The following is a 121,896-nucleotide window of genomic DNA, read 5'->3' as shown; positions in this document are numbered from 1 at the left end:
TTGTCCTGATTGTAAATAAATTTTGTGAAACAGTTTTGTTTGCCAACAAATTTAAAACAAAGGACTTCTAGAGAGTTTGTTTTTTCGGTACTAACCCAACTATAACCAACTGTATCGCAATGAATTGTAAAAAAATAAAATAGGTTTGGTGTATTTCAGTTGATTTCAAAAAATTCCGACCGCAGCGCTCTTTACGGCAGAAATCAGAAATTTTCGCTATGTATTTCACGCCATCCCGCTTACAGTTCATTATCACATTAAAATAATATTGAAATCGTACCTTTGTCACAATATTTAAGTATCTAAAGGCTCATTTACATTTGTCACTTTGGATGTACAACTTGGATGAATCATCCAAAGTGATAAATATAAATTGCCTTTCATCACTGTTTCATTCAAAGTATACACTAAAATTGAACGATGAAACAAGTTGACGGTCTTCCTACTTTTGTTGAAAGAAGCGTTCAATGAACCGTTGATTCATCCAGATTGAACGGCAAGTGAAAAATGTAAACAGCCGACGCCGACCCGTGCGGCCAACCTCGATATAGAAAACACTGGGAGAGGTCGCAGCCTGCGGAAGATAAAACAGTGAACTTCTACGAACTGGATGAAAATATGTAAACAAGGATGTTCAATTTGGATGAATTCAATCTGCGTGATTCATTTTGGTTGTACATTCAAAGTGACACAGTGTAAACTCTGCTAAAATATTTAAGTATATTTTTAATTTATTGAAAATAATTTAAAATTACCTTTCCAAAAATATAACACACTTGATATTTTGCTCGATTCCTCTTCGAGATATAGAGTATATAAAAATTCGCCCGCTTTAAATAAGTAGGCTTTAAACGGCACCGGCTGTAATGCAAAAAAATCTAGCTGTGAGGACCAATTAAAACGAAAATAATATTTGCTATGAGAGATGCAGAATTTTATATATCTAATAACAATAAAAATAAATAGCAAACCAAAGCATGATATTTTGCTTCAGGTGTTCGACATATCGACCGTCTTCTGGATGAAAGTATGTAACAAGGATGAAAATATGTAAACAAGGATGTTCAATTTGGATGAATTCAATCTGAGTGATTCATTTTGGTTTTACATCCAAAGTGACACAGTGTAAACTCTGCTTAAAGGCTCATTTACATTTCTCACTTTGGATGTACAACTTGGATGAATCATCCAAAGTGATAAATATAAATTGCCTTTCATCACTGTTTCATCCAAAGTGTACACTAAAATTGAACGATGAAACAAGTTGACGGTCTTCCTACTTTTGTTGAAAGAAGCGTTGATTCATCCAGATTGAACGGCAAGTGAAAAATGTAAACAGCCGACGCCGACCCGTGCGGCCAACCCTTAGGGCCAATCTCGATATAGAAAAAACTGGGAGAGGTGGCAGCCTGCGAAAGATGAAACAGTGAACTGCTGCGAACTGAGTGAACTGAACAAAGTGACACAGTGTAAACTCTGCTTTAGTTTTAAGCTAGTGCAGTTATTGAAATCATAAAACACTCAGGTACCAGGTTTGTTTGATGTAACATTGTTTCGGGTAATAAAAATTAAGTGAAAAAGAACTCGAACTGGGCGTCACGTTGTGTTTTGACAATTTCAAATGTTAATAAAATTGCCGAAAAAATGTTAACGCGTAAAGGAGGGCGTAATTACGTGGTTGTTGAGTGCAATAACATTCAATAACTCAACTCTCCCGAATCAACATTTTATAGCTTCACAGCTTCTCAAACCGATTTGATCAAAAACAAAATGGATTCAAGCAGTTCGGCGAAACAAGTGAGTATAGACAAAGCGCCCATTACATAAACAAAAAATTAAATAGACATATACGATGAGAGAATAAAATATAATTTGCAATATTAATGGTATATTCTTTTTTTAATCAACCAGTGCTTAATTTTTTTGTGAAAATCTTCAAAAATTTTTATAATGTACCTTCAAAAAATTTCGGTATAGCCGAAATAGCCCAAATTATGTCCCCACTAGCAAAACCGGTGCGTAAAACTATGCTCACTACCGTAGTTGAACTGATCTAAAAAGTTTTATTAGTTTCAATAATAAATTATAATACAACTTAGACCTTTTGATGACACCAAAATATTTACTTTTTTATTTTTTTTAGAATTTTCACAAATTATACTTCCTAACACTTATAGAATAATTATATAAACTTTTTTTCGTATATTCGCTATTTAAACCCGTGTATTTGTATATAGCGATTGTTTACGATATCCTCCGGTGGTGGCAGCACCAGCGGAGAATGCACCAAGCCTACACCTTGTTGCATTGGCTTATTCTGAATTTATTTATTGAACTATTTGAAAATCTTTCTAAATGATTGGATTTTTTATCGAGTGGAAAAAAAAATGGAAAAAGTGTTCATAGTTCAATAACATCTGTTATATTATTTATGCTATTAGAAATATTATTCATTCAACTATTGTTTTAAGATAACACTCAATAATTCTATCTTAGAAATGTTTTGGAGATAAACGGGTGATTACTACAGGTGAAAAATTGAGTCCAGTTCCTTTTTGATCTTCACACCTGACAGACAGAAAACATATTTTTAATCGTTAAACTGATAACGATAAAAAAATTGGCGAATTTTTAAACCATAAAATACTAATAACGGTTAATAATGAAGTTGAAGTGTTGTTCCCTAAAATATATATTTGCGTGGACTGTACTTGCGGCTTTGCTGCTTGCCGGTGTTTTGTTTTTTATGCTGTGGGGAGTGTCAAAAATAATTAATAGCCAAATTAAATCGGTAAGTACCAAATATTTTAAATAATGTGTATACCTTTGTGGCGGGTTCATTTCTTGAAAATACTTTTCACCTCTAGAAAAAATTCTACACAATAAAAAAAATATATTTTTTGTATAAACCACACCGCTGGCGCTGATCCAACAGAGACCAATTTGTCGATAGTATTGTCGGGACCGTGTTTTAAAGGGTTGCGGCTAGGGACGTTTTAGGTATCGAAGATCATTAAAACAACAAATGCAAAAAAAGCAACGGAGAAATTTTTCATTAAACTTAAAGTGTTATATTTTTGTTATTTTTAGTCCTATTTTCGTGAATTTTTTAATAAACTGTATATAATTATATCAAGTTTAATTCCTAAATTCAGCTTTTTATAAACTTTAATATTTGGCATATTATACAGGGTTAATCGAGGTGTTTTTTACCTTAACTTTAAAACACTATGTGCAATAATTTCGTGTGCAAATTTTTATAAAATATAATTTTACGGTCAGAACCATGACTCCTGCGCATTTTGGTTTTGGATTCATGTCAATACATACTTTGGTTAATTTTTAAGAGCGAAATGAACTGATAACGACCAATTTGCATTTTTCTAATTATTATCATTACTTTTTGATGTAATTTTTTAATATGACGAGATGGTTTTGGTGGCTATTGTCGTAACGTAATATTACACTGCATTGGATACTCTATACTAATTTAAAAAAAAACGCTATAGGCTAACGAAACAGAGTCCGGGTTTTAATAAACATTAATAACGATAACAGAACTAACGATATTAAAGAAAACATCTGTAATACTCAAGTATACAAACAGAAAAAGAAATTGTAAAAATTACCCTAATACTTTGTACCCTTGGCTGCTATAACTGCCTGTATACGTCCGTTCACACTGTCATTGAGGGTGCATATCGTTGGCTTTATGACGAAAAGGCGTGTCTCGATTTTTGCTACTTTTCAGGAGAGCAGTTTAAAGAAAATCACTTACTTTATTTGGCCAATAAATGTAAAGTCTTTAATTTTTTAATAGTGTTTTTGTATTAACACTTAAACGGAGACATTGAGGAAACGTTCTGAAGATAAACTGAGAGTAAATTCTAATAAATAATTTATTTTTAGTTGTTTAATAGAGATAGGTCTGTTTGTTATAATAATAATAAATTTATTTCCGAACGAATAGTATACATACGCCCATGTTAAATAAATTTAAAAATGATGATAAAGTGTTCTTAAAAGGAAAAAAAAATACAATATTCATATTATGGAATACATACAAGAAAATACAATACATACATACAAGAAAAAATCTGAAGATCACCAAAAAATCAGAAACAAATATTTTTAAAAACTTTTATTCACGTTGGATTAGATCAACTGAAAACAAAGACAGTTTTCATTTCAGAAGCAAAGACAATAATAATCAATTAAAATACTCTTATCTAGCTTATTTTAATAATATTGCTTTTTATACAAAAATATATATTTTAACTAATATATTTTGAGTCATTAATTAGTTAATTGAGGCATTAATACAAGGCATTTAAACTCACGGTCCATTTAATAAAAACCAAACTAAACAAAAACAAAACATGTTTCTTCATTCGTGCCTTTTTGATACAAATAACTGTGGAGTAACAGTTTCTGTTTTCCCTGTTCAATGATAACAAATTCGACTTCCATTCTACGTTTTTATACTGGATGATGATAGGCACAATAAATAAAATTTTCTAAAAATTGGCAGGGATGACAATGCCAATGGCTTGACAATGATAATGAGATGAAAATTATTGTATTTTTCGGACAAGTTTTTGGTTCGCTAAAATGTTCTTAGGGAAATTATGATTTCGGGAAATTTTCCATTAGGGCAATTTTCGTTTCGTTGTTTTGCTTTCGATCAATTTTTCTTCGGCCATTTATTCTCGGACAATTTTTGCATACCCGATACAGCTATGTGCAGAGTCTAGCTCATTCTAACAATAGTTTTTGGTAAAAAACAGACTCAAAATCACACTGTAAAAGAGAGCTGCTGCCATGATAGAAGTTTTATTTTGTCCCAAGCAACCATCAGAAAATAATTAGGTAGAATGATGTGATTTTCTCTCGCAGGCATTTTCATAACTTAAAACAAAAGGACCTATCTCAAATTCCATCTTTCTTGTAGTATAACAATTGATATAACAAAGAGCCCTATCTCAACATACGTCTCTTCGTCCTAACGAAGAATTGTAGTATCTGAGATGGGGCAAATTTTTAAACGAATATAAAATGAAAAAGGTACAATATTGAGATGCGCAAATTCGCTATGTTAAAATATGACCCATTGGGCATGTCATGACGTTGATATCTCAAAATCGCCAAAAATCGAGATACGCCTTTTGGTCATAAAGCCGACGATATGTCATATTTCGTTATGTTTTCTCATTCATCTTTAAGGAAGAAGCGAAGTTCATTTAATGAAACTGGTACTGCTTCGCGACCTCTAGCCCTCCCGCCAAGCATTTGCCATCGGGAGTCTTGATGTCGAACATGATGGGCAGTTCATAGTAGTATATAGTTCATAAAGCCGCCTTGTCACATTGAAAAATAATTTCAAAAAAGAAATGATAGTTGAAAAAATTACAAAATGTTGGTGGCAAGCTCATTTCGCTCTTAAAGATTAACCAAGGCATGTATTGACATGATCAAAAAAATAAAATACTCAGAAAACATGGTTCTAATCGTAAAATTATATTTTAGGAAAATTTACACACGACATTATTGCACAGGGTGTTTTAAAAATAGGGTAAAAAAACAACCCCACGATTAACCCTGTATTATATGCCAAATACTAAAGTTTATAAAAAACTGAGGTTACGAATAAAATGTGAAATAACTATATGTATATACAGCTTGCTAAAAAAATCATGAAAATAGCGCTAAAAATAAAAAAATATAACACTTTAAATTTGACCAAAATTTTCCCGGTTGCGTTTTTTTGCATCTGAGTGTAGAATTAGATAGGTACATTAATTGAAGGCTTGAGTAAATAATGTTTTAAGTGCCAAAAAACAGTTTGTCAAGTTTTATTTGTAAAATATCCTAAGTTCCATAACAAACAACATAATATACAGGGTGGCCCATCGAAAACGTTCCGCAAGGCATAACGGCCAGGATATTTTTTTTTCAAAAAATCCAAAAACACGTCAATTTTGTTTGTGAGGGGGACAACTTTTGCCCCAAAAATTATTGCAAAATCTTCAACCCTCTAAGCGGGGGTGTCATCCCCCAACTTTTTTATAGGAAGGGGGGTCAAGTAGTACCGCAATGAAAAGGGCTTTTTATTCTCTATACTTTCCCGCTTCGTTTTTGAAAATCGGTCGAGTCATTGAGAAAATATGAAGGATTGAAATTTGAAAAGTTTATTTAAACATTTATGTTTTTTCTTATTATTTCTAGATGTTTACACATTTTTTCACTTGCCACAAGGTTGAACGATCAGGTGCGGCAGTTGCTAGATAGCTGTTCTGTGACTTGTGCGTTGAAGTTCTTCTCAATTTCGTTAAACTGACCTAAAATAGAATTTCCAAAAATACCAGCCCACACGTTCAATTTCTGAGGGTTTTGTGTGTGCACCTCGTGAAAAACCCTGGGGTTGTCCTCAGCCCAGTACCGACAGTTATGCCGATTAACTACACCCTTCAAAAAGAAAGTACACTCATCCGAAAAACACACATTAAATAGGAAATTATTATCATTCGCCACTCGTTCACTCACAGTTTCACAAAATTGCAAGCGACGATCAAAATCGTCTTCGTTGAGTTCTTGTACAAACTGAATTTTGTACGGGTGGAACTTGTGTTTTTTTAATATCCTTTGGACACTGGTACAATTCACGCCGGCTAATTTTGCATTGGCTAATTTACTTGTACTCAGCGTACTATCCATGGCAATTTGGCCCAATATGAATACCTCAATAGATTCATTTACTACAGGGTTTTCCCTATGCCTCTTTTTATTCATAACAGAACCAGTTTCGCGAAATTTTGCTACTAACTCGCGAACAATTTTGCCATAAAGGTGTTTTTCAGGATGGCATTCATTGAATATCTGCGGAACCCGATTGCTACATTCATTATTTTTAAAATAAAGTTCGATTTTTTCTACTTTTTCTGCAAGTGAGTACACCATAATTGTTAAAAAGTTTAACGATATGGAGAAAAACTTCAACGCACAAGTCACAGAACAGCTATCTAGCAACTACCCCACCTGATCCTTCAACCTCGTGGCAAGTGAAAAAATGCGTAAACATCTAGAAATAATAAGAAAAAACAGCAAATTGGTTGAAGGAATTTATCCTTATCATTTACTCTGATAAATGTTTAAATAAACTTTTCAAATTTCAATCCTTCATATTTTCTCAATGACTCGACCGATTTTCAAAAACGTAGCGGGAAAGTATAGAGAATAAAAAGCTCTTTTCATTGCGGTATCACTTGACCCCCCTTCCCATTTGAAAAAAGTTGGGGGATGACACCCCTCCTTAAAGGGTTGAAGATTTTGCAATCATTTTTGGCGCAAAAGTTGTCCCCCTCACAAACAAAATTGACATGTTTTTGAATTTTCTGAAAAAAAATTTACCCTGGCCGTTATGCCTTGCGGAACGTTTTCGATGGGCCACCCTGTATAAAGCGGTGAAGTGCCACGGCTATTAAATTGTATTGAAAAAAATTCTCAACAGAGACCACCGTCCGTTCTTATACATTGGTTATGAGACAAAAAATGTTGTTTATCTCGAAATAATGATTTTGGCACTTAGAACAATATTTACTGCAAGTCTTCAATTTACGTAGGAGAAATGTAAAAGGAATATTTTTTGGCAAATAAAATATACTTAGAGAAAATATATAAAAAATGGTAAGCTTTACTTTACTGTCATTATGATACTTGGACAACTCAACTCAACTGAATAGCGTGACCGTCTTTATGAACTCTCCCCGTTCTATCTTATGATTTAATAATAATTATTCTACATATTCGTCGGCTTTATGACGAAAAGGCATATCTCGATTTTTGGCGATTTTGAGATATCAACGTCATGACATGCCCAATGGGTCATATTTTAACATAGCGAATTTGCGCATCTTAATATTGTACCTTTTTCATTTTATATTCGTTTAAAAATTTGCCCCATCTCAAATACTACAATTCTTCGTTATGACGAAGAGACGTATGTTGAGAGAGGGCTCTTTGTTATATCAATTATTATTATACCAATGTTATACTATAAGAAATATGGAATTTGAGATAGGTCCTTTTGTTTTAAGTTATGAAAATGCATGCGAGAGAAAATCACACCTAATTATTTTCTGTTGACGGTTGCATGGGACAAAATAAAACTTCTATCATGGCAGCAGCTCTCTTTTACAGTGTGATTTTAGAGTCTCTTTTTTTGCTAAAAACCATTGTTAGAATGAGCTAGACCTGCACATAGCTGCATCGGGTATGCAAATGCAAAAGATTGTCCGAGAATAAATGGCTAAATAAAAGGAAAATGTTGATCGAAAGCAAAACAACGAAACGAAAATTGCCCTAATGGAAAATTTCCCGAAATCATAATTTCTCTAAGAACATTTTAGCGAACCAAAAATTTGCCCGAAAAATACAATAATTTTCATCTCATTATCATTGTCAGGCTATTGGCATTGTCATCCCTGCCAATTTTTGGAAAATTTTATTTATTGTGCCTATCATCATCGAGCGTAAACACGTAGAATGGAAGTCGAATTTGTTATCATTGAACAGGGAAAACAGAAACTGTTAGGTACTCCACAGTTATTTGTATAAAAAAAACGAATGAAGAAACATGTTTTGTTTTTGTTTAGTTTGGTTTTTATTAGGTGGACCATGAGTCTAAATGCCCTGTATTAATGCCCTCAATTAACTTAATAATTACTAAAAATATATTAGTTAAAAAATGCATTTTTGTATAAAAAAACAATATTATTAAAATAAGCTAGATAAGAGTATTTTAAATGATTATTGTCTTTGCTTCTGGAATGAAAATTGTCTTTGTTTTCCGTTGATCTAATCCAACGCGAATAAAAGTATTAAAAAATATTTGTTTCCGATTTTTTGCCGATTTTCAGATTTTTTGTTGTATGTATGTATTGTATTTTCTTGTAAGTATTCCATAATGTGAATATTGTATAATTTTTTTTCTTATTAAGAACACTTTACCGTCATTTTTAAATTTATTTTACATGGGCGCACAGTGGGCAAAAATCCAGAAGTATGTTGCAAAAATTCTTTTATTGTACGATTTCATTCAAATTTGGTAAAAACATTCTATGCCAGTAGCCCGTGAACCCAGTTAGTTTCGGCTGACTTGAGATTGGCTGGGGGTGGTGGGGGGGATTCATAAATTGGAAAAATCATCTTTTGACTAATACAACTACCAAAATGCGGTAAGAATATTTTACATTTCACTAAATTTTACGATTTTTGGCAGAGCCAAGATGAAACAGACAAATATTGAGCAATTATTACTCCTCCGGCATATACAGGGTTTGTTAGGTTAGGTATATTGACATCCTCTGTATCTTTTTTATTCGACGTTTTCGAAAAAAGTGTCTTGAATAAAAGTTTAATGGTCTGGAAAACATTTTTCAAAACAGTCTTCTTCGCCTTAGAAATCCTGTGCGTGGCCCAACTTTCTTATTTCAAATTAGCACCCAATTTTTTATTTATTTTTTTTTTATTTTCTCCTAAAATCCTAACTACTTTTATGTAGCATATCCTATACCTAATTTGAAATAAGATATTTGAACCACGCCCAGATTTTTTGAAGCACTTTGGATATGCGAAATAGACTTTTTTGGCAAATTTATTCAAAACCACTTTCATTTGAGACAGTTTTCGGAAACGTCAAATAAAAAAGATAAAGGGGGTGTCAATGTATAAAAGAAAACCCTAAGTATACTAATCCAATCGAACTTTTATTCAAGATTGTTTGTCATTTGAATAAGTTGGGTCTCTAATAATACCAGACAATATGTGAACAATATTTTATTATTATATTTTAAATAAGTAACAATATTCTGAGACCTAAACAATGACGATTTCGAAAATAACAGAACTTATACCTATTTAAAATATCTAAATTTTATTTTACCACCTACTATTTACTGATATTTTGTTTTATAACAGCTGGAAGCAATGGTCACGAAGTGCACATTTTTAAATTTGAAAGAAAAATCCATTTCATTTAATTTAAAAATTTTTTTATGACATACCTCTTCCGAAATCTTGAGAAAAATTACGTAACTTTATATTTCAAGTTCTTCTCTAGCTACTATAACAATTAATTTATGAGAAGTATCCACATAAAGGATCTTACTATACACATACGCATGGAGACATACGCGTCCAATAAGTTTAAAGTTGCGATTTTTGCGATTTTTTGACTTAACTTTTCTAAGATAGAATATATGCCACTATCAAAAAAAAACCTTAAATGATTATGTTCTACTTTGACCTTTACCTAGATTTTTTATCCAAAAATCAAAATAAAGATCCTTTTTTTACCTTGACATTAAATTTACCGCAACCGGGAATCTACGTAAAACACATTATGACAATTTCACAATAATTATTGACAGCAAGCTACGGTCGTCCGATTCAATTGTTATAATACTGTGTCACCGAGATACAACGCCCTATTTAAAAAATTGTAGAAAAAAGGCAGTTATTGAACACAAATTAACTCTGAAAATGTAGGTTTTGCCCAAAGTTCGTTTTGAGCCCCTCGAAAGAGACTCGAATATGTTTTTTTGTTAGTTTTATGTGGTTTCCTCTTAACTAATATGTTTCCAATCTAATGTTATTGCCATAAATGCTAACTGTGGATGTTATTTTTTGCAACTTGGTTTGGACATATTGCCTACTGTGGGGCCGTATGTATACTATTCGTTCGGAAATAAATTTATTATTATTATAACAAAAAGGCCTATCTCTATTAAACAACTAAAAATAAATTATTTATTAGAATTTACGCTCAATTTATCTTCACAGCGTTTCCTCAATGTCTCCGTTTAAGTGTTAATACAAAAACACTATTAAAAAATTAAAGACTTTACATTTATTGGCCAAATAAAGTAAGTGATTTTCTTTAAATTGCTCTCCTGAAAAGTAACAAAAATCGAGATACGCCTTTTCGTCATAAAGCCGACGATATTAATATTTACATTAATAAGAATTAAACAAAGTTCACCTTCAGATCTTAGTCTGACTTGTCCTAGTTTAATTTTCATTGTGCAAATAATTTCTTTATAGAAATATATTTTATTTAATATATTAGGTGATTTATTTTAATGATAAATCTTAAATTCTTGCTCATGACAGTATTCTATTAATAAAACAAAGCCCACAACCGACAAAAATGCTTAACATTTGAGGAGGTATATCGGCTCAAGTTTCGTTTACTTGAAATCATTTATACATATAAGAAATATTTGTTTATTTAGTATTTAGAAGTCTTTTCGAATAGTATGCTATAAAAAATATCTGCGGATATACATCCTTTTCGAGTTTTTCAACTTTAAAATAACTGAAATCAGTGCTACTTCTTTCATTTGGCTGAAATCAGTTATGTAAGAATATTTGTTTATTTAGTAATTTGGAAGCCTTTTTGAATAGTATGTCACAAAAATGTTTCTGCGGAAATGCATTATTTTCAGTTTTTCAACTTTAGAATAGCTGAAACCAGTTACATGAAAACACGTTTCTATCTTTCATTCTAGAAATTTTTCTAAACATAGATACACAAAAAAAACTTCTTCCTGAAGTGTACCATTTCCATTTATTGATAAAATATTGTAAAATATAGCAAGATTTGAAAAGTACTCGGCTATTGGAAAACAATATTCAAGGTGGCGCCTCTCATACGCAGCGGAGGCTCCAAGGAGAACAACAGTTTGTATTAAAATGAAATTTTGTGAGCATATCTAGATTAATTCAGAGCACTTTTTAAAAATATAGAGAGTTCTACAGGGTGTCCCCAAAAAAAGTAACATATCAAAAAATTATACAGGTTGAGACACAATAATATTGAACATTGCCCATACAGTACATCAAATCACATTTACGATGTGTTTACATTATTAGATGCAGACACAGGGTGACACAATTCCCCCGATGCAAATATGCTACGTTTACACATTGTAGTTCAACACGTATGCACAAAGGTTAAACGTCCGCCTCACACAATGTAGCCACAATATAGCATTTACGTATACACAAAGTAAGGGATACACAGTGTGCCGTAGGATACACAGTGCTTGTGTATTACGTTTAAACTCTGTTTACACATTGCAGTTGTGACTACCGTGTGTATACGTATGTATTTTGCTTCGTATATACATCTTGTGCTAGATAAAACTACTTCTTATGAACGAATTAAAAAATTATAGGAAATAATACAAGTTTTGATGCCTAACTTTTCGTTCTTTTTAAGAAATATTTATTCAATGATACCAATTATATCTTTTTAGAACGAAAATTAGGAAGGCAAAACTTTGTATTTTCCAAAAGTATCTCGATCGTAAGTTCAAGAGAAGTAGCCTTAAAATTGTTCCATTTTTGTTTTGTATTAAATGTACCATTTTTCTTCCATAAAATGGATTAAGTGGTTAAACAATAAAATTCTTATATTTCTTTATATCATAAAACGCAATAGCGCAAATAACACAATAATAATAATTATTTACACAGCAGAAACCAGAACTAAGAAAACACTGTAAAAGAACAGAATTTGTATCAAAATGTATTAAAAATATAAGTACCTAGTATAACAACATAATATGCAATGGTATATGCCTAGTATAGCAACATAATATGCAAAATGGTAACACTGGAATATCCGCCACGATTTGGTGGACCTCGTTTAGTCATTTTTTCTCTTCTTTTCCCTCAAGCAGTTGGTTTGTTAGCATACTCATTCAACGAGCACTTTGTTGGACTTTGTTGTATTTTATTTCCAGATTAACAATCTCACCCTTAAATTTTATATGAAACTGATTATTGAATATTAAACATATCTGTATATTGTGTATATTGATCCATCAATAACTTATCGAATATCAGAGTAAGAAGTTCTTTGAAGTGTTTAAATCTTTCTTTCTCTGGTCAATTTAGATTTTTATTATTTCCAAATTAAAAAAAATTAATTGCAAAAATCTAACCTCTTTATCATTATACGAGAATATTTGGAGTTTTCATTCATTGGTGTCAAAATTTGGTAAATTAGGTATCGAGTAAGGGAAGAGTCGCTGCTATAATATTAATAATACTCTTAGGAAGGTGTAAAAAGGTAATTAAAAACTTGTGCTTACCTTAAAATCTCTTTTAAACTACACAAAAACAGAACATTTATAGAGCTTCCGAATGATAAAACAATAATGGCGGCTAACACATACCACTCCTAGAAAGGAGGGAAGGAGAAGAAACATAAGATACACTTGAGTCGGTGTATCTACGCTGAGGCTATCCGCGCGTGCATACACACTTCATTTCATGCTAGAATGTAGACACAAGAGTACACTATTACAAAGTGTCTATATAGATATTTATATTATGTGTATACGTCACATTTTTACAAGGTGTGTACTATAGGCACAACTATGATACAAAGTATCACACATACATATGACTTATACATTGTATCTCTCATATACCGACGTCAGATTTCATCATTTTAATAATTATTTGTTACGTTACAAAAAACTCTTTAGAATCTTGAGTGCATACTGTATACAATTAGTAAACACTGTATCACACAATTCTATCAATATAAACCTGCGTGTATCTCATATGTATATGTTAGAACTAGATGAACACTTAGGTTCACTTTAACATATTTTGTTTCTCATGTGTCTTCCTTGTAGAAACGTAATTTCATTTGGACGTGCTGTATGAGTGGTTACCTTTAAAAGCATGTTACTCTTTTATTTTAAATGGAACACCCAGTATATTATTCAGATATTCTATGGAGAATTCATGTCTCTTCAAAATACTATTAAGGTTGCCTACCCCTCAAACAAAGATTTTCCTAGATATTTTCATTTACATGATTTGATCTGGGTAGATCTTTATTACTTGATAAAATCTAAGTGGCTGTGATGTCTGACGTTACTTCAACATAGCTGTCTAATTAGTCCAACTTTAACAGCTAGTTATCATTTTGTGTCACTTAAAACAAAAAAAAATCTCAGAAATTTGCCGAAAATGCAAACTTATCCTACATCAGAGAGAATTGATATGATTCTATCAGTTGGTGAATGCAGTGTGCATTCACCAATTATATAGAATACCTAAATGCTCCTGATTTTATCTAATCTGTTTTTTTATGGGGATATGTTAAAGACAGTGTTTACAAAACTAGACCAACTATTGTCGACAACATGAGATAAGAAACTCTTGTAGGTGCTTTTCGAGGTAGAACTCCACATATGCCTTTTAAAATGAAAAGATCCTTTTGAAAAGACAATCATTTTATGCAGTTCACAGGAAAGGAAGCATTTTGAGCATTTGATTTCATCTAGCTAATTTTTGTCACATAATTATAGGTTTATATCTAGTTTTAATTCTGTAATAATTAAAATATGTTTTAAACGTGTATCTTTTTATTACCGTTGAGTATTTTACTCTACAATCTTTAATTTTTGTTAAATTAACACAAGGTATGTCACAGCCTCCCTAGATTTTTTCAAATAATAAAGATCTATTGACACAAAAACATAAAAATTAAAATATCTAAGAAAATCTTTGTCTGAGGGGTAGATAACCCTAATAATATTTTGAAGATATATAAATCTCCCATTGAACACCGGAATAATATACTGGGTGTTCGATTTAAAATAAAGGAATAACGCTTTTAAAAGTGGCTACTGTTCCATAAGTGTTAATTTTCTCTCACCCTGTATAACTTTTTGGATCAAATTTCAATTTGGTTTAACATACAATGGTTACTGTAATTAAATATCAGGCTATACAAGGTCAACTAAAATTTAGGTAGCTGTTATCGAAATTTAAAATTTACTCTTCATTTTCACAAAATGTGAAATATGTCAGAATTCTTAGATTTTAGGTATATGCTTCGTTAATAAAGCTCACCTTCCTCATTAGAATCCGAAAATCAATTAATATATGGGGTCTTCCATTAGAAAAAACACAACTTTGATGAGTAACTTTTTCTTGGGACACCCTGTATATTTTTATAAAATGCTTTCAGTTAGCCTACATATGCTGCCAAAATTTCATTTCGGTATAAACTATCTACCGTTCTCCTTAGAGCTTCCGCGGCGTATGAGAGGCGCCACCCTGTATATTTATGATTTAATACAAAATTGTTGATTTCGATAATTTAAGCTAGATTTGTTCCCTTAGCAAAGCCAACTAGAAAATAACACAGATCAATGGAACCGATTTATAGATATACCGTTTCCAATTTCATTTGGTGTTCGATTTTTTAATGTCACCAATCCGGATGGGGTACGCAACAAAAATGAAAAACCAAGACTGACAGAAACAGAGCTTTATGTTTACAAGTAAGTACAAACTTCACTACATACAAGTTTTTTATATCCATATGAAATAAATTAATATTTCCACTTTGTAAAAATATAGTTTGAACAACTGGCATTCTAACTAAATGTCACTGATTACATTACATTATTTGTTATTATTATAACATTTATTTTATTAAAAAGATTTCAGATCAAACTCTGCTCGCACTTCTCTCATTTCCTCAGTTGCTCTCTAGTTCAAAACAAATATACAGGGTGTTTCAAAAAACATGTGCCAACTCTCGTGTGGAGATTCCTCACGTAAAAATAAGATTTATTTTTCATATTAACATATGTCCAATTCTGCTTTGTTTCGTAGCTACAGGGTGTTAAAATCTTAACAATCTTTCGATTTATTTTAATTTTCTTCCAAGTACCTACTTTTAGCGCTTCGAATGAAATTTTAAGGGTAAAAGTTACTATAAATTCGACATATTTTAAAGCTAAATAAAGAATCGGTAAAAAAACTTTTAAGTTAAACGGTTTTATTTTATGTGCACTGAAAACTAGAAAATAATAATAACAATTAATTAGGTATTTTGAACTTCTAGTTCAGAAATATTTTAGTACTAGGCAGAATAGCTTTTAGGCATATTAGATAAAATAAAAACGTGGTGCCCATTAACTATTGCTGTAATACTTTCTTCTACATCTATGCTAAGTGTGGATTGCATCGACTTACTATAATCGTAATTGGAGATTTTGACAATCAATAACCAGCCGTGGCGGCTTCACCAGCGAACGCCGAGCTCATGATCTACCAAAGTATAAAGATATGCTTTACCATAGGTAGATTTCAGAGGGACCCCACGTTTTTATTTTAGTCTAATATGCCTAAAAACTATTCTGCCTAGTACTAAAATATTTCTGAACTAGAAGTTCAAAATACCTAGTTGTTATTATTATTTTCTGGTTTTCAGTGCACATAAGATAAAACCGTTTAACTTAAAAAAAATTTTATCGATTTTTTATTTTCTAGTTTTTAGTATTTAACGGAAATGCCTACCGAATATTCCTCATTCTATTTAATTCATTTAGTGCATCATTATTACATGGTTTTTTACCTGATAATTTATTACAATCTGACGCTCAGGTGTTTCTGACGCTAACAACTCTCTCTGTCTATCACGTTCTGATGCTAGCCTAGACTCATGACGCTCAGGTGTTTCTGACGCTAACAACTCTCTTTGTCTCTCTCGTTGTGATGCCAGCCTAGACTCATGACGCTCAGGTGTTTCTGCCGCTAACAACTCTCTCTGTCTGTCACGTTGTGATGCTAGCCTGGACTCACGACGCTCAGGTGTTTCTGACTCTACCAGCTGCCTTTGTCTCTAACGTTGTGCTATTAACCTGGCATCATGTTGCTCAGGTGTTTCTGTTGCTAACCGTTCTCTTCGTTTCTGTAGTCGACTATAGGTTTCATTTTCACTTTCTTTTGCACGTTTCGTTCGCCTTTTCGAGCCTTTTTCGTTGTGTAGCAGTTTCGTTTTTATTTTTGTTTGTTTTTTTAATTATTGTTTCCATGTTGTTCCCACGAGTAATGGACATTTTAACGGTCGACCCCCCCAGAGGTCCAGTAGAGGGGCAAGGCTATAATATACAACAAGAGGCGCCCAATCTTGAGGGGAAAACGCTTGCGACATTACAGTTTTAGCCACCCTAATGCCATACAGTCCTCAGCACGTTTTAACCTATTACCTTAACTTGGGTGGTAAAGCTACCGCTAACTACGTAGGTACATCTAATCACCTATTTTTTTTTATCTGTCCTTCTAACGTCACACAATCTTGGACACAACTGTTCTGGACCCGACTACTCATACCCTCACCTAATACGCCATTTTGTAACGACGTCCATCTTGGATTTTAAATTTTGTCATAATCACAGTATTCTACTAGTGTAGCCCTTTCATTTGATACCCATATTGAGGGGTTATTGATATTACTATATTGTATTGTCATCGGAACTAAAGGTGTGTACCAAATTTCAGATCAATCTGACAACAGGAAGGTACTTAAATTTCAATTTCTAATTTTGACCCAAATAAACAAACAAATAAATAAATACCGTACGGGTCGAGCTAAATAAAACCGTTTAAAAAGTGTCTCTCGCTGGAATATTTTTCTAAAAAAGCATGTATGCCACTGACTTTTTGCTTTTGCTTGTGAAATAGTGTAAACAGTTTAATGCCGATTAAAAGTTGTCTCTTGATATTTTGTTGAATTCGGCCTCCTTGATGAGATAAACGCAATTTTATTAATTTGTCTTGATCCAAGTTTAAAAGTTCATTAACTTGCAAAAGTTTTAAATAAGTACTCATTGACTCCTCGCCAAAAAATATGAAAAAAAGTTCCTATAAACATGGGTATGGAAATATATAGTTTTAGAGTTACAGGATGTTAACAGGAATTTTTAAAATTATTAGTTTTTTTGTTAGCATCTTAAATACCATTATTTTTTTGTTTGAAATTGCTGTAGGCTGCACAAATAGTAATAGTAACTAATAGTAATAATATTTAATAAGAAAATATAATCAAAAGAAAAAAATCAGTGGCGCACATGTTTTTTTTTTAAATATTTCAGTGATAACCCATGCACGTCCCTGATGAATTTATTGGCACTTTTTTAGCATTAAAATATGTAGCACTTATAGTAACTTTTACCCTCAAAATCTCATTCGAGTCACTAACAGTACTTGGAAGAAAATTATAATAAATCGAAAGATTATTAAGTCTTTAACATACTGTAGCTTCGAAACAAAGCAGAATCGGACATATATTGATATAAAAAATAAATCTTATTTTTACGTGAGGAATCTCCCCACGAGAGATGGCACATGTTTTTTGAAACACCATATATAAACAAAAAAGCAATTATTAATATGTCAAGGAAATACAGGGTGGCGCACCTCATTCGCCTCGGTTGATTATACGAAAACGGAAAGATGTAGAAACAAAATATTTTATGGGTATATGTGGGGTGTCAATGTACACAATTTAAAATTATTTTGAAATATACAGGGTGTCTCAGAACTAAGATCCATACCAAAGTTATATTTTTTCTTATGGAACACCCGGTATTTAATTTCATTTTTGGATTATTGGGCCCAAAAAAAGACATTCATTATAAGGGTTAAATATATTTAAAATCATTGGTTTTTGAGATATTTAAAGATATTTAAATATGCATGCTACAAGAGAATCGATTATGAGTACCCTGTACATTACTTTTCAGAATTAATTCTTGTGTTGAGTTTAAAGGCAAAGAAATAAACTTTATTGAAAAATGTTATTGCTTCCTTAAATTTAATCAGGGGTACCAAAAATTAGTGATCTATTTTAAGGATTTATTTTACATTAAAACTTTGTTATTTAAAATGCAATACCCTGTATTTTTTTAAATAAATCCAAGCAGATTTAAATGCTTTTTCAAACTATATTAGGGTTTCCTATACCTATATGGCTCAGATTTTGAATAAAAAAGCGATTTTTAAATAAAATGGCAATCAAGATGGCTGGTATCGCCACGACAATTTTCTAGTGACAGTTAGTAACTATTTTCAAAATCGACATTAGTTTATAGACTTTATTTAAATCTATACCAATTTACTTTTATTTAATTGACCTACAATACCCAAGTAGCATTTGGACGTTATCTAACGTCGTGTATACGTCGCGTTCAATAAACCCGACGTCGGGTACCAACGTCGGTTCGACCGCCTGACGACCCTTATTTGCACCTAAATGGGGAATACAGATTCGGGTCGCCTCGACGTCGGTATCTGACCTAATAGTGAATGTAATCCTACCAATTACCAACGTCATATTACGTTGGATTTTAGTCACTTAAAATTCGTCGCTAAGCACTTACGTTACGTTTGGTTTCATATTCGCTACCAAGAATACATAAAAACCTAACCAAACTACCTAATTACAAATGAATTCATAATCACTCCTCGAATATAACTATAAGTGCCTATCTAATTTCATATTATAATAATTCTGAATCATTAATCCAGACATCAGTTTTGTCAACGGAAGTCACTTTTTGATATATCTGATTAAAATACTCGGAAAACAACGAGCGCCTTCAAAATTAGGTAGATTTATGAAATAAAAATATCTATAAAAAAGTATCTCGCAAAATATTTTTTTTAATTTTCTAGCTGGTTTAATCATAAAACTGTACTGTGGTTCCCCCCAAACTCAACCTTTATCAATATTATTCTACTAGAAATCGAAATGTGAATATAAATTTTAAAAACAAAAACGATTTTAAAATGGCTGACAATCTGATACTTGTTAAGAATGGCGGATTTCTGTGTCCGACTTAATATGAACTACCAATATACCAATTCCGACCGGGTCTCCAACATTAGTCGTCTCACACGACCGAAGTCATCAAACCGAACGACCGGCAATCGTATTATGACGTATATAATTCCAACGTACGCCACGTAACCTCACTTTGCGTATCAGTGATTTGTGGATTTGTGCAACTATATTTTAGTTTTTGTTTTCTCCTTAAAAAAATGGGCGGCCACTAAGCCTAACCTCACATGTGGGAGGAGGATGGGGTCTGCTGGTTTCCTAAGCTAAAAAATGAAATTAAGATGCACAAGTGTAATGCAGCATCTCTTCCGGATAAAAAGCATTTATGGGTGGAGGCAAGACATCACTACTACTATTATTATTTTGCAAAAGCCTCGACCTCTTTCTGGTAAAATGTAGATGAATGTCTAAATGCCTTTTTAGTGTTTTTTTAGGCATAATAAAAAAATTAAGTATGTTTACAAAAACTTTTTATTAGGTTATGTTATATGGATGATGTTCATTAGGTCGCAAATGCTACTTAATGGGTTGTATTTACGGACGTAAATAGAGATACGTAAATTAGGTTATAAATATGAACATAAAATACAACAAAATATAATTGGACGTTACTTTAGGGATTATCAGTGAGATGTATCCTATTCGGACAACGGGTAGACGTCGGGCTAGTTCAAGTATATGTACGTCGTGCAAGCCAACGTGGGAACGACGTTGGGAAATTAATAAAAATGGTACGTTGTTATTTTGTACGTCGACAGATCGTTGGATTTACCGACTCGGATCCAACGACGTCGCTTTTAATAGGAAAGCAAAGCGACGTCACCGGTCGTATCACCAGCACCCGACCTAAATTTGCACAAAGTCTGACGTCGCTTCAGGTCAGATTTAGTTCGAAGTCAGATAGATGCTACTTGGGTAGTTAAATAAATAATATTTATTTAATATGTATTTATTATTCTATCCAGAAAAAAGAAGTAGTTCTTTGTTTTATTTTACGATAACTTTTAGATATATGAATTTTTTATAAAAGAGCCAATTACGGTAAATTCAATTTCTTCACTTCCAACGACAGGTTTCCGCCTAATAGGTTTTTTTATAAACGACACTACCAATTCTGCGAAATAGCAAATAGGACAAGTAGTTTTTCAAAGGAACGCTTATCAGGAAGATTCCTATCTGGATATCTTTGAGCATTAGCTCTTGAGGCTAAGAAATAATTTTCCTCACAAAATAAAATCACTAGTAACATATCCATTCGTTCCACCAGCAGATATGGCTTTATTTTTCTTTATAACATAAGGAATACTTACTTATTAAACTATTGTGGGTAAATTTTAGTAAACTGTTTAAATAATAATGTCCATACACTAATATCGATTTTGAAAATAGTAACTAACTGTCACTAGAAAAGTGCCATGGCGATACCAGCCATCTTGATTGCCATTTTATTTAAAAATCGCTTTTTACTCAAAATCTGAGATAGATAGGCATAGGAATCCCTAACATAGTTTAAAAGAGCATTCAAATCTGCTTCGGGTTGTTTTAAAAAATACAGGGTGTTGCATTTAAAATAACAAAGTTTTTATATAAAATAAATCCTTAAAATTGATCAGCAATTTTTGATACCCCTGTATAAATTTAAGGAAGCAATACCATTTTTCAATAAAGTTTATTTCTTTACCTTTAAACTCAGCACAAGAATTAATTCTCAAAAATTAATGTACATGGTATTGATAATCAATTCTCTTGTAGTATGCATATTTAGATATCTTTAAATATCTCAAAAACCAATGATTTTAAGCATATTTAACTCTTATAATAAATGCCTTTTTTTGGGCTCAAAAATCCAAAAATGAAATAAAATACCGGGTGTTCCATAAGAAAAAATATAACTTTGGTATGGATCTTAGTTCTGAGACACCCTGTATATTTCAAAATAATTTTAAATTGTGCACATTGCCTTCCCACATATACCCATAAAATATTTTGTTTCTACATCTTTTCGTTTTCATATAATCAACCGAGGCATATGAGGTGCGCCACCCTGTATATCGCACCTTCAATGTTAAAGACACCTAAGTAAAACTAATAACAATTATTATAATTATTTACTACTTAATATTATTAATAACTAATATTATATTTGTGTTGTGCCACTTTATGATTGTAGTTGCGATATGTATACTTGAATTTAAGATATAGAGCCAATAACGATTTTTATTTATTTTTTAGTTCACGTAGATTGTTTTCTAAAATTTGTTTTCATATTTCATAGTCTGTCCAACGAATCAAGGAAGATTTCGACAGATAACATCCAAAAAATGACAGAAAAAATTACCTGTAAATTAAAACGACAGACACAAAGTCACTGTAATATAAAGGGTGTCCCAGGCTGAGCATGCGTTAGAAGTTTCTAGAGAACCACAATATCCAGATCGGAGATTTTTTGCACATCATTGTTTTACAACGAGATCTATTGATTAAAAATATTTTCAATATGGCGGCACTTCCGGAAATACCGGAAGTTGACAGCAACTTTCTTACTTTAAATGGGTACCCCCATTTTTTATTACATATTTAAATTCTATGAAAAATTTTATAAATTTTGATGTTAAACACTATATACCTAACATTAACCGTTTTTGAAAGAAAACAATATATAAAATTTTTGGACGAAAAAAACTACCTGTCAAAAAAATTCCTATAGCATAAAAGTCAAATTTAGTGATTACCACAGTCACTGTGACATAACGAGAAGACATGTGGCTATCTATTTCTAAAATTAAACTGTTCAAATGTCATATAATAATGGCGGTAGCTGTCATGGAGTTGAGCAATTAAAAAATTATCATAAATAATTTTTTTCAAATGGAAACCCACTTTTTTTATTTCACTAGGGCAAACGTTTTCCAATTCGTTACTTTTTGAGTATACATGTTCCTATACCTAAAATAAATCGTTTTTAAGTTATTTAAGATTTAGTTTGAAAACATATATTTTTCTTGATTTTATCTAGCTTCCTTTGACATTAAGTATCAGTCAGATAATTTATTTCTATCTGTCAGAAAACGAATTATTTGAATTATAAATACTACCTGCTTAAAAGTTTAAAAAGTTTATTTATAAAAAAAATATATCTCGTATTTTCGCTCTTTAGTGATATCTATAATAGTTGATATTATTAATATTATACTGTATGATCGAAAAAAAACAGAGTCGGCTTGGAAATGATGATCGATAACATACCGCTTTTTGAACAAAGTGTCACAATATGACATGGCCAGATCTATTGTTTTACATCACTTGACGTTTAAAGTCATAGGCTACTGGTTAAAATCAAGAAAAATATAGGCTTTAAAAGTAAATCTTAAATAACTTAAAAATAATTTATTTTAGGTATAGGAACATGTCAAAATGTAACAAATTGAAAAGCCTTTTCACTAGTGAAATAAAAAAAGTGAGTTTCCATCTGAAAAAAATTATTTATGATATTTTTTTAATCGCCCTTTCCATGACAGCTGCTGTCATTATTATATGACATTCGAACAATTTCATTTTTGAAACAGATAGCCATATGTCTTCTTTTTATGTTACAGTGACTGTGGTAATCACTAAATTTGACGTTTAGGCTATACCCATATTTTTGACAGGCAGTTTTTTTCGTTCAAAAATTTTAAATATTTTTTTTCCAATGTTAGGTATAAAGTGTTTAATATCAAAATTCATAAAATTTTACAGAGAACTTAAATATGTAATAAAAAATGGGGGTACCCGTTTAAAATAAGAAAGTCGCTGTCAACTTCCGGTATTTCCGGAAGTGCCGCCATATTGAAAATATTTTTAATCGATAGATCTCGTTGTAAAACAATGATATGCAAAAAATCTCCGATCTAGATGTTGTAGTTCTCTAGAAACTTCTAATGCACGCTCAGCCTAGGACACCCTGTATATCTTCTCACTGGACAGACTATTAGGACACATTTCTTTTTTCTCATACGACGCGGAGGCTCCAAGGAGAACGGTAGTTTATATCAAATAAAATTTTGGGAGCATGTATAGGTTAATTGAAAACATTTTATAAAAATATATAGAGCTCTACAGGGTGTCCCCAAAAAAGTTAAGTTGGGTTTTTTGTAATGGAACACTCTATAAATTACTTGATTTTCGGATTCTAAAAAAAATAAAGGCGTGTTTCATTAAAGAAGCATATGCCTAAAATGTAAGGATTTTGACACATTTCACATTCTGCGAAAATTAAGAATTCCTAAATATTAAATTTCTCCACGGAGGCCCCCTTGTCGTATGAGAGGCTCAGCCCTGTATAATCTCAACTTTTTTTTCAGTATGCGTATTAATAAGTATAATATACGTCAAGACAGTAGCGAAGAAGACAGCATAACATATCAACGAAATTTAACATTCGAGTATGACGAAAGTTCGAAAGGAAAGAAAACTGATAATGTTACAATTATTAACCCTGTTTTATTGGTAAGACTACAAAAATTAAAATATACGTAAATATACAGGGTGTTTCAAAACAAATGCGAAACTCTTCAGGGGGTGATTCCTTGTTCAAAATAAAGGGTAGTTTGCTTCATAAATGTTGGGTCAAAAGTCAACCATTAGGGAGATATTGCGGTACAAAGATGGCGGAAAAATAATGTTTTTATTTTTTATCTTGAAAACGAAAAGAGATAGACTAATAAAATTTTATGGAAGCATTACTGTTATGAAAACACACTTTCTGGTAATATTTTCACTTTTTTAAAATGAGTGGAAGGGGTTGAAATAAACTACTTATCATTCTTGTTAACGAAATTTAAAGAAAAATCTTATCAAACACATGCAAAAAAATTAATTTGGATAGTTTAGTTTGTTTAGAAACTTTTTTATCTCTTGTATTTTTTTGAAAAAACTCACCGATTTGAAATTAAAAAAAAATGTGAAGCATTACATGTCAGGACAAAAAACATTTTCTGATAAAGAATCTAGTGGGCTGCTGTAATTTTTTTAGGAAAAAATCTAATCGGCCGCTGTTACTTTTTAGGATGTTCCTAATATTATTTTATTTGACATTACTCTACTGCAATACGTTATTATCTAGATGATTATTCTTATCGTTATTATCACTAGATTCTTTATCAGAAAATGTTTTTTGTCCTGACATGTAATGCTTTACATTTTATTTTTTAATTTCCAATCGGTGAGTTTTATCGAAAAAACACAAGAGGTAAAAAAGTTTCTAAACCAACTAAACTATCCAAATTAAAGCATTTGCATGTGTTTGATAAGATTTTTCTTTAAATTTCGGTAACAAGAATGATAGGGGTAGTTTATTTCAACCCCTTCCACTCATTTTAAAAAAGTAAAAAAATTACCTGAAAGTGTGTTTTATAACAGTAATGCTTCCATAAAATTTCATTAGTCTATTTCTTTTCGTTTTCAAGATAAAAAATAAAAACATTATTTTTCCGCCATCTTTGTACCGCGATATCTCCCTAATGGTTGACTTTTGACCCAACGTTTATAAAGCAAACTACCCTTTATTTTGAACAAGGAATCACCCCCTAAAGTTTTTCGCATTTGTTCTGAAACACCCTGTATATGTTATATATATTTTGAATAAATTAATTTAAAAAAGGCAGAAATTTTAATTCAACAATAATAGGCAATTGGCATAACATCACAATTTAGTTTATCTTTCAAGAATTTTGGTATAGTAATATATCGCATATATCACAGCAATTTAATATTTAAAATTATTTGGTGAATATCATCGATAGTAATTTCTAAGCCAAGTTAAAGTCGTTTGCGATTATACAGTATTTATATCTTACACTAAACTAATCTATTATATAAAGTTTTAACTAAGTTATTTTCTATTCTAGGCTATATGTATAAGAATTTGTATTATTATTTATATTAACTAATCATTTAATGTTCACATACTGTTATATTTTACTAATGTTTATTTAGCATAAAAAAATGTCTTTTAGTCTCATATAATATTACAAATTCAGAAAAAATATATCATTCAACATAATTGAAAATATTACGACACACATATTATAATAAAATAACTCGAGAACAGTTTTTATATTTGAAATGTATTCTTCTTGCTTACAGTGCCATACTCTATACTAGTGATGTGTCGGTATTTGAGTAACGCGATTTTGGAGCGGTATTTTTTTGTAACGTCGTGTCGCGCTCCGCAACGAATCATGATCCTGTTACTGAAGAACGACGATCATAATGACGACAAAATTATAAATTATTTATAATTTGCAAATAAATTATTTATAATCGCTCTTGAAGTTACCTCGAACCGTAGTAACCGCATAGCGACGTGTTTAGCTCTAGCCGTCGCGATTTCGTCGGTCGCTAACAGTAGTATCAGGAACTGGTATATCCGTAGCGCCGCGCGATCTCGATCGGGACGTGTTCGCTCCAGCCGTCGCGCTCCTAGAGTTGTAGTTCCCTGTCGCAAACAGAAGTAACTGCTGTAACTGGGCATCGACGCTCGACCTCGGCGGCGACCTGCTTCGCTCCAGCCGTCGTGTTCCTAGAGGTTTAGTTTTAGTTCTCTGTCGCGAACAGAAATAACTGGTCCCTGCTGTAGCTGGCTATCGACGCTCGACCTCGGCGGCGCGGCGCGACTTACTTCGTTCCAGCAATCGCTGAAGCGCTTCTAGGGTTCCGTTTTCGCCTGTCGCGATTTGGTCGGTTACTATTGGCGTTGGGGCTCCCGTTGCTACGTTACTTTCGAAATAGCGATTTTTGGTATGTACTAGGATGGTATAAAATAGCGTTGTTAGAAAGATGAAACGTAAAAGCAAATAAAATAAAAATATTATTTGCTTTTATACATTATATAGGATTTATTGTTTATATCTATTTTTAAGGTCAAATGATGGCTGGAATTGCTATAACCGGTCACCAATAAAGATTTTTTTAGACAGTGGTTTAAACTTTGTTCTTGATTTTAACATTACACATATTATGTTACAATATAATATATTTTTGTATTTATCAGCATTGAAAATTTAAAAAAAATATAGGGCCATTTTCTATAAAGTAAACACCGCTCTCCATAGGCGTTCTATTAAATTCAAATAAATTAAGTAGTGTATTATAGTATATGATTGATAATAAATACATGTTAAATAAACCTTTTTACAAAAATAAGAATAAATAAAAAAGAATATGACTGAAAAAAAAACGGAAACTTGTAAAGCCACTCTCAATTGATTAAAAATAAAATCCTAATTAGAGTAATATAATCTAACAAGAAAGAGAATTACATTTTACTAACATATACGGGAATAACGTAAGAATGATTTTATGATTACCTGACATGAACTTTAACATTTTACTTCTAAATTTTCCCACGAGTAAGATAAAATATATATGTAGATAAAAACATATGTACATCTAGATAAAAATTTTAGCATAATGATATTTATATATGATGAAATAATGATTCTAATTATGTCATTTTTTTAATGTTTAGGTTTTTAAAGCAAACATATTTTACGAACAAAAGATAGAAAAATGTAATTATCTTACAAAGGTTTTTTTTTCTTTAAATTACAGCGGTTATACCGTGGATCAGAAGAATATAAATCTAAATTATTATTGGAAAAAATAAAAATTCTTCACTCTGAATAGATGGCGAATAAAAAGTATTGAATACCAATGTACATGTTTTAAGTCACTCTCGAGGGGAAATTCGTGCTTCAATAATAAAAACAACGTCAGTTTAGGGAATAGGGCATATTTTTTTTATTTTATTTAATAGTTTAATTTCTAAAATTGAAACCTAACGTATTGCCACTGTCATAGATTCTTCTAGTCATCCTGTATTGTTTATAAATTGGTCTATGAAATTGTTTATGAATTTACACGGGCACAGAGATTACGGCAAGATTGGGAATAGTTGCAGTTTGTGAAAAAAGGTGGTGGAAAAGTCAATAAATCTCATCAAAATGTATTTTAAGGTGGTAGAATGTAGAAATGAGTGGGAGGGGGGTCAATCACTGCGACTTTACAGATCTATCGTCTCCCCTTTCTTGAGTTATAACTCATCATACAGTCTCAGGGCTTTGACAAAATCTAGTATCTGGGACGGTTTTATAGAGGGTAATTCTCCATCTCCAATATCAGTTGTAAGTTCATGGCACAAATGGTTGTAACAGCTGGTACAATTGTAAGAACCTGACAACACTGGTTGGGAGTAGGTAACTAATGCCAGAAATACTGCATAAGCGAGGACCGTGACACTGTGGAAGTCGGAACCTCGATTACAAAATAGCGTTATTTTGTCGCGGTATTTTTCTGGAACGGTCGCTACCGTCGCTACTGCAACGCGACTCATGTGGAACCGGTATTCCTATCACTACTCTATACAGAGCGTCGGCTACTTCTTCTCGCATATACTTGCGGTGTGTGTCTTCAGTGTTTCACAAGTACACGTGACCTATAGTTTTATAATTTATTATTTAAAAAGCGGTATCGCTGAATCCGAACGGCACTATTTGAGAGGCTGTACAGGGTGAGTCAACGATAGAGTAAAGTCCATTATCTCATTTGTTTCGAGGTTTACAAAAAAATATTAAATATAAAAGTTATAGAGATGGTTAAGATACACATTTTAAAATTATTATACAGTATACAGGGTGCTTCAAAAAAGTGTGGCGAATATAACATATGTTTTTTTTTAATGCAACACCCTATTTTTTATTTTATTTTTAGTTTCTGCGTAAAATTCCAAAAATTATATACCTAAAATTAATAGTTTTTGTTATATTTAAATTTGTTTAAACAAATGTTAGATTGCAGTGGGTTAAAAAATTGTCAATGATGGCATTGATTCTGAAGTTGGACAACTAAAATTTGGTAGGAGAATTTTATAGAGATATAGAAAAAGACCTATGTAAAGATATTTTAGTTAGATATTACAGGGTGTTCAAAATATATTTAGGAATTTGAACTAATTAAAATTAAGGAATTTCAGTTTTTTTAAATGGTACACCCTATATATTATCATTTTTTCTGATAGATTTTACCAAACTCTTCAACTTTTGTTAAGAATGTCATATACCTATTTTTATTAGTTTGCGATTAATTCCTATTTTTTCTATTTTTACCCATATTTTTAATACAATTGCGCTATAACATCATAGTTGCCATGACAAAAAGTAATAATTATGACAATTTCATGTCTGTTAAGCAAGTTAAGAACAAAATTTGAATTTTAGTTTAATTTGTTGTAATAAGTATAAATGGTAGAGATAACAGATGTTCTTGAAATGAATTAGTCAATGTGAATGATATACACGGACAAGCTTAGAAAACCACATTTTTTTGGTTCAGTACTATTTATTATATAGTACTTTGCTAACTACTATAAGGATAGATGTATATTATCTAGAAAACATCTTCAGTGTGTAATGGGACGGTTTCGTGGCAGTAGTAATATTGGCTTTACCAAATGAATTATAAATCAGAATTACTACGAGAAAAAAACTATACTGTATGTCGAAGAAAATTCATATATCAGTAGTCTTTAGCAATTAGGTAATCTAATATTACCCTAATCTGTGGCTATTCGCCCCGACAAAAAATCCCAAGTGTCATCTTTCATAATATAGAAATACACCAAGAAATTCACTACTGCGATTTAGTTTATTTGAGTAAAGTTAATTAATTTTAACTAATACCAGCAATTGTAACTAATTATGAAGCTACTTGTTAAAGGTAAGTAATAAATAGTTTTGTTTTGTCATGGCAACTATGATTTTATAGGGTAATTGTATTAAAAATATGGGTAAAAATAGAAAAAATGGGAATAAATTGCAAACTATTAAAAATAGGGATATGACATACTTAATAATAGTTGAAGAGTATCAGAAAATCAGTCAGAAAAAATGATAATATATAGGGTGCCCCATTAAAAAAATTTGAGATTTTTTAATTTTAAGTAGTTGAAATTCATAAATATATTTTGAACACCCTGTATCATTTAACTAAAATATCTTTACATATATCTTTTCCAGTGGTTTCCTGCCTTCTAATTTAAATGGCACCCTCTATTTTTTTACTTTATTCGATAGAAAATGACACTCTGAATAGAATGACATATCATATGTCAACTTTTGACATTTTCGCATATGGTTTATTTGAAATTATAACTTGCGGTTCGTAACGAAAATTTGACTCGAAATACCAAGTGTGTGGTACCAAATTATTCGTAAAAAAATGCTTTTTCCAAATATGCTAATGAGCCACCCTCGTTCGATTTGAAAAAATTGAGATATGATTAAAAATACGACTTTTTTCTAACTGACCAGCATTTTCTAACTGACCAGGAGGAGACACTAAAAACATTAGACAATCAAATCTATTTTTCCAAGGATCCTTGATTAAGAATAAGTGTTTTTAATATAACCATGGCACTTTAGATTGAATTTTAAAATTCAATTTTGTTTTAAGCGAGATTGTCGAAAGTTGACATATGATATGTCATTCTATTCCGAATGTCATTTTCTATCGAATAAAGTAAAAAAATACCGAGGGTGCCATTTAAAAATCAAAAGTTCTAGTCATTTCCGGTGAAACAGGAAGTGACCAAAAACAACTGAATACGTCAATCAATCCTAATTTATGTCATATGCTAACATACTAAATCTCGTTTTTTTATCTGAAAAAATAAAAAAGTTATAGGGGGTGAGCCACTTTTGAGACTCACCCGGTATATTATTTTTTTATTAAATGGGGAGTTAAGTAATGATCATTTTTTGTATTAAAAGTATTTCAAAATTTTTAAAGGTTTCGAAGATATACGCAGTATTATTTTATACGCAGTATTATTTTATACTCTTTTTAGACTCTTTCAACGGTAAAATACGAGAAGAAATCATTGATTGGGTGGCTTTGATAAAAACTTACTGTGGAAAATAATAAAACCGCGAATATCTGCGAAACCGTTAAAATTTTGAAATACTCTAAATACAAAAAATGTTCATTTTTTAATTCTCCATATATTGAAAAAATAAAATACAGAGTGATCCATTTAAAAAACGAAGAAGAATTATTTCATATTTTAGAAGAGGTAGAAAAAAGACTCAAAGTTTCGGTCTCAAAGTTTATATAATATTAAAGAGTTGAGAGTGACTCTTTAATATTATATAAACGTTGAGACCATAGACTTAAAATAAAATATAGACTGAGCATCTCATTCATAAATAGCTGGAACATGCGGTCAGACAACGTCTTGTTATTGTTGTGTTATTGTTTTAGGTTATAACGAGTGCGATACGAGCGATAGATAGGTTGTCTCTGTCGTACCGGTCGTTCCCTGACGACTCTGCCGAGAAACACAACACTGTCTTTCGTTTCTCAAGTACACCTGAACTCTCCGTATCATAGCCGGGTAATTTTTTTATTTTAATGAAGCTATAATTAAATTAAAAATATATCGTATTTAAACTTTTTATATTTTATTAAGATTTAGGACAGGTTTTTTTAAATAAAAGTTTAGAAAAAAGTCTTAGAGTCCAAAAGGATAAAAATAATAAAATACACGTTATAGAAGAAATTTTATAATCGAAATTACGTAATTTTTGAAATAAATAATAAATTATTAATTTTAGTCAAACATTTACAACCCCTAATATTAATAAAAACAGGATCTATTCCACAGATATAATACAATCGGCGACAGGGAGAGAAAAAAAATATGATTGTTGTAATTTTTTTTCTGGTTAAGTGATGTCTTATGTAAATTAGAGAAAACATAAATCTGTTCCATTAAAGCAATGAAGGTGATAGGAAGTGGATGAAATGAAAACTACATTTATTTAACTCGGTACTGTCTATATTAAACGGGGTGCGTCCCAAAAGTGGCTCATCCCCATAATTTTTTTATATTTTCAAATAAAAAAACAAGATTTAGTATGTTAGTATATGACATAAATTAGGATTGATTGACGCATTCAATTGTTTTGGTCACTTCCTGTTTCACCGGAAATGACTATAACTTTTAATTTTTAAACGGCACCCTCGGTATATTTCTACTTTATTCGATAGAAAATGACACTCTGAATAGAATGACATATCATATGTCAACTTTTGACATTTTCGCATATGATTTAATTGTAATTGTAACACGCGGTTCATAACGACAATTTGACTCGAAATACCAAGTGTGTGGTATCAATATATTCATAAAAAAATGCTTTTTCCAAATATGCTAATGAGTCACCCTTGTTCCATTTGAAAAAATTGACATATGTATGATTAAAAATACGATTTGTACATCTTTTAACCGGCCTTAGACAAGACACGAAACCCATTAGACGATCAAAACTATTTTTCCAAGGCTCCTTGATTAAAACTTAGTGTTTTTAACAACACCATGGCACCCTGGATTGAAATTTAAAATAGGATTTGCTTTTAAGCGACAATGTCAAAAGTTGACATATGATATGTCATTCTATTCAGAGTGTCATTTTTTATCGAATAAAGTAGCAATATACCGAGGGCGCCTTTAAAAATCAAAAGATGTAGGTAATCATTTCGGTGAAACAGGAAGAGACCAAAAACAATTGAATACGTCAATAAATCCTAATTTATGTCATATACCTATAACATACAAATCTGTTTTTTTTATCTGAAAAAATAAAAAAGTTATAGGGGGTGAGCCACTTTTGAGACGACCCGGTATATTAAAAAATATTGTTTCATAATGTAATATCATTTTAAAATTCTTGTATTTTATTTTAGATTCTGAAGATAATTTTAGAATAAACCGGAATATATTTTTAATAAAAACATTATTAATTATTAACAGGGTTATAATTATGATTTTGTTACAGTATAAGTAAGTAAATAATGTAATGTAAGAGAAAACATTCAGATTTTACATTTTACTAAAATATTATCTAAATAAGCGCCTTTCTACAACAACGCCACTGACTCCTAATGGGTAAATTGAGAGTTGCCTACCGGTCCAAAGTCGTTTCAAGACTAAAATGGATTATTTAAATCAAATTTCTTGCAAATTTGGCACTGGCGAACCATATTTTATAGTTCTTGAACAGAAAAAGTCAATAAAATAAACACTTAAGGACTACAAGCTTAGAAAATGCGTTAATACAGCCGGGGAGATAGCGGCAACAAAGCTTTACCGCACACGTCCGACACGTACTACAAGGTAATAAATGAATGAATAGGCTCCCTCGCCTCTAATCGGTGTTGTCATATTGTAAAGAACTTATCCTTTTTAAACAGTATCCGACTTATAATTTAGTAGTATAAGGACTATTTAATACATCTATGGAATATTAAAACCTACTTTATTAAACTGTAGTATTAATATCTCAATATATGTGTATAACAAGAAAAAAAATATTGATAATATTAAAGACGTGACAACATAGGCTGGATGAGGAAGGCTCGGTCGACTGTACCCAGAAGTAAACATGTGTACAAAAAAGGATGTTTGTCGGCGTTGAGATGTAAATAGTGTAGTCTATATTTTATTTTAAGTCTATGGTAGAGACCGTTGATTATATAAACCTTTGATTATATAAACGTTGAGACCGAGACTTTGAGTCTTTATTCTACCTTTTTTAATTTAAACCAGGTCTCTTTGAGTAGAATGGACGCCTTCTTTAAAATATTTTAGAAAGTTTGTCGTAGAATTTTAAACATTTTGTTTGATTTTTTTGTATGATGGCCATATTTATAGCAAAGTAATTACAGACCATCTAAAGGAAATAGCTAATATAGTTTTAATTTCAGGACAGCTCTTGTATTTTTAATATTTTTTTAAGTCTGAAAAATACAAATTTTTTATTTATTTATTAATATCTCTGAAACTATCGAAAGACATTTACTCATATCTTAGGATTATGTAAAGTGACCTGAAAGGAACCGGCGAAAAATGCAATTATGTTATAGGGTGTTCCATTTAAAAAAAAATATCCCGATCCACTCACACTTTTTTGAGCTATCATATAAAAGTTAAAATATTTTTCTGAAACACATCCTAGAACATACTTTAGATTTGCACTCAAACAAAAGTCCCAATTTTTTTATTCTATGAGCTACAGATGTATATTATTAAAGCTGTATATTATTAAATATCGATGAACTGGTGATAGCATTTGATATCACCTCATCAACAAATCAAAAGTTAGAATGTAACAAAACGCTCTATTTTGCTTTTAGGCTGCTCTACAAATCACAGATGGTATAGAAAGATTGGCGTTCGCTGGATGTTTAAAGCAACTGTTTCAGCCAGATCTGACAGATAATATATTTATTACAGCTTCCGTGGATAACATTCTGTTCGAAGGACTTAATTTTGCTTTTGCCAAAGACTCCAAACTAGGAGTGGCTTGCACCATCGTAAGAACTAAAGTATTGGCCATAGCCGAAAATTTAAGAAACATTGAGCACGTGGATAATAGCGATGGGAATGATTACTTAATGTTTTCCATTTTTAACTATGTACGTATAATATTTCATGTATAAGAAGTGTTAAGGTAGGTTCATATGCTTTCGATCTTAACTACTAACATTAGTCCTAATCCCAAGAATATGAATCAACGTATTATTATCGCTATGTTGGTCACATTGCGCCGTGTTCAGCAATGTTGTCCTTTATTATTTGACAATTATCCTAGTGTCAGTCATTATTTTGTATAATATCGTGTTGTTGTTGAATCTTTGTGAGTAAAGCTTAATTTTCATGCGTCCGTTATCCGTTGATACGATGGTCCGATATTAATTTTATTGGTTGAATTTAAAGACTTCGATTGGTTAGAAACGGTTAACCAATCGAAGCCTTTAAATTCAACCAATAAAATTAATAATTAAAATCGTATCATCGTATCGTCGGACAACGGATGCATGAAAATTAAGCTTAATTCTAATTTCTTTTTGACTATTTTCATAATCTTTTTTTAAAAATTGCACTTTTAAGCACAAACAGTTTTTTTGTATACATCAATAAATAAATAACCCATATTATCGCTTAAAATAATCTTCATTCATAATGGACTAGATTTTGCCAATATGTAATAAGTAAAATAAGCTATAAAACAAATAAAACAATTAATCACTAAAATATTAGTTATTAAATTAAAAATAAAACGTAAAACTCTTTAAAAAATGATATAATAAATAGGTATGTTGTTTGTCAATTTTAAAATAAGATTCATCTCATAAATCTATCACGATCTGGCAGCGCTGTCGCCATCGCTTGTCACTCAAAGTTAATCACGTGCATTGGAAATTGTTTTGCGATTTCCATATAGAGATCATTTCTATGTAAAATTTGATTTCTATGTAAAATTTCACCCCTTCTTGGGGGTGAATTAAAAAAAAATCTTTCACAATTCGTTTTTAGATCTTTCCAAGTAACTTATATCAAAAATTCAAGTTTTTACCAAAACTTCGTATTTAAAAACCTATTTTCTTGGGCTAAATTATTAAAACACTATTTGTTTGTAGAAAAGAAGTGGTTACAAAAAGGAAATACCCGATGGTATCTACACAATTAACCGAGGAAGATCGAACATAGAGGAATTAGGAAACATTATAAGATGGAACTCCAAACCCAAAATAGATAAATGGGGTACAAGATACTCCATCAACAACGACTCCTGCAATCGCGTTAATGGAAGCGATTCTACAATATACAGACCATTTCTACATAATTACGAAGACTTATATATTTACAGCACGGATATTTGTAGGTAAGACAGATTATTATAATAGATACAGGGTGGCCCATCGAAAACGTTCCGCAAGGCATAACGGCCAGAGTATTTGTTTTTTCAGAAAATTCAAAAACACGTCAATTTTGTTTGTGAGGGGGACAACTTTTGTCCCAAAAATGATGGCAAAATCTTCAACCCTATAAACAAGTGGCGTCGCAATGAAAAGAGCTTTCTATTCTCTATATTTCCCCGCCTCGTTTTTGAAAATCGGTCGAGTCATTGAGGAAATATGAAGGATTGAAATTTGAAAAGTTTATTTAAACATTTATCAGAGTAAATGATAAGGATAAATTCCGTCGACCAATTTGCTGTTTTTCTCTGAAAAAGTGGAAATAATCGAACTTTATTTTAAAAATAATGAATGTGGCAATAGGGTTGCGCAGATATTCAATGAACGCCATCCTGACAACCACCTTTATAGTAAAATTGATCGCAAGTTAGTAGCAGAATTTCGCGAAACTGGTTCCGTTATGAATAAAAGAGGCAGAGGGAAAATCCTGTAGTAAATGAAGCTGTGGGATAAGAGGTGACATGTCCCTATCATTTAAGTGCAGTAGCTCTCTAGTTGACAATAGACGCAAAACAGTCATCTGTAGCTAGATACTAGTTGGTCACGTAGGCACGAATATATCTGCACATTTTCTAATTGTTGTAACTCCCATTTATTGTTATTTGGTAACACGGAATACTACTAACTAGTATAGTTTTATTTCAAGACCATAACATATTACATGGTGTCAGGCTGGTACGGGTAAAAATTCCGCTAGAAAAACAATTAAGAAGAAAATTGTAAAAAAATGGAAAACTTGTTCAAACCCCCAGAACCCCTAGTCTTAGATGGAAATGTTGCAGAGAACTGGAAGAGATTCAGCCAAAAATTTGATATATTTTCAACAGCGACAGATCTAGAGTCGAAATAAGAAAGTGGCAGTCTTTTTAAATCTGATAGGTGACGAAGGACTAGAATTATTTAATAGTTTCAGTTTTGAAAATGGAGACGAGAAAAAGTTAGATAAAATCAGAGAGAAGTTTCATGAATACTGTTCACCAAAAACAAATATCACGTTTGAGAGGTACAAATTTAACAGTATATGCCAAAAAGAAGGTCAGAATTTTGATAATCTCTTAACAGAATTAAGAAAAGCTATTAAGACAACACAATACAAGGATCATGATGACATGATAAGGGACAGAATTGTAATGGGAATACTGGACAAAGTAATACAAGAGAGATTGTTACGAGAACCAAAACTTACTTTAGAAAAAGCAGTAGATGTTTGCAGAGCAACCGAGTCAAGTAAATCGCAGTCAAAAAATATTAAGAAATGAAAGTCAAGTGGATGCTGTACAGAAAAATAGTGATCAAGAAAACAATAAGAAACCATGTAACTTTTGTGGGTACAAACATGGCAAGTCTGGTAAATGTCCTGCATATGGGAAAACATGTGCAAAATGCCAAGGTCGGAATCATTTTGCTGCTGTGTGTAGGAAAAAGAAGTCAGACCAGAAAGAAACAACAAAACCAAGGAGAAAAAAGTTCATGAAGTTGAAGCATGTAGTTGCAAGGTGAATACTGAAGATGATGACACAAGTGATGAGTATTTTGTTGATGGTATACAGTCAATCGGGTCCGTAAAAGCAAACTTATGTTGGTTAAATAAATATCCTAGTGTTTTTAATGGGTTGGGTAAATATCCAACAGAACATCATATTACATTAAAGAAAGATTTTGTACCGCATGTGCAACCGCTCAGAAGGATTCCTCATATTTTACGAGATAGACTAAAAAGTAAGTTAAATGAGCTTGAGAAACAAGGTGTCATTTGTAAAGTTGATAAGCCTACTGAGTGGGTGAATGCACTTGTGATTGTGGAAAAAACAAATGGTGATTTGCGTCTTTGTTTAGATCCTAAGTATTTAAATAAAGCAATTCAAAGAGAGTATTTTCAATCCCAACTGCAGATGAAATCGCTGCTACCTTATGTAACAGAGAGTTTTTTACTGTGTTAGATATGAAAGATGGATATCTACAAGTAAAGATAGATGAAGAAAGTTCAGATTATTGCACTTTTGCTACTCCATTTGGTAGGTACAAATATTGTCGTTTACCTTTTGGATTGTGCTCCGCACCAGAAGTGTTTCAAAAGAAAAATTATGAAATATTTGGTGACATTGATGGTATTGGATTATATTTTGATGATATAATTGTCACAGGAAAAAAATGAGAAAGAGCATGATAAAAATTTGCACTTGGTATTGGAAAGAGCTCTCAGTTATGGTATTAAATTTAATAGAAATAAAATACAGTTTAAGTGTAAATCGGTTAAATTTATGGGTCAAATTTATTCTAAAGATGGCATAAAATTAAATCAAAATTATGTAGAAGCCATATTAAAATTGCCAAGGCCAGAAAGTAAATCAGACTTATTAAGAATTTTAGGAATGGCCAAGTTTTTAGGCAAGTTTGTGCCTAATATGTCTAAAATTACTTCCTCCTTAAGAGATTTAACTAAAATTGAAAATGAGTTTAACTGGCTAGATATTCATGAGAAATCATTAAATGAGTTAAAACACCTTTTAACATCAGCTCTAATATTGTCATTCTTTGATCCAAGTAAAAATGTAGAAATTGAGACTGATGCATCGAAAGACGGGTTAGGAGCCTGTTTACTCCAAGATGGACACCCTATTGCATTTGCGTCTAGAAGCTTGAGTTCAGCTGAGAAAAAATATGCCCAGATTGAAAAAGAAATGTTGGCAATTGTTTTTAGTATACAGAAATTTCATTTTTTTGTTTATGGTCTGGACGTAAAAGTCAACACTGATCATAAGCCTCTAGAAGCAATTTTTTGTAAAGATTTGGCATCAATAACACCAAGATTACAAAGAATGCGTTTACGTTTATTAAATTATAAATTAAGTGTGTCATATAAGCCAGGTAAATATTTGTTTATCGCAGATACCCTATCACGTGCTTTTCTTCTTGATACAGGATTAAAATCAGACAGAGAATTTGATTATGTTATACACTGTATTAATAAGTATCTTCCTATGTCTGAAACTAGGAAATGTCAGTTTAAAAATGCTTTAAGTAATGATAAAGACCTACAGTTAGTAATCAAATATTGTGAAAATACATGGCCAGAACAGAAAAAGAAAGTTCCTCTAAATATTTGGAAGTATTTTCATTTAAGAGACAAACTTTTTGTTTCAGATAGTTTATTATTTTTAGACAACAAAATAGTTGTTCCTCAAGAACTTCGTAAAGAAATGCTAAAATTATTACATGAAGGTCATTTTGGTATCGAAAAAACAAAATCGCGAGCACGTCAAATATTTTATTGGCCTAGAATGACTTATGATATTGAATCATTTATAAAAGATTGTAGAATTTGTGAAACTTATGCTAAACGACATCAGAAAGAAACATTAATGCTGTATCCTATTTCAAGTCGACCGTGGGAAAGAATTGGCTTAGATATTTTTACTTTTAATAATCAGAGTTTTCTAATAGCATTTGATTCATTCTCTAATTGGCTTGAAGTATTACCTATTAAAGACAAATCCGCAAAATCTGTAATTTTAGTTTTAAGAAGAGTATTTTCTACTCATGGTTCGCCAGATTGTGTAATTTCTGATAATGTTCCTTTTAACAGTTGTGAATTTAAATCATTTGCTAGAGAGTGGAATTTTGAAGTTGTAACAAGAAGTCCTAATTATCCTCGCTCAAACGGTCTTGCTGAAAGAGGAGTAGGTATTGCGAAAAATATAATTAAAAAAAGCGAAGGCAAAAGTGATGGCCTTGATATAGCATTGTTACAGTATCGGAACTCCCCTCTCAAATATATTGATTATAGTCCTGCACAATTACTTATGAGCCGTAATTGTAAAACTAAATTACCTAGTAATAATGAATTTTTAAAACCAAAATTGTGTCAAAATGTTTATGAAAAACTACAAGAAAGGCAAAATTGTTATAAGAAATATTACAATAGACAGGCTAAAGATTTAAAACCGATTTGTCCTAATGCAGATATTAATGTATATAATCATGTAAAGAAGAAGTGGGAACCAGGTCAAGTTATTTGTGAGCACTCCACTCCAAGATCGTATTTAATCAAAGATAGTGAAAATAATGTTGTTAGAAGAAATAGAATCGATTTAAAGGAAAGCACAAATAAGTTTGTTCCTAATGTTCCACCTCTTTATGAATGCTCTACTAGTAATAGTAATTTAAAGAATGTCGAACAACCAGCAGAACTTGTGGAAGGATTACCTGAAGCTGATCTAGAAATTGAACTTGATAAATGTCCTAGTATAACTAAACAGCTGATTCCTAAAACAAGATCTGGTAGGGTTGTAAGAAAACCTCAAAAACTAGATTTATGATGGGGGAGATGTGTGATAAGAGGTGACATGTCCCTATCATTTAAGTTCAGTAGCTCTCTAGTTGACAATAGAAGCAAAACAGTCATCTGTAGCTAGATACTAGTTGGTCACGTAGGCACGAATATATCTGCACATTTTCTAATTGTTGTAACTCCCTTTTATTGTTATTTGGTAAGACGGAATACTACTAACTAGTATAGTTTTATTTCAAGACCATAACATATTACAGAAGCTATGGAGGTATTCGTATTGGGCCAAGTTGCCATGGTTAGTACGGTGAGTACAAGAAAATTAGCCAATGAGACCGGCGTGAATCGTACAAGTGTCCAAAGGATATTAATAAAACACCCACCCGTACAAAATTCAGTTGGTACAAGAACTCAACTAAGACGATTTTGATCGTCGCTTGCAATTTTGTGAAACTATGAGTGAACGAGTAGCGAATCATAATAATTTGCTATTTAATGTGTGTTTTTTGGATGAGTGTACTTTCTTTTTGAACGATGTAGTTAATCAGCACAACTGTCGTTACTGGGCTGAAGACAACCCCAGGGTTTTTCACAACGTGCACACACAAAACCCTTAGAAATTGAACGTGTGGGCTGGTATTTTTGAAAATTCTATTGTGGGTCAGTTTAACGATATTGAGAAGAACTTCAACGCACAAGTCACAGAACAGCTATCTAGCAACTGCCGCACCTGATCGTTCAACCTTGTGGCAAGTGAAAAAATGCGTAAACATCTAGAAATAATAAGAAAAAACAGCAAATTGGTTGAAGGAATTTATCCTTATCATTTACTCTGATAAATGTTTAAATAAACTTTTCAAATTTCAATCCTTCATATTTCCTCAATGACTCGACCGATTTTCAAAAACGAGGCGGGCAAATATAGAGAATAGAAAGCTCTTTTCATGGCGGCGCCACTTTACCCCCCTCCCCATTTGAAAAAAGTTGGGGGATGACACCCCCGCTCAGAGGGTTGAAGATTTCGCAATCATTTTTGGGGCAAAAGTTGTCCCCCTCACAAACAAAATTGACGTGTTTTTTAATTTTTTGAAAAAAAGAATACCCTGGCCGTTATGACTTCCGGAACGTTTTCGATGGGCCACCCTGTATATCATATACCCTGTCCAGCGAGATATTATCTGATAGTGACAATTGTGCTTGTTTATTAATTTTAATTCACTATCGTTACAGGACTGACTACCTTATTTTTGTAACTCGGTATCAGTAGCCCTATATTGATTATAACCATTCTAATAAAACATAAAATAGAAACCACTGATTTATTCTACTATCGATAATATACAGGGTGGTGCCTCTCATACGCCGTGGAGGTTCCAAGGAGAACGACAGTTTGTATTGAAATGAAATTTTGTGAGCATATGTATGTTAATTCAGAGCACTTTTTAAAAATATAGAGTTCGACAGGATGCCCCCTAAAAAAGTTACGTATCAAAGTTGTGTTTTTTGTAATGGAACACCCTATATATTAATTGATTCTCAGATTCTGGTAGAAAAATAAAGGTGAGTTTTATAAGAGAAGTACATGACTAAAATGTAAGGTTTTTGACATAATATTTAACATTTTCTAGAAATAAAGAACAATTTCTAAATTACGATAAAAGCTACCTAAATTGGAATTTACCCGGTATCATAGTCTAAGAGCTGGATACATAAAAAAACCTTATCATCGTTACATGGCTAATTTTTCTTGTGAAGTCTCCTTATGTGTAGCCATTATGAAATAGTCATGTGTGCCAGCGCGATCCCGGGGCTTAAAGCGGGGGCGGCCAATCGAAAGGGTGAAATTTTGACACTAAAAGTATTATAAGGTACACGAGTTATAATTGCGAAAATAGCTTTTATTTATTATTAAGGAACGTGAAAAATTGTTGGCAGGCATTTTTCTTGTCGCTAAAATGCTGGTAGACAACGCGAAAGAGGCATGAAATTTTGGAAAAAAAATATGGTTCACATGCATGCCGATTTGTGGTATGTCATATTTATTCATTTTAAAAGCCGTATGCAAAAGAGCAGACAAAATATCGTGGCTAAATCAGCGGCAGACAGTTATCAAAAGCGCGATATTAGGTACTCTGGCGCTTTCAGGGAACGCTCGATCCCTGCCTTGAAAATCGTGCATTTTTTAAAAATTTTCCTTTATATTTTAGAAAACTTTGTACAACTGCCTGTTCACTGCAAATTTACCCACGGTATAATTTTTTAATCTACCATGCTTACGGCTGTGCTCTATGGTTACGACACTAAAAGAATGGCTGCAAATAGAGAAAAAAACATGTGACTCACAAAATTATTTAAAAATAAATCTTTCTAAAAATGTCTTTTAAAAAAAACTTTTGGAGTATTAGTTTAATGTACAGGGTGGGTCAAATTGGAGGCTTTTAATAGGAAACACGGCACACTTTTCTATAGGAGATAGACGAAAATTAATATCGGTGTTTGGTGCTTAATTTTTATCAAAAAGATGATGGTGAAAACCGCACATCTATATCTGTTATCGTTTATGAGTTACCGGGCATTACCGGGTGTATTTCAAAAATGTGCATTGTTAACAATAATTTTTTGCTATGGAAAATTTTGTATTTTTATGAAAACATTTCCAAAGCACATTTTTACGTAGAATTTATAATGGTTTAAGTATTTTTTTAAATTAGCACTCTTGATATTTTGTTATAGTCCCCTTCGAAATACAGAATTTTTAAAAGCTCGCCATTGGTGATCTGCCCCTAATGGAACTCGAAAACATATTTTCCAGCAAAACGAAGCATTACATCGCAACGCTAAAATTATCACTCAAATTGCACCCAATTTTCAGAATAATTGAATAGCTAAGCAAGGTCCCAGACGTTGGCCGCCGTTAGTTTTCGCCTATCTCCTATAGAAAAGGGTGTTTCCCTTTAAAAGCGCCCAATTTGACACACCCTGTAGATATACCTACTCTCTGGTTTAAACGCAAAAGAGTTATTAGATCAACATTTTGAGTCTCAGCAGCGTTTTTATCATTTTATTACCTTTCCACATCATCAGAACATCCAACATATCTAGCGAAACCCTCTCAAACTTTTTTTGTTTTTAAACATTTTCGAGTTTTTATTTGCCTTTATCCGACGTATACACCGATCGCGCAATATATTTATAAACGTTTTATAAGAGGCTAATTTGGCCTTATTAACCAGATTAATTATAGGCAAAGTCCAGTAGCGTACCCAGAGCAACCCAGAGGTACTTCAGAATAATTGTAACAAATGCCAGTTACTGACAAAAAAAACAGATGTTAATACAATATGATCGAAAAAAAAAGTTAGTGATGGCTATGAAATGAAGATCGCTATCATTTTATATGTAAAATTACATGAGGAATGCCATCGATCGTCATTTCCAAGCCAACTGGACGTCGTTTTTTTTTTATCATACGGTATAATAGTACATGTCAAGGGTAAAGAAAAAAATTAGAACATTTTGAAATAAAACGTTTTGTTGAAAAGCAAACGTTTTGTTGAAATTAGCAAATATTAAATAAACAAAAAAATATCAATTAGACTCATAAATATATATAATATTCTAAAATATTTCATTCCTTTAAATTTTAACTGATAATTGAATTTAATTTAAATTTTTCACGAATTTATAGCCAAATAATATATTCAAATTGTCTTTATTATTAAAACTTTATTATGCTAACTTTGAGTACACCAAACTATTAAATAAAAGAATATTAAGCCATTGTAGAGTAGGTATATATTATTATATTTTGTATTTAATTAATCTAAAATCACATCTACATACAAATTACAGGAGTACATATTATTAATGATAAAATAGTTATAGGTGTTCATATAATAAATTATAAACTACCAATATTTTTCCAATGATTTCACTAGATCCTTTGGATTTGTGCTTGGACCATGCCTCTCCACAGGTTGCCCATTTTTATCGATAATAAATTTGGTAAAATTCCACTTTATAAAATTACCCAGAGTGCCGCCTTGTTTGTGTTTCAAATACTTGAACAGAGGATGCGCATCATCACCATTAACATTAATTTTATCGAACATATCAAACTTGACATTCTTTTGGGCGACAAATTGGCAAATCTCCTCATTAGTGCCTGGCTCTTGTCCGCCAAATTGATTGCAGGGAAACGCTAAAAAATAAATTTTAATTACTGTATATTACAGAAAATAAAAATACAAACCTAAAATTTGGAGACCCTTCGATTCATTGTACTGGTCAAATAATTCGACCAGTTCGGCGTAATTGTTCTTCGTATATCCACACTGGGACGCTACATTTACGATTATACAAACGTGTCCTTTGTATTTTTCCAAGGGGACCTCATTTCCCTTGATATCTTGAGCGGAAAATTCATAAATCGACTTTGCTTCTTTCCAATTTTCCGGGTTTGACATCGCAAAAGCGGTTGACGTGACCGTTGCTAGAGAACGAACTGACTTGACTGTGTTCGTGACTAGCCTAATTATCGGTAAAAACATTAATTTATTTGTTTTAAAATGGAAAAGTATTGAAAGCTGTAATGACTGTCATTATTGTTATTTGAGGTTATGTATTCGCGCGCCGCTCGTCTAGAGATGGGCGGTTATTGGTAAAAAACCGGTTATAGGTTAACCGGAATTATCTTTAAAAAATAATAACTTAACAAAATTAACCGACACAAATTAACCGGTTATTCAAATAACCTAACCTAGCAAAACTAAATATTTAGTTTTCCTATAGGTTTACTTACCTCTACACTCTATAGGTCTACTTAAATTTAGATAATAAACTTAGTTAAATCGCATGATTAAATAGAGATTGTAGCAATGTAAGTATGTATATGTACAAAATGAGTTTAAATAAAAATGCTAACCTCACTTTTTTGACTAGACATGGATATGATATTAAAACTAGTAATTACTTAACGTTCAAATAAACCACACAACTCACAAGTTCTACAATCTACAACCAATTTATTTTAATCAAATACCAAAGAAAAATAAAGAGATTAAAATGAATAAATAATGAAAGATTATCTTCATTCATTACTTGAACTTCAATTTTGTATTCTTAGTCTAAGCTTCAAGAGAGACTTCAAACTACAAATAAAATATATTTACGGTGAAACGTGGGTGAAACTTAACTGTATATTATGTATATTTCATTTAAACTATATCATTTTTAAAATACAAACCAAAAATCTGAGGAATAATTATGTTTTCCATGTATTCTACAACATATTTATTAATCCGTTATATCTAACTAGCGTGACGTCATAAATCTCGCCCGCAGGCTGATCTTTTAATAGAAGGCACTGTATTGCTACTCACGAGCGCAGATGTCCTAAACTTGTAAACTGCTCCGAAATGTCACTGCGATTTTCTTGTAACTGGAGCAGTCACATACTGCGACGTTGGTGGAGCTGTGACAAAGTAGCGGACTGCGATTTCACAACCCACCTCTATTTGGGAGCGGGATCTCCCGTTATCGTCGTAATATCGGGAAGATCCGTGCCGTTCGCTTCTTCGAAATTTACGATTCAAACAGCTAATATTTAATTGTTACTTGTTTTATACAAGCACGATTTTTTAAAAATAACCGCCTATAGGTTATTGAAGGTAATGCAAGGTTATTAGGTTAATTGGTGAAAAAAAAATACCTTTAAATAACCGGTTATTTTAGAGGAAAATACCGGTTATTCAAAAAACCGGTTACTTTTGCCCATCTCTACGCTCGTCATTACAAAAATAAACACGAGACCTGACGACACACTTGATTACAATTTCATACCGTCTATTTAATTAAAACATAAAATCAATATTTATTACAAACATTGTAATTGTTCAAATTACTTTATTACCATACAAATTGTACAATTTTAATGGGAAACTATAAAACCACATTATAAACTACATAAGGCAAATTAATGTAAATTACAAATAATACATAAATAGTTTATATCTGAACCAGGTATAGTTGAACAAAAAGCTAATAAAAACAAAATATACCTTGGTAACTTAGAAAGTTATGCCCAAGAACTAATTTTACCAAAGTTCTTCTAAATGTTTTAGTAAAGCAAGTGGTTTAACAGCAGACTTAAACCTCTCTACTACTTGTCCCTGCTTATCGATGAGAAACTTTGTAAAGTTCCAGTCAATATCTTCTCCCTTGGGTCCTTCTTTCTGCATTTTTAAGTATTTCCATAAAGGATGAGCGTTATCACCGTTCACTTCGATTTTCTCAAACATATCAAACTTTACATCTTTCTTCTTGGCAAATTCACATATTTTATCGTTATCCCCAGGCTCCTGTCTACCAAACTGATTACAAGGAAAAGCTAATATTTTCAGTCCTTTGCTGTCACTATACTTATCATAAAGCTGTACAAATTCTTTATAATTTGAAGATGTATGCCCACATCGAGATGCTACATTAACAATAACACATACATGACCCTTGTATTTATCAAGTGATACTTCTTTTCCTGTTATATCTTTAGCCGTGAAGTCATAAATTGACTCTGCTTTAAGATGATCTTCAGATGGTTCTAGTTCTAGCTCATTACCTTTACTACGTTTGCTTTGAGGTTCTCCTTCTTCCTCTTCAATTTTCTCTGAAGGTGTTTTTTTATTTTTGGTTTTCTGTTCTTTAGATTTAACGGATTTTGTACCTGAAGGCTTGTCGGCTTTGCCTTTACCCTGCTTTAATTTTGGGAATAATTTCGATTTGACTTCCGTTGGAGCTTTTCGTGGTCTTAAGACTCTTGTAGGTACCTGGTCACTAACAACTCCATTTGCTTGTTTTGTTTTCGATACGATTTCATTAGTATTATCAGAATTATTCGTAGTTTTAGGATTCTTTTTCGGCGGCATTTTGAAGCACTTTTGAAAGTACAAAAATTGTGGTTTGTGGTTATGGTAAAAAAGCCGCCAAAAAAGTGACAGTTGACAGCAAAATTTAAAGCTGTTGTTAGTTGTTAGCAATCCGGTAAACGGATGAATAAAATAAACTAATCGTTCCGTTTTTACTTAAGAATCTGAGATTGAATTTTTAATTTTTTACATTAATAATTAATAATACATTAATAAATGCTAATACTATTTTATATTTACCCATCTTTGTTAAATCAACATATTTTTAAAAAATTAATCAGTTTTCAGTTAAATTTTCAAGTTATGAAAACAAAAATATTTAATTGATTTTTTTACGTGAATGCTAATTTACTCTTATTTATTTAAAATCATTGTTGTTTACACATTCACTCAGTGCTGCATGAACTGCAACCAGTTGTTATTTCTAAAAGCAAAATAATTTAAATTTTAAACCACTTAAACGGTTTATTATACCTTATATTACTGTTTAAAACTGCTGACGTTGATTCTATTAAAAAAAATATTTTTCCAAGAATGAGACGTTTGAGTTATAGTTTATAATCAGGCAGAGAAGCACATGACAGCTCATACTGTGCTCATATCAGCTCATACAAGGCTCATACACATGAATACATTTTTTCGACGGCGATAACTCCTCGGACGATTAATTTATTTTATTTATCCGTTTAGCGGTCGACTAGACACATAGTTGACCAAAATGATTTGAATTTTTTTATACCATTTGTACAATCATTTGTATATGTTTTATACAAGTTTTATATTTTGAATATTTATAAAGGTGAATAATAATTTGATTTTAATTTGCAGATCAGTAAAATTAGAATACAAGAATTCTGATGCGAGATATAACGGGATTCAAGCATTTAGATATGAGGCGCCTTCGACATTATTCAGAAGTTCTACGCCAAATCCCGAAAATGATTGTTTCTGTACGAAATCGACAAAAGATGCCCAAGGCAATGAAAATTGCTATTTGGATGGAGTTTTTGATTTTAAACACTGCATAGGTAAATACTTCGTTGTAAATATTATTAGAGTACTGTATACTTGAAACCGTTTTTTTCAGGATCTCCGATAGTAGCTTCAATGCCCCATTATTTAAATGCAGATCAAAAATATTTAGATAATTTTGAGGACTTGAAACCAAATGAAACCTTACATGGAATATATTTGCTTCTAGAACCGGTAAATACCTATTTTCAAACAATTTTCTATAACTACATTATCCTCTAATATTTAATAGTCTGCAACCTCTTAATATTCTGCAACCAGAAATACACGATTTTCAATGTTTGTCAAGAAAATCGGCACATTCACCATAATCATTTAAAGAGTAATGTTTCTTTTTATTCAATTTTTAGAATACCGGGACGCCTTTACAAGCTCGAAAAAGGATTCAGCTTAATTCCATATTACACAAGGTACCTCTGTTAACGTCAATAACTCCAGATAATATGGTCGAAACGGTATTTCCATTTTTATGGCTAGAAGAAAGTGTAGATCTACCAGAGGAATACGTAGACTTGTTAAATAATCAGCTATTTAAGAAGGTCACACTGGCAAACGGAATTGCCGATGGATTAGTTGCCGTAGCGTCGGTTTTATTTGTCATAATTTTGTTCTTTTTAATAAGAAAATTGTTATTGAGAAACAGAACTCAGTAGTGATTAAACTTATGCGGATTTAGGAAACGTCAAATAAAATTGCTAGTACGTCATAAAATCGTTGAAATATTATTTTAGGAAATATTAATTTAGGGACACACTGTATATAGAGGTCGGTTATGACGTGAAAGCAACTTTTTGCAACAATGCAACAATTTTAAAGACTGCGTCTGGCATCCAGAAATATATTATTTATTATAGATCAATTATTTATTTATTTTGTACATTCTAATTCATAAAATCTTACTAAATAAAGCGATTTTTTACAAATATATTGTTAGATTATTTATTATAATACCATGTGATCGAAACAAAAGGGGTTCAGTTAGTTCGGAAATGAACACCAAACCCATATACCGTATGATCGAAAAAAAATGGCGTCCAGTTGGCTGGGAAATGACGATCGATGACATTTCCCATATAAATTTACATATAAAATGACAGCGATCTTCATTTCCCAGCCAACTGGACGCCGTTTTTTCTCGATCATACGGTATAATTTTACATATAAAATGCCAGCGATCTTTGTTTCCTAGTCATCGCTGACGCCGTTTATTTTCCGATCATATTGTATCGTATAATAAAAAAAACGGCGTCCAGTTGGCTTGGAAGTGACGATCGATAACATTCCCTATATAATTTTACGTATAAAATGACAGCGATCTTCATTTTATAGCCATCGCTGACGCCGTTTTTTCAATCATACGGTATTTACTTTATATCGGCTCTATTTAAATTAGACGATTGACAACAATTGCGCAGATGTGCATAGATAGGTAAAACCCTTGTTTATTACATTCTTACATATTATAAGAATATTATATAGGGTGCTACAAATTCGAGCATTGGTATCTCGGTAACCGTAATAGATACGAACGTGGTTAAATTGAGGCAAAGTTGCGCTTTGGGATGTTCATCAAGATTCCATGAAAAAAGTTTTAAAAATTTCAAGGATTACTGAGTTTTTTGGAAAAAACGGATTTTTTCGAAAATCAGTTTTATTTTTTCCTGTCGTTACTTTTTAGAAAATCAAAAAACTAATTGCACATTCTCATACCCAAGTAGCATTTTCACGACTTGCGACCACATGTTTACTAAACACAACGTTGGATTAGTTACAAAAAATAGTTAGCTCCCTACCTTGGGTATTAAAATAAATTTAAACGTTTTTATAACGTTGTGCCGACGTTGGACTAGTACTACAGCAAAGTAGAAGCTTCTGCGACGTCGAATAAACGTTGTCTTGTAACCTTTTTTGCTTAAGTGATCTTTAGGTGATTTGGACCACGTAGTTACAACGTTGGACAATATAGAGTTTTCCGACGTCAGTTTCAGGACCTATTCCAACGTTATGCAAACGTCGTCTGTTTTACTAATTCCAACGTTGTTTAGATTTCCTTATAATTACGTTGGTAGGACGTCGAGTCACTACCTTTTCGCAAGTGTATTGAACCATAACCTTAAATCTTAAGTTTTCACTTCATTGTTCTGTTCAGTCAGACAGTTCAGTGCTGTTTTTGTTTTTATAAACAAAAAACTTAATTAAAATGGGACATAAGAAAGGTACATATAAAACTAAATTTTATAAAAAATACATCGACATATATTACCGATAGTTTATCCACTCCCTCGTTTATTTAGATTATAGAGGGCGACACAAGCTAGACTCTAGGATGACTAAATTAGGCAATCTTGCGACTAGTATACTACCTGTTAAGACTATTCGAACCATAAAATAATTAACTAGAAAGAAGTGTCAACTCTGTGTTAAATCGTGGAAACACGATACGCCACCGAAAGCCTTCGTTGTCGTCTGGAGAACTAATTTTCCAATTGACAGGTTGACATGATGGCTTCGTATTTATTTCCGTTTCCGGTTATTCAATGGCGGGTCCTCTTTCAGTTTAAATGTATTTTGTACTCTTTCTTATCATAAATAAAACAAAACAAAATTTTATTCAAACATATTTATTTGAAATATGAGACAACGTGACTAAATATATATAAAAAATAAAAGAATTGAATGATTTCAACAGCAATTACTTAATTATATGCAATTTAACGTAAATTAGTAAGGTATAAGCATGACTTACAGTAATTTGTAAATAAATACACGTATTCAGAGCCTTCAGGGACAGAAAACGGGGGCAGGAACATGAAAACGGGAGCCTTATACAAAAACCTGAAAACAGAAAAACAATTTTTTTTATATTAAAATTAACAAATAAAAATATCAGTAGGTATAAAATACAAATATACTGTTTAAAAAAAGCGTCCATTATTCCCAAAGAGACCTGGTTTATAAATCAAAAAGAAGCAAAAAGAGACTTTTAGTCGGATAACAATCGGATTATATCAGTCAGATTTATTGCATTATTGACAATAAATCGCACATACTGGAGATAACTAATGTTGGCTATAGTTAAAAATGATCTTACCTTGCTGTAAATTGTTTCCATTTTCAAAAAAATCGCCGATCATAAACATAACAAAATTTTCTTGCATCTAAAACATACAGAAATAGTGTTTATTTACTACCTATTTTTAATATACATGGGATATACCTAGTACTGCAGAAACGTCTTTTTCTCCAGGATTTTTCATGTAATATATATTTTATATGCTTTATTACCTTTATATTTATAAATTTCTGCCGAAATATCAAATTGAATTTACAAAACAAAACTAAACGGAGAGAATTAAAATGGAAAATAGAACAAATCTGAAGTTGTCTCTGAAATCTGTCAATTCTAAACTGTGAAGTTAGACAATAGTTAGAGAGAAACATTGCTGTCCTTGTCTAGGCGGCCATACTTGTCGTCAGGAGATGACAGGAATGACACTAATGACTGTTTCCAATTTTCCTATTTCACTGTCACCCCCCTGATTCGAACTACTCCATCTTAATCTCCAAAACAACAAAGTGAAAGCCGCCATGTTGTTAAATAAGAAAATGTTTCGTTCCTAAAATAGCAATTTCTGCTCTTTGAATACATTAACTTGAAATACTTGACCCTAAAAAACACGCGGAAACATTTTTTTCGTCTGCGAATAAATTATTCTCATTTTACTAAAAAAAAATTCAAGAAAATTTTTAAAACTTCTTTAATTTTAAGGCCCATTAGTATTTTTCAAAGTAGAAACAATACATTTATCAATAAAGTTGTTTGCGTTTAACTTTTTTGCCTTGGGTAACGAGTTACAGAGTCGGTTAAAGTGTTTCAATAATTATGATCTTGAAACATCCTCCACACTTAAATACTTTTGTTTTGTTTTCCTTCACTGCCCTAACTAAATCATAAAAATAATATTTTTACTATAATTATCCCAATTTAGGATAAAACGCGACTTAGAACGTTTTTTAAACAACGTTCTTTAAACAACGTTGCAGTTTGTACTAAATTAGGCTTCTAGCCAACGTCGGTATCCAACGTCGTTTCGACCCAAAAATTATTCTCCAAACTAGTGCAGACTAGGGTTGGCACGAGGTTGTGCCGACGTTGCGCCCCGACGTTTGGTCGCGTGACACAACGTTGTCCCGACGTCCAAATGCTGCTTGGGTAGCCACTTTATTAGCTAATAATTTGTGAAATACATATTAAATTGCTGACCTGGATATTACGTATTTGAATCTTCCAATTGGCTCGATTTTTTTATTCAATGTTAATTAACGCTGATCAATATTGTTGCGAACAATAAAATCAGATTAAATAATTTAAAAAACCAGAGTCATTGCGTCTAAAAATTTATTTTAAATAATTATTAACTTCAAACGGCAATAAATTGTTTAATTTAAATGGAACACCCTGTATATTTTACGAGAATCAGATGCAAAATTTAATTGTCTATCAAATTATATTATACCATTTTTTACCTATCTCTTTAAGTTTCCGTAGAAAATGCATTTTCTTGTAATTTAGAACTTATTTATCAATATACCCATGGACTATTGACATTTTAGATTATTTTTAAAGATGTACCAAATTTTTAAAGAGTAGAGATACTAATATTGTCGATATAATTCGTTTATTTCATTAAAAATAAAAAAACTGTTTAAATATTTGTTGAAGAGGACCAATTAATATGATTCCAGTATTCAAACTACATTAACTGACTGTTTGCGTTGATTAATAATAATTGCTCCAAATACTAAAAAACTGAATTTTGTATGGGCATTAGACAGTGTGATAAAAAGTAACACCTTAAAAATGATATTTAATTTTTTAATAAATGCTTATTTATAACAACAGAGACTTTAATTTGATAACTTATTATTATATTGATTTCTGACTCAAATCCACATTTATTTATAATAATTTATTAACGAACACTATTAAGTATTTAGTATATGGGCGGAAATAATGGTGTTTTATTTAATTAATGGTACACTCTTTTATAAATATTTAAATAGTTTTCTTTTTGCTTACAAATGGGCTAGTAATATTATCGTTTTGCTAAAAACGATAATATTACTAGTCTGTACATTTTGTATATTTGTTGCTTTAAAAACAATCTAAAATGTCAATATTCCATGGATATATTGATAAATGAGGTCTAAATTATAAGAAAATGCATTTTCTACGAAAACTTGAAGGGATAGGTAAAAAATGGTATAATACAATTTGATAGACAATTTAATTGTGCATCTGATTCTCCTAAAATATACAGGGCATTCTATTTAAATTAAAGAAGTTATTGCCGTTTGAAGCTAATAAGTATTTAAAATAAATTTTTAGACACTCTGTATAAGGTAGTATTATTTTTATTATTGCAACATAATAACTGATCAATAAATAGACTTCATTAAATATTTAGTATTAAAAACATTGATACCCTTGGAGAAATGAAGCTTTAAAATTTTTACTGCAATTTCACAAAATTGAAAATATTTCAAAAACGGTAAGGTTTAAGTATAATAAACCTTAATCAAATTTACCTTTATTTTAATCGTAGAAACTAAAAATTTAATAATATACAGGGTGTTCCATTTAAAAAAATACAACTTTGATATTTTTTATTTATTTGGGACACTCTGTATCTTGTAAAAATATTTTTAAATTGCAGCTCTAATAGTCCTTCAACGAACCCCAAACTTACAATTTGTAAAAATCTCATCGTTTAGCTTACATACTCCGTGTCGTATGTGGTGAACAACCCTGTATATACGAATATAATATATAGTACTGAACCAAAAAATGTGGTTTTCTAGGCTCGTCCGTGTATATCAGTCACATTGACTAATTCATTTCAAGAAAATCTGTAACTATTATCTTTACGATTTATACTTATTACAACAAATTAAACTAAAATTCAAATTTTGTTTTTAACTTGCTTAACAGATATGAAATTGTAATAATTATTACTTTTTATCATTGCGACTATTATGTTATAGCGCAATTGTATTAAAAATATGGGAAAAATAGAAAAAATTGGAATAAATCGCAAACTAATAAAAATAGGTATATGACATACTTAATAAAAGTTGAAGAGATTGTCGCTTTTCTAGATATACCCATTTGAATTTTTTTTTATTTATTAACTTTTTCCACTTTTTTCACTTGGTACACGGAGAGAGTCAAACAAAGATAAAATGTTTTTATTTTATTTTTCTTACCTTATATGTACTTTTTTGACAAACTGAATATACTAAAAAAAATTAACTAACCAATCTGCATCGATCCACGCTCTAAAATCTTTCAAATCGGAATAAGTGGGAAAATCTCGATTTTGACCGGGAATTATTTTTAGAAATTTTCCATTTTTCAACTTTTTTTAAGGTATCTACCAAATTCTTCAATTTAAGAAATCATTTATGCACCGTCGGATAGACGTGTGATGGCGCACTCCCATGGCCTTTTTTTTTCGTCCTATTTTCATAAGGACTCGTAGAAAACGGTTTAAAGTTAAAATTTTGCCAAAATCAAAGAGCGCAAATATCTCGGAAACGGTAAGTTTGTTAAACGACCAGTGAGGCCTCTACGGATAGAGCTAGTGGAGCCCTATAATCGCTCCATTTAAAATTTAAACTGTGTTTAGAAAATTTTTAAAGATTTACCCGGTCAAAATCGTGCTGTTTTTCACTTATACCGATTTGAAAGATTTTTGGGAGTGGATCGATGCAGGTTGATTAGTACTAAATACTAATTAGTATATATGAAGACCTCGGGGGAAAATAGTAACAAGCCACAGCATGAGTGAAATTGATTTAATATTATGATTTATTGATTTAAGAACGTAACAAGCCACAAGGAAGAAAGTACGGTATTTGGGCGCCACAGTTATCTAGTGACGTTCTTCGGTCAGGACTGAATGCTGTCTGATGTTGACGGAAGAACGGAATAAGCCACACATTTGAATCATGGCGACCGGCAGAGATAGTGCGGTTAAGCGAAAGTTGTTTATTTATGATGAAAACAGCGACAGTAGTGATATTTCGAGTGAAACGGATGATAGTGTAAGGGATAACGACTATTTTAATTCGAGTAGCAGCAGCGATGACAGCAGTGTTGTCACTTCAGAGGTAAATAGAATATAACGTGGCTTGTTACGTTTTTAACTAAAATTTTGAACATTTTTGAAAGCTTAAAAATATTTCAATTATTGCAACTTGGAATATGCGTTGAATATTTATTTCCACCTGAGTTTATGGAACGTACTCTTATTCTAAAAAAGGCGTAAGATTTTTGAATAGAAAGAGGTTAGGTTAGGTTATTTCAGATGGCTTGTGGCTTATTACCTTTTTGCATAAAAATTTATCAATTTCAGTTTTGGTGAAAACAACTGATAAAAAGGTAATGTATTATTTTTTTATCCAGGGTAGACGTGCTACTAGAAGATTCATCGAAACGCCGGAGAAAAAGAAGATCGCCAGGAAAAGACAAATCAACACAGAATGCAGGAAGAAAGTTAAAGCCCAACATAGACGAAATCTCGGACATGGATATACCACTACAAAAGGAAAGACTCAAATACTTAGAACTTTGGGCCCACCATGTAGCTGCAAGAAGAAATGCAGAGAATTACTACACGGAGTAGAAATGGTGATATTTCAATCATTTTGGGACCTACAAACGTTCGATAAATAAAACGCTTATTTATTTCGCACAATCAAGAATCTCGGTAAAAAACGAGTCTACCCAAAGAAAACCAAAAGGCAGACATCCTCAAGATCTACTACGTTTAGGTACTTTGTAAAAATCAACGGAAAAGACCAAGAAGTTTGTGAACAAGAGTTTTTATCTATCCATGGTTTGCAAAATTCAAAAAGACGAGTTTATAATATCTGTACCCAGATAAACCAAGGACTTCACACACCAAAGAGCGATGGTCGCGGAAGACACAAGAATCGGAAAAACAGGTTACCTGAAGAAACTATCCAGTCTATTCATGACCACATTAAGGCCATTCCGAAATATCGTAGTCATTATAGTAGAGAACGTAACCGACAAAAATGCTATATTGATCACGATATATCTATATCTTCTCTATACAAAAAATACTATATCCCTTGGTGTCAAGAACGGAACATTATTCCCGCAAAGGAAGATAGATATCGCAGAATCTTTTGTTCTGAATACAACATCGGATTTAAACTCCCTAAGAGCGACACGTGTGCAACGTGTGATGAATATAATACTTTGCTTAATACCCACAAAGGTGATGAGAACAAATTGAAGGAAATCAAAACAAATTTAGACCTACACCAAAGATGAGCAGAAGCGATGCAGACAAACATGAAGAATGAAATTCAAAGATCTAAAAATGAAAATAACTTGGAAGTTATATGCTTTGATTTACAACAAGCCTTGCCTATTCCTCAGCTTACAGTAGGTAAAGCTTTCTACTTACGAAAAATCTGGATGTATAACTTAGGAATTTATGACGGTAAAACTGGAAAAAGTTATATGAATATGTGGACGGAAGATGTGGCGAAACGAGGCTCCGATGAAATAGCCAGCTGCCTTCTCAAATATATCAAGGAGCATCCTCCCACTCCCAACAAACACCTGATAGTGTTTACTGATAACTGTGGGGGCCAAAATAAAAATTGGACTATTATGGCATTATGGCTTCATCTAGTAAGGACTAAAGTATATAAATCTATTGAACATAGATTCCTTGTCGCTGGGCACACCCACTTACCATGCGATCGAGACTTGCTGCAATTGATAAGCATAAAAAATACTTGGGACAAGTTTACTCTCCTGAATGTTGGGTAGAGGCCGTCAAAGATTCGAAAAATCAAAATCCATTTACGGTATATAGAATCAATCAGAATGACATTTTTTTCTTTTGAAAAAATAAGTAAATCTCTAAGCAAGAAAAAGTTGACTGATGAAAAAGAAAATGTGGATTTTTCCAAAGTACGTTGCTTCAAGTTCGAAGAAAGTCATCATAATACAATGTTTATTAAGCATTTTTTGAATGAAGCATTCAAGGCAGTCAACATTGGGAAGAGAGGTCAAAAAATACAGATAGAAGAGCTTAATGCATTAGAAAAGAAGTATGTTGGCCCAGTTCCTATTAATGCAAAAAAAGTTGGCGAATTTGAAGGTTTTACTTCCATATATTCTTGGAGTTTACCACAACTATTATGCTAGTGTTGGTGTCAAAACTACTGTTAATGAAATCGATGATGACGGAGAAGACCAAGAAGGAGGAGTGGAAAATATCGATGGTGACTTTGAATCCGATTAAGTAGTTTATTTTTCTCGTTGAAATCAAATAACCTAATATCTGTTTTGATTTTGCATTGACATTTTGATTTCAATAAATATTTTTACCTATCATTCTTTTCATTCTTTGGTAAATATTTAACATGTATAATATTTTGCAAAAAGGTAACAAAGCCACATTTTTTCCAAAATTTCATCTTTTTTTCAAAATCCGTCACGACATATTTCTTATTGCGGAAACTGAATGATACTATTTTGTCGTATAAACAAGAAAAACAATTATTTATAGGTATGTTTTAATTATCCTCATTTCAGGATTTAATGGAGAACGTTTATCGTGTTTTCTCTAAACGATTGAAATGTGGCTTATTACTATTTTCCCCCAAGGTCTTCATATAGTAGTAGTAAGTAATAATAATTAGTACTAAATTATTTTAGTATACACAATTTATCAAAAAAGTACATACAGGGTGTGAAAAAAAAAATAAAAACCGATTTTTTCATTTTCTGCATTTTTTTTTAAAAACAACATAACCTAAAAAGGGGGTCAAATTGCATTTAGAATTCTTACATTCACGTAACAGGTTGGAAGAGTGGAAAAAGTCAATAAATAAAAAAAATCAAAGGGGTATATCTAGAAAATCGACAATCGAAATCTTTCAAATTAAATATCTTTTGAAGGTAGGGGTATATCTAGAAAATCGACAATCGAAATCTTTCAAATTAAATATCTTGAAAACTATGCATTTTCGAAACACACAGTTTAAATAGGGCGAATATAGAGCTCCACTGGCTCTATCCGTAGAGGCTTCCCTTGTCGTTTAGCGACTTACTGTTTCCGAGAGGAAACTTCTTATTTTTATTTACACCATTATTTTTTTTTTCTTTTGGTATAATTTAATGTAGAGACCAAATGCCAACATTTTCGAAGTGACTTCCACATTTAATTTCAACGTTAACACCTTAAAAATTATTTAGAATCATAAAAAAGGTTCCGTCCTAAAAACACACGGATTTCTTAGCTATACCGGGTGCGTCTCAAAAGTGGTTCACCCCTATAACTTCTTTATTTTTTCAGATAAAAAATCGAGATTTAGTATGTTAATCTATGACATAAATTAGGATTGATTGACGTATTGAATTGTTTTCTGTCACTTCCTGTTTCGCCGGAAATGACTACAACTTTTGATTTTTAAATGGTACCCTCGGTTTTTTGTTCAGCTTTGTTCAATAGAAAATGTTACTCTGAATCGAATGACATATCATATGTCAACTCTTGACATTTTCGAATATGGATTATTCATTGCCTGGAAACTTATATGGTGAAATTTTGATAAAATAATTTAGTACACACTAAAAACACGGTATGTCGCTAGTGGTAGGAAAAATAATTTTTAGAGGTTACTAGTTTATTTGGTTGCCTGTGATATGCATATACAGGGTGTTTCCTAATTAATCTAAAAAATAAAAAATCGTTAGAAAACAAATTAAGGCGGGCTCTTAATAAGTATATTTATTTTTTTCTCGACAACCGTTTGATGAACAAGAAAAACGCAAAAGATTAATTTTGTTGAAAAAGGATGGCCAGTCAAAAAAATATATTTTCTTTAAAAAAGCAGTGGTGTACAATTTATGTTAAGCAAAAAAATCGTTTCTTTTTTAATTTTTAACACCATGTAGATCAGACAGGAAGTACTTTAGACCTAATGGTTATATAAAAATTGTTTTAAGAACTCATGAGGAATCACACCATAATTTTTTTAGACTAATTCGAAAACACCCTGTATATTGTCAACTTGACAATGACTGCTGATAAATCAAAAAATACCTTTTCAGTGAAAAAAGCCTGATTTTCGCAGGAAAAATTTTGATTTTTATTGAATTTGGGCCTGCGTTTGCAAATACTCGTTTGTTTTTTAATTTTCTATCTATTATCTAAATTTTAAATATCATAGTCAGAAATAGTTTTATTATTTATTAACTGTAAAAATGGTGTTTTCTTGTTGTGTTGCATCTTGCAAAGAAACTAAAAAAACTGCAAAAATGTACGTGTTTCCAAAAGACGATAAGGTATGTATCTTAGATAAAAGAAAAATATATGGTATGTATTCGTTGTTTGATTTTTTTTCGTTCGCTTTAATATCTATAAATCTCGGTCTATTCATTAGACAGCCAGTCGACTTACGATCATTTACATGAAACTCTGTAAAATAAATAAAAAAAATAAATTGTAGAATATATATCGTGGGCGTACAAGGAAAACCATGTAAGTCCACTTTTTCGTAAAATCGTTTTTTCACATTACTAAGTCTATTTAGGTAGAACCTCTCATATTAAATATCCTTTAAGTCCAATACAGTTCAAATATACGAGATATTATTAGCTTCAAAATAACTAAGTCCACAGACGCTAAATGTCGCTCAGAAAAATCTATTAAGTGCACTTAATGGATTTATGAATTTTTTTAACAGTCTGCAAAAATGAGAAGGATTCAAGAAGGATCTGTGGGAATTCCCGATCAAGAAAGCGATTGTGATTCCGATAATGAGCCTCTGGCCCATTATTTGATCCCAAAAAGTAAAGGAGCCAATCAAGAAAAACCCACTAACTCCAGTAAAATTTAAGTTTTATTTCAGAAAAATCCATTAAGTCAGATTATTATAAAAAAATGTCAATAAACAATTTGTTCTTAAAACCCCTGTATTTTAATTTAGCCTAAATTAGCCCTAAATAACCCTAATGTCAATCGATTTCTTTTAGTGCAGTCAAAAAATAAAATTGGATTTTACATATCACTTCAAACATTAAAATCACTTTTTCTCACCTTTTTAGTTTTTGGACTTACATGGTTTTCCTTGTATGCCCACGATATATTCTTATGTTTTATTAAAGTTACTCTGATATACTATAATATATCAGTGTAACTTTAAAAATAAATCCTTTGAATTTAAATATAAACATAAAAAATCTTTACAGCAGAAAAGGCGAAGGCGCTGGGTTAAACGTAGTCTCCACTAAAAACACGGAGGGGCGCTTTGACCCAAAATTTTACTATTAAGTTTCATATCTATCTTAATAGTAGATTATTTTCTTTTATCTATGGGATTATTTGAAATTGCGATTCATTACAACAATTTGACGTGAAATACCAAATGTGTGGTACCAAATTATTCGCAAAAATGCTTTTTCCAAATATGCTAATGAGCCACCCTCGTTCCATTTGAAAAAATTGAGATATGATTAAAAATACGATTTGGGCATCTTCTAACCAGCCAGGACAATACACGAAGAACATTATCCGATCAAATCTATTTTCCAAGGTTCCATGATTAAAAATTAGTGTTTTTAACACAGCCATGGCACTCTAGATTGAAATTTAAAATTCAATTTTGTTTTAAGCAAAAATGTCAAAAGTTGACATAGGATATTTCGTCCTATTGCTGCCAAAAGTCACTAACTAACATCTTTCTGAACAACCAAATTCAATCACTAACTATGTTTTGAGTGCCGATTTCTGATTATTTATGTTTTATTTTAATACCGAATAGTTACTAACTATAACATCTTTATGCAATGCAATTCATCTTTAGACGAATTTTTCTCGGAAGTAATAAAAAGTAAGTTAGTGACTTTGGGCAGCAATGGGACGATTTCATTCTATTCACAATGTCATTTTCTATCGAATAAAGGATGATTCACGATACACCGTGACGGGCCGGGGCCGTGCGACGGTGAAGGCACGGCCAAACATTGTCAAATGTTATTTATACTTATACATTCATGCTAAGCCGAGCACGGTCCGAGCTTCGCCGGAACCCGTCCGTGCCCCGTCCAAGACGTGTCGGTGTACATTTTTCCTCGGATCCGCTACGGTCCGGCCCCGTTGCGGCAAACATAAATGAGCCGCCGCGGCTAAATACTTCGTTCCACAGAATATACTAACGAAAAAGAAGCCCAAGTTCCTTGTAATAAATCGGTTCCATTTTCGTAACGCCATCTCTCGACAAAGCTGACATTTACAGGTTAGCCAAAGGGGTGCGGGCCCGGGGGGTTTTTATTATAAAATACACTTTTTTATTTTAATTATTTTTATTCGCTATTTGCAATTTTATTTTAAAACATATTATCTGAAACAATCACATAATATGTCTTAAAATAAAACAGAAACGGAACAAAAGGAATTAAATAATCTGAAAATCTACAAAGTTTATTGATATAAAGTTAGGCTAGATGGCTATGCAAATTGATATATTAAGAATGAACCTCTTTGGTATAACATTGTTAAACAAGCATTAACAAATCAACATATCATATCAGAAAAGTACTATTACATAAAAATAGGTGATACAATACTTCAAAATTAATTTTAACATAATATCAAAACCGAAAAATCAAACTGCAAACACAACCACACTTATCACAACAGAAATTAACACACACTTCCGCGGCAAATGTCCAAGGAAGACTGATCCAGGGCCATGTAAGTGAAATATTAAAAATGGTTCCAGCAAAAGTTTCCCAATTATGACGGATGATGGCGCTGATCGTCAAAATTTTTGGACAGGGATTTTGCTTACCGACAATACGACGTGAGCTACGACCGGACCAGGACCAATCAGAATGATCAGTCTTTCTTGGACATTTGCCGCTGAAGTGTGTGTTAATTTCTGTTGTGATAAGTGTGGTTGTGTTTGCAGTTTGATTTTTCGGTTTTGATATTATGTTAAAATTAATTTTGAAGTATTGTATCACCTGTTTTTATGTAATAGTACTTTTTTTTAGTTCTATGATCTGATATGTTATGATTTGTCAATATTTGTTTAACAATGTTATACCAAAGAGGTTATACTTAATATATCAATTTGCATAGCCTAACTTTTTTATCAATAAACTTTGTAGATTTTCAGATTATTTAATTCCTTTTGTTTCCGTTTGTAATTTTATTTTTAAGACATATTATGTGATTGTTTCAGATAATATGTTTTAAAAATAAAACTGCAAATAGCGAATAAAAATAATTAAAATAAAAAAGTGTATTTTACAATTCCCCCCGGCCCCGCACCCCTTTGGCTAACCTATAATGTCAGCTATGTCGAGAGATGGCGTTACGAAAATGGAACCGATTTATTACAAGGAACTTGGGCTTCTTTTTCGTTAGTATATTCTGTGGGCATAATATTGAAGGCCCGGACGTTGCTCGGTGTCTACTTTAGGGAACGTGCCCGGCTCGGGTATGGCCCGGTGTACCATGAATCATCCTTAAAGTAAAAAAATACCGAGGGAGCCATTTAAAAATCAAAAGTTGTAGTCATTTCCGGCGAAACATGAAGTGACAGAAAACAATTAAATGGGTCAATCAATCCTAATTTATTTCATATATATTAACATATCAAATCTTGTTTTTTTATCTGAAAAAATAAAAAAGTTATAGGGGTGAGCCACTTTTGAGACGCACCCGGTATAGTAGCTCGACCGGACTAGAACTAGAATGTCTAGAATTTTTTATGTAAAAAATTATCCGAATGACTATAAAACACAAAGGAATAATTTTAAGTACAATTAAAACCAAAAATTTATATTACAAGGAAGAAACAAATTCAGAAAATTCTCATTAAATGGTAACTATTTTCTTTTTATTAAAAAAATATCAAATGAATACGTAAAAAGAAAATGGCGAACGATGAATGCGGCTGTTTTAGCATTTTAGTTCGTTTCTCAGCTATTAAAATTCGCGCGAATGTTTTGTTACTTTGGCGGCTGACAAGAAAATGCTTTTCTGCTTGGCGCAGTTCCCTGGCTTTTCGATTGCTTAAAGCGGCCTCAAGTAGATCTTTTTTTATCTACAAGAAGTTGGTTTAATTTAAATTCTTTTTACTGGACATTAATTGAAAGATTTGGAAAATAATAATATATTTTTTTTTGGAAATATTCAATGTTTTCAGTAACCCGGCCCTCTGTGCGGCGTGAAATACATAGCGAAAAATTCTGATTTCTGCCTATAGAGCACTGCGGTCGGAATTTTTTGAAAACAACTGAAATGCACTAAGCCTATAACACGCAATTATATTTTTTTACATTACTTGTTTTAGGCCTGTATCTTCCATTTAAACGAAATTATTAGATTTTTCAGTAAAGTGATATTTATTTTCTTAATTACCTTTCACTATAGATATTTTCAATCTGCCTCTTTTTCTCTAGATTTTCTCTAAATATCAGATAATCCATTAACTCTCGGAATCACGGAATCCGCTAACCGCATGTCATTAGCGACATGCCGATTGAAATTTGACGTGTTGTCTTGACCCAGTTCCACGTTGGGAATTCGATTAGAATGCCAATCGTCGCGAAAATGGTACAAATAAACATATCGGGGATCTGGATTTCAAATCAATCAATCGTATCTCGTTTAATTTAGTAGCGCAGAGTTCATTAAAACATCTAGTATATAATCCCCTATAAATTTTTTATTTTTTCAAAAAAAAAAACGAGATTCGTTGTCTAAGTATACAGGGTGGTCCGAACTGTATTCCGGAAACTTCAGCAGCATATTCTGCAGATAAAAATAAGTAAAAAAGTTCGTATAAATGTATGTCTAAAAATGTTTAGTTTCGGAGATACAGGGTGTAGAAGTTTCATTTTTATTTCGATTTTTTCTAAATAATTTCTGAAGTAACGTCAATATTTGGACGATAATTGGTGGATCGGTGTTTTTTGACATGAGAAATTTGATTTTGATGTCAATATGACTCCCATTTGTAGGTGGCGCCACCTACATGTGTTTTAACTGTTTTGAAGAGTAATAACTTTTCGTCGGTATACCTGTATAAAACTACTGAGTAAAAAAATATACATTTACGACGAAAAAGTCTCTTGGTAAAAATCGCTACGAGTAATGCTTCTCGAGATATTTGGAATCGAAATTATCAATACCTGTCATCATTGACATAAATTAAACATGTTGACTAAATAGTTATTAGACTCAAATCATAAATTTGAAATCAAAAGTTTTTTGTGTCAGAAGTTCAAAAGAAACTGTTTAATCATCATTTTTTCACAGATAAACTTATGATTAATTTAAAAAAAATAAAAATTTATTATTTCAGTCAAATAACTATAACTCAACGTGTGCTTATTTTTCGTCAATAATGATATGTAATGTATTGACTATTTCCATTCTAAATATCTTGAGAACGGTTGCTCGTAGCGATTTTTATCAAGAGATATTTTTTACATAAAAGGTCATGGAAATGTATATTTTTTTAGTCAGTTTATACAGGTACGGTCGAAAAGTTATTACTCTTCAAAACAGTTAAAACACATGTAGGTGGCGCCCCCTACAAACAGGAGTAATTTTGACATCAAAATCAAATTTTTCGTGTCACAAGACACCCAGATATCAATTTTCATCCAAATATTGATGATACTTCAGAAATTATTTGGAAAAAATCGAAATAAAAATGAAATTTCTACACCCTGTATCTTAGAAACTAAGCATTTTAGGACATACATTTATACAAACTTTTTTATTTATTTTGATCTGTAGAATATGTTGCCGAAGTTTCCGGAATACAGTTCGGACCACCCTGTATAACATAAATTAGGATTGATTGACGTATTCAATTGTTTTTGGTCACTTCCTGTTTCACCGAAACTTTTGATTTTTAAATGACACCTTTGGTATTTTTTACTTCCTTCGATAGAAAATGACACTCTGAATAGAATGACATATCATATGTCAACTTTTGATATTTTCTCTAAAAACAAAATTGTATTTTAAATTGCAATCTAGAGTGCCATGGCTGTGTTAAAAATACTAATTTTTAGTCAAGGAGCCTTGGAAAAATAGATTTGATTGTTCTATCATAATGTTTTTAGTGTCTTGTCCTGGCGATGCCCAAATCGTATTTTTAATCATATCTTAATTTTTTCAAATGGAACGAAGGTGGCTCATTAGCATATTTGGAAAAAGCATTTTTTTACGAATAATTTGGTACTACACACTTGGTATTACGATTTAAATTGTCGTTATGAATCGCATGTTGCAATTTCAAATAAACCATATATGTCATTCTATTCGGAGTGTCATTTTCTATCGAACAAAGTAACAAAATACCGAGGGTGCTATTTAAAAATCAAAAGTTGTAGTCATTTGCGGTGAAACAGGAAGTAATCGAGAGCAATCAATTGAATACGAGCGCTCAAAGTTTTTAAACCGCGTCGCGAAAATCCTTCTGAACGTGACTTTAACAAAACCAGTTATATCGATTTACTAGTGAAAATGTAGAATGGATCTATCATTTTCTGGGGGAAAGTGAAGAAAGAGGAGGAGGTGCTTTAGACCCAGTAACAAAGATGAAGACGTTTTTAAGATATATTTCCGATCCTGGTGAGGTTCTACAATATTATTTATCAAAGGTTTAACATTATAATAAGCGATGAATTAGGTTTACAGATAGGCGTGGCTGAAGATATTGGTATTAGTCTTTGAATAAGAAGACTAAGGAAGGAGCATATCAAAATTCGTAGGTACAACGCGATGGGCCTCAAATATGGCCGACTTAAATTCCGGTTTATCAGTGTTGTTCTAATTTTATTTAAAAAATGTAAAACTATGATGTAGGGTAGACGTGGGATAGACTCAATAATTTGTTGTTTTATTTTACGTTGTGAATAAATGTTGGTAGTTATTAAAATTGTTATAAAAATATATAATTCTAATAAAAATTGATAAGTTATAATAAGTATTTATTACCACAAACATCCGATACGCTACCGAAGCAGGTAAGTCAAATTAACGTACTGTTCAATTTGCGAAGTTTGAGTCTTTCGTCACATATTGTCATTCTCTCTCTTATCCATGTTTATCACATAAAATGGAAATTTTGTGTCAAAAACGTAAGTCCATTATATTTCTTACATCATACGATTATTTTTTTCGTTTTACATACGGATCACCTCCATTACGTATAAAGAATCGTACTTCCTTGTCTAATGTGCATGAATAGAAAAAGGCAAACATCATATTTATTGTATTACCTGCCGAAATCGAACAAAACAATATCACCGACTGTCAACGTTGTCGTTAACTTTTAACGACTCCGATAGTTTCCCGTAAATTTTTGTGGGATTTTCTGTGTTTATTTAGTTATTTGTGATTTAATTTGTGTTTAAAATGCCGTCCCGTTTTAGTGAAAAAGAACAACGGCTCATATTAAAAGTTATCGAGTATTTGAAACTGGAAAAAGATGGTGGAAAAAAACTTTTTACCTGTGTCGGCTGTTTATGATGTAATTGGACAGCTACCGAGTTAATATGTTGTAACTAACTCGAAAATATTCACGTGTTCTATAGAGAGCATTGGAGACTTTAAGAATTTCATCCTCGACTGTGCAAAGAATAAGTTCCAGAGGAATAGTGAAAAATAAAGAACAAAAAGCAGCAAAACAAGTCACAATATTCATGTGTCCCCTGGAATTCCTGCTTATAAGATCCATGAACATATTAATAGAGAACGTATTTATTCATTGTAGACACTGCGGGTAGGCTACAATAAATTTGTCATTGTTTAATATTTTGTTATTGTTAGTTTACAACCAGAGATATAAACAACGCATGGACCAAGTCAGGAAATACGCGAAAACTAATATGGCGCCGAAAATGATGACGAAAGTTTCAAACTTCGCAAATTGAACAGTATCTAAATTCTTTGACATCTAATCTTTGACAAGTAATAAATAAAAGCTAAAATGCAAGAAATCAAATCAAATTCAAATGTGTCAAATGAATCGTCAAACAGAACTGTCAAGGATCTCCACCCTAGAGTGCTTTTATGGCGCTTTTTCCGCCCACCATGCATGAATACATGGATAGCATTATGCTCCTTCCTTAGTCTTCTTATTCAAAGGTATTAGTCAACTTACGGTATCCAACACTGTCAAATTTGTCACTCAGCAAATTGTTAACAAAGCAGATACTTGGATTCGTTTTCAAGTAAGTCAGACACTGATTTAATAAAGGTTTTGCTAAAATTATGGCAATTTAAGGACGCAGAAAGTTTAGAGGCTGAAAGACTTCGTTGGTTAGAAAAATATAGGTCTATCGATTAAAAATATTTTCAATATGGCGGCACTTTCGGAAGTACCGGAAGTTGGCAGCAACTTTCTTATTTTAAATGGGTGACCCCATTTTTTATTAGGTACATACTTAAATTCTCTGTAAAATTTTATGAATTTTGATATTAAACACTCTATACCTAATGTTAACCATTTTTGAGAAAAAAAAAATATAATTTTTGGAGGAAAAAAACTGCCTGTCAAAAATATGTATATAGCCTAAACGTCAAATTTAGTGATCGTCACAGCCACTGTACCATAAAGAGAAGACATCTATGTCAGACTATCTATGTCAAAAATTAAATTGTCCGAATGTCATATAATAATGACCGCGGCTGTCATGGAATTGAGCGATTAAACAATTATCATAAATCATTTTTTTTCAAACGGAAATCCATTTTTTTTATTTCACTCGTGAAAAGGCTTTCGTTACTTTCGTTTTTAAAATTTGTTACTTTTTGACTATACATTTTCCTGTACCTAAAATAAATCGTTTTTAAGTTATTTAAGATTTAGCTTTAAAGCGTATATTTTTCTTGATTTTAACCAGTAGCCTATGACAGTATATTATCGATCATCATTGCCAAGCTAACTTTGCGCTGTTTTTTTTTATCGTACGGTATATTATTAAAATATCAACTATTAGATATCACTAAAGAACGAAAATACGAGATATATTTTTATATAAATACACTTTTTAAACTTTTAAGCAGCAGTAGTTATAATATAGGAAATTCAAATAATTCATTTTCTGACAGATGGAAATAAATTGTCTGACTGTTTGACACTTAATGTCAAAGGAAGCTAGATAAAATCAAGAAAAATATACGTTTTCAAACTTAATCTTAAATAACTTAAAAACGATTTATTTTAGGTATAGAAATATGTCTAGTTAAAACGTCACGAATTGGAAAACATTTTCACTAGTGAAATAAAAAAGTGGGTTTCCATTTGAAAAAAAATATGATAATTTTTTAATCGCTCAATTCCATGACAGCTACCGCCATTATTATATGACATTTGAACAATTTAATTTTTGATATAGATAGCCGCATGTCTTTTCTTTATGTCGCAGGGGTGATATATCACTAAATTTGACTTTTAGGCTGTACAATTTTTTTTAAGAGGTAGTTTTTTTCGTCCAAAAATTCTAAATATTTTTTTCTTAAAAATGCTTCCAGGGAAGAACCGCGACAAAATATCGCGATTTTGTAAGTCCTCTAAGATCCGAGGGGCCCCTTCGCTGTCTTAGACCCGTGGCCCCTATTATACTAAAGACTTCACTACTCATCATCAGTAATGAAGCTAGAATACAAGTTATATGCTGTGCACTAGTTATACTTTAAAATGTTTATTCAGTAAAAATAAATAATGAAACCATTGAAAAATAACTTAAAAGCTAAAATAAATATATTCAGTCTCAAAATATATAAAAAATAATAATTATTCGATATTTTAAACAAAGAAAATTACCCCTTGATTTAATTTTCTAAATAGAAAATGCCATTGACAATTACTGGGGCCTGATAATTGATAATTAAGTAAATATCTGCTTCCATTTATACTGTTTATAGTTGGCGTATGCGTATGGTATGCATACTCCACCTACAAACTCCTTTATAATGTTGCGGACCCGTACCGTGTGAACTCGGCCTTAGGCTTGGCCACTCGGCTATGACTCATACGCCACCGACGTTCGAAGAACGCGGCTAAGAATTTTCGAGATATGTCTGGACTGTCTGTTTCTCTCATATATAAGCCGATGCCCGAAACCTGAAGGAGATAGAGATAAATAACCGATCGACGTGTACAGTTACAATCGCCGCGCTAATTCAAAATAAATTTCTGTTAGATAAATAATTAGATAAATTGTAAATAAGTTATAAATAGTTCTTTAAGTCTTTTAATCGTTATTGTTTTTGTTAATTAGTGTTAAATAAATTGTGTTTAAATAAATTGTGACTTTCTATCCACACGGAACCGACGAAAAACGTAACAATTGGTGTCAAGTGTGGCGTGTGTGATAGACAAGAAAAATAAAATGTCAAGAAACATCGGAGGGACCGAAACTAGTCGAAAATAGGTATGCCTCAAAATCAGTTATGAAACCTCCACAGTTTGACGGAAAAACCGCTTGGACCAATTATTTTTGCCAATTTGAAGCCGCTGCGAGAGCGAACGGCTGGACAATCGCTGAAAAAGCTACCGCTTTGACTATCGCACTGCGAGGAGATGCGACTGATATTCTGCAGACACTGTCACCATCGGAACAGGGAGATTATCAGCAATTGGTACGACATTTAGAAATGAGGTACGGCCAAGCTCATTTGGAACATGTCTATCATTCCCAGCTAAAAAAATCGCATTCAAAAGGCAAATGAGTCTCTTACGTGACAACGAGACAAGACAAGCGCTTCTCCTAGCCCACCCAACGCACTTGGTGGATGCTTTAGCACGTGCCCTAGAATTCGAGGCCGCGAAACAAAGTTCTCGATCTTTAGGAAGAGTACGGGCCATCGACGAATGTTCCGACGAATCTGTGGAAGGGGTTGTTCGGAAAGTAATGGACCAGTACATGGGCAAGAAGGGACTGATTCATTGCTGGAACTGCGGACAGGTAGGACACGTGCGAAGCCGTTGTAAGGAGAAGAACGAAGAACCGGCTTCGTCGAGGTCGGAAAACTACTAAGGGTCGAAATGAAGGGGCACACGTCGACCTGTACCCAACATGCCCCAACGAAAACTGCTCGAGTCGCCTCGCTACAACACAAATTCAACAGCATGTTTGTGGATGGTTTTGTTGATGGAGAGTTCCGGACTATGCTGTTGGATACAGGAGCGACGAAAACTATTATCAGACCGGACATTCTTAAAACATCGAAGAAGGTTAAAACAACACAATGGCGACTACGTACTGCTACGGGGGGCTCTGCTGCTGTCCATGGAGAAGTAAACCTTAATTTTGTTATTGGGAGCACCAGTTTTGAACATCCAGTGGTAGTAGCAGATATCGAAGATGAACTTATTCTCGGAATGGACATCATGGCCACTAGAGGTTTTGAACTAAACTTCAAACAGGGAATTTTGAAAATAAATGAAGAAGAAGTGGTTCTACATCGAAAATGTGAGGAGACGCTTCGCGTGGTGGTAGCAGAAGATGTTTCGATCCCTGAGCGCTGTGAGATATTTTTGGATGGTTGCCTGGAAGATAAAATGAATAATGGGAGTATTATTCTGTTGGAGCCAAGGAACCATGACAGCGAAATAGGACGGGGGATCGCTGTTGGAAAAGCCCTGCTACGAGCGAAGAAAACTGTACCGGCGAGAGTAATGAACACAAATTATTATTCTGTATCCTTGAAGAAGGGAACCCTTTTGGGTTACTGTTGTTCGGTCTCCTCAGTCATTCGAAGCGTGGAAGCCTCCAAAGTTTCGACTTCAAAAATTCCGGACAAAATGGTGAAGGAGTTAGTAAACGTTAAGGGATTATCTCCCGAAAATAGTAGAAAATTGAGAAACCTGATAATTAAGTATCAAGATGTGTTTGATAAAGGAGAAGCGGGGCAGAGAGGTCGTACCAATTTAGTACAACATAAAATTGATACCGGAGATGCACGACCAATCAAACAAAATCCGAGAAGACTTGCACTCGCCAAAAGAAACTGACAAAATCCTTCGAGAAATGAAAGAAGAGGGTGTTATCGAACTATCTAACAGCCCGTGGACATCGCCGGTAGTACTAGTAAAGAAGAAAGATGGTACCACCAGGTTCTGTGTTGATTATCGGCAGCTCAATAATGTTACCAAGAAGGATAGCTATCTCCTGCCCAGGATAGACGATACTCTAGACACGTTGGCGGGATCGACAATATTCTCTACCTTGGATCTGAAGACTGGATATTGGCAAGTCGACATGGCGCCTAAAGACAGGGAGAAGACAGCGTTCTCGGTGGGCTCCGGACTGTGGCAATTTACCGTCATGCCTTTTGGATTGTGCAACGCGCCAGCTACCTTAGAAAGACTAATGGAGTCTGTGTTAAAGGGACTATCCTGGACCACCTGTTTAGTGTACCTGGATGACATTATAGTGATGGGGAAATCCTTCGACGATCATCTGAAGAATTTGGAAGAAGTTTTCAAGCGACTTGCGAGCTCTGGTTTGAAACTTAGCCCCAAGAAATGTCATCTGTGTCAAGAAAAGGTACACTACTTGGGCCATGTAGTCTCCTCCCAAGGAGTTGCGGTAGATCCACAGAAGACCAAGACAGTGGAAGAGTGACCGATACCCAAAGACAAACATGAACTCAGAAGCTTTTTGGGGCTATGCACATATTATCGCCGTTATGTACAGGGTTTCACCACCATCGCAAAACCATTGACCAGACTTACCGAAGGCGAGAGGCGTTTCTCTTGGGACTCAGATTCTGACGAGGCATTCCGAAGATAGAAGAAAGCCCTGACTAGTGCGCCTGTACTTAGCTATCCTCTTGGCAACGGAAACTTTATATTAGATACCGACGCTAGCAATGTTGGATTAGGCGCTGTTCTGTCTCAAATCCACGATGGCCAAGAAAAAGTAATTGGTTATTTTAGTAAGACCTTGTCAAAGCCGGAAAGGAACTACTGCGTGACCAGACGAGAATTACTAGCCGTAGTTAAAGCAGTGGAACACTTCTACAAGTATCTCTATGGAAGAAAGTTCTTGTTAAGAACAGACCATGCTGCTTTAAAATGGCTGTTGCAGTTTAAGAATCCTGAAGGGCAGGTAGCTAGATGGATTGAACGATTACAAGAATTTGATTTCGACACAGAACATCGAGCTGGGGCGATCCATCAAAATGCCGACGCACTTTCCAGAAGACCTTGCGATAAGGACTGTAAGCATTGTTCCCGAGCAGAAGAGAAAGAAGCGAACTCTTAAGAACAACTGTGGTTAACGATACTTGGCAACCCGAAGATCTTGCAAACGACCAAATCAGTGACCCAGAATTAGGCTTAGTGATTAACTGGAAAACGCGGACCAAAGACCAACGTGGGAGGAAGTTTGCAGATATTCGCCGAACGTGAAGTCGTACTGGGCCCAGTGGAATTCCTTGGTAATAGATGATGGGTTACTCCGCCGTGTGATTGAGAGGCCAGAGGGACAAGAAGAGAGAAGGCAGATCGTCATTCCAAAGAAGAGGGTCCCGGAGGTCTTGGAGGAAGTTCACAATGGAACCAGCGGTGGACATCTTGGTGTTACCAAGACACTTGGCAAGCTGCGAGAACGGTTCTATTGGGTGAACTGCAAAGAAGACGTGAGGGCTTGGTGCAAGAAATGTGACGTTTGCGCTGCTATCAATGGTCCACAAAAGCGCGGTAAAGTTCCAATGCGCCAGTACAATGTAGGCAGTCCTTTCGAACGAATAGCGATCGACGTGGCTGGTCCTTTCCCGGAGACGAACGATAGCAACAAATACATTGTGGTAGTAATGGATTACTTCAGCAAATGGGTCGAGGCCTACGCGTTGCCAAATCAGGAAGCGTCCACCATTGCTGATGCCCTTGTTAAAGAATGGATCTGCAGGTTTGGTGTTCCCATGGAGCTTCATTCAGATCAGGGAAGAAACTTTGAGTCTAATCTGTTCCAAGGCGTCTGTGAGGTCCTTAACATCCGCAAGACCAGGACGACTGCTCTACATCCACAATCTGATGAGATGGTTGAACGCATGAACAGAACTATCAACCGTTATCGACTCATTTACTGAAGCGACGAGCATGTACCTAAGAAGGGGGCAGTGTTGCGGACCCGTACCGTGTGAACTCGGCCTTAGGCTTGGCCACTCGGCTATGACTCATACGCCACCGACGTTCGAAGAACGCCGCTAAGAATTTTCGAGATATGTCTGGACTGTCTGTTTCTCTCATATATAAGCCGATGCCCGAAACCTGAAGGAGATAGAGATAAATAACCGATCGACGCGTACAGTTACAATCGCCGCGCTAATTCAAAATAAATTTCTGTTAGATAAATAATTAGATAAATTGTAAATAAGTTATAAATAGTTCTTTAAGTCTTTTAATCGTTATTGTTTTTGTTAATTATTTAAGACGTGGCTGGTCCTTTCCCGGAGACGAACGATGGCAACAAATACATTGTGGTAGTAATGGATTACTTCAGCAAATGAGTCGAGGACTACGCGTTGCCAAATCAAGAAGCGTCCACCATTGCTGATGCTCTTGTTAAGGAATGGATCTGCAGGTTTGGTGTTCCCATGGAGCTGCATTCAGATCAGGAAAGAAACTTTGAGTCCAATCTGTTCCAAGGCGTCTGTGAGGTCCTTAACATCCGCAAGACCAGGACGACTGCTCTGCATCCACAATCCGATGGGATGGTTGAACGCATGAACAGAACCATCAACCGTTATTTGGCCAAAGTAGTCTCTGACCACCAAAGAGACTGGAACAAAAAAGCTACAATCTTCGTGGGAAGGCCCATACGAAGTCATGGATAGGATTAATGACGTCGTATACCGTATCAGAAAATTGCTAAAAGGAAAACCGAGGATAGTTCATTTCAACCGTTTGAGCCCCTACAAGGCGAAATAGAAGATCGTGCTGGGGCCGTGAGAACCTGCAGCTTTGATCCCCCTGATTCGGAGATACCCTTTGATGATTTCATGGCCCGATACAACAGCAGTGAGAAGGCTCGCTATGGTGTAACCAAAGAATAACAACGAGACCTATTTTCCGTGAATCCTGATTATTCGCTCGCTCACTGTGTGGCCCGAGATTTGCGGATGTCCACAGTAATCGCTGCGACGTTCAATAAAAAGTTTAGGCGTGTCGGAGAACTACGCCGACAGGATCCAGAGGTTTGAAGCATCTTGAGGCTAACCGATAATGCACATGGTCAAGCAAGACACATCTTCTACCTGGTCACTAAGGAATGGTCCCCGAGTAAGCCGACATATCTCAATCTATGGAAGACCCTTATTCAACTGAGAGAAGCGCTGCTAAACAACAACATTACACGATTAGCCATTCCGAAGCTGGCGTATGGACTCGATGGTTTGAGTTGGCGTACAATCCGGAACATGATTGAAGTCTTGTTTAGATTTACGGGAATCGAGATCCTCGTTTGCTGCTATAACCCAAAGTAGCCTGCTTTTTCTACCAGACTTCTCAATGTACCAGGGCAGGGGCCAGTTTGTTTTTTGTTAAATTTTGTTTTTAAAAAATTGTGCATTATTAAATATTATTTATACCCTGCTGGCAAGCGAACCTTTGGGTCGGCGTTTACATGTATAGGAGTGAGTCGTTATGGCAATCTAGTAAGTCGGAGTGAGCAAAAATACGAAGTATTTATTACATAACTACTTAATCTGACGCTAGATTCCATGCGCTTGGAAAAATACTCGCCTTCTGGCTTTATTCAATACATCTTATTTTACTAAGCGTGTTGACCGTACTCTTCGTACACATGAAAATCGGCACCCAAGACCAGAAATACCGACCCTTAGTATATTTGTGCATGTTGTGAGGTACGTGTTGAGTAAATTAACAAAAAAAATGATTACAGATATATTGGTTAACAGAATTGAAGTAATTTTTCAGGAAAAATTATATAAATATCGAGTATGATATTTTTTTGTAGTTTTTGTTGCAAATGCCTTCATTCACCGTGTACATCTCGGGACGAGCATGTACCTAAGAAGGGGGCCGTGTTGCAGACCCGTGCCGTGTGAATTCAGCCTTAGGCCACTCGCCTATGACTCATACGCCCAGCGATGCCGACGTTCTAGAACGAATAAGAATTGACTAGACAAATCTGGATTGTCTGTTTCTCTCCTATATAAGCAGACGCCGGGGCCTAAGGAGGACAGAGATAAATAACCGATCGACGCGTACAGTTACAATCGCCGCGCTAATTCAAAATAAATTTCTGTTAGATAAATAAATAGATAATATTGTAAATAAGTTATAAATAGTTCTTTAAGTCTTTTAATCGTTATTGTTTTTGTTAATTAGTGTTAAATAAATTGTGTTTAAATAAATTGTGACTTTCTATCCACACGGAACCGACGAAAAACGTAACAATATGAAGTTATATATGTATATGATATAAATGAATATCTTGTCAAAATTTGGGATGGTGGACACCCAGATCCTTATCGCCGCTACTGACTCTTTAAATGTACCGTTTAAATGTAAAAGTACTAACGTCATTAAGGTAAAATTCAGTAAACTTGGATTCGCAGTTGGACAAACAATGCAAGTTATTGAAAGCGAGCCAGAAATGATCGTATCAAAATTATGAACACTGGGTACTTAATTTAAATTCTTGCGAAAGCATCTATCATGTTATTGTGACTCTAATAATACCCATGGAATGCTTTACATGATTCATAAGTCATTTAGACGGACAAAGAAAATATGAAACGTCAAAAATAATCTCGTTGACTTTGTTGATTGAACTGGTCCAGGTTTCAGACTATTTTATAATAACACTGGCGTAGCATAGCATACTAGTTTTTGGTAGATCTGTCAAACGACTCAAAGAAGATTTCGACAGACGACATCCAATAAATGACAGAAATTAAAATTTGCATGTGAATTAAGGGAAGGGTATAGTCCGTTGCTTACCTTGATTATGGTTTTATGTTCCGTTTTTATCGGTTTCCTGAAGGTTTTCTTATTACGAAACACAGTTCCTGAAAAATTCGGTTATAACTGTCACGAAACTAACCAGCGCGAGAAGGCTGGTTTTTCTGGTTTTCATTGTCAATCAGTGTCATTTATGTGACAGAAATCAAGCAAATATTGGAAGTTCCAGTGAAATTCTCATTTAATTTCTAAAATTCGTAATAATATTTTGTATTTACATCCAAAAGCACTGGAGGTAGGCAGTAAAGGTAAATAAATTTGATTAACTAAATAGAATGACTTTTTAAGTCCATTTAAACTTATCATTCAGCATTGTTTCTTAAAGTCAGGAACATTTAAAGAAAACATGAAAAACAAGACAACAAGTAGTCGTGAATGTTTTGTAAGCTATAAAAATATAAATATTAATTATATTTGTTTATTTATTATTAATTTGTTTTAATATTGGACCTGCAAATCTTCACTTGAGCTGTCTAACGAGTTTAAGAGTTTATTAATAAAGTACTTTTCAATATTAAAGTCCATCGAAAAGAAGAAATAAAACGTAAAAACAGAGAATAGGTACATTAAAAATGCATAAAAGATAAATTTTATAATAGGGGTATTGAAATTTAGAAAAGTGTCAACATTTGACGTTTCCAGTATTTTACCAAACCGTTCCGTATCAAACCGATGTTTTTCAGGAACCGCTCTTTACCGTAGTTTACCGGTCTGGTTCGCCTGGTTTTCCAACGGAATACAGCCTAAAATGACAGACGCTGTTAGGGTTCTATTACCATTTTCTAATAAGTATGGCGAAAAAAATAAAAGCTTCAAAAATTGGTTTTTGTATGTCTATTTTTTTACCATCTTTATGATATGTTGAAAAAAATATTTATATACTTAAGTAATGACCTTACTTCCATGCTGGGTATAATGTTGGAAAATCTAGATATAATTGCTAAACGAAAAACTTGAGGAAATAAAGTAAAATATTATTTTTTTGTATAATGCTATAGAATTTAGAGCTTACTTTATAACTTTTTCGCACTAAATATTTGTAAAAACCCTGTATATACCGGGTGAGTCTAAAAAGTGGTTTACCCCTATAACTATTTTAGTTTTTCAGATAAAAAGACGATATTTGGTACTTGGTATGTTAGTATATGACATAAATTAGGATCGAATGACATATTCAATTGTTTTTTGGTCACCCCCGGTATATTTCTATTTTATTCGATAGAAAATAACACTGAGTATAATAGTTGATATATGATATGTCAAGTTTGACAGTTTTGCTTAAAACAGGATTTTTTTATCAAGGAGCCTTGGAAAAAAGATTTGATTGTCTAATGTTTTTCGTGTGTTGTCCTCGCCGGTTAAAAAATGCCCAAATCATATTTTTAATCATATCTCAAGTTGACATATGATATGTCATTCTATTCAGAGTGTTATTTTCTATCAAATAAAGTAAACAAATACCGAGAGCGCCATTTAAAAATCAAGTTGTAGTCATTTCCGGTGAAACAGGAAGTGACCAAAAACAATTGAATATCAATCGCCTCTAATTTATGTCATATACTAACATACCAAATCTCAATTTTTTATCAAAAAAAAATGAAACAAATTATAGGGGCTCGTCCTACTTTTGAGACGCACCCGGCACATACTGTTTCAGGGACAGCATCCATTGTCATCAAGACATTTTTCTAAATAAAAATTTTTAGAAATGTTAAGAAAAAATTAAAGGAAGAAGAACAGAAAAACGAAATAAAAGATAAAAATAAATAAAAAAGAAAAACAAACGGAGGGGAAAAATAAAAAACGAAATTGAGAACATTAATAAAAAATATATGTAATAAATTACAGAGAGTACTGTTTTTAAACAGGTTCTTATTAGCAAGAAAAATAAAGAAAGTCAATGAAAAAATCAATAAAAAAAGAAAAGAATTATAAAAGAAGAGGAAAGATTAGAAACAGAAAATAAAAATAAAATATTTTGTGTATTGTTATTGATACCAGACTAAAACAATCTGAATTTATTCTCCTGTCAACATGTAAACCTTTTCACAGAAAAATAAACAAACGTTTTAATCCAACATTTTGTCGATACATGATGCACAGACAGACGTCTCAGCCTCTAATAAACTTTGCTCGATTTCATTGAGCTCTAAAAGCGATTTGTTTAACATTTGTTGGAGTAATATTTCTCACGTGGCGTTAGATCAGGAGAGCGGTGGGATGGCGATTAGTTAGCCTTTAGCGTTCCCGAGGGATTCAGCCGATCAAAGTTCTCCAGCCAGCGACCAAACAAACATCGCATAGATTCGCGTTTCGGTTAAACAGGTGAAAAGTAAAATTAAAAGAATGGTGGTGTTGGACGATTTCAAGGAAAACTTTATTATGGAAGTGGCAGTAGACGATGTTGAAAGTAGACTCAGAGTATGTATACTTTTTCTTGTCTAATATAGTGTCTACTAAAATATAAGTTTTAAAGATTTTTTGTTTTACTAGAATAAGTAAATAAAAATAAACCAAAGACCATCAGAAAGTTACGAAAAATTTATAACTTTTTTGCACTAAATATATGTAACAACTACACATGCATTGTATGTACATACACTGTTTCTACACATACTACACATACTTCTCACATACAAAGCATCCATCGTCATCATAGTTGTTTGACAGCATTTTAGTGAAGCCATTTTCTTGAATAGAAATTTTTAAAAATATTAAGAAAAAAAAAGAAGAATAAGCAGAAAAATAAATAAATAAAAACGAAGAAAGCGGAGAGAAAAATAAGAGAGATAGATAAAAAATATGCAATAAATTACAGACAGTGTTGTAATTCGTAAATAAATGAAGTTATACTGGGTGCGTCTCAAAAGTGGCTCATCCTTATAACGTTTCTATTTTTTCAGATAAAACAACGAGATTTGGTGTGGTAGTATATGAAATAAATTAGGATTGATTGACATATTCAATTGTTTTCTGTCACTTCCGGTTTTACCGGAAATGACTACAACTCTTGATTTTTAAACAGCACCCTCGGTATATATTTGCTTTATTTGATAGAAAATGACACTCTGAATAAAATCACATATCATATGTCAACTTTTGACATTTTCGCATTATTTGAAATTGTAACATGCGGTTCATAACGACAATTTGACTCGAAATACCAAGTGTGTGGTATGAAATTATTCGTAAAAAAATGCTTTTTCCAAATATGTTAATGAGCCACCCTCGTTTCATTTGAAAAAATTGAGATATGATTAAAAATACGATTTGGGCATATTTTAATCAGCCAGGACAAGACCTAAAAACATTAGACGATCAAATCTATTTTTCCAAGGCTCCTTCATTATCTTGGCAACAGAAGGCAGCTTGTGAGGATTGATACGTCTATGTCTTCTTGTAAGCCTATAGAATGCGGTGTCCCTCAGGGTTCAGTACTTGGCCCTATTTTATTTCTGGTGTTTATCAACGACATTGTAAGTCTAGACATTAGCGGTAAAATCTGCCTCTTTGCGGACGACACTAGTTTCACTTGGAGCGGCCCAGATGTTACGGCACTATATAGTACTATATCCAGTGACTTACGCACCATTAAATCTTGGTGCGATTCTAATCTCCTATGCCTCAACCTTTCAAAAACTAAAGTTTTGTCATATAAAAGTACTATACAACCTTTTGTACTTAATAACACCACTATTGACGTCGTGGACTCTGTGAGATTCTTAGGACTTGTTGTAGACAACTTGTTAAAATGGGACGCACATCGAAGCCTTATCAAAGAAACTAAGCTCTGCCTGTTTTGCGCTAAGATCAGTTTCTAAGGAACTTAACTCATCAACCTCTAGAATGGTCTATTATGCCCTTTTTGAGTCGCATCTTCATTATGCCCTTCCATTCTGGGGTACTTGCTGCGCGACAAAATTTGATCGTATTTTCAAACTTCAAAAGAGAGCAGTTCGATACTTATTGGGACTAAACAGTAGAACTCACTGCCAGAATTTCTTTAAAAATTTCAAAATACTGACTCTTCCTTCCTTATTAATTTTTGAATCCGTTTGCTTAATCCGCAAGCACATATTCTCTATTCCGGAAAGGCCTTCTCACAACTATCCACTTAGGAATGCGGAGCACGATATTTATCTGCCAACCCCGAGCTCAGAACTAAGGGCTCAATACTGTACAATGCCAAGAAAATGTACAATCATTTGCCTTCGAATATCAAGTCACTTTCATTCTTTCCCGCATTTCGCAAAGCTCTGAAATCATACTTACTGGACAGAGCCCTATATGCGGTAAACGACTTTTTTGTTGATGTTTAATCATGAACAATTTTGAATTTTAAAATTTTGATCATCTCACACACTGGTTAAAGGTCTAGTATTTAATATTTTATAACTCTTGATTTTATAATATATAACATTATTTTATCCATTTACAGTTTTTCTTTTGTAACATTTTCTAGATACGCCTGTGTTCTACAATCCATATATATTTTATTTGTAATTTTATGACGTAAATTTTTTTTTAATTGATTTGTATTGTATGACATTTTTACTTGTTTATTTGTCTATTTGTTTTTGTGCTTTTTTGTTTTGCTTTGTCGATGAAGTTGTTTTGGCTTTTTGTACAATAAAGCGTTGTGTTTTTGTTTAAGAATTAACGTTTTTAACACAGCCATGGCACTCTAGATTGAAATTTAAAATACAATTTGTTTTTGAACCAATATGTCAAAAGTTGACATGTGATATGTCATTCGATTTAAAGTGTCATTTTCTATCGAATAAAGTAAAAAAATACCGCGGGTGCCATTTAAAAATCAAAAGTTATAGCTATATATATTATTACTTCCGGCAAAACAGGAAGTGACCGAAAACAATTGAATACGTCAATCAATCCTAATTTATATCATATACTAAAATACCAAATCTCTTTTTTTTTATCTGGAACAATAAAAAAAGTTATAGGGGTGAGCCACTTTTGAGACGCACCCGGTATATTTACATTACTTTCAGATCTTTTGTGATCATGTTTTTTGCACTTTCTAGGGATTTCTCCAAGTAGTACTTGTCTTACATTTATAGATATCGCACTAAATATCTCTGAAATCCCTGTACAGGGTGGCGCCTCCTATGCGCGGGTGCAAAGGCTCTCCAAGCAGAACGACCGTTTGTATTGAAATGAAATTTTGGGAGCATTATGTAGGTTAATTTAGATCATTTTTTAAAAATAGAGGTGTGTCCAAAATACAGGGTGTCTGCAAAAAAAGTTAAACATCAAAGTTGTGTTTTTTGTAATGGCACACTCTATATATTAATTAATTTTCGGATTCTAGGAGAAAAATAAATGGATTATAAAAATGTATTTTTGTTCATTTCCTTACTTCTTACTACATAAAGAAATCGTGCTGCTTAGAATCTTAATTTGGTTCCAAATGGCACCGTACGAAGTATCTAGCACCGTACTAGAGTGCCATGGAAGTATCTAGCACCGTACTAGAGTGCCATGGCTGTGTTAAAACATTAATTTTTAATAAAGGAGCCTTGGAAAAAGAGATTTGATCGTCTAATGTTTTTCTATTTTTCGTGTGTTGTCCTGGCCAGTTAAAGGATGCCCAAATCGTATTTTTACTCATATCTCAATTTTTTAAAATGGAGCAAGGGTGGCTTATTAGCATATTTGAAAAAAACATTTTATTAATAATTTGGTACCACACACTTGGTATTTCGAGTCAAATTGTCGTTATAAATCCCATGTTACAATTTCAAATAAACCGTACAGGGTGGCGCACCTCATTCGCCTCGGTTGATTATACGAAAACGGAAAGATGTAGAAACGAAATATTTTATGAGTATATGTGGGAAGACAATATACACAATTTAAAATTATTTTGAAATATACAGGGCGTTTCAGAACTAAGATCCCAAGTAGCATCTATCTGACTTCGAACTAAATCTGACCTGAAGCGACGTCAGACTTTGTGCAAATTTAGGTCGGGTGCTGGTGATACGACTGGTGACATCGCTTTCCTATTAAAAGCGACGTCGTTGGATCCGAGTCGGTAAATCCAACGATCTGTCGACGTACAAAATAACAACGTACCATTTTTATTAATTTCCCAACGTCGTTCCAACGTTGGCTTGCACGACATACCTATACTTGAACTAGCCCGACGTCTACCCGTTGTCCGAATAGGATACGTCTCACTGATAATCCCTAAAGTAACGTCCAATTATATTTTGTTGTATTTTATGTTCATATATTTAACCTAATTTACGTATCTCTATTTACGTCCGTAAATACAACCCATTAAGTAGCATTTGCGGCCTAATAAACATCATGAACATAACCTAATAAAAAGTTTTTGTAAACAAACTTAATTTTTTTTATTATGCCTAAAAAAAAACACTAAAAAGGCATTTAGACATTCATCTACATTTTACAGAAAGAGGTCGAGGCTTTTACAAAATAATAATAGTAGTAGTGATGTCTTCCCTCCACCCACGAATGCTTTTTATCCGGAAGAGATGCTGCATTACACTGGTGCATCTTAATTTGATTTTTTAGCTTAGGAAACCAGCAGACCCCATCCTCCTCCCACATGTGAGGTACTGGTTCCAATTCTTTTAAATTTTGTATATACTATCTTAAAAAAGTGGCTGCCCATTGTTTTAAAGAGAAAACAAAAATTAAAATATAGTTGCACAAATCCACAAATCACTGATACGCAAAGTGAGGTTACGTGGAGTATGCTGGAATTATATGTATACGTCATGTGGTCATAATACGATTGCCGGTCGTCCGGTTTGATGACTTCGGTCGTGTGAGACGACTAATGTTGGAGACCCGGTCGGAATTGGTATATTGGTAGTTCATATTAAGTCGGACACAGAAATCCGCCATTCTTAACAGGTATCCTATTGTAAGCCATTTTAAAATCGTTTTTTGTTTTTAAAATTTATATTCACATTCCGATTTCTAGTAGAATAATATTGATAAGGTTGAGTTTGGGGGGAACCACAGTACAGTTTTATGATTAAACCAGCTAGAAAATAAAAAAAATATTTTGCAAGTTACTTTTTTATAGATATTTTTATTTCATAAATCTACCTACTTTTGAAGGCGCTAGTTGTTTTCCGGAGTATTTTAATCAGATATATAAAAAAAGTGACTTCCGTTGACAAAACTGATGTCTGGATTAATGATTCAGAATTATAATATGAAATTAGGTAGGCACTTATAGTTCTATTCGAGGAGTGATTATGAATCCATTTGTAATTAGGTAGTTTGGTTAGGTTTTTGTAATTAGGTAGTTTGGTTAGGTATTCTTGGTAGCGAATATGAAACCAAACGTAACGTCAGTGCTTAGCGACGAATTTTAAGTGACTAAAATCCAACGTAATATGACGTTGGTAATTGGTAGAATTACATTCCCTATTAGGTCAGATACCGACGTCGAGGCGACCCGAATCTGTATTCCCCATTTAGGTGCAAATAAGGGTCGTCAGGCGGTCGAACCGACGTTGGTACCCGACGTCGGGTTTATTGAACGCGACGTATACCCGACGTTAGATAACGTCCAAATGCTACTTGGGATTCATACCAAAGTTATAATTTTTCTTATGGAACACCCTGTGTTTTATTTCATTTTTGGATTCTTGGGCCCAAAAAAAGATATTTATTATAAGGGTTAAATATGTTTAAAATCTTTGGTTTTTGAGATATTTAAAGATATTTAAAAATGCATGCTACAATAGAATAGATTATTAACACCCTGTACATTGCTTTTCAGAATTAATTCTTGTGCTGACTTATAAGCCAGAGAAATAAACTTTACTAAAAACTTTAATTGCTTTGTTTAATGTATACAGGGGTATCAAAAATTGCTGGTCTATTTTAAATATTTATTTTACATAAAAACTTCGTTATTTCAAATACAACACCCTGTATTTTTTTTTAAATAAATTGAAGCAGATTTAAGTGCTCTTTCAAACTATATTAGGGTCTCCTGTACCTATCTAGCTCAGATTTTAAATAAAGAGCCATTTTTCAATAAAATGGGAACCAAGATGGCGGATGTCAACTTTCTAGTGACAGTTAGTAGCTATTTTCAAAATCAAAATTAGTTTATGGACTTTATTTAAATGTATAGCGGTTTACTTTTATTTAATTTGCCTATAATATAGTTTAATAAATAATATTTATTAAATATGTATTTATTATTCTTTCAAGAAAAACGAAGAAGTAGTTCTCTCGTTTATTTTATGATCACTTGTAGATATATGGATTTTCTATAAAAGAGCCAATTACGGCAAATTCATTTTCTATACTCCCAACGACAGGTTTCTGCCGAATAGGTTTTTTATAAACCATCACACTACCATAGCTCTGCGAAATAGAAAAGTATTTTTTCAAGGAACGCTTATCAAGAAGATTCCTATTTGGATATCTTTGAACAGAGGCTTTTGAGGCCAAGAAGAATTTTCCTCACAAAATAAAATCACTAATAACATATCCACTAGTAACATATCCATTCGTTCCGCCAGCAGATACTGCTTTATTTTTTTTGATAAAATAATGAATAATGAAGTTTAATAAGTATTACATTATTGTAGCTAAATTTAAGTAAACTATTATAAATCCAAATGATAATCCACAAACTAATGTCGATTTTGAAAAGAGTTACTAACTTTAACTAGAAAATTGCCATGGCAACACCAGCCATCTTGATTGCCATTTTATTGAAAAATCGCTTTTTATTCAAAAGCATTTGAATCTGCTTCGATTTATTTAAAAAAATACAGGGTGTTGTATTTGAAATAACGAAGTTTTTATGTAAAATAAATATTTAGAAAAGACCAGCAATTTTTGATATCCCTGTATACATTAAACGAAGGAATCAAAATTTTCAGTAAAGTTTATTTCTCTGGCTTAAAAGTCAGCACAGGAATTAGTTCTGAAAAACAATGTACAGGGTGTCCCATTTTGGTTGAAATCATACGGTATCTCCGTTCTTAGTGAAGATAGAAGGGTGCGGTTTGCACAAACCTGTCTCACTTTTTTGTCAAACGGAAGATGCCGTAAACAAAATTTTCATAGCCCTCTTCGTTTCCGAGCTACAGGGTCTTTTTGAAAATTTTGCAATTTGGGACACTTCCTGTATCTCTGTTATTGTTAAAGCTATCGAAAAGGTGAAAACTGTTTATTGTAGAACTTTTCACGTAGAATACAGTGGCGTAGTCTGTTTTTCTACCAAAAAAATATTTTTGAAAATATGAACTAAAGTTATGTTTTTTTAAATGGAACATCCTGTATATTTATAAATCATATAATCTGTCTTGCCATAAGCTTCTCAAAAATATATATCACTCTATATTTATTTTCACTATTTACTGCAATATTTAAAAGTTTTTATTAAAAGATCATATTTATTAGTAGGCCATGATTGATAATAAAAGAAACTAAAGAATTATTAAAAGTATACTGCTATCTGTCTCTTGTTTTATTTTGGGAGCCGCTAATAAATTCTTTATATATTAGGGAAACTTAACTCTCTACCGCTATTTGTAAATCTTGGAATACGTGTATAAGTAAGAATAATCTATCGTATCGGAAATTTTAGATATTCCTTTAACTAATTTACGTGAAATATACTTTCAGCAAGATGGGGAACATTCCTCCTCATAAATATGGAAATATTAGAATACTGTTAAATTATTATTTTTCAAATTAATGAATTGGAACCAATGAACGCATATTGATAGCCTCCTCGATTCCCGGATTTCGCCGTTCTCGATTTCTGATTTTGGGGATCTTTGAAATACGAAATATATCGTGGGCACTACAACAATGTCGAACACCTGAAAAATGCTTTAATAATTCAAGATTTAGATATTTGCAAACCCATTCCGTTATAAAAAAAAGAAAAATATATTCACAGTTTCAGTGGTAACAGTTATTTCAAGAGTAAAATATATCAATCCCAAATAAATTTTAATATGTGTATGACTCTTTTAGTAAATACCATTTTGATTTTTTGTTATTTATCACGGCCTACTAATAAGAAAATGATATATTTTAAATATTGCAGTAAATAGTGAAAATAAATATAGAGTGATATATATTTTTGAGAAGTTCGTAGCAAGACAGATCATATGATTTATAAATATACAGTTCTATTTGAAAAAACATAACTTTAGTTCATATTTTCAAAAATATTTTTTTTGTAGAAAAACAGACTACGCCACTGTATTCTACGTAAAAAGTTCTACAAAGTTTTCGCCTTCTCGGTACCTTTAACAATAACAAAGATACAGGGGGTGTCCCAAATTGCAACATTTTTGAAAAGACCCTGTAGCTCAGAAATGAAGAGGGCTATGAAAATTTTGTTTGCAGCATCTTCCGTTTGACGAAAAAGTGGGACAGGTTTGTGCAAACCGCACCCTTCTAGCTTCACTAATAACGGAGATACCCTATGATTTCAACCAAAATGGGACACACCGTACAGGATGTTAATAATCTATTCTAATGTAGCATGCATTTTTAAATATCCTTAAATATCTCAAAAACCAAAGATTTTAAACATATTTAAGCCTTATAATAAATACCTTTTTTTGGGCACAAGAATCCAAAAATGCAATAAAACACCGGGTGTTCCATAAGAAAAAATATAACTTTGGTATGGATCTTAGTTCTGAAATACCCTGTACATTTCAAAATAATTTTAAATTGTGCACATTCCCTCCCCACATATACCCATAAAATATTTTGTTTCTACATCTTTCCGTTTTCGTATAATCAACCGAGGCGAGTGAGGTGAGCCACTCTGTATGTGAAAATATCAAAAGTTGACATATGATTTATTATCATTCTATTTAGAGTGTTATTTTCTATCAAGTAAAGTAAAAAAATACCGAGGGTATCATTTAAAAATCAAAAGTTATAGACTTCCGGTGTAACAGGAAGTAACCAAAAACAATTGAATACGTCAATCAATTTCAAAAATGGGGGGGGGGGCGTTTATATTTTTTAGCTTTCTGATTTTTTTTAAAGTACTTTTATAAAGCAGCACAAGGATTCAGAATCTACAGAGATGATTTTTTGGTGAGTCTACTGCGGAATTTTTTCTGAAGTATTATTGTGCTTTTCAGTGTCTGTTTCTCTTTTTAAGTACTATTTTAGTTGAAAGATTTTTACGTATAATTACACAATTGCAATTTCCTCCATATATGAATACGAGATATATTTGCGGCACATGCTTGTTTTTAATCGCAATATCACATAAGAAAATAAAGGAAACCTACGGATATCGTTAATCTGAGTAATTGAAAGTGCAATTAAAACGGTTCGAGGCGTAACAAAGATATTAGAAACATGGCAAATTTATTAACGACCGTGTTTTCCGGGCCATAAAGTCTTGTCTAAATAAATAAAAACGAAATGAGTTTCGTTTTATGAATGGTGGTGTTTGGGGGAAAATTTACTGCAGAATGTTTCCTTGGAGTTTCGGAATCGAATAATCATTCACGCTTCTGGATGTTTGCTTCCGTTTATTTATACAAGGTGTCTATTAAGTCGGTGCAAGAATTTTAATTAGGAGTGTATTTTCACCCTGGAAACACGGTCTTGAGCTTATTTTTTTCAAGAACAAAATTGTTGAAAAATATCAATTTTTTTGATATTTCTAGAGAAATTATAAAAAAAGTTAGGGATACAGTCCTACTAGGCCAGTGCAAATAATTTTGAATTTGCAAAAATTTTTAGAAAGCTGCGACTATTGAAAATAGTTAGCCTTAGTAACCCTTATTAACATACTAAAAGTCATCATTTGTCCGATGTGTGCGTCATCAAAAAATATCGGCCGCCATCTTGAATTTTGGTACTTTTTGGGAAAAAATGTAAATAACTCGAAAACGGTGCGTTATAGCGAAAAACTTCAAGAGGTAAAAATTAAAGAAAATAAAAAATTCTATCAACAAAGAATAGTTTATTATCCTAACGCAGTGACGTACAAAATTTTTTTGAAAATCGAGCAATTTTTAAAAGGAATCACCGAAATGTAAATTACTATTTTCCTAAGCTTATTAACAAATAAACATGGATATAAATTAAAAAATTATATCCATGATATATCATTAATATATTTTAAATTAGCATCAATTCAACTGAAATACAGTTCTTGTGACATTTTCAAGAAATATTTATTGGTGGTTTAATAATATTTCAAAATTAACAAAAATTGTCAAAGCTATCCTTTACTAAATACATGTGTACTAATAATGTACGAAAGCAGCCTCCATCTTGTTCCGGTCGGGGCTATTTGCACTTAAACCAAGGTCTTTTTCTTACCATTTTGTAAACAACTTGTTTTTAAAAATACAGTGACAGTATGAAAAATTAGGCTACAGGTTGGAAGAAAAAAATAAAATGTAATAAACTACTTGCGAATGTATTTTTGACATAAATATCATCTACGATCTTAACCTAAGATCTTAACACTTTTTCATTATGATAAATACATTATAATATAAATATATGACTGAATGATGATATGAATAATTCAAATTATGACCATTTTAATAAAAATGTGTTACCAACTTGTAACCTAATTTTTCAAACTGTCATCTCTAGAAAAAAAATGAAATTTACTATTTTATTCGATTTGTTCTTCATCGACCGATATTTGTTTGTTCTCGCAAGAAATACCATTACAAGCATGAACATGGTATATTGGATTTTAAACATGTACCATTGCGATTAAAAAAAAATAGTACAACAAAATATGATTTAATCTGCTGGTCTATATTCTTGTGTCAGTGTCACGTGATTTTTAAAAAATGCCTTTAACGTCAGAGTAAAAATCGATTATATTTACGCGATTAAGGGATGGGGTTCCCATAAGGAACATTGCAGATGCATTAGGGATAAACAAAAAAACAGTGTTGTTGGCTAAATCCAAAAAATTCAATATAATTCAAATATCCTTATAGACCAGGAGTTCCATCTGGGACTACTAATTCTTGTACTATTTTTTTTTATCGCAATGGTACATAGTTTATTACATCCAGATTTGCAATGACAGTAAATCATTTTCAATACAAATTCTGGTGCCACTGCGTTTGACATTGTTGTTAGAACTAAGGTATCCGTTTTTTTTACTCCATCCACATTCTGTTACCTCTTCTCCGTTATTTAGCCAATACTGCATTTATAAATAGGTCCTATAATAATGATTTTCAGCTGCGTTAGTTGTTGGAGGTAAGGTAGCTAAATCAACATTTTTACTATAAGTACCTGACGAGATGTAAGGGCTTTATATTTAAAATACCTCAACTGATCTAAATCTTTTGCTAGCCTATGTCGACCATATAATGAAAATAAGAATGTATTTCCAGCTTCGACTAACTCAGATTTTTGTGATGCAGGATCTAAAAAAACGGATGTAATTTGTCGCAGATGAGGATATTTATGCAACGTTTTGAAAGTCGCCAGTTTACATTACATTTTATTTTTTTCTTCCAACCTGTAGCCTAATTTTTCAAACTGTCACTGTATTTTTAAAAACAAGTTGTTTACAAAATGGTAACAATAAGACCTTGGTTTAAGTGCCAATAGCCCCGACCGGGACAAGGTGGAGACTGCTTTCGCACATTATTAGTACACATGTATTTAGTAAAGGATAGCTTTTACAATTTTTGTTAATTTGAAATATTATTAACCCACCAATAAAAGAAAAAAAAGAAAAGAAATTTTTCAAGAAATATTTTTATTTCTTGAAAATGTCACAAAGCTTGTATTTCAGTTGAATTGATGCTAAATATCCATGTTATTTGTTAATAAGCTTAAAAAATTAGTAATTTGCATTTTGGTGATTCCTTTTAAAAATTGCTCGATTTTCAAAATTTTTTTGTACGTCATTGCGTAAGGATGGTAAACTATTTTTTATTGATTCTAATAGAGTTTTTTATTCTCTTTAATTTTTACCTCTTCGAGTTTTTCGCTATAACAAACCGTTTTCGAGTTATTTACATTTTCGCAAAAAGTACCAAAATTCAAGATGGCGGCCGATTTTTTTTGATGACGCACACATCGGACAAATGGGGACTTCTAGCACGGCACATAAAACAATCGGCACGCCAACTCTACTCAGATTCCATTGTTTAAAATTTCTATAAAATTTGACCTTGTCGGCGCCATTATCGTTTCCTAGTCAGGGCCGGATTAAAACGTATTAAAAAATTTCTCAGAAAATACGACAGGGTTGTATTAAAAAAATACTGTAATTGACTGAAACTGAATTTTATTTACAATACTTTTGTCCAAACAAATGAATCGTTAACCGCGTATAGTTCTCGAAAAGTAAAAATGAAAAAATCAATTAAATATTTTACTGTAGAGAATAGACAATTAAAATTAAAAAACATGCAACTAACAAAAACATGCCAGGAGTTACAAACAAGAATTAAAAAAATACCAATAAAATATTTATTGAACAATATAAAGAGGCTACGTACAAATTATGCCCATCAATGGGCGTAGCAAATTTTATTAATATTCAAATTTCACAAATTAATAAATCCACAATTTTTTTTGAGAAACTTCTATTTTTTTCATGGCAGGAAACAAAGTAGGTACCTACCGCATTGTATTTTATACGGTTACAAAGTGAATTGGTAAACATTTTAAATTCAAAGTGAACAGATCACAACCTGTACTTGTGGGTCTTATTTATATCTTCAATCAAGTCTTCTCTATTAGCTGCAATTGCCCATGTTTTTGCCCTAAAAATGTATTGTTAACTTATTTTCGATATACTCATTTTATTTATTTTTATAATTATATTTAAATGAATAATATAATGATTTTTAAATTTAATTTTTAATGTCTAGATTCTAGATACAACATTAAATTTTATTTTACTAAATATTTAACATTAAAATCTTACTAATATTAAAGTTTGTTAAGATTTTTATCATATACATAGGTATACATAGGTTACATTGATTATTTCGTGGGGTTAGTTGCGTTGGTTAAGTTGGTTATTTGGTGGGGTTGATTGCGTTGGTTAGGTTAGCTATTTGGTGGGGTTGGTTTGGTTTTTACTAATTTACATTTGTTTAGCGTTGGTTAGTCTCTGGGGTAAGTTGTTGGCATTTTTATTTCCGGAGCCGGCATCTGTGCTCCCCAATTTTGGAAGCCGGCGCTGGCGCCGGCAGTGGTGTCACTTCCTATTTTTTAATATCATGAGGTGGATTTGATGACTACTGTCGTAATGCCATATCGACACTATATTAGGACTCCATATTAAATTTTAAGAAACGTTAAAGAGTACCCATATACAGGCTTGATTTTAATAAATTAATATTAGTAACACTGACAGAACTAAGAATATTAAAAAATATGTAATAATTGTAATAACTAAGTGTACAGGGTGGCTCGAATTCGGCGCTAATTATTGGGATTTCGGAAACCGTAAGAGATACAGGATCGGTTAAATGGAGACAAAGTTGCACAATTGATGCTCAACAAAATGCCGTATTGCATTTTTATTTTTTTTTGCGTAAAATATTCTGGTGATGGAATTTTCTGTACGAAACATCGGCAAATATCAAAGTGACTATATATAGTGTTTTAAGAGTGATGAAAGGATTTAATTTAATTGAAAAAAAAGTCAGGTCCGTATTTAAAAAAATTAAGTTGATGATGGTCGCCAGAAGCCAGAACGTCAGAGTCAATATTTAATCACACAGAGTTATAGAGCAGAAAAAGTGGCCATGAAAATGTGTTTTTCATTTTAAGTTATCTTAACAAATAAACCCAGGAAACAATAGAAAACAAAATTGAAAATTCCGTTTTTAATATATTCGGAAGTATTCGGAATTTTTCAAAATGCAATACAGCATTTTGTTGAGCATCAAATTGCGCAACTTTGCCTTCATTTAACCGATCCTGTATCTCTTACGGTTTCCGAAATCCCAATGATGAGCGTCGAATTCGAGCCACCCTGTACAATGATTATGATTGCGTGTTTTGTTGTGATGTTTAGCCATACGATAGATAGATAGATAGAATATTGAAAAAATTGGCACTTACCCCCTTTGGTACTTCCACTCTTCAATTTAGGATTTACTTATCAGAGTTAACAGAAAATTTAATTTTTTATTTGGATACCCTGTATATTTTTAATTCACCAAAAAGGAGATAAAATTACCTTTCCAAAAATATAACACACTCGATATTTTGTTCGAGTCCCCTTCGAAATACTGTATTTTTAAAAGTTCGCCACTTTTAACTAGTAGGCTTTAAAGATCCCTAAATTACGATCCTTATTCAAAGTAGGCGAAGTTTTAAAAACTCTATATCTCAAAGAGGAATAGAACAAAATATCAAGTATGGGAAAGTCTACATTTTGGGAAAGGTAATTTTAAGTTCTTTTCAATAAATTAAAAATATACAGTGTGTCCCATAGAAAAAATACATTTTTCTGTTGATAAGTCGTAGATTATTAATTTTAATAAACCCAAGCAGCATTTGGACGTCGGGACAACGTTGTGTCACGCGACCAAACGTCGGGGCGCAACGTCGGCACAACCTTGTGCCAACCCTAGTCTGCACTAGTTTGGAGAATAATTTTTGGGTCGAAACGACGTTGGATACCGACGTTGGCTAGAAGCCTAATTTAGTACAAACTGCAACGTTGTTTAAAATCCTATAATTTACAGAAATACAAAACTAATATGGCGTCTAAGTCGCGTTTTATCCTAAATTGGGATAATTATAGTAAAACTATTTTTTTTATGATTTAGTTAGAGACATATGTCAGATGGCAGTGAAGGAAAACAAAACAAAAGTATTTAAGTGTGGAGGATGTTTGAAGATCATAATTATTGAAACACTTTAACCGACTCTATAACTCTTTACCCAAGGCAAAAAAGTTAAACGCAAACAACTTTATTGATAAATGTATTGTTTCTACTTTGAAAAATACTAATGGGCTTTAAAATTAAAGAAGTTTTAAAAATTTTCTTGAATTTTTTTTTAGTAAAATGAGAATAATTTATTCGCAGTCGAAAAAATTGTTTCCGCGTGTTTTTTAGGGTCAAATATTTCAAGTTAATGCATTCAAAAAGTAGGAATTGCTATTTTAGGAACGAAACATTTTCTTATTTAACAACATGGCGGCTTTCACTTTGTTGTTTTGGAGATTAAGATGGAGTAGTTCGAGTAGTCGCATACTGGACTAATAAAGTCGCAGTTCGGCCTTAACAGGTAGTATACTAGTCGCAAGATTGCCTAATTTAGTCATCCTAAAGTCTAGCTTGTGCCGCCCTCTATAATCTAAATAAACGAGGGAGTGGATAAACTATCGGTAATATATGTCGATGTATATTTAAATTTAGTTTTATATGTACCTTTCTTATGTCCCATTTTAATTAAGTTTTTTTTTATAAAAACAAAAACAGCACTGAACTGTCTGACTGAACAGAACAATGAAGTGAAAATTTAAGATTTAAGGTTATGGTTCAATACAGTTACAAAGTACAGTTGCAAAAAGGTAGTGACTCGACGTCCTACCAACGTAAGAATAAGGAAATCTAAACAACGTTGGAATTAGTAAAACAGACGACGTTTGAAAACTGACGTCGGAAAACTCTATATTGTCCAACGTTGTAACTACGTTGTCCGAATCACCTAAAGATCACTTAAGCAAAAAAGGTTACAAGACAACGTTTATTCGACGTCGCAGAAGCTTCTACTTTGCTGTAGTACTAGTCCAACGTCGGCACAACGTTATAAAAACGTTTAAATTTATTTTAATACCTAAGGTAGGGAGCTAACTATTTTTTGTAACTAATCCAACGTTGTGTTTAGTAAACATGTGGTCGCAAGTCATGAAAATGCTACTTGGGAAATTATACTTAAACCACTAAATTCTAAGTAAAAAGGTGCTTTGGAAATGTTTTCATAAAAATATAAAGTTTTCCATAGCAAAAGAGTTACAGCGATTTGTTAAAAATGCACATGTCAGTTTTGCATCTCTACTTCATCGTATTGCCTCTTTACAATGCAGATCCGTTCATAGAACACAATTAAGTCATACCAAAGTTATTTAAGTTATGAAATACCGGGTGCGTCTCAAAAGTGGCTGACCCCTATAACTTTTTTATTTTTCCAGTTAAAAGAACGATATTTGGTATCTTAGTATATGATATAAATTAAGATTGATTGACGTATTCAATTGTTTTCGATCACTTCCTGTTTCACCGGAAATTACTACAGCTTTTAATTTTTAAATGGCACCCTCGGTATTTTTTTTTACTTTATTCGATAGAAAATAACACTCAGAATAGAATGACATATCATATGTCAACTTTTGACATTTTCACATATGGTTTAGTTGAAATTATAATTGCGGCAAATTTGACTCGAAATACCAAGTGTGTGGTATCAAATTATTGTATTGCTTTTCCCAAATATGGTAATGAGCCACTCTCGTTCCATTTGAAAAAATTGAGATATGATTAAAAATAGGATTTGAGCATATTCTAACTGGCCAGGACAAGACACTAAAAACATTAGACTATCAAATCTATTTTACCACGGCTCACAGTGGAACGAGCTTATGGGAGCGGTTGGACATGAGGTTTTCTTCTCAACACTTTTAATCCAAAGGACGAAAAAATGATTTTTATATACCGTAATAATGTATAAACAGAACAATTTTAAATTTTAATGAAAGAAAGTGGTTGACTCATTACAAACCATCTACAGGGTGACCTAAAATATAGTATGTTTTGGAAAAATCTTAGAATTTTTAAATGCTAATAAACTTTGCCAAACTGTCGTGAAATGTTTTAGTTTTGATTCTTTTAAAAACAAATATCTTTAGATTTTACCACTGAAATCTAGGACTACTGATACCGTATTATAAAAATATGACGCATATATTTATGTGTATATTTATGTGTATATGGTACACTGCTTATATTTTCCTATTTAATATAATTTTGCTAATATCTTCGGTTTGAAAGAAGATATGAAAATGCGGTTTTCACTGATTTTTTAAGCTTTCGTTACTCTTACTGTCAGCTAAAATTACATATACCATCGCATTTAATTTTTTTGAAAAAACGCGCAATGTTTGTTAAATTGTAAGACAGCGCCCCCTAGCGTCTACGTTCAAAAGCTTACTATTATTGTTTATATGGTATAATATAGAGTAAGAAACGCTCTTTTAAACGAGCCCCCGTTAGTTGGATTCTGTCCATTCAGTCCGGAGTTATTAATATTTAAATAAAAACAGATCTAACCTTCCCCCACCACTTTATTTTGGTAGGTAGGGGAAAATGGTTCTAACAAATAATATTCAGAATTTACTGAAGATTATGAAGCTATTATTTATAGTACCACTTATCTAGGCAAAATTGTGTAAAAACTCCATTTTCTTATTTTTCTATAGCAGTTGCACCCTCTAGCGGCCATTCTACAAACTTGAAAATAATTTCCAGCAATTTCTCATAGCCTCTTTAGTTATGAATATTTTTTTCCGCAGGCCTCACGGCTAATACTTTCCGAGATATAGCCGAGAGCTATTCTTAGTGGGACACCCTGTACACTAACTTTATTATAAGCAAAGAATATAACAGTAAATCTACGCACTAGAATATTTTTAACACAAACAAAAAAGCTCAACGCTGCACTTTAACCCTTTTTCTTTTTCCAATAGTTTATAAGTTTTCCATATATTTGTAGCACCCTGTATCTGTTTTTGATTTAAGCGTCATTTTGTATTTATCCAATTAATAATTAAATATTAATAAATTTATAAGAAAATAAAGATAATTTGACTCTTGATAAAGATAATTTGATTTATTGGAAATGAAAAGGTTTTTGATTTTAGTATAGCATGTATTAGTAATATATTAAATGGAAATTTTTAGAGGGGGGCAAGCTGGGGCAAGATATTAAATTAGTTTCGTTATTAGAAAGGCTTAATCTACCTTGTGACATATATAAAGTAATGACCAAACTTTGGCCATTTTTTTTATTTTTCTACATACATATTTTTTTGCTACTAAATCTAGTATTTAGTAGCAAAAAAATGTTTATGTGTCTCTTATATACAATAATTGTTCTCCCAAACTTTTGTGACTATATATATCTTTTATTTTAAAGTGAAAACAATCGTTTGCACTAATATATGTATGGTTAAAAAAATTATTAAAGTCTTTGCCACTTTTTATAAAACTAGGTTGTTTCACAAGAAATGAATACCATAATTAAGTCAGCGTAATATCTTCATTTGAAACTTTTCAAACAGACATATAATTAAAAATATTTTTTTGAGTTGGATAAAATATAACGGTCTGGACTTTAAGTAATTAAAATCTTCTACCAAAATTATTTAATTTAAAATTTTATTTTTAAGTCAATGTCCAACATTTTATATTGTGTCTTTCCACCGTGCGGCTCCTTGATTAAGAATTAGTGTTTTTAACATAGCCATGGCACTCTCTGGATCGAATTTTAAAATACAATTTTTTATTAAGCGAGAATCTCAAAAGTTGACATATGATATGTCATTCTATTCAGAATGTCATTTTCTATCGAAGGCCGGTGTCATTTAAAAATCAAAAGTTGAGTAATTTCCGGTGAAACAGGAAGTGAAGAAAAACAATTGAATACGTCAATCAATCCTAATTTATGTCATATACAAACATTCCAAATCTCGTTTTTTATCTGAAAAAATAAAAAATGTTATAGGGGTGAGCCACTTTTGAGACGCACCCTGGACTGACGTTGTCTTAAATTTAATCAATATTGAAACTATCACCAGAAAAGATCAGGCGAATAGCCAAACAGTATAATCTAAACTAATAAAAATAAATTAATCATCAAACAGTGATACATGTGATCAAAACTTAAAAAAATATCAATCCAAGAAGATATCTTCTTAATTCATTATATTGTCTACCAATTTAAAACAATATTATTTCAGTTGACTAATAATTAATCAGAGTTTTTTTATTTCCAGGATGAAGAACGTAAGAAAACTGGACGCTATCTTGCAGTGGGTGTGGTACTGTTCATCGTTGCCATTGGTCTATACCACGCTATCTCCAGCAGGTCCACGCAAGTTTCGGCATTACTCGGAGCGACCATGATCATGTTTTTATATTTACTGTGGTTAATATATGCATCTCAAAGGAGAAAACTAGCTGTTAAGGTAGGCAAGAAGGTTTTAATAAAATCAAATCTGATCAGACAAATTATATATTCAAAAATATCACAAAGTTGAAGTTATGCCATCATCATCATTCCCAGCTTATTCAACCATTTCCAATTATTGTGTAGCCTCCCTCACATATTAATATACTCTCTTTGTAGTTGGGCCTATTGTTGTCTATTATTGTCTATGCGAGCCCAAGTTGTCCCTGCTAATTTCCTAATATCATGGTCCCATCTCAGGTTTGTCTTCTTCCAGGTCTCTTAATTCCTCGTGGGTACCGTGCTGTATTTTTGTGGTCCATCTGTTGTCGTCCTTCTTGCCAGGTGTCCTGCTCATTGCCATTTGAGAGATTTGATTCTGTGGATGATATCTATTACCTTAGTCCTATACTTTGGTACCCACTCTATTCTTTTACGGTTATTCCATAGATTTAGGAAGAACAGATATCACATTATGCATTTTAACCCGATCAAACATTCGGAGGTTGACTACGTACTGTAAAAACCAACTGAGATAGAGAAGGCGACATTGCCACATATCAAATTTGCGCCTATCTACTTAGTTTGATTTGCAGAAAAGGTGACTTTAAAACCTTCACCGGATATCAATAAATCTCAATTTCTTAATTAAATGAATAGTGTATTTTTAAAGAAGCATGCGTAATAATATGTTATTAACCAGAGGATATATGCGTTACTATTAAAGGACATGTTTACTGTTTAATGTGCTGAAACGTCTAGAAATATTGGCAACGTCGCTCCTAGTCTTCCAGAATGAAATGAGCCGTCCGTCCCACCACCCCTCGCGACGGCCCATGGTCCGTTATAGCGTATTACCACAGATAACACATAATTATTTTATTATATTATTAAACATTTTATCATAGGTAATATTCTATATATTACCTGTGATTTTATGCTAAAATGTTTAGTTTTGTGAAAATATTACTTACCTATAATATTTAAACGAGTTCCTGAATGTACAATTTGTTTATCACGATGTCAAGTTCTAAATCTTGTATTGGTTGTCTAAAACTGTTTGAATTTGCTTAGTTATATTGTATCCTATATTTTATTAAACAAACTCAAAATAATGTTTATAATTACCTTCATCAGCCTTCATATCATTAAAGTGATAATAATAATCACTTATCATTATCAGTCATTATGTAGTTATTTGTTCATTTGTTGCTCTGTTTGTTGTTGTTTGTTTTCAAAGATCATTTTTGAGGTTAATGTCATATGAAACTTTTCGTAATTAGGGAACTGGTAATTGACGTGTGACGATAGATTAATAAAATAATAATGAACGTATTAAGTTAAATATTTATATATTAATTTAACATATCTATTTCATGTTTATAAATTACATAATTTTTAATTTGGTATAGTACCTTTAATTTTATATATTCATAATGAAATGAAATATATTTCGATATAACGTTTGGCAACCACGCAACTGAAGTGCAAGCGACATCTGTGCAAGAGAAAGCAAAACCTCCCAAAAAAGTGAGAAAAGAAATCTAAAAATTTCAGATTATTCAAATGTCACTCCAATATTTTTCCAAATTGGAGTGAAATTAGGGTGACAATTTTTAACACGTAAGGAGCCATCTGGATTATGTGTTATCTGTGGTATTACCTTTAGCCTTTGGTTTAGCTTACGGTGTGTTTGAAGTCGGAATCAAGTCCGAAGTGAACTTTTCAGTGTTTTTCAGTAGTTTTTGTTTTTGTTTAATGTACTTTTGAATCTGCGAATTTTCAATATGGTACGACAGTGTCAAATGTGTGGACAAATAAGCTCAAATTACCCGAATTTGTCTTTTCACAGGTAGCACAAGGGAGCCTCTCACAATTAAAATAATTTCTAATTATATTTGTTGAATTTTGATCTATTAAAACAAGAACGTAGTAGCCGGTAATTGAATTATAATTCGTCTCAATTACTACCTAACTGTTGTAGATCATAACAAATTTGAATATAAACGTTACATATGAAATTTTATTATAAGCCAGAAAGTGACATTTTTTTCTTAAAATTGCGTCCTATTTTGGTCATTATATACGATATTCTAAAGGAATTTTGCTTAACAAATTAACAAATAAACAAAGGTGTTTTACCAGACCTTTTTTTCATTTTATTGCTTTATTATATCTGCCCCTTCGGCCTTATTTAGACAATTTTTTACCACCGTACAAATACATCTTTCTAGAGTTATTTGTACGGTGTGTTTATCTTTTTTTAGAATGGGACGAACTGTAAATAATTCTTAGGCACTAGTTTTATACATACCTATATAGAGAGTGACCCAGGCCTCCAAAAAAGCTTTTTACCTATTACGTTTTTGGTTTGTGATTTTTATTTCAATTTTTTACATAAGATGGGGGCCATTGTAACACACATTTTCAAAATATTTTTGTCAACATACAGGGTGATTCAAACCGCAATACATATGCTTAATACAGTTCATGAAGATTAGGACATTTAACTAAAATTTGATTATCTGATGAAGCTACCTTTAAAAGTAATGGATTTGTAAATAAACGTAATAGGTATTCATTATTCTGCGACAGTCCATACTGTAGCACACAGATTTTATACTTTTAATGATAAATGCCTTCTATTGCGAGACTAAAAGGCAATTGCCTCGTATCCGAACCATCATAATACAAGAAGAAGACCGAAAGTCAAATCTTGTCTTATATTTTCAAAAAAAACACAATTTTCTCATTAAATATTGATTTTAGGTATAGGAAGTTATTAATAATACAAGACTAAACAACTATTACACAGTACTTCACAGGCAGCTATCGATTGCGAACTAACTAAATCGTTACTAATTAGGTACTAATTTTGAAAAGTTCTTTTTAAGATAAAAAAAGGTAAAACTAAAACCTAAACGATCTTTGAGATTAAACGGGAAGTTCTAAATAATGTTGCCTATTCTAAACAAGAAAAATTTATTTATAAGTTAAGTTTTATAACATTCCTAATTAAATTTGGGCGAAAAGAATATTTCTGTTTGCTGTAGGTAATTTTCTTAGGGAAAATGCGTAAATAAAATTGACTTTTTAAGTCAATAAAAGTCTAAAGGGCAAGTTATTCCAAAAAAGGACTGTCCTTTTTCTAAAAAGGACAAGTGGCAACCCTAGGTATTTCTGGAATGGAAATTTAATGACAAATCTACAACTTTGGTTTGAAAATATATTCCGGCCACCTATGTTTACAAAAATGTCTAAAATATGCCTAAATGCAATTGTCGATATTCTGAAAAAAAATTGAAAGAAAAGTCACCAACCACAAACCTAATATAGAACTGTTTCGGAAGCCTGAGTCACCCTGTAAATATTCAAAAGTAACTGAAAGTTTATATAGAAGTAACTGAAAGTTTAAATCAAAAATCGACGTTGGAGCGATTTTCGAAAACTACTAACGGTTCAACATAAGTATATGTGGGATATTAATTGTATTATTATATTAGACTTTATAACAAAACTCATCTGACGAAAAAGTGTTAATGTAGTATATTAATATGGAGTAAAAATTTTACTAATTACTTTACTTTTACTTTACTAATTAAATTCGTTTCAAAAAACGATACGCCACTGGCCATTAGAACAATCCAAATGGGCCTAGTTGCCGGGGTCGGAAATTTTAGACTTCTCTGTCTCTTCTGTCCTTGTTTGACATATTGGAATGTTTGATACACTACCAACGAGTACTTATGAATGAGATGTTCGGTCTATCTTTATAATGTCTTTGGGTTATTCCCAGCATATTTCGTTTCATTGAGCGTTGTGCCACCTGCACTTTACTTATAATATCCGTTTTAAGTGTCTAGGTTTCGCACGCATAGGTCATGACCGGTAGTACTCATTGGTCGAATGTTTTTTTTAGATAAAGTATTCTTCTATAAGCTATAAGTACTCCATGCTAACTTAATTCTTCGGTTGATTTCTGGTGTTAGAGATCCCCAGCTGTGTATCATCATCATCATCATCATTTAGCTTATACCGTCCACTGCTGAACAAAAGCCTCCCTTAACTCTAGCCATTTCCTTCTATTTTGTGCCACTTGAATCCAGTTTCCAGCCACCCTCTTAATGTCATCTGTCCATCGACTAGGAGGTCGTCCTCTGCTTCTATAGGCCTCGTGTCTCGGTCTCCATTCCACAAGTCTCTTTGTCCACCGTCCATCTGTCACCCTAGCCACATGTCCTGCCCAATTCCATTTAAGATGTAAGACAGATATCACCGCATCTCTTACTCCTGTTCGGTTTCGTATTGTATGATTGGGTATTTTATCTCTGAGTGTAACTCCCAACATAGACCTTTCCATTTTCCGTTGCATGACCTGTATTCTATGTATGTTCTTTTTTGTCAAAGTAAGCGTTTCAGCTCCATACGTGAGGACAGGCAAGACACACTGGTTAAAGATCTTTCTTCTTAAACATATGGGAATATCAGATCTCAGTATATGCCTTAGTTTGCCAAATGCCGCCCACGACAAACCTATTCTTCGTAGAATTTCGTGGGTCTGATTATCCCTTCTAATACCGATCTCATGCCCTAAGTATTTATATATATGCACTTGTTCCAAAGGTATGTTATTAATGTTTAAATTTCCACTTAGTACTAGGTTTGTCATGTATTGTGTCTTTGATAAGTTAATTTTTAAACCGACTTTTTCTGAAGCATCATTCAGCATATCCAGCATATTCTGTGCCTCCTGTATGTTGTCTGTTATTAAAATAATGTCATCTGCAAAACAGAGATGATTTATCAATTTGCCATCGATGTTAATTCCTGTTGAATCCCAGTTTATCATTTTTAGCATACTTTCTAGCACAGCAACGAATAGTTTAGGGGACAGTGTGTCGCCTTGTCTTACCCCTCGATCGATATTGAATTTATCTGTGCATTGATTTGTCGATATTCTGACGTTTGCCGTGGCATTATCATATATATGTCTTATGATTGAGGAGTATCGATGATCGATGCGACAGCTGTATTAGTTGTCCGAAATATATATATTTTCTACTATTTCCAGTTTTGTCTTATTTATTAGAATGACTAGATAGACCCAGACTAGTCCTATAGTAGTATAATTAACCTCCGTAGAACAGCGTGGAATCGAGGGCCTTTAGCGCAAAAATTGGCTGTCTGTGGAGACGGTTACCGAATGATTTGTTGTTTGCTTTACATGTCTATGATTATTATTATTACTTTGTCTACAGTATGTCCCCGGATTGTCTTTACAAGAGGAAAATATTTTTTATTAAAAGTAAAGTGCATTCCTCATAATAAATTTACTTGTTCTAAAATGGTTAATCCCAATCCCGTTTATACTTTTCCAAATTTTCATACCCTTTTAGAGAAAATTAGAAAAAACATGAAAAATAGTAGACTAGAAGTCCTAAAAATCAAAACGCGTTTACTATGGTAATATAATTTCAATTTCATTCTTTGGTGGATGGTTTTAACATAGTTGTTGCTGATATTCATAGATAAAGGAAATAAATTTAGATTGGAATGCCCGTCAAAATTTTAGGTCGCGAAATTAATTTTGGGTCCCGACCGTTGTACGCGATCTGGCGCTGCTATAGCGGTTGCTAAGAACTCTTGTCCATATCTCTTGTCAAAGTCAGAATCTTCAAAAATTATAAAATCTTTCAAAATCTAAACCGCTCTCATTGAAAAAATTCCGAAAAGTGTTTAAAGCGTCCATTTTCAAAGTAATTATTGCTATCTTGTGAGTTTAATTATTTAAGTTTGATTTACTCAAACACGTGATAATTGTGAAAAAGTGGCATTAAAAACTTAAAAAGCTGTGCTGTGAACTGTGAACTGCAAAAACCATCGTGGATCGTGGCATAACGTCGGTTTGCAATGTTTCATAGGTATTTCATACATGTCCTTATATAAAATAAAGTTTCTTGTATGCAACACACTGTATTGTATTTTATTTATAAAATTAAAAGAAAATAATAATAAATTTGAATAAATAATATTTGGCGATATAAGTCCGGAAAAAGCCGAACCGCTCCAAAATTTTTAAAAGCTTTGGGTTGTGACCGTTGCAAGAATAGCGCCAAATACTGTTTACATTGTCCTTATGGGTACTTTCCAATCTAAACTTGTTTCATTTATCTATGGCTGATATTTAAGTATCACATTTTCCGAACTATTATCACAGGGTTATCACCCTTTCTGTAATATTGCATTAAATAAATTTTTAGTTTCTTTAACATTTTTAAACGCAAAAACTATGACGTTAATTAAGAGTCTATCAATTATAATCTATTATAGCATGAAAACGAAATACATTATTATATTACCATAGCGATTTGATTTTTATGGCTTGGAAAAATTCTACTAAATTTTTTTGTTTTTTTTTCTAATTTTCTCTAAAAGTATAAACGGGATTAAACAATTTAAAACAATCAAATTTTTTTTATTAACAACGCATTTTTTTTAAAAATGTTAATAAAAAAAATGTTTTTCCTCTTGTAAAGACAATCCGGGGACATACTGTAGTCCAGATTTAGTTTTATAACCGCACTTATTCTGGCGTTTTACAGAAAACCGAAGAAACCATCGAAAGACAAGTCACGGACGTTCTGGAAAACCTGAACAACATGAAAAAGATCCAGAACTCGTGCGGCTCTCACGAGAATCAAGTCTATGCCAGTAGCGAGGACGAATTGGAGCGAGTTCCTTTACAGAAGAAAGAAAAACTGACCAACGAGGAGCCAGGCCCCGACAAGAGAAAAACTTTTGAAGAGAATGTCAGAGACTATTCGTTTCACATACCTCCACCCCACACGATATCCACAGGACCAAACATCTATATCCGAACATATTCCATCGGATAATTTGACGGATTTACGGAATTTAAATACGGCGAGCGCTCCTAAAATACGGTAATTGCGTAGATTAAATGAAGTTTATGACAAGAGGAAGATTTACGAGTTATTCGAATCCGAGCAGTTATGAAAAACATCAAGCAGGTTAAGAAAACAATCTAGTGTAATTCGTTTTTTATGGTTTTTACGTCATAAAGTTTTCAGCGAATTTCTGAAATTAATTAATGTTCGAGTTTTCAACGAGTTTCATTTGGAAATATGAAAAATAAAGTTGGAGATTTACTACAACTATATATTTGTTTTTTTAAAAATGAAAAACAATTTAAAAAAACGCATTTTTTGAATAAAATGTTTACATGAATTTCTCTATCAATAAATGTCAGAGACTTGGTCATCAAACCGTGTTCCCGTAGATTACTTAAATACCTACAAATTTTCTAAAAAAATAAAAATTAACACATTTTTTGAACACAACAAAATAATATTAACTAAACAAAACTAGAAAGCGTCATTTTTACTGCATCACAAGCAAATAAAAATTAATACATAGCCAAAAGTCATAATTCAGGATTCCTCTGGGGGGTGCCCAGCAGTACATGGGGGGAGGGGCACCCCTGTAGTTATGCCAATGATTAATTGGTTGATTTTGACTCGCTTGGCTAGTTCTGCCACGCCTACTTAGTGCCAACTGAGCGGGGAGGCGGCACCATATTGGGTAGCCATCTACCCCTGTAGTTACGCCAATGCAGTTGATTGAAAGAATTGGGAAGCTATGCAACCTAATGGGCAACTTCGTGACAAGGCTGATTTGAGTTCCCCTTACGTCTCAAGTGCTGTACGGTGGAGCCTCTACTCGTTCTGCGACCAACGCATAAAACACTCATTTTCTCTAATTCGGCTAGAGAAGGTATGTCAAAGACGGTGTGGAACTGAAAGCGACAGTGGTGCGATATTAAAATGTGTAAAATCTGGAATACATTTGACACAAATATCTTTGGATGAAAAATCCGCGGTTAGGTTGTAGAAATTTATTATCGAAAAAAGTCGTTAAGTTGGCTTGGAAATGACGATTATTGACATTTACCATAATATTTTACATATGAGATTACATCGATCTTCTTTTCTCTGGTGCCGTTCTTTGTTTAATCATATAATATTAGATATATTAATTTGTTTAACGATAGAAAATCCGTATTCTTAACGTACTCTACCCAAAATCCGTAAATGTATGGATTTATCAGTAGTTCTGGCAAAAATGTATCCGGAAACCACTTATTCTGTCGACTGAAAGCAAAACTACGGTACAGTATTCTTTAATCGTTGCTCTGTAAACGATAATCAGCGCGCTGCGGCGCAGAGCTGAACTAAATCTCGGACAGGCAAACAGCAACGCCAGCTACATCTCGGACAGGTTTTGCGCCACGAAATCGCCCATAAGGTGACGCATCTTCTTATTTCTTGAATCAACGGTTATATAATGGAAGCTCTTTTACTGGAGGAAGGAGCGTGTACAGGTTTTTAAAAAAGTATAAAAGGCACAAAAAACTGGGCTCGCAAAGATTTTTTTTAATTAACATAATAATAGAATAATATTTATAAATAAATATCTATACTAATATATAAAATCCTTAAGTGACTGACATACTGATTAATCACGATCCTGCTCAAACCACTCCAAGAAGTAAGTAGTCCAATTTTGGCATACAGGTTGATTCTAGGGTGTAGAGTTTCGATAAGAAGGGATTTTTCGAAATTCCAGTTCCAAGAGGGTGAAACCACCCCTCAAATATTACAATATTTTTTATTTAAAAAACGGCCAAGTTTCCGAAAAAACGCTTAAACACGTATATTTTATTTTGTTTTTTTACATATTTTAAGATTTTTTAAAAATGTATACAGGGTGTTTCAAAAAATCTGGTCATTGATTAATTACGATCCGGCTTAAAGCGCTTGACGTAAAGAGCTGATTTTTGGAAAACAAATTGACTTTAGGGTGTAGAGGTTCGATAAGAAGGGATTTTTCGAAACTCGAATTCTAAGGGGGTGAAACTATCCCTCAAATATTAAAATATTTTTTATTTAAAAACCGGTGAGTTTTTCTGAAAAACTCCTAAACACGTATGTTTTATTTTGTTTTTTTTACATATTTTAAGATTTTTTAAAAATGTATACAGGGTGTTTCGAAAAATCTGGTCATTGATTAATCACGATCCTGCTTAAAGCGCTTGACGTAAAAAGCTAATTTTTGGAAAACAGATTGACTTTAGGGTGTAGAGGTTCGATAAGAAGGGATTTGTCGAAACTCGAATTCTAAGAGGGTGAACCTATCCCTCAAATATTAAAATATTTTTTATTTAAAAACCGGTGAGTTTTTCACAGGGTGTTTCATAAAATATGTATGACCATTGAGTCAATGTATATATGACCATTGAGTAATCACGATTCTGCTTAAACTGCTTGACGTTTAAAGCTGATTTTTGGCAAACGAATTGACTGTGGGGTGTAGAGGTTCGATAAGGAGGGGTTTCTCGAATCTCAAATTCCAAGAGGGTGAAAACGCCCCTCAAAATATTACAATATTTGTTATTTAAAAAACGGTAAGTCTTTCGGGAAAACGCTTGGACAAGCATAATTTATTTGTTTTTTTACATATTTTGAAATTTTTGAAAAAATCATACAGGGTGTTCCAAAAAGATGGGTAATTTCTTAACCACCATTCTGCTTAAACTGCTTGACGTAAACAGCTTATTTTTGGCAAACGGCTAAAGCCAAATTCCAACGAGATGAAACTATCCCTCAAATATTACCAAGTTATATAATAATACACGAAACTAGATTCCTATCAGCCAATAGAACAGGCAGGCTTTCGAAAAGGTTTTAGTACCATCGATCATCTACAAACAATTAAAACAGTCATTGAAAAAACAACAGAATACAATATACCTCTACATTTGGCCTTTGTAGACTACCAAAAAGCCTTTAACAGCTTCGAAACCTGGTCATTTCTAGTTGCAATGGAGGACGAGAGAATTGATTCCAGATATTATTCCATTATTAAAAATATCTATGATAGTGCAACCTTCCAAGTTAAATTAGATGATGACCTCAAAACAGAAAAAATACCACTCGGCAAGGGCGTGAGACAAGGAGATACCATCTCTCCCAAGTTATTTACACTGACACTGGAAAATGTCTTCAAGAAATTAGAATGGGAAAATAGAGGTCTAAACATCGATGGGGTACACCTTAGCCATCTGAGGTTCGCAGACGATATTGTCTTGCTGAGCACCGACATTCAAGCACTAAACACCATGCTAAATGAGCTAAATGACCTATCCCAGAAAATTGGCCTTAAAATGAACTTGAAGAAGACCAAGATAATGAGCAACAATATCCATAACATTACCGTTATTATTGAAAACGTAGACCATTATATATATTTAGGTCATAAAATCAAGCTGGGCAAGGAAAACCAAAATACGGAGATCAAATGCAGGATCCATTTGGCATGGGTAGCATTTGAAAATATGAGCGATATTTTCAAGAATGAATCTAAAGAAAAGGCTTACGACAGCTGCATTCTACCTGTGCTTACGTATGGCTTAGAGACTATGGCAATTACCCGAACAGCAGAACAACTACGAGTAGCACAAAGAGCCATGGAAAGAATCATGTTGGGAGTCACCATTAGGGAAAAAATACGGAATACCTACATACGTCAAAAACAAAATTAATAGATGTCGTTAAAAGAGTGGCAAGTCTGAAGTGGCAATGGATAGGACATGTGGCAAGACAGGATCCAGACCGATGGCCCCAAAAAGTAATCCTATGGAGACCTAGGGGAACAACAAGAAGTGTGGGCCGACCAAAAAAGAGATGGGTCGATGACGTCAGGGCAGTGGTGGGAAGACAATGGATAAGATTGGCTAGAGATTGCGAAGCATGGAAAAACCTAGAAGAGGCCTATATCCAACACTGGATGGAACCAGGCTGAGAAAGAAGAAAGAAGAATAATAACATCTCATGTTGACATAAATATGAAAAAATGTTATCCAGTTTTTATGTTAATGGAAATTCTTGCTTTGCTTTATCATCACCATTACAAATGATTAATTCGACGCGAACGAAGTCGCTGGTACACGCTAGTTAATTATAAAATAATAGAATAATATTTATAAATACTTGGACGTTACATTAATTAATAGTGCATGCGCCCCAAGTGTTTCTTATAACGGATATATATCAATCTGCCGGTTTGCATGTGTGGTGGCAATACGAAGGGCTAGAAAATTAAAAAAAAAATACGAATGCGTTAGATATTTAAAAGGAATGTTAAGTGAACCCTAAAGAAGCTCCTATTTAAAAGACTCACTATTTGGACGCGACCAAAAGTATATATCATTTTCAGTACCACACTTTATTGATTAAATTATGTTATTCTCGTGATCCTTGAATTTCCTTTGAAATAAAAAAATAACCATGCCCGAGAATGTCCAGGTAACTTTTTTGCAACTTTGTGTGTGACTCTCTTAATCATTTCTCAACATTTTCTTACGCCTAAAGCGTTAGATTATTTAAAAGCATACTTTTCTTCATGTAATTTACTCAATTGGTGGAATAAATTAGTGGTTTCAATTACACTTTATATTTTTTACTTTACGATCATTCACAATGTCTAAAAAATACAATTAAAATTAATATAATATCCTAGCAACAGCTTGCGGTAGTCAGTTGTATCCATAGAGAAAGCCTAATATTTAGCTTACAAAACAATCAATTTTCGCCAAAATGATATTCTTCGCAAATTTTGAAGTATAATTAGTGGAAAAGTCAAAAGTTTGTTAACTTTTTCTACTAATTGAAAAAGACTACCACTAATTTTGACGTTCTGAATGCTTACACAGGGCCGGCGCGGCGGAAGGGAAATATTGAGACCGGGCGAGTACCCTACCTGGCGCCCCCCTTCCCCCCCCTAATACACTACTCAAAACAATTATCGCATATTTGAATAAAAGTAATTATTACATATTTCTAAATGAAGCATGCATTTTTCTGCATTTCACTTTTGAGTTTTTTAGGATAATTAGGGCACTGACATAATAATAATAGTAATTTTTAATCGGCCGACTATTTAACTGCAAAAATGAAAACAATATATTTTTATGTAGTCGATCGGTCCAATATTTGATTGCATTGCTTAGCGTTAGGCTATACGCTGACGGGCAATTTTTAATCGGTCGACATTTACTTGCATATTTGTAACCAATATATTTCTATGGAGCCGTGCTCACATACAATCAAATAGTCGGCTTCGGCCGATCGGCTTCATAAGTATGAATTGTTTTTACGTTTGCAACTAAATAGTCGGCCGACTAAAACTTACAGGTCAATGCGTAGGCTTATTGTTTCGAATTTCCCCTTCACAATATCCAAAATATTTAAAACTGTTAGTCAGGGAATTTAAAGTGTCTTGTTTTTCAAATTAACAAGTTATAGGGATGAGTCACTTTTGAGACGCACTCCGTATATAGAGTTATAAGAAATAGAATTCCAACTTCGGCAGTCTCGTTTTGGTACAAGTGGTCTTTGAAAACATTAGTTTTTAGTTTCAAATAGTTGCATTATTTTTCTATAAGTATTTAAGAAAATTTTCTTTTCTTTTTCACAATCAATTTTTTCCTGCAGAATCAGTTTATGATCAGATATAGTTTTGTTGGCTTCAAAATGAGGTTCAGGTAGTGTTTGAGATGCATTCTTTTGTCTTCCCCTAATGAGAAATTCTACGATTCTGCTGCCATTTTCCGTGTATTACTACATATTCAATCCGGAACAACCAAAACCACCAAAAGATTGATATCTTTTCCCACTACTGTTAATAAATTAATTTAATTAATGAGGCAAACTTATAAACTTTTTTTGATAATATTTTAGGATAGGATATCGGGATCCTTTTTAGCTTCTTGCGAATGAATATTTACCTCATAATTTTAGGGCATATCAGCCATTAATAACAATTAAAAGGTGAGGGTAGTAGAAAATATGCGATTTTGAGCAGTCAGTCTAAAACTATCAATTTTGCTGGCTCTTGAACCAAAACAGTTCGTTTAGAGAAAATTTATAAAAACAAGTATTATAGAAAGAAAGGTTATTTACAAAAAATTGATAGTTTTTCAGTTATAAGTAATATACACGAACAAATCAGATTTATATTTTTTCTTTTATTTTTTAAGATTTTTCCACGAAAATGAATTCGCAAATCCCAGTTTCGAATAGAGCACCCAAAAAAACATATATAGAATAGAAGAAATCAAAACTGTCCCGAAGCTTTCGTGCTAAGGATTTTTTGAGCATAATTTCAGTAAATTATAATAGGATACGTCTAGGATATAGTAGTGTTTATAATGTTTAATCAGATATTCTTCTCTATGTGGTGTGGTAATTGCTAATATTTTAATGTGGAAATTAATAGTACCGATTAATTATTGATCTGGTTATTCCTTATTATTTGTTTAGATTACTGTTTTTAAATAATTTAGTTCCTGTCGCGGTGCCCTTCACATCCGGCGCCCCTGCGGCCGCGTCCGCCCGGGTCACCCGGCCCTTCCGCCGGCCCTGTGCTTACATTGAAATAAGAGGAACAAACTCCTACCTTGAAACTGCTAAATTATTCCACTAATTACGAGCTTCTGTATGATCGAGAGGACTCGCTTCTTCTAACGATTCATTTTTTACTACTCTGATCGGTACTTTTTTACTACTCCGAATGGTACACGCTCGTCCTTGTATAAAAGATTCATGTATGGTGGGGGTACTTAACAAGGTGCAAGGTTTTTCCCCCTGTGGTATTCTGTCGCGTTCGAGTAAATTTGAAAATCCCCGCTTAGGCTCGCAAAACTTTTTTAAAATTTTACACAAACACCAGAGTAACATAAACTACTAAAAATGCTAGTTTCAGATTTTATTTTTTAATGTTATATGAAATTATTTCATTCAGTTTAATATGCAAAAAAGTTTATTGTTTACTATGTCATCGCTATACAGAAAACGGGGCATATTTAGTACAAATTGTATAATTCTCTCTGCTAAATATTTTCTGTTTTTTGAATAGAAATGTTTTGTTTTCTCTAAACATGTCCGAGTTAAATCTTCGTGGCGATATTGTTTTTGGCAACAGCTGCGTGGGATTTTTAATACTATTACGTTTATATCCATCAATTAATTATATAGCACTGACCTTTTGTTTATTATTGTACTTTTGACATTTATTGTTTTTCGTAATTTCGAATTATCTTCTTCAACACAATTACGCGAGCTTTAAATATGGTATTTAGAGATTATTTATATTTGTAAAAGTATGAAAATAATAAAAAATTTTCCTTCTATATTTTTTAAATTAATCTCTATATTACTTTTTTTGCTTAAGCTATTTAAAATTGATTTTTTTAGAATTTTACAAATAAAAACTTAATTCTAACGCTGACCGGCTCGAAGATCAAATATCTTCAAATTTTCAATTATATTTGACTTGTTAACCCCTTTTTAAACTAAAAATTATAGTACAATGAGAAACAAAATGGTACTTTGGGAACTTTTTTAACAAAGTAAAGCTTGATTTTCATGCATCCGTTATCTGACGATACTGTCGACGATATAAGATAAGATATTATACGATATTAATTTTACTGGTTGAATTTAAAGACTTCGATTGGTTAGGAAATTATACAGTTTTTAAATTTATTGCATTTTCATGTCTTCGTTCATCGGATATACGATTTGCTTGTGATTGGTGTTATTTTATATTTTCTATAAAGATTTCGCTGTTGTACTTATAGTCTAAGAGCTAGCAACGTTTTCGATAGAGAATTTTAAGAAAGCTGGCTCTTTAATATATCTTTTGCTATGCTCTTCTGAACAGAGTGCGGACCGTCTGGCTGCCGTGCCACGCCCTTTCTTATTCGAAGTTCAATAAAATACAAAGTTTACTTAATCTGAATGAGTTGCATAGAGGCCACTAGCTTTTTAATTTTAACAGCCGGGTGGTCGGGGTTCAAAGATATTAATAAAAGGGCGCCACGAGATTATACTCTATGAACTCGGCATAAAAGATGTTCTATTAAGTAGACTTCAACACTAACCTCGAACTGTTGAGTGCAACTATCATGAACTTCAAATATTCTATAACTATTTGTACTTAAGTGACTCTAACTTAACTATGAGACTAGACTGCAAATAATACTACTAAAAATGATCAAGTAATTTATTAAAATATTAAAAGTTTATAAAGAAATGAATGAAATGTGTTAAGAAATTTAAAATCGATAAGAATTACTAAAAATACGAAAATGATCTAAGCTATATTAAATCTAAGACGTCATCCCCCTTAGCTAACTTATACTAGATACAGTCAGGATGGTTTATAAATAGCAAATCTAAATCTAAACAGTCTTACTCTAATCGATGTACAATCTTGAAACAACTCGGAAGTTCCTCCGGCTGAGCTACGGTGTATAGCTACAGGGTGGCTAGGGCGGTGCACAGCAGCTCGGTGTACTGTCACTGGAGCCCACGGATGTCAGCAGACGTACGGATGCCGGCCAGGTGTAGGACTTCAAAAGGTGAACATAAAAAACCCTAAATAATATTGGTTGTCTTAGAAAAGAGCCTCAATTATAGAACAAGGACTAGCACAACGTGTAGGAGTTAATGAAGGTAATAAAGAAGGACTAATTAAATCTGAACTTTACCTCAACGAGGGTTTATGATGTCCAACGGGTAATTCTACACACGGGCAACAGGAACGGATGGAATTCTGGACTGTTCTGTGCTATACGGTCTGGATCGGTCTTCTTGCTCTTGGAACTGTTCGGGGACTTCTTGGGCACGTGGAATCGGAATATCGGTCGGAAAAATTTGGCTATTTAATCCCTCACGGAAATTGGTCGGCGGTCCATAAAAATCATCAAAATCCAACCACGCCTCTGACCAAAGGTGTTTCGGAAGCCTTAATCCTTCTCTAGAAAGACCTGCTATTCACCCACAGGGAATGCTTCACGAAACGGCAGCCAGTTCTTCACGACGACACTCTTCAGCCGGGGAGTACACAAGAAGTGATGCAAGGATTCGATTTCCTTCACAAAATCAGATTTCAACCGGAAATCTCCCTCCAGGATATAGATAGAGAACTATATATCTCGACTAGTCCAACTCACAAAAAGGCATAAATAAAAACGACGTTCTAGAATATTTTTCATTGTCATATTTCATATCCGGTCAATGAACGAACTTATTCACAAATTCCCACCATTAAATGAACGAATTGCACACTGCGATCCACATCAAAAATAACTAATTTAACTACGAAATTTTATCTGATAATTATAAAATTTCAATAACCAAAACAAAGGATAAATAAATCCAAAAACATCTGATTTGATCTGACAGTGACAATGGACAAGTGATGACCAAAGATTTAGAGATGGACAAAAATTATAATGCTGGGCGGCATCCAGTGATAATATTCTGTGGCTCTATAGCGCGGTGTATATCGGGTTGCATAATGGTAAAATTTAAATAAAATAATATTTAACAATAAAATTATAATAAACATGATGCAAAAATAATAGCTATTTGCGATATTTTATGAGCTAGCACACAGAGGTCGTTGCGAGGAAATTTGACTGTTACAATTCCCCCCCTTCCTTCAAGATGATTAACTAGTTAATCATACTCCAAGCCGGTTTCAAGTCTTTAGAGTGCCAAGATCCTGGTTGTATATAACCATTCTTGTCCTTCAATTCATAGGTCCACGGTGAAATTCTTCGGTGTATGGTAAACGGTCCTATATATTTCGGCGCTAATTTCTTACTAAAATAATTAGCAGCATTCGACAATTCAAAGTTTCTTCTCCACACTAACTGTCCTGGTACATACTCTTCATGTCTCCTCCTAAGATTATACCTGCAGATATTCTTCTCAGCGGCGGCTTCAAGTCGGTTTTTAACGTCGCTATACAGCTTGCGGAACAACTCGTTTCTACTACATTCTAGTGTTTGTGTACCATCCTCATCCTTAACAATAGCATCATTATCGTAGTCTTTCCCAGAAACACACATATTTCTACCAAAGTTAATGAAGTATGGTGATAACTTTGTGGTTTCCTGACAGGCAGTCCGAATAGCGCAAGCAATTTGCGGAATGCTCTGATCCCAACGACGATGATTTTCATGCGTGTAGATGGAAAGCATAGTCTTCAATGTTTTGTTCTGTCGTTCGGTCGGATTGGCTCTAGGGTGATAGTTTGCGTTGAACTTGATTCGGCACTGGTACTGGTCTGTAAACTTTCTGAATTCCTTACTACGATACTGAGGACCATTGTCACACAATAGTACTCGGGGAACACCAAACACTAGAAAAACTTGTTCCTCAATCCTGTTAATAATAAGCTGCGTCGACGCTCGACGAAGTGGAAAAATAAGTGAAAACTTGCTGAGGTAACTGTTACAACAAGAATGAAGGTATTACCCTTGTATGATCTCGGTAATGGTCCTACCAGATCAGTTGAAATCATCTCCCACGGACGGCTAGGTTTCGAGTGTGATACCATCTGATCACTTGGGCCTCGAGGATCATCTTTATGTGCTCCACACTTCAAGCACGACTTTACGTAAGATCCAACATCTTGACGCATCTTAGGCCAGTAATACTTCTCGCAAAGTCTGTTGTACGTCTTGTATACACCCATATGTCCTGAAATCAGTGGATCGTGAGCATCTCGGATTATCTGTAATCTGCTTTCCTTCGGCACGACTTCTTTCCAAGTATCCCCTGACAAAGTCGGATAGTCTTGCTTGACATACTTAAATAACTTCCCATCAGTATATCTCCACTTGACAAACTTCAACGGTTCTTGACACACTTTTGTTACCATCTTATTGTACCATTTATCTTTGACGTTTGGACGGGTTGAATCGTCTCTCGATGGTTCTATGGCGTCAATCGCCGGTACTGCTCTAGAAAGCATGTCTGGCACGACAAGATCTTTTCCACTACGATGTATGACCTTGAAGTCATACTGCTGTAGCTTGACTGCCCACCGTGCTAACCTACCACTCGGTTCTTTGAGAGTGTGTAGCCATTTCAAGCTAAAATGATCGGTTATCACAGTGAATGGTACAGCTTCCAAGTATGGTCGTAGCTTCTCTATAGCGTATACCAATGCCAAACATTCCCTCTCAGTCGTGGAGTATACTCTCTCTTGCTTTGTCAGTGATCAGCTCAGGTAACAGATTACTTTCTCTCCTTCAGGTGACGGCTGTGTGAGTACGGCGGCTATACCATACCCAGATGCATCTGTTTGCAGAACAAATTCCTTGGTATAATCAGGACAGCTCAAAATCGGTGCAGCTACTAACAGTTCTTTTATCTTCATAAAAGACTTCTCGCACTCATCTGTCCACACGAACTTGTGATTCTTCTTCGTTAGTGCTGTGATAGGTGCTACAATAGATGAAAACTCAGGCACAAATCTTCGATACCATGAAAATGATCCTACCACTCGGCGTACTTCGGTTGCACTCTTCGGTCGTGGCAACTCCAACATGGCTTTGACCTTATCCGGATCGACTCTTAAACCACGCTGATCCACTACATATCCCAAATACTTCATATCTGGACGGCAAAATTGACATTTCTCCCAACTCACGGTTATATTAGCCTCATTCAGGCGTCTGAACACTTCTCTCACTATAACCATGTGTTCCTCAAATGTCTCACTCACAATGACAACATCGTCCAGATATACGAACACGTGTGGTTCAATATCGGCTCCCAAAACGTTGTCAATCAATCTCTGCCATGTCGCTGGTGCATTGTGAAGTCCAAATGGTATCCTCTTGAACTGGAATAAACCTCGGCAGCAAATAAAAGCAGTTAACGGACGAGATGCTTCTTCAATTGGAACCTGCCAATAAGCACTCTTAATGTCAAGGCTAGACAAGTACTTGGCGTTGCTCAATTTGTCCAAAGTCTCTGAGACCAGCGGTAATGGATAGCTGTCTCTCTCTGTCACGGAGTTCAGTTTTCTGTAGTCCACACAGAATCTGTACTTTTCTGTATTCTTTTTCTTCACCAAGACTACAGGTGACGCCCAAGGACTTTGACTAGGTTCAATAATGTCTTGTCTCAACATCTCGTCAATTTCCTTGTCTATATACTGTTGTATGACTGGTGAAACTCTATAATATCGCTGACGTATCGGTGGTGAAGTCGAAGCAATCTTGTGCTCCACAGCGTTGGTGCAACCAAGACCATCTCCCATTAAATCCTTGTACTCGGTCAGTAAGTTATTCAGCTGGACTTCCTCGGTCGGTGTTGAAACTGTATCTCGTTCCTCTATGCAGTTAATCTCATCAGGGTTATCCGTAAAATGCCATTCATTCTGTCGTAGGTCCGGTACTATTCCCATCTTGATCCAAAAATCAGAACCCAATATCAAGACATGAGGCAACTCAGGCACAACTACGACATCTATCATCTTAACCCTGTCTCTCACTCGCATAGGTACTTGAATAGCTCCTATACTATTCACTCTCTGACCATTGGCTACGGTACAGGAAGTCTTAAGGGATGGATCCAACTGTATTCCAAACTTCTGGAAAATCTTCCATCCTGGTTGTCCAACAAATGTACGTGAAGCTCCGGAATCTAATAATCCTAAAATCTTACGTCCTAAAATATCTACTTCTAAATACGGTCTCTCATCATTACGAGCATGGCTTAAAACGAAATCTAAAATATGTACAAAATCTTCGGATGGTCTTTCACGGCTACTTCTAGTCCGAAGACCTAGGAGCGCCTGTTTGCGTTTCCCGAGAGCCTGCAGTCTCTTTTCATGTGGCCCTCTCTCTTACAACCATAGCAAATCAGTTTTGCTGGTTCTGCACAACCAATTGCTCTGTGTCCTGGCTTCTTGCAGCGGTTACATATAACTTCTCTCTGGTTACTACAGTGAATGTTACTTGACTGACTGGTTTGCGGCGGAGATACGTGTAATTCATCGATATCTTGACTTATATCAACATAAGCCAAATCTGGTTCTAATGATTGATTTTTCCTGAGTGGAGGAGCATAGTCGTCGGTCTGGATTCGGTGCTCTATCCTCCTACAGAGTGTCTTCAACTGAGCTAGACTGGATATCTCGAAAGCACCAAGTTGATTTCGATAGACAGGAGCAATGTTTCGAAGAAGTATGGTGAGCTTGGCATCTTCAGTAATCGGGCATTGCAGTCTATGAAAATATCTATTCATAATGGCCATATATGTTCCAATAGTTTCGTCTGGGCCCTGTGTTCTGCGTTTGATCTCTTCCATAAGCTTCTCCTTGTATCGAACTGGTTGATACTCGTCCTTAAATCTGGCTACAAGTTCACTCCAAGTCTGCACTTCTGTTCTACAATCTTGATAAAACTCATACGCTCTCCCTTCAAACAGATCAATTCCAGATTCTAGTAACATTTCTGGGGTCACATTTCGGGCTCTGCTCAATTCTTCACATCTCTCGAAGAATGCAGTTACGGACATCCCTTTACCATCTCCACTAAATTTTAGACTCCATTTATGAGGTAGTATAAGCTTGGCATTTGAGAAAATATTCTGTACAGTCGGTGTACTACTAGATATGGGTGCAGCTGGCGGTATAGAAGCAGTAAAAGAAGTGCTGGGTCCTGGTGCATTGTACTGAATGGGCGGCGGTTGTTGATTATCCTGTAAAACGCAAAGACTTAAAGGTACAGGTGCGGCTTGACAATCAGCTTTAGTAGATTTATCCTTAAGTTCGATAATCAAGTTGAATGCTTGTCCAACTAGTAGTGCTCGTATACTAAACTCTTCCGGTGTAGTACAAATCATTCGGTCTAGTCTATCCAAGACATGATTCAACTTTGTCTGTAGCTTCATATAGGATCCGCTTTTGCTATTATCAGCAAAGCCTGCTACTCTCTGTGCCATGTCATCCAACTTCTTAGTCAATGCATCGACATCTTCTTGAAATGTAAATGGATAAGGTGGATAGTGTAAGCTTTCACCTGACTTTTCCATTTGTCTTGCCAGAGCTAATCGAGCTCTCATTTCCTCCACAGTCCCAGTACTAATACCTCTATATACTAACTCATAAGTAAGCTCATCTCTATCGAGACGATTAATTTCGACTTTACGACTCATGTTTACTATATTACAATAAATCAATAAAATCAATAAAAATATATATCAAAATATTCAAAGTAAGTAGACTACCAATCAATCAACAATGTACATAAAAAAATATATACAATTAAATGCAACAGTCAGATCCGGTCAATATCAAAATCAAGAAAATGTCTAAATCGGGTAATGTCTTAATGTTCCAAGAGCAAGTATAAAGTATATCAGAGAAGTTTCAAATAAAATAAATGTATTCAATACTATTCAATATTAAATAAAAAAAAAAAATATTTACAGCTTTGTCTCATAAACTCAAAAAAACAATCTAAGTTACACTCAAGTCACTAAGCTCAATCAAAACGATTCAAAAAAAACTCAACAGGTCCCAACTATAAACTACGATTAGTTTAAGTGGTCCTAAAATAAAACAGCTAAGTCCCAGATCGGTTGGGTACCAAAAATTATACAACAAATCAGCCCTAAGCGTTGGGTGCTAAGAATTGCCTTAAGCGTTGGGTGCCAAGAATTACCCACGTTGCGGCGTCAAGAATTGCCCCACGTTGGGCGCCAAAATTGCCACGCCCTTTCTTATTCGAAGTTCAATAAAACACAAAGTTTACTTAATCTGAATGAGTTGCATAGAGGCCACTAGCTTTTTAATTTTAACAGCCGGGTGGTCGGGGTTCAAAGATATTAATAAAAGGGCGCCACGAGATTATACTCTATGAACTCGGCATAAAAGATGTTCTATTAAGTAGACTTCAACACTAACCTCGAACTGTTGAGTGCAACTATCATGAACTTCAAATATTCTATAACTATTTGTACTTAAGTGACTCTAACTTAACTATGAGACTAGACTGCAAATAATACTACTAAAAATGATCAAGTAATTTATTAAAATATTAAAAGTTTATAAAGAAATGAATGAAATGTGTTAGAAATTTAAAATCGATAAGAATTACTAAAAATACGAAAATGATCTAAGCTATATTAAATCTAAGACGTCATCCCCTTAGCTAACTTATACTAGATACAGTCAGGATGGTTTATAAATAGCAAATCTAAATCTAAACAGTCTTACTCTAATCGATGTACAATCTTGAAACAACTCGGAAGTTCCTCCGGCTGAGCTACGGTGTATAGCTACAGGGTGGCTAGGGCGGTGCACAGCAGCTCGGTGTACTGTCACTGGAGCCCACGGATGTCAGCAGACGTACGGATGCCGGCCAGGTGTAGGACTTCAAAGGTGAACATAAAAACCCTAAATAATATTGGTTGTCTTAGAAAAGAGCCTCAATTATAGAACAAGGACTAGCACAACGTGTAGGAGTTAATGAAGGTAATAAAGAAGGACTAATTAAATCTGAACTTTACCTCAACGAGGGTTTATGATGTCCAACGGGTAATTCTACACACGGGCAACAGGAACGGATGGAATTCTGGACTGTTCTGTGCTATACGGTCTGGATCGGTCTTCTTGCTCTTGGAACTGTTCGGGGACTTCTTGGGCACGTGGAATCGGAATATCGGTCGGAAAAATTTGGCTATTTAATCCCTCACGGAAATTGGTCGGCGGTCCATAAAGATCATCAAAATCCAACCACGCCTCTGACCAAAGGTGTTTCGGAAGCCTTAATCCTTCTCTAGGAAGACCTGCTATTCACCCACAGGGAATGCTTCACGAAACGGCAGCCAGTTCTTCACGACGACACTCTTCAGCCGGGGAGTACACAAGAAGTGATGCAAGGATTCGATTTCCTTCACAAAATCAGATTTCAACCGGAAATCTCCCTCCAGGATATAGATAGAGAACTATATATCTCGACTAGTCCAACTCACAAAAAGGCATAAATAAAAAACGACGTTCTAGAATATTTTTCATTGTCATATTTCATATCCGGTCAATGAACGAACTTATTCACAAATTCCCAGCATTAAATGAACGAATTGCACACTGCGATCCACATCAAAAATAACCAATTTAACTACGAAATTTTATCTGATAATTATAAAATTTCAATAACCAAAACAAAGGATAAATAAATCCAAAAACATCTGATTTGATCTGACAGTGACAATGGACAAGTGATGACCAAAGATTTAGAGAGATGGACAAAAATTATAATGCTGGGCGGCATCCAGTGATAATATTCTGTGGCTCTATAGCGCGGTGTATATCGGGTTGCATAATGGTAAAATTTAAATAAAATAATATTTAACAATAAAATTATAATAAACATGATGCAAAAATAATAGCTATTTGCGATATTTTATGAGCTAGCACACAGAGGTCGTTGCGAGGAAATTTGACTGTTACAGCCGGTAGACGTTGCGTTCACAACTGCGCATCATATCAGTATACAACATTTTGGTCACTACTGCACATCATAAATTCGCCCTGTATTTCAGGAACTAAGGAAGGAGGCTAGGATCAACGCGCGTATGTGTAGCATATTTAGTTTCATAAAAACAGTAGCAAAGCAATGTGAGAATCGCATCATTGTATTTCTACTCACAAACGAGAAATCCCATAAAACACACGAAAATGGGACCCTGTACAGATGTCATGCGCAGTAGTAGGGCCTATTTTTTATCTGGTCGGGCCCTAAGGCCCAAGCAAAAATTCGGGTCCTCTTTTCCAATAAAATTCAAAAATTCTCTTGTTAGTTTGCATGAGTTAAAGAAATAAAACAATTATTTTTATTTTTATTTTTTTAATAATTTTAAAAAATAAATAAACATTATTATATCCAACAAAATAAATAATAAAAAAAACAACAATTAATTCTAATTTTAAAAAATGCATTAATTATATCAATCTAAAGCTTATTTTATTTAATTCTATTTTCCTTATCAGAGGTAACTGTTTTTTTTTCTCTGCTATGTAAATTTGCATTTGAAATTATGAATATTTTACAACCTTTGACGGGCCCCACAACCACCGGGCCCAAAGCCCGGGCCTTATGGGCCTTATGGTAAAATAGGCGTTGCGCAGTAGTGAACCGCAGTAGTCTACCGGCAGCCAGACGGCCCGCACTTTGGTCAGTAGACCACAGGAGATCATAGCAAAAGATATATTAAAGAACCAACTTTCTTAAAATTCTCGTTTTCCCGACGGTGCAAGCTCTTGTATCTACTATTATATTTTTATTAATGTTAGATTAGATATATTTGTCAAAAAAGTGTCAAAACGTCCGTTATCGTACAATCTATTTCCGTTGTAATCAACGGATTACGTTAGTGAAACGCGCATCCAGTGCAAAAGTAAAGTACAATTTTGATGTATTGTGGTAAATTAATGTTTTATTTTGTTGTTGTAACACCAAAGGTTCCAACTCCCAACTGTAATAACAATAGCCCGTACAAGTTCTGGATTTAAAACCTTCACCGCTAGAGTAACTGCCACCAAACAATAATAATTGGTTGTTCAATGACAGTAACATTACAAAAACATTTTATAGGTGTGCTGATGAAGACTAAAAACAAAGGTACACATTGCTTAAATAATTATCAAAATCGGCTTACAAAAAATCTGTAATCATCTGGCTTATCTAAAAATGCAGTAATGCCGCTAAATGGCCCAGCAGCTGATGCGGCTTATATAAAATTCTTCTTTCTTCTTCTTCTAAAAATGCAGTACCTACCCAAGTACCTACCGGGTTTAGAATCCACAGATACTCATTTTTGAGCAAATTAATT

General features: G+C 33.1%; 4 protein-coding genes across 4 annotated transcripts; 2 read left to right on the top strand and 2 right to left on the bottom strand.

The window, feature by feature from the left end:
• Positions 1 to 2,497: 2,497 nt before the first annotated feature.
• LOC115880648 (sensory neuron membrane protein 2-like) lies at positions 2,498 to 48,746 on the top strand. The gene is made up of 8 exons (XM_030897928.1): positions 2,498 to 2,791; positions 15,211 to 15,371; positions 24,064 to 24,208; positions 33,953 to 34,234; positions 35,240 to 35,484; positions 47,618 to 47,817; positions 47,877 to 47,995; positions 48,172 to 48,746. The coding sequence occupies exons 1-8, from the start codon at positions 2,663 to 2,665 to the stop codon at positions 48,472 to 48,474; spliced, it is 1,584 nt and encodes a 527-aa protein (XP_030753788.1). The 5' UTR covers positions 2,498 to 2,662; the 3' UTR covers positions 48,475 to 48,746.
• On the bottom strand, positions 43,642 to 44,506 carry LOC115880650 (probable phospholipid hydroperoxide glutathione peroxidase). Its single transcript, XM_030897930.1, has 2 exons — positions 44,119 to 44,506; positions 43,642 to 44,067 (listed from the first exon to the last, which is right to left on the bottom strand). The coding sequence occupies exons 1-2, from the start codon at positions 44,414 to 44,416 to the stop codon at positions 43,775 to 43,777; spliced, it is 591 nt and encodes a 196-aa protein (XP_030753790.1). The 5' UTR covers positions 44,417 to 44,506; the 3' UTR covers positions 43,642 to 43,774.
• Positions 45,757 to 46,871, bottom strand: LOC115880649 (probable phospholipid hydroperoxide glutathione peroxidase). Its single transcript, XM_030897929.1, has one exon. The coding sequence runs from the start codon at positions 46,787 to 46,789 to the stop codon at positions 45,962 to 45,964; it is 828 nt and encodes a 275-aa protein (XP_030753789.1). The 5' UTR covers positions 46,790 to 46,871; the 3' UTR covers positions 45,757 to 45,961.
• A 29,388-nt stretch (positions 48,747 to 78,134) lies between the features above and the next one.
• Positions 78,135 to 104,283, top strand: LOC115880646. The gene is made up of 3 exons (XM_030897926.1): positions 78,135 to 78,328; positions 96,939 to 97,130; positions 103,714 to 104,283. The coding sequence occupies exons 1-3, from the start codon at positions 78,254 to 78,256 to the stop codon at positions 104,005 to 104,007; spliced, it is 561 nt and encodes a 186-aa protein (XP_030753786.1). The 5' UTR covers positions 78,135 to 78,253; the 3' UTR covers positions 104,008 to 104,283.
• Positions 104,284 to 121,896: the final 17,613 nt, after the last annotated feature.

This window comes from Sitophilus oryzae, unplaced genomic scaffold (genome assembly GCF_002938485.1).
Source record: "Sitophilus oryzae breed Bouriz unplaced genomic scaffold, Soryzae_2.0 scaffold_1639_pilon_pilon, whole genome shotgun sequence".
NCBI lineage: Eukaryota > Metazoa > Arthropoda > Insecta > Coleoptera > Curculionidae > Sitophilus > Sitophilus oryzae.
Note: the sequence above shows the minus strand (reverse complement) of the source record. Positions and strands in the feature narration are given on the sequence as shown.

Coding starts and splice junctions, on each gene's coding strand:
- LOC115880648 (XM_030897928.1), top strand. CDS start 2,663: ATGAAGTTGAAGTGTTGTTCCCTAAAATATATATTTGCGTGGACTGTA. Junction 35,485..47,617: donor TACAGCACGGATATTTGTAG/GTAAGACAGATT, acceptor TTTAATTTGCAG/ATCAGTAAAATTAGAATACA. Junction 47,818..47,876: donor TGATTTTAAACACTGCATAG/GTAAATACTTCG, acceptor CGTTTTTTTCAG/GATCTCCGATAGTAGCTTCA.
- LOC115880650 (XM_030897930.1), bottom strand. CDS start 44,416: ATGTTTTTACCGATAATTAGGCTAGTCACGAACACAGTCAAGTCAGTT. Junction 44,068..44,118: donor GAAGGGTCTCCAAATTTTAG/GTTTGTATTTTT, acceptor TTTATTTTTTAG/CGTTTCCCTGCAATCAATTT.
- LOC115880649 (XM_030897929.1), bottom strand. CDS start 46,789: ATGCCGCCGAAAAAGAATCCTAAAACTACGAATAATTCTGATAATACT.
- LOC115880646 (XM_030897926.1), top strand. CDS start 78,254: ATGGTGGTGTTGGACGATTTCAAGGAAAACTTTATTATGGAAGTGGCA. Junction 78,329..96,938: donor ATGTTGAAAGTAGACTCAGA/GTATGTATACTT, acceptor TTTTATTTCCAG/GATGAAGAACGTAAGAAAAC. Junction 97,131..103,713: donor GGAGAAAACTAGCTGTTAAG/GTAGGCAAGAAG, acceptor GGCGTTTTACAG/AAAACCGAAGAAACCATCGA.